Source organism: Micromys minutus (assembly GCF_963924665.1).
Source record: "Micromys minutus genome assembly, chromosome: 25".
Taxonomy (NCBI): Eukaryota; Metazoa; Chordata; class Mammalia; order Rodentia; family Muridae; genus Micromys; species Micromys minutus.
In genome coordinates this window covers 30,086,522-30,188,448 of record NC_137960.1, presented here as the reverse complement: position 1 = coordinate 30,188,448, position 101,927 = coordinate 30,086,522, and the positions used below count along the sequence as shown (strand labels likewise).

Genomic DNA, 101,927 nt, shown 5'->3' with positions numbered 1-101,927 from the left:
CTCCTCCATCTCCTCCTCTTCCTTTTTCTCTTCCTCCTTTTCCTCCTCCTTATCCTCTTTCTCTTCCTCCTCCTTCTCTTCCTTTTCTTTCTCCTCCTCCTTCTCCTCCTCCTCCCTCTCCTTCCCTCTACTCCTTCTCTCTCTTCCTTCTCCTACTTTATCTTCCCTCAACCTCCCAGATTCTGGAATTCCAGATAAGTGCCACCCCACAGTACATGCTCAGTTGATTTTGGTATTATCTTTTCAGGTTAGGTTGGTTGGTTGGTTTGGTTAGCTTTGTTGTTGTTGTTGTTGTTTTATTGTCTTTGATGGTTTCGTTTGTTTTTTTGTTGTTGTTGTTGTTTTGTTTTTTTTTTTTAAAGACGTGATTTTATTTTGCTCAGCTGGGCCTCAAACTCACAATGAACTGAAGAGGAATCACTGAATTCCTAATCCTGTGCCTCCCAAGTGCTGAATTAAAGGGATGTGCTACCATACACACTTGGGTTGTTCTTCATCATCATCATCAGTCATAATCAATCACCAGCCAGCAGCAGCCATCAACCATCATTGTGGGTGTAATTTTTTCAATCTACTTTAATAAGGGTTCAACCTCTTCTCTAGCACACCACCCGCCAAAGGTAGTAGAGAGGAAAGGTTATTAGGATACAGGGGAGGTGGACCTGTTTAGAAATAGCTCTTTAGGGTGATTCCCATCTTCACTGTCCTCAGTCCGGCCCACTCAGTGGACAGCACTCACAAACCCGCAGCTGCCGTTCAATCCAGTAGAAACCGTGAGGCTCCACAACCAGCCTGAGTCCACAGAAGCAGCAAAAAGCCATCATATTCATAATCTTTGTGTGCGTGCGTGTGTGTGTGTGTGTGTGTGTGTGTGTGAGTGTGAGTGTGTGTGCGTGTGTGTGTGTGAGTGTGAGTGTGTGTGTGAGTGTGTGTGTGAGTGTGAGTGTGAGTGTGTGTGTGAGTGTGTGTGTGAGTGTGTGTGTGAGTGTGTGTGTGAGTGTGTGTGTGAGTGTGAGTGTGTGTGTGAGTGTGTGTGTGTGTGTGTGTGTGTGTGTGTGTGTGTGTGTGTGGAAGATGTATATGGGATCAAATCAGGTGATTCTGTTTCTGTAGCAAGCACCTGCACCTGATGACTCATCTCCCTAGCGCTCTGTAGTCCATGTTGACCTGGAACTCATGGTAATCCTCTTGGCCTCATCATCCTAAGTACCGAGCTGCACGTAAGTCCCAACATGCCAGCGTGCCTGATTGTTTTCTAGAGCTTTCTCCTCGATTCAGATAAATAGCTTCAGTAAGTAGATTAATAAACCACTCTAGTTTTAGGGTATAGTGGCATGATTAGTTGTTAATGTTTTTTGAAAAATCTGTTTATATTGCTTGGTTTAATTTTAGACAAGGCCTCCTGTAGTGGAGGCAATACCTGAACTCACTGTATAGCTTGACCTTGAACTCCCGAGCCTCCTGTCTATGCCTCCCAAGTGCCAGAGTTGCAGGAGTTGCCACCACACCTGGGATATGCTCTACTTCTCACTGGGCTTCATAGACATTTTTCCAGGGTAAATATAGTGGCAAATCCCAGACGTGGATCTATGGAGAATTTCAAGCCTGGCAGGTTCTCTCCTCGGGTCTCCTCTTCCTCATTCTTATGTAAGTGACTTCAACAGCCACTTGAGATCACAGAATGCCTTGTGGGTGAGTTCAGCATGACTTCCTTCCGACCAGGTCTACCTTTTGTCCTGCTGGGTGATGACAGCCAACACACTTCCTTTTCCTCTCCTGAAACTTACTTCACCACTTAGGACTGTGGGTGGTTCTCTTTGGCAAGAACACCTAACTTGGAAATGAGCAAACTCCCATAATATTTGTCCCTTCAGGTTCACCACACCAAGCAGAGGTACCATGACACCGTCTTAGGTATCTGAGTTCAGGCCCACACTGAGGCTTTTGGGAAACATCCCATGTTATTCCTTCCATAGATTCTCTCATATGGAGACTTTAAATTGGGGGAATGTTGACAGAGAAAGAGTAAAGGATGGCAATGTCAGTGGACAGATAAGTAGAATGTCGCCCTTCACCTCAAAGGCTCCTTGCTAAAAATAACTTTGCTCATCTGAAGCAAGTGTCCAGGATGCAAAACCAATGGACCACCTGCAATACCCAGTACCTAAAAGTGATGAGCACCTTATGACGCTCATGAAAGTTACAGGTGATTTGATGAAATAGAGATGAAAGCAGAGGAAACCAGAGCTGAACTGTAAAGCCTGTGCTAATGGTCCTTGCTCTGGAACATTAGGAAAAAAAATGACTGCATTTTAAATACAGGGCATATGCTAGTGCTATGGTTGATAATGATGATGATGATGATGATGGTGGTGATGATGATGATGATGATGCTCCTCAGTGGGTAGCCAGAAGAGAAAAGGATGAGTAAAGAACAAACAACATTAAAAAAAAAAAAAAAAAAGAAACAGGAAAGTGAGATGCTCAGTGGGTAGAGGTCACCAAGCATGCCCGTACCCAGAGAACGGTGGAAGAAGAAAAACCACTCACCAACTGTGCTCCTCTGACCTCCATATGCATGCCATGTGGATACATGTGATAAATTAATGAATGAAATTTAATTAATTTTTGAGAATTTACTTGCTTTCATTTCATCTGTGATAGTGCTCGCCTGTGTCTGTGCGCCACCATGCGCACAGTGCCTCTAAGAGTCAGAAAAGTCTAAGAGTTACAGACAGTTGCGAGCTGCCATGCGGCTGCTGGGATACGAACCCAGGTCCTCTGGAAGAGCAGCTTGTGCTCGTAATCACTGAGATATCTCTCTAGCCCCAATAAATGGAATTTTTTAACTAATGGAAAACACAGAAAAAAGAAGCAACCACAGACACACACACACACACACACAATGATTTCTGAGGCCATCACATCTTGACTGTGTTCTGACCTTCGGAACACTGGAGATCCAGGACACAAAACCCCGACCAGTTCTTGAGAGCTTGGGGATGCGAACTCTTCCGGTTTCTAGAATAGCTTGAGATGAGTGTCTTTCCCTCCTTCGCCGGACTCTGAGCTCCGTGAGTGCCTGGGAAAACAGCAGTAAGTGTTTGAGAACACCCAGCATAACGCTACAGCACCTCCCCGTTATCACTCCACCTCAGCTCTGTGAATGTGAGTCCCAGGTGAGCAGCGGAGGCTTGGGCAGCAAGATGCTCCTGTTGACAGGAAGTCTCCAGTTCCAAGCAAACCAAGGTTGTATCCGAAAACACTGGCCTCTTCTCTCCTCTCTCCAACTGTGTCTAAGTTAACAGACCTGAAAGTCGGCCGTGGAAACTTTGGCATGTCAGTTTATTCTTATATTCAGCTTCCTTTGAGGCTTCCTTCTTGCTCACAGTGAGCCACAGCACGATGCCTAGAATCTATTCACTTTTCAAGACCTTTCCCCAGATGGAATTCACAAACCATACAGCTCTCTTATCTAATGTGCGCTGTCTGGTGACATTTAGTACATTTACAAAGTTATATGACATGCACTATTACCGAATCCTGGAATATTTCCGTCATCATTGAAATAGAACCGGGTTCCTATTAACTGACATGTCTCTCTCCCTCCAGTCCTTGGTAAACGGTGTGGATGTATCTAAAGTACACAGTCGGTATAAATTAACTTTATGATACATGGTGTTTTGTGCCTGGCTTCTTTGACTGAGCATACTGGGTTTGTTGTTGTTATTGTTGTTGTTGTTGTTGTTTTGTTTTGATTTTTTTTTCTCAGAGAGCATGACAGGAGTGAGGCTACTTCATACCCAAACAAGGCTTGGGCCTACTCAACCCGGAAGGAACAAAGGCCACATCATGATGAAGTTAGTTAAACTTGTTTCCACACCTGAGAGCTGGCTTCTCGGAAAGCATGCACGTGGCAGTCTGCTGATCTTTCCAATAAGCAAGGAAGGTCCCAGTCCCACCGGAGCACTTCCTCCTTTGTCCTCCTCCTGTCCCCCAACTAGAGCTACATAAACTAGCTCTACTATTTCAATAAATGAGCTGCCCTCTGGACCGTCTACCTGGGTTGTTCCTACTCGGTGCCGGCTGAGACCCTGCTTCCCGGCTCCTCAGCATCCTGAGGCCACCGGTGCACAGGGACAATGACAAGGGACGAACGTGTGTATTTGTACATCACTTTGCATTCCTGTGCCCAAGGAGACCAGAAGAGAAGTCAGGTTCCCTGGAAGTAGAGTTGTGGATGTTTATGATCCACCATGAGTCTACCATGAGGAACTGAACCCAAGCCCTCTGGAAGAACAGCCAGAATATTTAAGGTTCTTTCAGAGTGGCAATGCTTGAAGTTCATTGCATTTTATTGTTAAAACATTTCTTCCTTTCACTTTCTTCTTCACTGAGGGTTGAGCCCAGAGCCACATATATGTTGGCAAACACTCTACTACTGAGCTGTGTCCCCAGCCCTGACAATATTCTTCTATGTGACTATGCCACCTCCAATTGTCTGAGAGATATTTGGTTACAGTTTAGTCTGGTGCTAATCACGTTAGATCTGCTGGGTTCTTGGTGTTTGTTTTGTTTCGCTTTTAGTTTTATTTTGAGACAGGCTTTTACATAGTCTAAGGCTGGCCCTGAACTCTCTATGTAGCTGAGGTTAGCCTTGAACTGATCCTCCCACTGCTGTGCCCCAAGTGAAGATGAGCCACCACACCCCTTGTTAGATTCATTTACAGCTAATGCCTCAGAGCATCCTGTTGTTCTAAGCAGAATCCTATATAAGCTCCCTTCATCTGTAACAAACTGTCAGAAACGAAGTCTGAACCCTGCATCACACAGCAATTTCTACTTTGGACTTAAGGAGACTGACTGATCGGGCTGCAATTGCTGGGAGCTCTCCCAGGACCCACATGAGGCGTCCTGGAAAACGTTTAATTCCAAAAAAAATGAAACATGTGGTCATCCTATATTGGAACTTCGCACAGAAGGAAATAGAAAATCTACTCTCTTTCATGAGCTTTGTGGTTTCTGTTCAAGCAAATGTTCAAAGAGACTCGCAAGGTAGCTATTATTTTATATACCTTCATTTAACAGAAAGCAATTATTATCTTAATTCCTGCATCACTGGCAACGCATGACATTTCCGCGTGTTCATTCTTTAGAGTAAGTACATCTTGTGTAGATTTCTAGTCTGGTTATGCAGCAGCTGACCTCGCTCATGCAGAAAACCTCAGCTCCACAAGGTGGCAGTGTGTAGCATTCTGCAGACTCAAGTACAGGTGGAGCGCAAGTAATAAGCATCTTTGGGTACGTGTGCTTTCTCAGAAAACAACAATGGTAGGTCCCTGCCCGTGAGAACAATGACTTCCTCCTATTCCAGAACTACTGTCCATCTCCAAACTCCAGTCAAGAAAAGACATGGGGGGCTGGAGAGATGGCTCGGTGGTTCCAAACACTGACTGCTCTTCCAGAGGTCCTGAGTTCAAGTCCCAGCAACCACAGGGTGGCTCACAGCTACCTGTAATGGGATCTGATGCTCTCTTGTGGTGCGTCTGAAGAGAACAACAGGGTACTCACATGCATAAAAAAAATATATCTTATTTTTTAAAAAAAGCCGGTTGTGGTGGCACACACCAGTAGGATTTGCTGAAGGAGGCAGAGGCAGGAGGATCACGAGTGCAAGTCCAGCCTGGGCTACACATTTAACCTGTTATTTCCGGCCTCCCTCTAGCTGCCATCTTGCATCCCCGCATGTGTGTGCTTTATATCAGCAGGTCTGCCCGAGACCCCCTGAGTATGAATCTTAGTTCCCCCACGCGGCCCCATTTTCACTCCAATAAGATGAAAGAAACGATCATGAACCAGGAAAAAAACTCGCCAAACTGCAGGCACAAGTGCGCACTGGTGGGAAAGGAACTGCTCGTAGAAAGAAGAAGGTGGTTCACAGAACAGCCACAGCAGATAAAAAACTGCAGTTCTCCTTTTAAAAGTTAGGGATAAGCAATTATCTCTGGTATTGAAGCGGTGAACATGTTTACAAACCAAGGAGCCGTGATCCATTTTAACAACCCTAAAGTTCAGGCGTCTCTGGCAGCAAACACCTTCACCACTCCAGGCCACGCTGAGACAGAGCAGCTGACAGAAACGCTTCCCAGCATCCTAAACCAGCGCGGTGCACAGTCTGACTAGTTTAAGGAGACAGGCTGAAGCTCTGCCCGAACAATCTGTGGATGGAAAAGCTCCGCTTGTTTCTGGAGAGGAGGATGCTGAGGTTCCAGATCTGGTGGAGAAATGAGGCTTCTAAGAATGAGGGAAACTGAATTGAAGGAGCTTCTGAAGTAGGTGACTCTTGCAGAAGTCACAGGATCTGCTATTTTATATCATGACTGCTTTTTAAATTTTTGTGTTTATTATGGATCTGATAAAATCGATCTCTAATATTTTTAAGCCCAAGCTCCCCAGACACTGCAGCTCTTTTCAGTTTTCGTTTATACCCAATTCATCCTTTGCGGCAAATCAAGCTGAAGAAGTCTGGGAATAATTTTGGGAAGGGTTAATAAAATTCTTTGCCCAGTTTTAAAAGAAAGAAAGGAAGGAAGGAAGGAAGGAAGGAAGGAAGGAAGGAAGGAAGGAAGGAAGAAAGAAAGAAAGAAAGAAAGAAAGAAAGAAAGGAAGAGAAAAAACAGGGAAGTTCGAACAAACAGCTCAGTGACTATAATTGCTTCAAGTATTTTACAAAACATCATAAAAGGTTTTTTATTTCCTGAGAGAATCTTACAGAATTATAGAGACTTCAAATCACAAAATTAAATATTTCAGCCTTTTATCACAAAAAAATTACGTTCTGTACTGTACAGACTCTTGACATTTTGTGGAATGTATCTCTGCTTTCACTTAACGAGGGCGTGGATATGCGTGCCTGCACATCCCCAAACAGGATATTTAGATTATGCAAATATATACATATCAAAATAGGATATTTAGGCTGTAAATGCCTATACACCCCAGCACATGACCCTGACTTCAAAAAATAAGTGAGTGAATAAATAAAATGGCTGGGACACAGCTTGGTTGGTAGAGTGCTTGTCTAACATGCACAAATTCCTGGGTCCTACCCAGCACCATATAAACTGAGAGTTAGGGTCACATGCCTGTGGTCACAGCACTGAAGAGGCAGAGGCAGGAGGGTAGGAAATTCAAGACCACGTCTGGCTGTGTACTGAGTTTGAGACCAGTTTAAGCTACATGGGACTCTGTCTCGATTTTAAAAGAAAGTCAACTTATGTTTACTTGGGGCTTGAGAAATGGCTCCGTGGTTAAGAGTAACTAGTGCTCTGGAAGAAAACCCAGGTTCAGTTCCCAACTTCCACATCTTGACCTACAATCCTTTGTAACTCTAGTTGCTCAGAGATGAGATATCTTTTTTGGGTGTCTACAGGTTTCTACACAGGTGTGATACACATGCATCTAGAAAAAAAAAATGTAGCTTCCTTACTTACAAAAGTAATCTGAGCATGCTCGAACACACACACACACAGAGACAAGCATACACATACATACACACACACACACACATCACACATACACATGCACACATGCACACACACACATGCACACATGCACACACCTACCTACTTCTGCCTCCTAGACTGCCCTGCTTGGCCCAAAATTCTTAGTCTGTTTAAAAAAAAAAAAAAAAAAAAATCTTAGAACAACCTTTTCCTGAATGCTTAAAACCCTTCTACAAGACTTTTTTTTTTCCTTTTAACTTGGGGAAAGGGTCTCATTACGCAGCCCTGGCTGATCTAAATAAAACTTACTATATAGTACCTAGTGACCTAGACATCCTAGAGATCCACCTTTCTCTGGCTCCTGAGTATTGGGATTAAGCTCATGCACCACCAAGACGAGTTCCCTTCTACAGCTTTCTTAACAGATAAAAGAAAAAAACTCACAACAATCCTGAGTTTGCTCAGGCGCTATTAGCAATAATCCAGTGTGTGACAGCTTAATAAACATTGGCATGGTACATGCCTCTGTGTGTGTGTGTGTGTGTGTGTGTGTGTGTGTGTGTGTGTGTGTATTCTTTCAAGAAAGTTTAGAAACAATGTATAATTTTTTTTCCAGCCAACAGTTGGAGCTGGAATTTACTTTTTTTCTTGTTTGGTTGGGGTTTTTTTGTTTGTTTGTTTGTTTGGTTGGTTGGTTGGTTGGTTAGTTTGGTTTGGTTTTTGAGACAGATTCTCTACACAATTCTGACTGTCTCAAAACTCAGTCTGTAAAGCAAGTTGCCCCTAAACTCACAGAGATCTGTCTGACTCTGCTACACCAATACTGGGATTACAGGCTGGTAGCTTCTCGGCCAGCTTTAGAGTTTGGAGCTGGAAATGATTTTAGTTTGTCTATATTACTAACGGAGAAGGGGTGGAGGTGAGGTAATCCAAAGCCACTTTCTTTTCCTGTTTGAAGAGACAAGTGAGCCATCCGAGAAGCCAAATGCTCTGCAGTGCAGAGATTCAGCCTCTCCTTCTGCACAGATCTAATCTGAACCAAGTCCGGAAGGTTTTGGCTGTTTTTTTTCTCCCCCCCATCCCCACCCCCCAATCACCACCAAGGGCTCACAGTGGCTGTGGAAAGAAGGTGCCTGTCACCTGCCCTGCTGCCTCCTTGGGCTGCCTCCTGCTTTGTTCTCCATGTCTCTGCAATTCCTCTCAGCAACTTGTGTTTGCCTGCATGGACTCAGACATTTCTCATCGAGCACAGAGACAATGAAGCCCTAAATTAGGAAACCAGGAGAGAATGTGTGCCTTCCGTTTGTTGCTTTGTTCTTCTGACTTGGTTTGGTTTGATTCTGTTTTGTGTGGCAGGTCTCACTTTGCCAGACCAACTTAGAACTCACTGTGTTCCGGATGCGGGCCTTGAACTGTTAATACTTTTGCCACAGTCTCTCAGGAGCTAGGATTATAGACCTGCACCACACCATTCGGCTTACGAATTCCAGGTCTTTTATCACTGGAAAAAAAAAATATGCTTGGAGATTTTCATTTGCCAGGACAGTTTGCATCTCCTCTAAAGAACATTCATTACTTCCTTTTCCTTCTTGTTCCTATAACAAAATACCCAACAAACTGCGATTTCAGTGAGAAACAGATTCTCATAGCTTACATTTATGTAGAGACAAAGTGTGGCCGCATCTCATCATGGCAAGAGAATCATGTCACAGTGCACCTATATAGTCAGAGAAGAGGGTGACCAAGAAGTGAGACTGGAGACTATGAGACCTCAGGATCTGCTCCAAAGCATTTTCTCCAACATTCACAATAGTATGCTGGCCTTGGAGTCTTCAATAGGAACAGGAGACCAGCGAGTCACTATGTGGTCAGGAAGCAGAGCCAGGTTAAAATCTTGAGGCTGGCCTCAGTCTCACAGCAGTCCTCCTGTGGTAGCCTCCAGAGCACTGCGATTACATGTGTGAGCCACCACACCAAACTTGTTTTGATATTTTAAATGCCCATTTCAGCAGCCTGTCATGTTCCAATATACATGGCATGGAGACCAAAGGGGACCACGTTGGGAGGGGGAAGGGGAGAAAAAAGGGGAAAGTAAAAACAAGAGCAGACAATGGGCAGAAGAAAGGAAATGGTGTATGTTTTATCTCATATGCAGCTCTACATCTAAATATATAAGTATACCTACATATATATATGTCTATGACACCATATATGTGTGTACGAATATGTATATATATAAATAGCATGAGAACAGGAGAAAGACTATTATGAAAAGGTACCAAGAGGAGCAAGGAGGGATGGGAGGGGACAACAGGTAAAGAAGAATGAGCAAAGTGTAGTGATGTACATACATGAACGTATGTTTATGCTACATAACGATTAGGTTTAAGATGACAGGTATCTGTTCACTTGTCAGATGGCTTTTGCTTCCACCCATCAGAGTGACAAGATACCCACATGGGCTGACCTTTTCCCTACAAAGAGAAATATGATAAAGTTATTTGCCCCAGAACTGCCAAGCCCCCCCCCCCCCGCAAAAAATACAGTTAATACAAAGAATGTTTTCATAGGGTAGATAAGAATTTTGGGAAAGACGGACTGTGCCAGGAATGCTGTGTAAACTGAGAAAAACCAGCCCAACCAGCTTTTCTTGTGCAAAAGAATGAAATCAAAGAGTCCATTCATAATTCTTCCAGGTTTATACTCACCGTGAATTTTAAACCAGATCGTATCTATATTTAAGTTTTTATTTGTATGATGGTCAGCACACCCATGATATAATAATTACACTTAACTAGCAGTGTTCCTAAAGCAAAACGCAAAGCCATATGTTGGACTTGCTGGAAGAACTCACTCCAAACTTAGCAATGGTTACTTGAGAGGAAGGTATTAGAAAGCGGTAAGTCTGGGTGCGGTGGCTCACACCTGCAACCCCAGCTTGAGCTGCCCAAACAAAAGGGGAGGGGAGTAGAAAACTAGTTCATTCTTTGTGTGAGTCATTGTGAGTCCATGTACGGGTGGTTTTGGTTTTGGTTTTTAAAGATTTATTTTTATAATTTTTTTAAATGTGCCTCACCAGGTGGTCAGTGACACACACTTTTTTCAAAGATTTATTTATTTTATTTAGGTTATATAACCGATTCTCTCTTTAGACACACCAGAAGAGGGCACTGGATCCCATTAGACATGATTGTGAGCCATCATGGGGTTGCTGGGGATTGAACTCTACCTTTGGAAGAGCAGCCAGTGCTCTTAACTGAGCCATCTCTCCAGCCCTGCTCTTATAATTTTTATATATGTGTTTGTGTTTGCCTTATGGAAATATGATATGTGTGCATGTGTGTGTATATGTGTGTGTGTATCTTTCTCTCTGTGTGCACATATATGAGTGTATCTCTTTCTCTCTCTCCCTCTCTCCCTTCCTCCCTCTCTCTCTCTCTCTATCCCCCTTCCCCTTCACCACCGCCCCCCTCTGTGTGTGTGTGTAAGTGTGAGTGCTGCAATGGGAGGTGTAAGCCATCACTGGAAGCCATTATTTTATTAGTCAAATTGCTTAGCACTGGATGAGGAAGATAAGAACTGTTTATTAGGAACATCAGATTCGTTGGCTTGCAGAGCCACAGAGCTGAGATTGCCTGGAGTTTATGTCCTTCCTGACAGCCAGTTTCCCCACTGTGTCTGGATCAAGGTACTGCCTCGTCTCAACAGAAAGTATGACATGAGATGAGTAATTAGGGTCGTGTTCTTACTCCCACCAAAAGCAGACGTAGTTGCTGGTGCCTCTTATCAAGACTGCTGACCTGGGTTTGTGATTTATGTATAAAACCCAGCTTACAGATCAAGCAAATCCATTATCTCGGTTTCCTCAGCTATATCCAATTATTATTATGTGACTAAGGTTATGTGATACCAGACAAGCAAAAAGGGCACTGGAGTCATACTGGGAACATGGGAACAAAGGCCAATGAAGATGTAAGTGTGGGCCAAAGAGTTCTGAAAACCCATAGCAATTACAGAGGATCTCCAGGGCTCGTGACTGATGTCCACTCAACGTATTTGACTCAGTATCTTTTTAATACCCTGCCCCTTGTTTATGTGCTTCTTTATTGATTGGCTGATTGAAACCAAGTCTCATGTTTTCTACTTGAACTCATTATATAGCCAAGAATGACTATGAATTCCAGATCCTCCTGCAACTACCTCTCATCTGCTTAGATTGAAGTCATGCCCTATGATGCTCCGTTACTGTGTGTTGTAGTTAGGATTTTACTGCTGTGAACAGACACCATGACCAAGGCAACTCTTATAAGGACAACGTTTAATTGGGGCTGGCTTACAGGTTCAGCCGTTCAGTTCATAGTCATCAAGGCAGGACCATGGCAGCGTCCAGGCAGGCATGGTACAGGAGAAGCTGAGAGGTCTACATCTTCATTTGAAGGCTGATTGCAGAATACTGGCTTCCAGGCAGCTTAGGATGAGGGTCTTAAAGCCCTCTTCCCACACAGTGACACACCTACTTCAACAAGGCCACACCTTCTAATAGTGCCACCCCCCCCACCCCCGGCCGACCATATACAAATCATCACAGTGTGCTTCTAGGAATTGAGTCTAGGGTTTCCTCTCTCTAAAAGGGCATTTTGCCAACTGAACTATACCTCCAGTTCCAAAGCAGATAATGAAATCAAGGTTTGCTTGTTTCACCTCTCAGCTCTGGGGTTTGAACCTGGGCACTTCAATACATGCTAGGCAAGTATTCTACCACTGGGCTACATCCCAGTATATTTTTATAACTGTTTTCTAAAATCAGTTATGGGCATGTGAATTTCTCTTCTACCTTACCCAAACTTTGTTCCCGCCCACTCTTTACTGTCCAATCATGTATCACCTTGACATCAACCTACAGGTATACCATGCCCAGTTTACGCTGAAGATTGAACACAGGGCCACATGTTGTGCATCTGGCAAGCATTCTACAAACCGAGCTATGTTCCCAGGTAGATTTATTTGAAACAGGGTCTCATATAGCCTAACCTGGCATTTAACTTGCTATGTAGGTGGATAGCCTTGAATTCCCGATTCTTCTGTCTTGGCCTCTCAATTACTGGGATTATAGGCACAAACCTTGAGTTGTTATTAACTTTTTAAATGAGACTAAAATGACATTTGAAATGGCTAGCTTTGGGTATTTAAGAATTCACACATAATTTGTATGTGATTTAATTTTATTTAAGCATATCTCAGCAAGAAAGCTGAGCCCATTAATTATGGTGTGGTTTAAGTTGGCTTTCTGTTGACCAAAATTAACTTGGGGAGTTGTCTTGGTCACTGTCCTATTGCTGTGAAGACACACCATCATGACCTTGATGACTCTTATAGAGGAAAGTATTTAATTGGGGCTTGCTTACAGTTTCAGAGGTTTGATCTATTGTCAGCATAGTGGAAAACATAGTGGAATATAGGCAAACATAGTGCTGGAGGAACTGAGAGTTCTACATCAGTTACACAGGCAACAGGAAGAAAGGGAGGGAGGGAGAGAGAGAGAGAGAGAGAGAGAGAGAGAGAGAGAGAGAGAGAGAGAGAGAGAGAGAGAGAGAGAGAGCTCCCAGTTAAGTGGACTTACGGGTTTTTGCAGAAGGCTTGGGTAATTTCCCAGTACCCACAAGGCAGCTCCCAACCGTGTGTGTGTGTGTGTGTGTGTGTGTGTGTGTGTGTGTGTGTGTGTGTGGCGGAGGGGAGGGGGTTGCAGTAAGGAAACTGGCAACATGGTTGCTCCTCTTAGTGGGTAGATCTTTATTTTGAGTAAGAGACAATATCCACAGGCATTGAAAAGAGTCCAGAGCAGAGAGAAAAGAAAGTAGACTGGACATGGTCAGGGACATGGAAAAGAGAAGCTGAGAGAGTCTGGAATGGAGAGGAGTGAGAGGAGGGAGGGAGCAGAGGGGATGGAGGGAGGGAGGCATCCTGGCCTTTATAGAGAGAATCTGAAAGGAGGGAAGCCTGAGGTGTCTGAAACGGATAATGACTACTTGCGATTAGGACTGGGGGTGCATAAAAGCTAGCACAAATTGTTTTTGTTTTGTTTTTCTGGAGACAGGGTTTCTATGTGAAATAGTCCTGGATGTCCTGAAATTTGCTTCCTAGACCAAGCTGGCCTCAAACTAACAAAGATCCATTTCCAAAGGCATGCTTTAGTGTAGATTTGAATATGCATATGATATGCGTGTGGATGGAGACATATGTTTCTTTTGCCAGAGGCAAGAGAAATGACTCCTTTTGGAGACAGAAGCCTGTTTTACAAGTTCCTGAGCAACACTGGCTTTTTACAGACAGAATACAGAAATCCTTTTATAGTCCAGTTTGAGCTTCTTTCTAGATATGTGGACTGCCTGAGACCTAACACAAACCCTCCTTAACTCTAGATTCAGGGGATCTGATGCCTCCTCTGATCTCTATAGTCACCAATATGTACGTGGTATTCATATATATACATGCAGACAAAATGCACATATAAAATAAATAAATCTTAAAAATTAAAAAACAATGTATTTTTACCATGAACCATTGTACTGGAGCTCTTGTTGAAGACACAGGACGCTATGAATTAATGGCATATGTGTTTTACTTATTTATTTTTCCGAGACGCATTCTCTCTCTCTCTAGCAGTATGGAACTCACTACATAGACTCACTCAGAGGCCTCTCTGCCTCTGGAGTTCAGGAATTAAAGGTATGTGTCATTGTGTCCCACATATATGTATTTATATTATCCAAGTGTAGCCTTTTGGCAGAGGAAACCAAGATAAATATGAATGTGAAATAAATTTATGTCATACACTTCACAAGTTACAGACATTTTTCCACCTTGGCATAATAGCGTTTTTCTTTTTCCCCTCCTGAGACAGAGTCCCAGTATTTAGCGCCGGCTGGCTTGGAACTCTGTGTAGACAAGGCTGGCCTCACCCGAGTGCTGAGGTGGAGTGTGGGTATCACCACACCTGGCTTATAGTAATGCTTTTATTTTGTTTTATTTTTTGACACAGGGTCTCTCTCACTCTGTAGCTCAGGCTAGACGCAAGCTCGGGCATTGGAAGTACAGGTACTATGTGAACTGTCAAGCCATATTGCACACTTAAGGGAGTGAGAGGGCTCAGCTGCTGAAGGCAAGTGCCACCAAGCCTGAGGATCGGAGTTTGATCCTGGGAACCTCCATGGAAGAAAGCAAGTAAAAAGCTTGCTTGCCCACCCACCTTGTGGTTTGAGAGTATGAAGTGAGATCTAAAAACAGAGTCTTTCAGGAGCTTTCCTGGCCTTGGCCCACTGGTAATGTCCCCTCTCTTCATCTCGCGTTGGGGTCTGTGTGCTTATCCCAGGAAGATTCTGGCGATGGTGAATCTCTGCCTGAAGCATGAGAACTAGTGTGGGTACTTGCTTAACAGGTACCATTTACCCTCCTGATTCTAGGTAGCTCTTCAGTTGAAGTAGACCCATTTGCTATGAGCTTGTTTCCAGAGAGGGTGCGCTTGTGTCAAGTGCCATTCTCACTGGCTTTGCTTCGAACCCTTTGTTTACGTGAACTGCCCAGCTTTCGGTTCCTAATAACCAGCCTCCACTCGCTTCTTCCCTTCCCCCCTGACTTAGACAGGCAGAGCTGAGTGACCAATCTCATTGAAAGGCCGGCAAACTATGTTGACTTGAATGTGTATATACCATGCGTGTGTGTGTGTGTGTGTGTGTGTGTGTGTGTGTGTGTGTGTGTGTACTTTGCTTTTTAATATTTTTTAAAAAATAGGTTTCTTTCAAAGCAGGCTGGTTATACACAGTCAGAGATGTCCTTGAACTTCTGATTGTCAGGCCCAAAAGAAACTTGGGCCAAATGGCTGTGGTGCCTGTTAGCACACCAAAGTGCATGCTGTCTTCTAGGCTCTTCTCCTTACCACTCCCCCTACCTACCATTTCAGCCAAGCCCTCTTGGTCTGCTTGCCCCCTTCTCTCTTGGCTGCCTGTGGTGATTTGAATAAATAGGGCTCCCATAGGCTAATAGGGAGTGGCTCTATTAGGTGTGACCTTGTTGGAGAAAGTGTGTCTCTGTGAAGGTGGGCTTTGAGATCTCAGATGCTCCAGCCAGTGCTTAGTCTCTCCTGCTGCCTGCCGATCCTGATGTAGACTCTGGGCTCCGTCTTCAACACCATGTCTACTTGCATGCGGCCATGTTTCCTGTGATGATGACAATGGACTGAACCTCTGAACTGTAATCTAGCCACAGTTAGGTGTTTTTTTTTTTTTTAAATTATATATTCATTTATATTTATTCCTGGTGGCAGTGTCTTTTCATAGCAATAGAAACCATATCTAGACATTTCTCTCTCTTGGTCCTCTCTTTTTTTCTCTCTTGCTTCCTCCCCCACCCCCGTCTCTCTCTCTCTCCTCTCACGGCCGGGTTTAGGTGCTGGCTATGTTTAATTCTCTAATTTCTCTCCCTGCTCTGGACTCTCCCAGATGTCTCTGGCTGTACTCTTCCTCACATCTACAATAAAAACCTCCTCTTCAACTCTACCTTAGAATGGTCATGACCTCACTTTATATACTGATCTCACAACCTCTACCACTTAAGTGTAAGTCGGTAAGCACCATCTTCCCCCATACATGCAGAAGATAAATCTTTAGGGTCACTGAGATGACCTATTGTGTAAGGAGAACAGTTGCTGCCAAGCCTGCCTACAGTGAACAATATGGAAGCTTAGAACCAACTCCCAAAAGTTGTTCTGATACACAGACACATGCACGAACCATAGCATGTGCACTCGAGTACACACACACACACACACACACACACACACACGCACACACACCCATCATTACCCCATATATCATCATCACACACAAACTAAAAATTTTTGTTATTTTTCCTGCTGGCTGCCACTTGCTCTCTCTGACACAAACAATATACCTGTATTTCTTAGGGAAGTTCACTTTGATTTTTTTTTCATAATCAAATTGTACAATAAATTTGTTAACAAGTAACAAATTCATATGACCTGCCATATCTATCCGAAAATAATACTCTTGCTTTTATAAGAAAAGCCTTTTTCTATTTTGGTTTGAGGGTTGTAGAGATAACGTAGTGGGACCTTGAACAAGAACTGTCTATTTTCGTGTTTCACTGAGTATAAAGGAGAGAGCGTATACTATTCAGACTTATCTGGAAATTCACAACTCAAGCTAAAGCCAAGAGTATCTAAGGCAGACACCAAAATTCATTCAGTGACTCTAGACCACCATGGATGTTACAAGATATTCATTGAGTTCTATCTTGTTGTGGACATTCAGGTATAATGTAAAAACTCAACGACATTCTTTTCGGTGTTTTAAGCTAATGTAGTTCTAGAGCTCTCATATAGGGAAACAGTACATTAGACAACACAGTTAGAATCAAAATACTGACACTGAAGTCCTCAAAACAGAAAATACCCCAAAAGTTCCCTTAGGTATCTGAAGCCAAAGTCTGAGCTTCCAGTGTAAAGGCTGAAGCTAAGCCTTAGGTTTAAATTACCCTGTGAAAGTAGGAAGCAAAGTGTGTGTGTGTGTGTGTGTGTGTGTGTGTGTGTGTGTGTGTGTGTCTCGATGAAAGGGCTGCTGAGATGGCAGTGGAGAATGGAAAACAGAGAATCATCTGGAAGCTTAGAACCAGCCTGAGTGCAAAGAACAGCTGCAGGACCAAATCTAGTGTCTAAGCTGAGAAAGAACAAGATGAGAGGCTAGTATTTTCTCACCATAAGCTCGAGTATTCAAGAATTCTTTTCAAACCTAGACAGCTTGTCTTCCCAATGGCTATCAGCAACAAGTTGTTTTGATTTTTAACCAACCGGGAAGCTGGGTATGGTAATTCACACCCTCAGGGTTTAGCCTTGGGAGGATTGAGAGCTCAAGACCATCCTTGGATATATAGCAAAATAACATGTAAGGCAAACACAAACTATAGAGGATCCTAACTCAAAATCACAACTGTATGACCTTATTCCTGTCTGTGCTTGGTAGCTGGAGACAGATGCCTGTGGGGTTTCCAATTTATATCTCGGGTCTCATCTTCATGGTCGTCTCCATTTTGTATCTCAGGGTCACTCTAGGTTAAGGATAAAATTGACTAGGTCATCAGACTGAACCAAAAATCCATTTTGAAGCCTTCTACTTACTTTAGAACGCATTAGATTTGCATTTCTATTTAATTTTCCCTATTAAAGTAAACTAAGGCATATATACTATATACACAACTAAGGTAAGACCTCACCTGCCACTGTCTGTCTGAAAACAAGCATCCATTGCAATAAGATATGCAAAATGAACAGTGGATGGTAATGTCAGCCGCTGATGGGATACCTCTCCCTATGACTGTGGGACTTGTCCAGGTGAGTACTGTTTTCCTTAGAGAAACTTAGCTGGGAATTTTATAATACCTTAACTTCAAAAAAAAAAAAAAAAAAAAAAAATCAAAATGAAACCAGGCATGGTGGTGCACACTTTTAATTTCTGCACTTGGGAGACAGAGACAGGCAGATCTCTGAGTCTGGGGACAAAGCGAGTTCCAGGACATCCCGGGCTACAGAGAGAAATTCTGACTTGGAAAACTATAGCAAAAAAGTCCAAAGGAAGAATCTGGAGAGAAGGGGTGTTGGTTAAGAGTACATGCTGCTCTTACAGAGCACCTACATGGCCACTCACAGCTATCAGAACTCCAGTTCCAGAGGATCTGACCCCTCTTCTGCCCATCCTTAGGCACCAGACTTGCACACAATGTACACACATGTATACATTCATACAAAAGACTCACACACAGAAAATAAAAATAAAGAATCGAAAGTCATTTGAAAAAAATATCTAGGTGAAATCTTAACATTAAAACAGGCACGTATGCTTGATTTAAGAATTTGCTGTTTGATATATTAGTTTAGTGATGCTTCTTTATATTATTATATAGGAAAGTATAATCCTGGTTATATATTAACATTTGTCAGCCCATCCTGCTGAGCTACATCCGGGTCATTCCTTCTTCTCCTGGCATGATCAATGTTGAGATCAAGCTATGTACTTAACTACTCTAAGTTATTTCTACTCTGTGAAAATTTTGTTTATTTGGTTTTGCTTCTGTGGTATTTTTTTTTCTTAAGCTATGCATTGCCTTATGAGGCTCCACTAACAATAAAAATGAAAAGGCATCCAGAAAGGATTTATTTTCATTTTTATCACACGAGTTTGCCTTCGTGTAATCTTATGTGCTGGGACGGCAAACATGTGTCACCCACCTGACTTTGTCTGCTTTTTCTCTGAGACATATCCTCACTCTATAGGTCCGGATGCCTCAGCCTCTAGAACGCTGGGTGGCGAGCCTGAATCGTATGCTTGAGTTTTGTGTTTTCTCTTAGCTTGTGGAAGTTGGTTCTGCTTCCAAGGTGTGGGTTCCACTTCGCTTGTGCGCACCTTGACCACTGACTGACCTCTGTGGAGTTTTTTTTTTTTTTTTTTTTTTTTTTTTTTTCTTTTTTTGTATAGAAATTTTTCTTCATGTTTGAGAAAAGAATGGTTTGATGGACCCAGTAGGTCCTCCTTGATAGCAGACCCTAAATCTTTCCCTTTATCTGGCTGAGGATTTCAATATAGAAAGATAAAACTATTCACATCAAAGTATTGACTGAGATGGGAAAGGTCACCAGGGCCCCCATGACTTAAGGGATTCCTCGGTAGTGAACAATGCTCCTGGTTGTCTTTCCTTGTCGTCCATGGGTCACAGAGCTAAACTTGTTGAAGGCAGCCAGCAGCTGTCTAAATTTACCTTCTTAGAAAAAAACTCAAGAAAAAGGATGTGGCCAGTGTGGTGTTCAGCAGATAAAGGGTCTGCTGTCAAGCAAGACTGACCTGAGTTCAAGCCTGGGGTCCTGCAAAGTGGAAAGACAAAAGGAACTCTCACAAACATCCGAATGTGTGGACCCACACAGACACACAAAACAAATAAAAGTGTGATTTAAATATTTTAATTAAAAGTCTGATTTGGTGGTCAAATTAAATATAAGCACCTGAGGCAGGTGGGTATCTGTGAATTCCATGGCAGCCAGAGCTGTCCCAAACAAAACAAAACAAAATTTTATTTTTTGAAAGGAAAGGAAACAAGAAGATGAAGTTAGTAAATGTTTCCTTATCGAGGTAACATTTTATGGTGTGTGTGAAGATACTCAGTATTTTAAGAAAGCATATTTAGTTTTGATTTGAACACAAGCCTACTGTTTAAGTACCTCCTTTACACCCCCGATCTTTATATTTTACACATTTATTTCCTTTCTGTGACAACCGGAGAGAGATACCCTGAAAGCAAGTGAATCTGTCCCAGCCAGAGGCTGGCTCTGGACTCAGATCTGAGTAAAGCCTCAGTTGGAAAGCTAGGATTCTTTCCCCTGAGGTTGCCACAGAGGAAGGTGCAAAGTCCACTGCCAAATCACACTTTGAATCTCAAAAGTTAAAGTGTAAACCAGGCAGGAAGGGAGGGCCTGTATTCCCCTAATTCTTAGAGGATGTGGGGGTTGGGGGGGGAGAAGAATCAGAAGTTCAAGGTCAGCCTCCTGCTACTTACAAAACTCAGTACCAGCCAGGGATACAGGAGAACCTCTCTCTACACACACAGATGATAGATCTCAATCTCAAAACAACAACAACAACAAAAATGTTTTAAGGCAGGAAGTTACCCACACCTGCCAGTTTAGGCTTGGATTTGAGGAGCGAAGAAGAGTCCAAAAATCATTTGGCCTTGGAGGGTCTCACGTTCCTCAGCCTCCTAGAGATCCCCCTCCCCCATTGCAACTCTAGATGTAATAATTCCCAGACGCCACGAGGTGGTGTGCGAGTTAGAGCTAAGGTTGTGGCCTCGCAGAGGGTCAAGGGAGACCGAAAGGGGACAATCCTTAAAAAGAGTATTAACCCTTTCTCTGTCCAGTTTTACGGCCCGGACTCCAACTGAACGACTCAGTAATAGTTTCCAAATTCTTCCGCGGTCCATCCAGCCTCTCTCAAGATTTTCCCACCACCTCGGAGAGGCGCCTCAATGGTTGCTCAGCCTGAAGTTTTCGGGACTTCTCTGAAGATACTGCAGCTTACATATCTCTCACCGGCCCTACTCTGTATATCTGCTCCCACATCTGGCCAGGCACCCACCTGTCTAGCGAGCCCCAGCTACAACCGTCCCCTTCCCGCCCTCTAATCCTCCGAAGAACCTGGGCGGGAACTCAGTTTCTCGGCCTTTTACTCTCGGAGAAGGCATTGCTCCCAGCTGCCTCTCACCATCCAATTAGATCTCTCCAAATGTGCTGCAAATACACTCTCCATGTTACAGATTGCAAATTATGGCGAGCGATAATTTCTAAACTCTGCAAAGGCCGCCTGTATTTAAGCACCCAGCCATTCAGACAGTTGAGTTAAACAACGGAATGAATGAATGAAGAGCGAGAAAAAGAGATGGAGAGAGACTATGAATGAATGAATGGACGGACCGACGGATGAACGAATGAATGAGATCGAATGAACTTGAACCGCGTTTTACCAGCCACCGCCATCACCCCGTCAGATTTCGGGTGCCTTGCGTAGCCTTGGCTCTCTAGGGTGGAGCTGACAAAGTGCCCGGGGGGCGGAGTCTCTGAGCCGCGGGGCTCCGGCGGGCCTGCGCGCCAGGTGAGCTTTTGATTTTCATTTTCCGGTGAATCTGGGCAGGTGGCGCCCGGGTGGGGTGGGGACGAAATTGGGCGCCCCCCCCAACACGCCCACGTTAGGAGACCCGCGGTGCGGCTGGTCACCCGGGGAGGGGGCGGGGCGGGGCGGGGCAGGACGCTGAGGACACGCCCTCTCGCGGGCGCGGGCCGCCCAGAGGGATCCGAGCCCCGTGCCCGTGCTGCGCCGGGCCCCGGAGGAGGCTGCCCCAAGTGGGCAGCGGCGGCGTAGGGCCGGGCCGGGAGGCCGATCCTGCGAGTCTGGAGTCCGGCGGGGCCATGGGGCTCGGGGCCGGTGGGCCGGGTGTCCTGGCTCTGCTGTTCGCCGTGTGCGCTCCGCTCCGGTTGCAGGCGGGGGAGCTGGGTGAGTGACCGCGGGATCGGGGGCTCCGGGAGAGCTGCTGTGCTGTGGGCCTCGGGGGAGCCTGCGGAGGGGCGGGCGGTCTCCAGCAGGCGGGGAATGGACTGAAGTCAGCGGGTGCATTCTGGATCGCGCCCCGATACTCTTTCCTTCCCCCCATAAACGAGTCCGGCAGCTTGGCGCCTGTTCCCCCCGCTGCCTTCGCAGTGTCCCCGCCCGGCCACTTAGTTCCCAGACTTCCCAACCCTTCCCGGCGGGTGCTAGTGGCCTGGCCCTGGATGTGCCCCTCCAGCTCCCGGTCTCGCCTGCAAGTGAGGGTGCTTCTGCGGGGCCGAGCCTGAGCCCGCTGCGAACGGAGTCCCCGCCGCCTCACGCGTGTCCGGTTGGGACACTGCAGCTTGGGTCCCTCGAGGGTTTTTGAACTGCGGCCCAGGCTGCTTTTCCCCGGTAGCCGATCTTTGGCTTTCAACGCCACCGAAATTACTCTCAGCCCACCAGATTAAGGCAGGAAACTGGTTTCCCAGCCCTTCATGACTCTTCTTCATTAATCTGCTTTAATTAGTCCTCCTTGGACAGGACGGGCCAGCTTTCTGTCGGTTTTTTTTTTTTTTCTTTCGGTTTTTGTTTCTATCCTCTCCTGCCTTTGCTCCTGTATAACTGGGGTTAATTAATGGCAGTGAGTTTATGCAGAATACTTGAATGCCGTCCCCGCCCCCGCTATGCTTTCTGGGGGAACAGAAATCGAAGCTAAACTCATCGCTGGAATTGTTTTCACTGAACAACGTATTTGTCCACCCAAACATTCAGCATGTTGATAGCATTAAAACCACAAACCAAAACCGTAAAGTTATTTTGTTGAGAGTTACTGTAACAAAGTCTAATGTGTGTTAGATTTGCACTATGTAAGGTTTTATGAATGCTTTATAAACGTTCTGTTTTGTTTCGGTTTTGGCGGTTTTGGGGATCCTTGCAAGGCAAGCCTTCCAACAAGCAAACTATATTCCAGCCACTGAGTGTTTTAATGATCAAAGACACTTTCTCAAGTCGATGTTTGAAAATGTAACATCTTATGTTTATTTGGTGTGGGTTTTAAAGAAGGTTTGGATTTAATTTTGTGTATTTGTGTCTGGGTTGAGATCGGCGCATGTTGCGTGCAGATTCCCACAGAGACCAGAAGTGCCTGATCTCTTTGGACCTGCAGTTTCAGGCAGAAGTGGACCCATGGGTTGTGGGTGCTGGGAATCAAGTTTGGGTCTGCCGAAAGAACAGTATGTGCTTTTAATTCTGAGACATCTCTTCGACCCCATTTCACAAATTTTCATTTAATTTCTTGTTACCATTAATGTTTGCTGTTTGAGACAGGGTTTTATTTTGTACTTCAGGTTAGCCTGAAACTCATATGGACCGCAGACCACTGAATTCATAGCAATTCTCTTCATGCTGCCCACGGGCTGGGATTACAGGCAGGAGCCACTGTATGCAGTTCAGGCTTCTGCTATTTCTTCCTTAAAATTTTACTTTGTTTTAAATTATGTGCATGTGAGTGTAGGAACCCTCTGAAGCCAGAGGCCACAGACCCTCCCCTCCCCCTCCGTGACTAGAATCAGTTGTGACTTGACTGGGTGCTGGGAACTGAACTTGGGTCCTCTGCAGGAGCTAGAGAATCTCCACATTTAAACTGCCACAGCTCAGTTTTTTTTTCCCCCCTTTGTATTTTCTTTTCTAGCTTTTTGTCTATTGTTTGAGACATGGCCTTTTGCAGACTTCCTGCCTCAAACCCACTGTTTAGCCTGAATGTCCGATTGTCTTTCCTCAGCCTCTGAAGACAGTACAGTGGTGGACTGGTACTTCACTGTGGAGTCTGTGAGTCTGCCTCCTAGGGGGTTGGCCACATGAAAAGGCTTGCCTGGGCTAAGTGAGCACTTCAGACGAAGATTGTTTAGATTCTTAGCCAGCTTCAGGTTTTAGACCTTGTTGCCTTTGACTGATGGGAAATACGTCATCCGGGTTATTGTGAAGCATCCTATGTATTTAGTATTTTGAAATAAATGAGTACTCACTCACCTTTAGCTGAAGCACTTTGGAAACAGAGGCAGGAGGGTTGCCTCCAATTTAAGGCTAGTCTGGATTACGTAGTAAATGTCTGGCCAGCCATTGTAAGAGCCTGTCAAAATAACAATCGGCCAGCCAAACAACCAGCCAAACAAATAAATGGGGGAATTCGCACACCCAAGGTAAAACTTAAGTTTGGGATGTTTGCTGAAAGAGCGTTGTTGGGTTGTTTTTCTCATTTTTTATTGTCTGTGTTCTGTGTGCGTATGTACGGAGAGAAGAGGACAGTTTGCAGGAATCCTCCCACCAAATGGACTCCAGGGATCAAACTCCCGTCCGCTGGCATGGCAGCAAACCCCTTTACATCTCACCAGCCCTGGTGTTTGTTTTTGAGGCAAGGTCTCACTCTGTACCCCAGAATGGCCTATGCACTTACTATGTATCCATCATCATCCTCCTGCTCCTGTCTCCCAAGCACTCGGCCTGCACCCTGTACCGTCATGTATGGCTTCTGTGAGCTGTAAAAGTAGTTTTCACATCTGTGATCTTCCAGAGCACATGGTAGGACCGTTTTCAAGTGCTCACAAATGTAAACATTCATACAGACTTTAAGTCTTGGGATTTGTGTTGGGGTTCAAGTTATGGGGTTGGTGTCTTAGCTTGGAGTTTTTATTGCTGTGAAGAGATACCGTGACCACAGCAACTCTTATAAAGGAGAACTATTTGGGGCTGGCTTACAGTTTCAGAGGTTTAGTCCATTATCATCATGGCATGAAACATGGTAGTGTGCAGGCAAACATGGTGCTGGAGAAGGAGCTGAGAGTTGTACATCTTGTTCCATGGACTGCAGAGTGAACAGACTTGAGATTCTGAGATCCCCAAAACCCATTCCCTAGTGATGCACCTCCTCCTTCTCCAAGGCCACACCTCCTAACAGTACCACCCCTTTGAGCCTATGGGGCCATTTTTATTCAAGCCACTACAGTTGGATAGTGTTAGGTATGAATTCTGTGCTCTCAAGGTTTAGCGTTAGCTTACCACACTGACCTGGACCTTTGTTCCTGGTGTGTGAGGCTTCCTGGTTACAGTCTTTTGGAGCTGCCTGGCTACCAGTATCTGAGGAAGCTTTGTAACTAGAGCCCCCTAATCTTATTTATTTGTTCTACTTTTTAATTTTATTTTGTTAAACACAAGGCCCAGGCTTGGCTTTTATGGGTCTGGCTGGCCTCAGTCTTATGACTGATCTTCCTGTCTCACACTACCATTACAGGCTAGCATTCCAGCCACCGCACCGTGTTTCCACCTAAGTTACTTCAGTGTTATTATTCAGACATTTCTGTATTAGACTCTAGCGGCCTCCTGGGGCTGCACTGATCCTTTTATATGGCTCCTGCTTTTATTCAGTTCCTTGACATCTGCCCTTCTCCCTTCTCCAGTGTGCTTACCCAGGCCTTGCTCCCTTTCTTTGGCCTGCTCACTGGGACTCACTCTCCAGAGGCTCTGTGTCTCCACAAACTGTTTCACATAACGCTTAAAATTTTGAACAATATGACATACACATTGCTCACTTGTACTGATCCTACCTGTATCAAGCTGTATGCTTGCATTTAGTCCCTTATTTATCTGAGTTCCAGAGACTAAAATGTCCTTAATTCTTTTAAAGGTGTTTTGTACTTATTCCTTGACAATTTCATACAGGTGTGTCTTGTACTTAGGCTATTTTCACCACCATTGCATTTTCTTATCACCCCTGACCCCCTCTTTCCCCTAACAAGCCCCCTCTAATTAATGTGTCCGTGTGTTTGTTTGAATCCACTGAGTTTACTAGAGTTGCCTGCACAAGCTTTGCTGTGGGCTTTACTGGATCCTGGGTAATTCCCTAGTGCACACACCACTGAAGAAAAATTACTTCTTTTCCCGAGTAATTCATCTGCTAATATTTCCCTAACTCGAAGCGGAGTCTCCCTGTTCTCTATCCCAGAGTGTTTCCTGACTCACTCTAGTGCAGGTCTTCTGCAGGCTAGCCACAGCTGCTCTGTGCTCTTGACTGTAACCTGCATCTTATGCTCAGGAGGTAGTATTCATAAACTCTTCCCCATCATCCAGCTCTTACATTCTTCCCAAAATGCCCCTGATTGCTGTGATAGTATCTACAAATCCTGATTCACCAAAACTTGTACATATGGGGGGGGTGCCGATTTCCACCTGGTAATTTGAATATTGGCAAAAAAATAAAAGCAAGCAGTTGTTACTTTGAAGATCGTCTCCTGGATGCTTACAAATTGCTTTGAAAACCACGACCAACTCATGATTTATTGATGTTATATTGTTATTATCTTATTTTCATCAGTGATGTTCATTTGGGTAGACATGTGACCTGCTGTTATTTGATGCTTTAGAGGAAGTGGCATTTTTAAAAAGTAAGTACATGTTTATTCTGGCACCTTCTGCACCTTTGTGCCTTCATGCTGACCTTCCTGGATCTTATCTGTCTAGGGGACAGTCCCCATCCCCCAGGCTCAGTCAGCCCTGCAGGCTAAGTTTCCATCTCTGTCATCCTTGCTATAAGCATCTAATAGACACTCCACGAACATTTCTGGGTTGAACTGAACAATCTTATTAGAAGATACTTTCAAACCATTCCCTAATTAGTGGGAAGAAAAGAGTAAAAGAACGCTTAATGGAGCTCTTTATATAGGTACATCGGTTGCTTCCACTCATTAATCGTGTTTATCAAGCCCAGCTCCCTTGGCATGCTCAGTTCTGTATGTAAAGATGCCTTTGACGTGCAAGCACAGCACAGAAAAGAGTGGACCAGCAGAACCATCTGCCCAAAGCTTTTGCCTCTGGTGGATTTGCAGTATTCAGAAACAAGGTTGTACCTCAGATCTGGGAACAAGAAGAAGCCGTGTTCAGGAAATCAGCCAGCCAGTCACAGGATGTCCTTACGGCAGGATTTGAGCCCTGAGTAATGTTTCACGTGCTTTGGTAATTTTTCATACTTTGAACCCATTAACTTTGCGATATAGAGTTGAAAATCATGAAAAGCCCACACTTAGACCACTTATCATTTATGAGGAATTATGGGGTGTATTTCTTTTTGTTTGTTTGTCTTTTGGTTTTGTTGTTGTTGTTTGTTTTGTAATGCAGGCTGTTCTTGAATTCTCTTGTTAGGTAAAAGTGACCTTAAAGTCTTGACCCCTGTCTCTCTATCTTACAAGAGCTGGGAATAGAGGCATGTAACGCCATCACTGGGATTTGTTGTTCTTCTTGTATATTTTGTTTGTTTGCTTTTTATGGTAGTTTTGTTTTGTTTTGAGACAAGGGCTCACTCTGTAAGTCCTTGCTTACCTGTAACTCCCTCTATAGAGGCGTTACAGGTGTGCGCCACCACATTTAGTCCTTATATATTATTAAGATGTTTAAGATGCATAGGGAAGGGCTGGAGAGATGGCTCAGTGGTTAAGAGCACTGACTGCTCTTCCAGAGGTCCTGAGTTCAAATCCCAGCAACCACATGGTGGCTCACAACCATATGTAATGTAATCTGATGCCCTCTTCTGGTGTGTCTAAAGATAGCTGCAGTGTGCTTAGATTGAATAAATAAATAAATAAATAAATAAATCTTTTTTTTTTTTAAAGATGCATAGGGAAATGAATTAATTGCAGATGTTTTAGTTGTGTTAAGACAGGAACAGCAAAGGCAAAACCTTTCAGAGAAGCACACTTTGTAGAGCTTTAGACCGATCTTTCAGTTTATCTACATCCTAAAGCTTTAATGCAGAGGTTGTATGCTCATGCTGTCCTGGTTAGGGGCTGGTCGCTCTATCTCTGAGGAAAGGCATATAACGGACTAGACACTGCCTTCAGCACACAGTCGGGGCCTCAGTTCACTAGGTGCTTTATTCTTGTTACTGTCTGTATTGTTAACTTGACAGTGACAGTTAATCAAGCTTTCTCATCCTTCCTCTCCTGATGTGTTTCCCCATCTATACTCTAGTCTGCCCAGCTTTCCTAGTTGACTCTCTTCCTGCTTCTTCAGGATATCAGGCCCCTTCATCCTCAGAGCCTTTGCACAAACTGTTTGTTCACTGTGTTTGCAGCTGGGAGCCTTGAGTAGCCATGTGGCTTGTGCCCTCCTGTTCAGATATTTCCATCAGAGTGGACTTGCCCAACCGCTGTGTCTTGGTTAGGGTTTCCATTGCTGTGAAGAGACACCAGGACCGAGGCAACTCTAATAAAGGATGACATTGAATTGGGGCTGGCTTCCAGGTTCAGAGGATCAGTCCATTATCATCAAGACAGGAAGCATGGCAGTGTCTGTGCAGGCATGGTGCTGGAGGAGCTGAGAGTTTTATGTTTTGATCCAGAGGCCATCAGAAGACTATCTGGGTGGAGCCTGAGCATAGAATGAGACCTTTATAGCCACTCCCACAATGACACACTTCCTCCAGTAAAGCCACACCTCCTAGTAGTGTCACTTTCCTTGGGCCAAGCATAGTCAAACCACCATACCCTGGAAGCCCTTTCCATCCTTGAGCCCCATATTCCCCTCCCTCGATTCTGTTTTCTTTAGAGGACTTGGCCTCTTCAAGTAGAGGGTACCATTTACATTTTTGTTAATGTGTGTGTCTTTGTTCCTACTAGACTATAAGGTCCAGGAGAAGGTTGTGTGTTGAACAGTACCTGGATATGCTCAGTAGGGAATAGGGTGAGAAGGTGGTAGAAACATATGCCCACCTCTTGATGAGGCCCCTGTCGTGACTAGTTGAGAATCAAAACATGAACACAGAAAAATAATGTCTGACTCAGCAGTTGTTAGTAGGCACACAGTCTGAGAGTAAGGATTTAACAGAACTCAGGCTGGTGAGAAGGCTCAGCTGGTAAATTTGCTTCCTGCCAGCCAAGACAACCCAAGTTTGATCCTTGGGACCCACATGGTAAAAGGAGAGAAGTAACTCCCACAGACTGTTCTCTGGCTTCCACATGTACAACAAGGCAAGCATGGCCTGCCCTCCCTGATGTACACATACCAAAATAAATGAAAAAGAACTTGTCCTAGTATGAGAAGTCTGGCGCCAAGGAAGAAAGGTTAAATACTTTTTGAGACCAGGTGTATTCTTCAAAATTAGACTATGAAGTAACTCCTAAGGTGGAAGATGTCATCTTCCAGAAGTTATTTGCTTGTTTTGTGTACATTAAAAACTATGTAGTTGCTTTGTTGTGTGTGTCAGTAAACACTTGATGGGGAGTGACCTGTAACTCAGAATAGATTGTCTTAGTTAGGGTTTTACTGCTGTGAATGGACACCATGACCAAAGCAAGTCTTATAAGGATAACTAATTGGAGCTGGCTTACAGGTTCAGAGGTTCAGTCCATTATCATCAAGGTGGGACCATGGAAGCATCCAGGCAGGTGTGATGCAGGAGGAGCTAAGAGTTCTACATCTTCATCTAAAGGCTGCTTGTGGAAGACTGACTTCCTGGAAGCTAGGGTGAGGTCTTAAGCCCATACCCACAGTGACACACCTACTCCAACCAACAACGCCACACTTCCTAATAGTGCCACTCCCTGGCTCAAGCATATACAAACCATTCCAGAAATGAAGCTGAGCCTCCGAGGCCTGGCACACTTAATCCAGAGCCAGGCGAGACCTTTGATTTCTTTTAAGGGGGAGTGAGGATTGGAGAGGCTGTGTTGTCTGGCGGGTGAAGGGCTGGCTGAAGAAGTCACTCAAATTCATGAGTCCAAGCCTGATTATTTAATCACTAGTACCTGGTACAGAGTCTTGTAGATAACAACTCCAGATAACTATTTCCTGAGTCAGTGTCTGGCTGGGGCAGTTACTGTACTCAGCTGAGGTTTGGAAGGAAGAGGGAAAGAGTTAAATTCACAAAGGTATTTTCAGCAGCATTAGTGTGTACAGCCTTAGGAAGCACTGCTGTGTGCCAGCCCCCCCCCCCGCTCTAGCAGAAGACTAGAGAAAGACCTTAAATGGGGAAGATTTACTTTGGCTTGTGGTTTTGAATGTTTCAACCTAAGGTTGACCCACTGGGCTGTTTTCTGGACTTATAGCAAGGCAGAATTTAGGAGTATGTGGTGGAATAGACGGGCTTACAGTGCAGTCAGGAGGCAGAAACAAATGAGCAAGGAACAGGGGCACCGTGCACCCTGTGAAAGCAAGCCCCAGGAACCTGTGTCCTTTAGACCTCGCCTTATAAAGTTCCTGTCATTTCCAGTAGGTCATTAATCTATGACTTTTTTCATGGATTAGCCCATTGGTGAGACTAGAATCCTCGTTCTCTAAGCAGTTTGCAAAGGGAACCAAGCCTTCAATAGGCAGCTTTGACAGACCCTGCAGATCCATGCCACAACCAGGTCTGCATTCAAGCACACAGCAAAGCTCAGGTCTTTACATTCTGAGCTTTCAGAGCACTCCTAGGCAGCTGTGAGTTAGGTGCAGAAATTGCATTCTTGTGTCTTCTAATGAACACAAGCAGCCAGGCTTGTAGCCCACACCCATCACCTAAGCACCCGAGAGGCTTAGGGAAAAGGATTGCCATTGAGTTTGTGGCCAACCTAGGCTACACACTAAGTTCTACCTGGGTCTGGGCTACACTGGAGTGAGTCTGGAGCTCAAACAAAACAAAACCAAAATCAAATCAAACCAAACAGACAAAACAAAGAAAAAATAAACAACAACAACTACAAAACTGGAGAGCATCGTCATGCTTAATTCAAGGTTTCTCATAAAAATTACATGAGAAATTATTACCCTTCCTTTTTAATTATTTAAGTGCTCTTTACTAGATTAGTCAGGAAATCATTTACTGAGAAGCATTACCTTACCCCCAACAGAGGTTCTTCCTTCTGCCTCCAATCATGTGGTCCCTAAAAGATGCTCTGGAATGAGGTGCTTGTGGGTTAGTTATCCCTCAAGAGTCTGCAGCCTTGACAATCTCCTGGAGAGCTTGCTAAAACTCAGCATTTGGAAGTTTTACATTTCTAAACACTCTTTGTAATAATTATCCCACTGGCCCTGCCAAATGCACTCAGAGAAGAAACTAGAGACTAAAAGAGTACTCCATATTAAGAGGGATGTTCAAATGAATCTTTTAAAAATGAAAAGTGTTTGAATTACCAGTCTGGGGTAGCTTTATCCTCAATTTCTACACCTAAAGTTGAAACCCAGTATTATTTTGACTCTGGGCATGCGATGTGTGTAAGTCAACAAAGCACAAACGGCGGGATCTAAGGTCCAGAGAGAGAACCACTCTGCTACCCACAAATGTCCGCTATGGAAAAATCACAAAGACAGAGGATGTGAGTGTCTGTCTGAGCAGAGACATAAATAGCTTGTCTAAGGAAAGCAATCAGGGTTGACTGACTGGAGAATAGCATATCGGTGGGGGGAGAGAGAATCTAGTAAGGTATGAAACACAAGGCTTTGGGGGGTGGGGACAGAAGCCTTACAGCGCAGTCCTGAAAACTGCATGGCCTTTGTGTATTCTCTGATTTGAATTTATCACGGTGTCACAGAAGCAAATGGTTAGCCATTAATTAGGACTTTCAGGAGTCAAATGTGATTACCCCTAAGAGAAAACAAAGGCTGTTAATTTAAAGCGTGGTTACACAAATTACCCTCCGGCACCGGGTTCCTCCAAAATGTCTTTAAGCAATTCTCCCCTGGGCAGGAGCGGACAATGGTTTCCTTGTGTGAATTGGGACCTTGTGAAGGCATTTGGGATTGTAAGCAATGTCCCTGCATCCCATTTTACACACACAAAGCGCATATACCCAAGATAAAGGACTCTGTCTTTCTAAACTTCAGTCCCCTTTATAGCTTTTTGAAATGGCTGTAATTGAATGAGATGGAAAAACAACAACACCCTTGAATCAGGATGCAGGAGCGGTGCACACCTGTCATCTCAGCTTTCAGAAGGCCCCAGAACCATGGCAGGTTGAAGGCCAGCAATGACTACAGCCTGTTACAAAATAACAAAAAAGTCTAGCCTAGAGAAACAGGCTGGTGATCCTGGCCCTGAAGTGGACGCTAGAGGATCAAGACTTAAGGTCACACCCTTGACAACGCGACCAGCTCAAGGTCAGCCTGAGATACTCGAGGTTCTATTAAAAAGGAAATTTTAGAAATTGTATTGTTCCTTAAAACTTACGTGTATTTTGTTTTACCCCAGGTCATCCGAGGGTAATAAGTAGGTATTAGTGACATTAGTCGTGGATGGGCATTGTCTAGTGTTCATTCTTGTTAAATATTAGGTAGAAACAAAATGTGCCACCCTAAATGTGCGCACATCTATGGCTCTCGGGGGAGCCCCTAGTTCACATACCCTGTTCTCAGCCAGCAGCTGCCTAGGAGTGCTCTGAAACCTCAATGTCCAGGGCTGAGCTTTGTCTAGAGATTGTTCTTGTGATATTTTGGTGAAGAATGTGGCTGCTTTCTGTCCTTGTCTGAAGAGTCCTGAGACTAAAGATTTAGATTATCTCCATTAGCAAAGGAAACCTCAAAACAGCCTACCTGTAGACCCTATTGTGTGGTTACTGCTGTTCACATTTACGAAAAGCATTTTGATGAAAAGAAGCAAACTGAGCAAGGAAAAGTACGAAATACAGATTGAGTGGAAAGGGACACCAAATAGTGGAATGGAGCTACATCCTTTGTTCAAGGAGATAAATAGCTTAAGAAATAGAATAAAGGGAGTGGTGACCACTACCTCCCTCCCCGGAAGACCCCACCCAGCTAAGATTTCTTCCTCTGAATTGAGATTCGGTAATACACACCTTTAACTCTGGAGGCAGAGCCAAGCAGATCTCTGAATTCAAGGTCAGTCTGGTTTACAGAGCAACTTCCAGGACAGCCAAGCAGGGAAGAAAACCACTGAAAGCAGAAAGCTGGCGAAGATGTAATTGAAAGAGGGACCCATATTCCAGTCCCAGCAAGCCCCCAAATTTAGCAGCTTTGACCCTGTGGTTCTGGCTTTAGAGACAGGGACAGAAGAAAGGGATTATGGGATCTTCCTCTATAAGTAAGGAAAGCCACGGAGGCCAGGTGTTTTGTGACAGGGGTGTCTTGCCATGGTGTGAAACTGTAAAGGTGAAGCCTGGATTTCCTTAGAGACTCCAAGAGATTAGAGATGCCAGAGCCCTGAGATACCTGTGGAGGAAAGTGTCTAGACTAACAGGAAGTGGAACCAGTCCAAGAGGAAGACATGTTGCAGTCAACAAAGCCAAAAGAACTGCAGATCTGAAGGACGTTTTGGACACAGGACATGGGAATGCAGAGCTTGGCATTTTCTCAGCTGGTTGTTGGCCTTGCCTTGGTCCAGTATTTCCTCACTACGATCCCTTCCCTATGTTTTGATACAGTAATCTTGTATATCCTGTGCTGTGTTATATGTTGGAAGTATGTGATCTGATTTATCATCATCACCATATGATAGGGGATGACAGTTAGGAGATGGCACAAATCTCAGAAAAGACTTTGAACTTCGGACTTTTAAACATTGTTGAAACTGGTACACTATGGGGACTTTTGCAGTTGGACTAGTCGCAGCTTGCATTATGTTGTGGCTACAAGCCTGTGAAGGTCAGGGAGTGGAGTGTGGTGGCTTGAATAAATATGGCTCTCATGTGATTGAATGCTCTGTACTTGGTAGTATTTGGATATCTAAATTCAACAGAAAAAGTCACTTGAATGCTTTTTGGTATCTTATTTAATATGAAATCAACATTAGAAAGCATGCACGTTCTTGAGCTGTGAGCCAAGCCATGAGTACTTTCTCCCAAGTCTGAGCAACTGAACTAAATACCTGGGGCTTACATGGTAGAAGGACAGAACCCATTTCTACAAGCTTTTCTTTGACCTCCACCTATAGGCACAATAAATGATAAAAAGGAGAAATGGAGCATATTCTAGAGACCTCCCCTTATTTAGTTATTTATTTACTTATTTTTGGATGTAGGGTCTCATGCATCCAGAAATCTTCTAAAACTCACTCCCCCGAACTCACCAAATAGTCTGGGACCTGGAAATCATGATATTCTTGAAGCAAAAGCTGAGGCTGTGTGAGTGAGCGCCCATCCACCAGATCCATTTATGCTTCTTAAGCCACTAAGCCACACCCCTCACTTGCCTGTTTGCTGCCTGCCTGCTTTCTTCTTCCTTTTCTTCTCTTCTTCCTCCTCCTCCTCTTCTTCTCTTCTTCCTCCTCCTCTTTCACTTCCTCCCCCTCCTCCTCCATTTGTTTTTCAGGCTTTTGAGAACAGGATCTCACTGAGGTGTCAGGCTGGCCTTGAACTCCCTGTGGTCCTCCTTTAGCCTCAGAAATGCTAAGTTACAGGCCCATTTTAGCACACCTGGCCAAGAGTTCCTAATTAGCCCTCAATTTAAGCAACAGCGGGTTGAACCGTACATCAGTGACTTGTATTATTAGTAAAATTAACTCTCAGTTTCCTTTGACTTTTTTATTCCGAGAGGCCAGTCAGTGTAGAGAAAACAGTTGTCTGTGGGAGCTGAAAAGATCAGTGATCTCACAGAGAACCTGAGTTCTGGTCTCAACTCCCACACAGCTGCTCACAGACGCCAGTGTGAGGAGATCGCATGCCCTCTCCACAGGTCCCAGGAATACATGTGGTGCAGGTTTATACATGCAAGCAAAGCATTCGTATACATTAAGATTAAAAAATAAATATTTAGTATTTGTCCTAGAGGGTTTTTCCTGCTATACAAAAGTTTTTTCCTTATAATTTCATCCATAAAACTAAGAAACTTCTTGCACTTAAAAAAAAAAAAAACCCTTTTGTTAATATTTTCAGAGTTATAACTTAGTAGCATTAGTGGGAAAAGTCTTGCTTTTGAATGTCAAATCATATAGTTCAATTTTTATCATTTTTAGCACTCTTAGAGACCAAAAGTTTACTTCTCCACACTGGTCCTGTAACCCCAGAAGTCCCATTAAGGAAGGCATCTCTCTCTACAGCTCAGTGTGAGAGCTGCATCCAGGCGACCACCAGTGTGTTCTGCAGAATTCTGGTCCCAGGAGATGCTCAATGAAGAGTTTTCCCTGGGAACTACTACAGGCCGCTGCTTCCCACTTTAGTACCTCACTGCTTGTGGTTAGGGCCTTTGCATGTGTGTGTGAAGCAGAAGGTGGGATTCTGCAAGCTAGTTTATCTCAGTGCTGGGGTTACATATATTACCACGTGCGTCCAGCGTGACTTTGTTTTGTTTGTTTTGAGACACAGTCTGACCTTGCTGTGTAGCCCAGTTAGGGTTGGGGTTAGGCTCAGTATAAATGTCCCAAATTCTAGATCCAGAGATCCTAGTACTTTAAGGATATGCTGACCTGGCGTTAAGTAGTCATTAGATAAATACAGGGAATGTATTCTAATTTGACTTTCTCAACAGTTTAAAGCCTTCAGCACACACAGCCTCATTTATCCCTAACCACACCCTTTATGGTTAGTAATTTAAAGATGAGAAAAATTGATACACAGAAAACGAGTGACTTTTTAGTTGAGATCATAAAGTGAATAATGCATTTGGAGCAGCCACCTAATTATATATAAACACACACACACACACACACACACATATATATGTGCACATACATATACATATACTGGATTTTGAATATCAAATCACATAGTTCAACTTCAGTATCATTTTTAGAACTCTTAGAGACCAAAAGTTCACTTCTCCACACTGGCCCTGTAACCCCACTGGCTCAGGGAGAAGGTGCTTATCACCAAGCCTGACAACTTGAATCCTTGTGATCCACATGGTACACAAGAAGATCTCACAAGTTGTCTTCTGGCTTCCACATGTGCTTACATACAAATTGACAGGTAAATGTAAATATTAATCTTTTGGGGGATGGTGCTGTTTTCTTCTATTGGCAGGGTCTAGTTTGGCCTTGAACTAAACAATGACTCTCCTGCCTTAGTCTTCTGAGTGCTGGGATTACAGAACGTGCCATCTGACATGCCCAGCTATTTTGTTGTTTTAACTTGAAAATGTATTTTAAAGATTTACTTATTTTATGTATGTGGGTACACCGTTGCTCTCTTCAGACACACTAGAATGGATTCCATTACAGATGGTTGTGATCCACCATGTGGTTGCTGGGAATTGAACTCAGGACCTCTGGAAGAGCAGTCAGTGCTCTTAACCACTGAGCCATCTCTCCAGTCCTACATTTTTTAAGGTCTCTATTTACGTATATTTGTATATGTCTCTGTGTGTGTGATACCTGTGTGTGTGTGAAGAGGTGACAGATGCTCTGGAGTTGCTTGTGAGCCATCTGATATGGGTGCAGGACCCAAACTGGGGTCCTCCAGAAGAGCAGCGAGTGCTTTTAACTGCTCACACACCTCTCTAGCCCCAGGCCCAGCTGAAGTCCTGTGTTCTGGCCTCTGTCCTTTGTTTTGTTTGTTGGTTAGAGACAGGCCCTTCCCTTGTTATGAGGAGAATAACCTTGAGTTCCAGTGGCTCTGCCTTCCATAGCTGGGCTTTTCTATTGTTCCATCCCTCCCAGCCCTGTGGTCCTGTGATGTGGCATCCTGTCTCCATACTATGGTTGAGAAGGAGAGAACTGCAGTGTACATATCCCTCACCATCAGGCAGGGCTATAACCCTGAGCTCTGTCCCCTTTCAAGGATGTGAAAGTAATTAAAGAAGTTAGAAATTTTCTCTAGTTGTACTAGAAGAGGAGGGAGAGGAAATCGTGATCAGAATATATTATATGAAAAAAAAAGTATTTTCTATCTGTGTGTGTGTATGTAGTGTAGTGTAGTGTGTGTGTGTGTGTGTGTGGTTCTACAGGGTTTTTCTATATATCCCTGAAGTCTCCAGTTGTGGCCAAATCTTTTCACTCCTGCAAGCAAGAACTCATTGGATTTGGGTTCACCCTGGAAAGGAGGGTAGGACACTTCCAAAGAACTGGGAACTAAGCACTGTTGGGAAATGACCCTGAAGAGGACGCTTAATGGATGAATTCGTTTATTCAAACGTGTTTAAGCTGCTGAAGCAAAGCTATTGTGACTGTATCAGAGCATTAGCATTGGTTTCTTCCACAGTAAGATAAAATTGGAGAGACTTAGCAAACCGTTCAGAAGAACTCGCTCTGTCACTTTCCTAGCAGAGAACTGTGATGTTTTTGTTTTACTTTTTTATTTTTACACGACCGCTTAAGCATTTCTGTCTTTGTTCTTCCATTTCTTTTCTTTTCTTTTCTTTTCTTTTTTTAAAGGATTTTAAGTTTGTGATTGCAGAAAGGGGTGTGTCCTGCCATCCACCGGCATGTGGCTTTGCAGAGTCTTGTCCTTCCATTTTGACCTGAGTTCTGGGGAATCAGCCTTTTGTCTCCGCACCTTCACCTGCTAAACCACTGATTCTCAACCTTCCTCATGCTGCAACCTTTAATGTGGTGATCCCCAGCCATAAAATGATTGCTACTTCATAACTGTAACTTTGTTACTGTTTTAAATGGAACAGTCTGTGTTTTCCAATGGTCTTAGGCAACCTGTGAGAGAGGGTCGGTTGACCCCCTCTGATGGGTAACAACAATAGGTTGAGAAGCGCTTTGGTTCCTGCCAGTCTTGTTTCTCCATTTCTCCTGGCAGTACATAAAGCCTACCTGAGCACAGTTGGACAACAGCAAGGCTTCTAAGAGTCTGGCTCACGGCAGAATTAGTGATACCTTGGGAATCTGGCCGCCTCACCAGCAGACAAAGAATGTGGTAAGGACTGCAAGCTTGCCTTTGTGGTTGAAAAGATTGCAGCCATCAAGAGCTTGTTTGATCTCAGACACTGGAAGGAGTTTTCTCACGCCCACACCTGGGGGATTGTGCATGAGGAGACCTGTCGTAACGTGAATATTAGAAGAGCCCAGATGGAGCCATAATGAACTCATGTCTCTAGACATGGTTTCAGCCTTCCAGAAATCAGAGCGCTCTTTCCCAAATTACCAGTTGGAATTCATCAGTAATGCAGGTTTGGGAGACAAAAGCTAGTATACTTTTAGTGAGCTGCCAAGTGGAATCGATCAAGTGAGAAGCAGGACAGTGGGTTACATCCACTGAAAGAACTGGACAATGTTTGTTGTATGGTTTATATACATGTGTGTATGTGTTTACCTGGGTTGTGATAGATCCATATGGGTCGTAATCAAATAGGCTTCTGTTTTTAGTCTAGGAACTACTAAAGAATCAGTCTGAAAGTATTTGTTCAATATTTACTCTCCATTACCCAAATAAGTCTTCCACAAGTACAAATCCATGAAAAGCTTTCTATGCATATATGTGTAGTGTATGTTTATGCGTGTGCATATGAATACATGGACATTTATGTGCATGTACATGTATGTAATGTTTTGCATATGCTCCACCCAGGGAGTGGCACTATTAGAAGGTATGACCTTGTTGGAGGAAGTGTGTCTCTGTGGGGCTGGGCTTGGAGACCCTCCTCCTAGCTTCCTGAGGATGCCCAGTCTATTCCTGGCTTCCTTCAGATGAAGATGTAGAACTTTCAGCTCCCCCTGCACCATGCCTGCCTGGATGCTGCCATGCTCCTGCCTTGATGATAACGAACAGAACCTCTGAACCTATAAGCCAGCCCCAAATAGATGCTGTCCTTTATAAGACTTGCCTTGGTCATAGTATCTGTTCACAGCAATAAAACCCTAACTAAGACAATGCGGAAACTAGAAGTCTAGGTCATGCTTCCTAATTTTTACAAATTCCACCTTTTGTAAAGATATGTATTTATTTACTTATTCCTTTGTTTTTGTTTTTTGTTTTTTTTTTTTTTTTTTTACATTTACTTTGATTATATTCATTCCCATTACCTACCTTCTTTTATCTCCTTCTGACTCTCTGGAATCCACTTCCCCACCCCCCACCCCTGTCTCATTTTAAATGCATGTGCTGAGAGATCTACATCTTGGTTAGAAAGCAGCCAGGAGGAGACTCTTATCTACTCTGGACAAAGCCCTCAAAGCCTATAAGGCCACACCCATAATAGGGACACTCCCAATAGCCAAGTGTTCAAACACATGAATCCACGGGGGCCAAACCTATTCAAACAAGCAGGACAGCTGTGAGTTCATGACTGTAAAGGCCATGTCCTGCCCAGAAAGAGCCTTTTGCAGAATTCCTTGCCATTATCCAGCTTTTACATTTGTTCCTCACCCTTTCACTATGTTCCTTGAGGCCTGGAGGTAGTGATCTAGATGACCCCCCCTTCAGTACCTTTTTAAATGATTTCTTTATTTTATGTGTGTACACTCCTGCTGGGGACCTGAACTCAGGCCCCCCTTCAGTACCTTTTTAAATGATTTCTTTATTTTATGTGTGTACACTCCTGCTGGGGACCTGAACTCAGGTCTCTGTGGCTACACAGCAAGGTCCACACTGACTGAGCCGTCTCCCTAGCCACCGAGATCTAATCCACAGGTGTCTCCCAATTTGCTTTTCTGTTTGTGAAACTTGGATCTTATCAAAGGGAAGGAGCTGTTTAAGGATGTTCCTTGCTGTCTTCCTTTCCTACGGGAGGAACTAGAACAGACTAAATAAAAGGAATCTTCTGTAGACAAGGATCTCGGATTCGGCTTATTTAGAAAATACCTCATATCCATCTCCTGAATAACCAGGGCTGGTGATGAAAAGGCGTATTCACTGCTCTCCACCATAGGTAGGGCAGATGGTATGTCTGCATCTATGGCTTTACTCTCAAGCATTACTTGAGATGCTGGGATGTAGCTCCGTTGGGAACAGGCTTACCTAGCATGCACAAAGTCCTGGGTTCCATCCCAGAACCAGTATAAGCAAGTCACTGGGTGCATGCCTATAATCCCAGCACTGGGTTGTAGGTAGAGGCAGGGGGATAAGTTCAAGACCATCCTCCGTTCTATGGTGAGTTTAAGGATAGTCTACGACGTGTAAAACTCTGACTCAAAAGAAAAGTTACTTGTTAATATCTTCTTGGTGACTATGAACTCCTTGATGCAAGAGACCTCTGTCCTTCTTAACTATGACATGAAATTTTTAATGACATTTGAGCTTATTGGTTTATGGAACAATTTTGCTGTCTATACTATTTGGTGCTTAACTGTTACAAAGAAATCAATAGAATTTGGTCTTTTTATATTACTTTTTAAAAAGGTTTATTTATATGAGTAAACTATAGTTGTCTTCAGACACACCAGAAGAGGACATTGGATCCCTTTACTGATGGTTATGAGCCACCATGTAGTTGTGGGATTTGAACTGAGGACCTCTGGAACAGTCAGTGCTCTTAACCTCTGAGCCCTCTCTCCAGCCCTATCTCCTCTTTTTAAATGAGTAATATTTCTAAGTGTTGAAAGAGATAAAGTGCTTCTCTGTACAGATGACTTTGAGAGGTCTAATGAAATAACTTGGCCAAGTACAGGAGCCTGCCACCAAGCCTGACAGTCTAAATTTAATTCCTGGAGCCTACGTGGTAGAGGGAAAGAGCTCATTCCTGAGAATTGTCTTCTGAGCAGCATAAAAGTGCTGTGCCAAGCACATCTCTGCAAATAAATAAATAAATAAATAAATAAATAAATAAATAAATAAATAAAACCTACTTATTTTTATTTTGAGATAGGGTTTCACTATATATAACCCTGGCTGGCTGGAATGCATATGGAAACCAGGCTTGCTCCAAACTCACACAGAGCTCCAGCTATCTCTGCCTCCCAGGGCTGGGATTAAAGGTATAAGGCATCTCTCATCAAGTGTAATTTTTATTTTATTTTATTTTATTTTTCCAGAATATAATTCGTCCAGCCATAGGTAACCAGCTCTTTTCATGGGCTTTGGTGGCAGTTGTGGGCCAGCACCAGCAGGTCTAAGTCTTGCAGGGTGTTTGATCCTTGTAGACCATCCTGCTGTGTGAAGTAATGAAACCTGATGTGGAACCCAGGTAGCATATAAGCAGCAAAGATGCTTGCTTCAGGCAGTGCCCCTGTGTTTGTACAAGGTGCACAGCAGTGGAATCAGCAGCTTCAGGAGCTATGGTCCCTACGCACTGAGTCCTGTTGGTTCGTTTATTTCATGGTTTGTTTGGGTTCATCTTGTATCCAGTAGCCATGATCAAGAAGAAGAACAACATAAAATTGTTAAAAGATATTTTTTTTATTAATTCTTTGCTCATATGTGCTTTCAACCCCCCCTCTCACCACATCGCCAGCATCTTTCTTTCCCCAGCTTGACTTGAACTTGTTAGGTAGATGTGGCTGGCCTTGAACTCCTAGCCACGTTCAGGTTTATTTTATACATTGTTTTAAGAGGACAGCTGGTCATTTTCCTGGTGCAGCAGCAGCTGGGACTGGTAGCCAGCCGCTGGGCCTGTAGCCAAGGGACCACCATGAGATAAGTGTTGTGTAGTGGGGAGACAGTTTCTGTCTGGGGGAAAGGGAAGGTACTAGTTTGGTCATTGTGCTCTGGCAATTAAGTTCCAGTTCAAAGGAAGGAAAAGATAAACACTTCCTTACAGGTGCTTTTGGAGAGCAGACAGATGCCCTGCGGTAGTGCTTCCTCTTTTTCCTGCTCCTCTCAGCTTTGAAGTTAGGCAGGTGGCAGCTCATTCTGGCTGTCACCTCTACTCTAGCCGTGCTTCAGCTCTCTCTCCTCCTGGGAGATCACTCCAACACTTCTGTGAAATTTAATCATAGAACTTTGGTTTTATTGGTTTCCTTAAACGTTGGCTTTATTACATTTTCTGTTAAAGTGTGGTGGGGATTGAGCTCAGAGCCTGAGACAACCACTGAGCCACTGAGCCACATCCTAGTCACTCTGAGCGCTTTTAGGTTCTTCAAGCGATATGGGAGCTTCCCAGCAAAGTCACGATGTCCATCTTTTCATTGATCCCACTGCTCCCCTTTTGTGTGAAGAATTTAAGGCAAATCTCAGACTGCATGTCATTTCAGCCCTACATAAGTCAGTAGATGTCTGTAAAAATGATATTTTTATCCTTTTTTTTAATTAAGAAATTCCTGTTGTGTGCATGAAGTGTCCCCTCCATGCATACATGCGTCAACTTTGGGGAGTCAGTGCTTTTACACAGAGCCTTCCTATCCACCCTGTGTTATCTTTAAACATTTTTCTGTCTCTTAAAGAAGAATTGTACAGAATGAAAAGCGAGGGCATTCAAATGGTTGGCTAGGCTGCCTCTTGGTAGCTGAGAGGTTTAGTTGAGTGTACAGTGAGTCGTTCGATATATCTGATTGTTTGTTCCTACCCTTGTTACCCGAGGGCTAACTTTTCTGGGTGCTCAAAATCAACCTACACAAAGGTAAGGTTAAAGAGTAAAAATGAATAACAGGGATCTTGGGAAGTGGGGACTAGAATGCTTGACCCCCCTTTAAGGGAACTGTAATCATTTCTCTAGCCCTGTGAGAATATACAAATACATATAAAATAATGTGATTGACATAGTTTTTAGTTTTCTAGAAAGATTATACATTTTGTTATATAAAAAATAAAAATAATAAATTTTGTTATAAAGTAAAACCTTTGAAAGCAGGCAAATAGTTCAAATGTTCAATCAAAACACGATTTACCATGTACCTTTGTATAATACACCTCTCCAGTGTAATTTTTAGTTTTATATTTACAGCTGCACAAGAGCCCAGATAACTTAGCAATGGCTTCAAAGTTGACCACCAAACTGCTATGTTGTGGTCCTGGCTGCCTCAGCCTCCCACACACATTCTCAGCTCTCCTCAAACTCCTGCCCACTGTGAGTCCCCAAAGCATCCAGCTAGGATGCTCATCATTGTCTGGAAGCTGTTCTTTATTGGGTTTTGTGTTTTGAGACAGAATCATAATCTACAGCCCACACTGCTTTTGAATTCCCTGTATAGCCCAAGTTGGCCTTGAATTCATGGCCCTGTTCCCCAAATGCTAGATTAATGGTGTGTGTTACCCCACCTGGTTAATCACATGCTTTCTTGAACCCCATACTCAGAAAGTTCTGTAGCTCTCTATTAGTCTCCAGCTTACCTTCCTAGACCTCCGGGTTCAATAGTGGTTATTGTCTCCTCCTCCTCCTTCTTTCTTCTCTTTCTTCTGCACACTCTAACGTTCCCCTGTGGTGTGGATTCTTGTGTTATTCCACTGAAACCAGCCTGTTCCCAGCCTTCTCAGTAAGCTTCTGAGACAGGCACTGGAGTTATGCAGCACTCTTAAAATGCGTTTCCTCTTGAGCTCCCCAACTCCGGATGCAGTCTATTCACGGTGCAGCTGGCTTGGTCCATAAGCCCTTAGATACTAGTGTCAGGCATCTGGTTACATCAGCTGGTCCAATCAGTTGGTTCATTGATGAAGTGGGGGGTGGGGGTCAAAACCTGGAATCAATCCCCATATTCCCTTTATACCAAACGGGAAGAGCCGAGCAGGTGGAGCTAGCTCATCATGGCCGTCAAGTTTCCACTGATTTGAACATGAGTTTTGCTTTTAAATCAGAGCGTGGTCCCTGTCTTCTTGGGTGGCTCTCAGTCTTAGTTCCACACCAGCAGGAGGCAAAAGAGGGGATCCTAGATCATCCTTAGGCTCCATTAAGTCAGGAAACTTGACTAATAGTTTCCTTAATATGCATAGCATTAGTGAAGCACCTCATTCATCCTATAAAATACCAGTTCAGGTCACCTGTAGTCTTGGGCCCTAGAAAACACGTGTTTTCACTTCACTATTCAAAAGTTCACTATTCAAAATAATCTTAACTTCTTGTTTCAGCAAGTTACTTATAAAATTCGTGGAAATGCATTGCCTTTCTCCTTCACGCTCCTTTGACATTGTGTTTAGTCTTCCTGATACAGCATGAATCACCCAGAATTACAGTTATCAAATACTCAAGTTCCATGAAGTAGCCCTTGCTGGTTTTGTGTGGTTCCCCAGTAGTTAACCATGACTAGCATGTCTAGAACACCACACGTAGTAAAACCTTGATGTTTTCTGATTGCCTGAGTCTGTGAGCGATCTTTTGGCTCCATGACTGCCACAGTAATTGGGATATAAATGCGGGATGGTTGTTCAGCTAAGAGACTTGCGCCTTGTGTGTATTAGTATAAAGTCTATCAGGAACATCTTTCTCTCATCAGCATCGTTGTGAAGTAAGTTGTAAATTATTATTTATTGGCTTCAGAGTGGCTCGTCAAATGTGTGGCAAAAGGGCAGGATCTTTTGACCAGGGTAGACAACCAGGAAAACAAATTGTGTGTTTTTTAAGTTCTATGTCTAACCCAGAGTATGAGACCCAACAAGTTCCTTAGATGAAACAGAGCACCAAAGATGGAAGGAACATCTTAAAATGAAATACAGTGCATTATTCATGTTCAGGCTTTGTGGTATAGCCCTTCCTTTTCTCCGGAAAACAAAATAAAGCAAGATAAAACACTCAAGACTGTAGAACAGTCTTGCTCTTGGTAGGAACCAATTACAATCTTGTGTTCTCTCTTCTTTCCCAGGTGACGGCTGTGGACACATAGTGACCTCTCAGGACAGTGGCACAATGACGTCTAAGAATTATCCAGGGACTTATCCCAATTACACTGTGTGTGAAAAGATCATCACCGTCCCAAAGGGGAAGAGACTCATTCTGAGGTTGGGAGATTTGAACATTGAGTCCAAGACCTGCGCTTCCGACTTTCTCCTCTTCAGCAGTTCGACAGATCAGTATGGTAAGGAAGGAGTGTGTGGATCTATCTGTAAGTGTGGCAGAACTGAGATGGGGGAAGGCAGGCAGTGTGTTGGGCTAGCAACACACTGGCAGGACAGTAAGAGAACTTTGATTTGTGTAAACTCTCAGGGTAACTTGCATGCAGGGTAACGTAGATGCGCGGATGCACTTGCTTGGAAAGTTGAAAGAATAAAGGAGGTATGTGTCTACGCCGTGTGTCTCAAAAGACTCGCTTAAATTTCTCCCTTGTGCTGGGAACTGAATCAGAGATGTGGCGTTTGGCTAAATCAAACACATTTGGCCTGTACTTAGAGTGTAGTGACTGTGATTTATACATTCTGTGAAGAAATGGGTTATATTCCGTGAACAAAGGAAACTTCTTTCATGGAGATTGCCCCTGGGAAAAAGCCAACTGCATCTATAACATAACGGGCTGTGAGAATGAAAAAGAAGGAATCCTATAGCAGGAGGAGCCAGTCTTATGCTAATGTCAGTGGGGTGGTCAGATGGGCCCTTCCACTACGGAAACATGTGAGCAGAGACACAGAGGAAGGGAAGGAATGAGCTGTCAGCTAAGACCGAAGTCAGTTTTCGGAACCGACAGCCGCATAAAGGGAGTTTTTCTAAACAACTTGTGAAATTCAGTTTCTTGTGCTGTGGTACTCTGGTTATGCCTGAGATAATCATCTTTGGTGGTTAATGTTGATGGTTAACTAAAGAAACAGCTGGCTTCTCTGAGGTCAAACGGTTCAGTACTTTTCACTAACCAACTAATTACAACCCATTCATTGGTAAAGGACGTTATGAGTTATTGGTATTGTGAATGTAGGGTTAATGTTTTAAAAAGGAGTAACATTTTCTGGCATGAGTATTGGCCAGCTATGCCAAGAGTCCACATTCTTGGGATGTGCTCACATTAGCTATTGTGAATGTGCTCAAGCTGGACAGGTTTCATTAGTGGGTAGTTAACTTTTGATGGTTCACTGCTTGAGTCGTACTTGGGGCATTTTTAACATTCTTTAAGGGGTTTGGGAGGTAACCTGGTAGGTAAAGTAATTGCTGCCCAAGCGATTTGTAGGCCTGAGTTTGGAACCCAGAATCCATCTAAAAGGAGGCATGGAAGCAAGTGCCTATAACCCCAACATGGTAGAGACAGTGGGTCCTGGGGAACTTGATGGTCACCCATTATAACTCAATGAACGTCAGGTTCAGGCCCTGTCGCAAAGGAAGCTGTAAAAGTGAGCAAGAAAGGACATCTCAACTCAGCCCCTGACTTCTAAACCCTCCACCTCTTTATCTCTTTCTCTCTCTTTTTTAAAAGATTTGTTTATTTATTCTATATAAGTACACAGTATCTGTCTTCAGACACACCAGAAGAGGGCATCAGATCTCATTACAGATGGCTGTGAGCCACCATGTGGTTGCTGTGATTTGAACTCAGGGCCTCTGAAAGAGCAGTCAGTGCTCTTAACCTCTGAGCCATCTCTCCAGCTCCAACTCTCCACCTCTTACACTCAGGAATGCAACACACACACACACACACACACACACACACACACACACACGTGCGTGCACAGAGTGGGGAGGGACAAACTATGTTCTTTGCAACAAGATGAACTGTCAATAAGTGTGAATAAACTCCTTTCATCTTATAGGAATTGTACAGATGCACACTGGAGACTGTTGCTGTTAAAAGGCCTATGCAGACAAGATGGGGTAGTGTTTGTTGTATGTTAGGACTATAGCTGATCCTCCAGTTCAGTCATCTGTGAGGTGTTTGTCTTCATTTGGGTTTCTATTATTGTGATAAAACACCCTAACCAAATGCAAACTTAGGGAGAAAAAGGTTTATTTCTGCTTTTAACTCTTGGGTCACATTTCCTCACCCAGGGAAGTCAGGGCAGGAATTCAAGGCAGGAACTGAAGCAGAGAAGCCAGGAAGGAATGCTTGCTCTCCATGACTTTTTTATATTTTATATTCTCCATGCTATTTTATATAGCCCAGGACCATACAGCAAGGGTGGTACCACCCACAGTAGGCTGAGGCCTCCTACATCAATCATTAACCAAGGAAAATTCCCCCAAACTTTCCTACACACCTGTTTTGTGGAGGCATTTTCTCAATCGTGGTTCTCCTCAAATGATTATAGCTTCTGTCAGTGTCATAGTTAGGGTTTCATTGCTGTGAAGAGACACCGTGACCAAGGCATCTCTTATAAAGGACGACATTTAATCGGGGCCGGCTTGCAGGTTCTGAGGTTCATTATCATGGCAGGAAGCACAGCAGTGTCCAGGCAGGCATGGCACTGAAGGGAATGAGAATTCTACAGGAGGAGGATCTCATTTGCACTGGGCAGAGAGCTTCAGAGCACACCCAACAGTGATTCAGTTTCTCTAACAAAGCCACTATTCCAGCAAGGCCACACCCACTCCAAAAAAGACCACACCCACTCCAACAAGGCCACACCTACTCCAACAAAGCCTCACCTCCTAATAGTGTCATTTCCCATGGGATAAGCATATTCAAATCATTGCCGGCAAGTTGACCAAAAAAAAAAAAAAAAAAAAAAACCAAACCAACTGTCCTCCTTTAGCCCTGACACACAAACACATTACTGTCTAGTTATAAATTTTCCTTTCCCATTTGTTCCTAAGAATATAAAACATTTCAATGTTTAAAAGCCCCACAGTCTTTAAAATTTTAAATTCTTTAAAAGTTGAATCTTAAAAAAAAAAAAAATAACCAAAGTCTCTGTAAAAGTTCAAAGTCTCTCTAAAATCTCCAAAGTGTGGTGCTGGAGAGATGTCTCAGTTAAGAGCACTGATTGTTCTTCCAGAGGACATGGGTTCAGTTCCCAGATCCCACTGGGCGGTTCACAACCATCTGTAACTCTAGTTCCAGGAGAACTGACCCCTTTCTTTTGGCCTTTTCAGGCATCAGGTGTGCACATGGTACACAGATATACACTTTTTCTCCTACCCTTTCAACGCTTTAACACTAGGTAAGAGAACGGAAAGGAAGGAGATCCCTGAATAAAGTCAGGAGTTGGAAAGGGGAGGAGACACCCTTAGACTACTTCCTGCTGATTAAAGCATCGAGTTCCTTGGGGCAAGTTTGATCTTCCCCTTTAGGGTATCTAATTATTCTTCTTGTTTCTTCACACATGACAACTTAACATACCTTGATCACTGTGGGATCTAAAACCATGCCAGGAGGTTTGGTAAGGTTTGAGACCTGGAGACTTGGTGGGCACACACCTGAGGCTTAGGTGACTGACTCCCTGCTCCCTATTAGATTCCTGACCTGGAACACGTCCATCTCTTCCTAAAAGAAATGTGACCTATGGTCACACAGGCTGAGGACAGATTACTCCATACTGAAGAGGTTCCTAGAGGCCTGTAGGGCTTAGCCAATAAACTTCCCTTCCCAGACAGTTCTTCCTACAAAAGGTATTTAATCTCAGGTCCACCACAAGAACTGGGTATGGTACATTATGCATCCATTTTCCGCCAAGAACAACCAATAAACTGTTTAGAACCGTGGGCTGTCTCTTTCATCAGCTGCTATGAAGCCTGCCTCTGCCAAGCTGAGGACAATCTGTTGGGACAAGCCAGAGCTCCCCTCTCCCATGGCCCTTGCCTCGTTGCAGGTGGGTGTGGGGGGCAAGACCTCCAAACCAGCTCCTGCTTTCTCACATCTCAGACTGCCTTTTCTCACTCCCAAGGGGTGTCTAGGCGCCCCCTACTTCTAGGCACCATGCTTTGTGCAGAACATGGTGGCACACACCTTTAATGCCAACAACACTTGGGAGGCAGAGGCAGGTAGATTTTTGAGTTCCAGGCCAGCCTGGTCTACAGACTGAGTTCCCGGACAGCCAGCAATACACAGAGAAACCCTACTTTAAAATGTAAAAATCAGTCACTGTGTTCTAGCATCTGCAGAAACTTGGTAGTATGGAATTCAGGCTTTTTACCCTCCAGTCTATGCAGCCTTATCTCCAAACCCCACCCCTAGCCCTAAACCTTTGTTTTTTTTTCCCCTTAAATGCATCTTGTTAGATATCTGAGGCAGTGTAAAAAGACAAGGCAGAAAGAGATAAGAGTCCAGCCTTCAACTGACAGGACTGATTATTAGGATCACAGGGAAGGGGCAACAAAGAAGAGGGGAGGTTTTGGGAAACTTATCTGCCTGCGTAAAAAGATGACTGGGACCCAACACCTAGCTGTATGTGTATGGGACTCAGAACCTGCTTGTCCTCGATGCTCTATGCTGAATAACTCTATAACATGGATTCTGTTACTAACCACTGTGCATAAGGAAGCTCAAGGAGGCCAAGGAACTTGCTTAAAGTTGGCCTAAACACTTAGTGTTGGGATTCTGTAAACCCCACCCCACAGTTACCTGGCAACAGCCAGGTATGCTCCGCCCCAATTACCTGACACTATAAAAGGGGGTGCTTGCCCCCTCCTCTCTCTCTCTTGTGTCCCTGCTCTTTGCTCTCCGTCCTTGGCTCCCCACCTTGCCCCTCTCCCCATTCCCTTCCCCACTCTCTCTCCACATGCTCAAGGCTGGCCTCTGCTTCTCTACTCCTCTCTGCCCATCTCTCTTAACTCCGCCCCATGATCTGAATAAACTCTATTCTGTACTATACCGTCCTGTGGTTGGTCCCTCCGGAGGGATTCCCAACATGGGTCCCCCAGAGGCTTCCCCCTTGCCCCCATGCCTCGACGAACCTCCATGGGCCATATCCGCCCCCCACACACACTCTCTTCATCTCTTTCCTAACACTTAGGATTCAAGTGACCATTTGACTCTAGAAGTGTGCTCTTAATTAAGCACCATACCATCCCAATACAGTGTGAGAAAGGCCATCTGAGCTCTTGCCTTGTGTGTTACACCACCACCTTATGACTCATGTGTGTCTCTTGCTGGAGGAAACTGCACCTCAACAGGACTCTCCATGAAGACATCCTGGGACCAAACTGAGGTTGCTTGACAAATGAGTCACAGAGCTTGCCCCGAGAAGCATGGGTGGTCTGCGGTGGAAGGAAACAGTAGTCAGAAGATTCTTGTTTTGCTCTGTGCTTTGAGCCGCAGGAAATCAGGAAGTTCAAAGATGGATCTCCATTTCCTGTATCGCCTCCCCAACAGATATTTGTAACCATTGTCAATGACTTACAAATACTTTTACACTAATTGTTCATGTTTATACCACACTAAAGACAGGACAGATGAAAAAAGTAGGAACTGTGATTTTTTTTTTTTTTTACACGTAAGAGTTTTAAGTTTCCCAGATCGCAGGTAGGTATTTAGCTGCTGCAATAGCATCTTGTCGTTATGATTCTTGATTTTTGTTTTTAATTCTAAAAAGAGAAAACAAAAATCCAGAAGCCACTGTTTTACAAAAAGTTCTTTCCTCTCAGACCCAGGGGAGTAAATAGTAAAATTCTTAAGCTTTTGGAAGTTAAAAATCCAGAACCTTGAAAGGAGTTTCCAGCATATAAAAGGCTGGATTTGCCTAAACATCCCCTTGGGTAGGTGTTCATTAACATAACCATAGCCTCCCTGGAGGAAATGCTACTTCCCTAGGAACACAAATTCTATTGCCACCCTTTGTAAAGGATGGCTCCGTAGGGTGCCGTGCTGATCTGCGGTGACAAGTCTTCTCTCTTGTGTCCCTGAACCTCAAGGGAAGCTGCACCTTTGTCTAGGAATCTGTCTGGCTCTTTTGTCACGAGTTAACTCATTTTTGTCAGAGAACCAGAGACCAAAATTTCACCAGGGGCACCACTTACAGTGTTCTGTGACTATGGTTTTAATGGCCCAACCCCTGACTGTCTCTTTTTCATGCTAATTCTCCTTTTTCAAAGAAAATGGCTCTGAAAATTCTCTAATTTTGTACAATGAACTTGCTGCAAATCGAGAGCCCAGACAAACGCTGCCATTTGACTGCACTGAAAACCAAAATGAGAAATGAACCGAAATCTAAGTGCAGCTTCAGTGTTTCTGGTGATTGTCTCGTCAGCGAACCCTTCAGCACAAAGCTGCACTGTGCCGGGTACCACTTTCCTGGCAGCTGACTGTGTGCCCAGGGAAGGCCACTGAGTCCCACCAGGCATGTTCTTATCTGTCCTGAAAATTATATATGTAGTTCAGAAGGGGCTCTGCGTGGCTAATGTGGGGTTTGAGGAGGCAATTCTCTTGTTCCTTTTAATTTGTGACAAGCCTCAAAGGAGGTAGGTTTTGATTTGGTGCCTGTGCAGGTTTTTTTTTTTCTATTGGCACTGGCTGTTAGGGGAAGGATGAAGAGACTGGGGGGCATATGGCCCATGGAGGTGCGGCGAGGCCTGAGGGCAAGGGAGATGCCTATGGGGGGGCCCATGTTGGGAATCCCTTCCCTGAGGGACCAGTCACACAACGGTATAGTACGGAATAGAGTTTATTCAGGTCATGGGAGAGTTAAGAGGGTGGTAGAGGCAGAGAGAGAGAGAGAGAGAGAGAGAGAGAGAGAGAGAGAGAGAGAGAGAGAGAGAGAAGTAGAGGAGTAGAGGCTGGCCATGAGCAGGTGGGAGAGAGGGGGGAAGGGAAAGGGGAGAGCAAGGCTGCAAGAGCACAAGGGCAAGAGAGGCCAAGAGAGAGAGGGGTCAAGCAGCTCCTTTTATAGTGTCACGTCACTGGAGTGGAGCATACCTGGCCACTGCTGGGTAATTGAGAGGTGGGGTATACCTGGCTGTTGCTAAGTAACTGAGGGGTGGGGTTTACAGAATCCCAACACTGGCTATGGGGGGGCGGGGCTTTCACCCATAAGATAGCTAGTGACTTAGTCATTTAGCTCTAAAATCAAAACCACATGCCCACCAGAAACGACCTGGGACTGTTTCTAATTCTGCACTGATGGCCTTGGGACGCAGGGATGGGACAGTCTGTGAAGAGCTGTGAGCTGCTGTGAGCCAAAGCACGGATTCCAGGTTGGCCCGGAGGCAGTTGGTGGCTCAGCTCGGTTTTAATCCATGCACAGAAATAAAGGGTTTCCTTTCCAGCTGCAGATGTCGCAGACAGGGGATGCACTAACTATAGGAAGCTCCTGCTGTGAGTGAGGTCTGTGAGGACTTGGTTTCAAGGCAGCCGACAGATGCTACAATGTATCAAGTAAGTCAGGACTGCCAATTACCTACGGGAAGTAAAAATGATTTCTTCCCCGATTTTTCTGCCTACTTAATTAATGTCTTGTCTCAGTCACTTGGAGATTTTTGACTGAAGCAACAGATGGAACTCGACACACAGATAAGGGTAGAGGTTACCAAGGCAGGGAAGGTTTTGGTTGTTAGAATGCTTGCTTAGCATTCCTGGGCTGGGTGTGGGGGAGCTGGCTGGCAACATCTGTACTTGCACTGGGGATGTGGAGGCTGGAAGTTTTAGAGCTTCCATAGCTACATAGTAAGTTCTAGGCCAGACTGTGCTACTTGAGACCCAGGCTCAGAGAGAAAGAGAGATGGAGGGAGAAGGGAGGAAGCAGGTAGTACCAACGAAGGACTTAGATGTCAGCTTTCAGTGCTGTGACATGCAGAACACTGCTGGCCAAGAGCCAGCCAGCCTTAGAAAGGGTGTGCCCTAACTTTAGAGATGCAGGGCTCAGCCTGACTTTGAAATGGAAACAGGTTTGCCAATCGAAGAACACTGCCTGAGACAAGAGCATAGCCAGTGTGGTCAGAATTATGTGGCAAGCGACACTTAAGAGGTGGGCCATGCTTGGATGTGAGAAACCAGACCCTCCCCCCACTCGGTAATGAGGATGAATTTAAAAGATGTGCAGAAGTAAAGCATTTGTTGAACTGTTCCAACAGAAGGGACGCCAACACAGGACAGCCAAAATGTCTGAGTGGGTTCACCATGAGACAGTGCTTTTTGAAGTCCCTGACTGAGGGGCTGGAGAGATGATATTAAGGTCTCTGAGGCTATGGGTAAGCCTAGGAATGACATGAAGATCATACTATGACGCAGACCCTGCATGTAGGAGATTTACTGGGGAGTGAGGGAAAGGGCTGTCTCTGAGTGGAACAAGGGATGGAGGACGGGCTGTGGTGGCTGGAGTGTTATAAGGGGTACACAATTTGACTCATTGATGCCAGTAGAAATGTGTCAAATTTGGTGGTGTTTGAGGACCCTGAATCACTGAAGGCAGATGGGGTGCACCTGGCTCTGGAATGTGGCTGTTCCCAACAGATGGCTCAGCAATTAAGAGCACTTACTGCTCTCGAAGAAGACCTGGGATTGGTTTCCAGCATGCACAAGGCTCACAACCATCAATCTTATAATCCCTGTGCATTCACCAGGCACACACTGTGTACAGTCATGTACATACGTACATGCAGGTAAAACACTCAAACACATGAAATAAATATGAGGAAGCCCCCAAATGACGGACAATTCCTGCCCTCTTTTCCCAGAGAGAGTTAAGATCTTCAAGCCCTTTTGTACAGAGCTGTCTCCCTTCCCAAGTTTCTCCACCTTGATTTAGATTGCAAAACCTTCTCTAATAAATATTCTGGGGCTTGGGACTGCCCTCTTTTCTGTCCTTGGGTTAGTTAGGTCCTGGATCAGACTTCCCTTTATTTCTAACTCAGAATTCTGAGATGGAGGCCACCTAGAGCTAAGAGGGTTTCCTGCTTCTCTGTGATTCTAATGAACTTCAGGGACCCCCCCCCTTTAAGATTTATTTATTTATTATATGTAAGTACACTGTAACTGTCTTCAGACACATCAGAAGAGGGCATCAGATCTCATTACAGATGGTTGTGAGCCACCATGTGGTTACAGGGATTTGAACTCAGGACTTCTGGAAGAGCAGTCACTGCTCTTAACCACTGAGCCATTTCTCCAGCCCTAGGAACCCTTTAATTGAAAATGGATGTGACATTTTTTTTTCTTCCACTGGGAAATCACTGAGCAGTTGTATTTGGTGAACATTGAATGTACTTATTCAAGCCAAAATGGTACAAGCCAATCATTCAACATGACTTCCATTTGTTATGTTTTGTTTTCTGAGATAGGCTCTCATGTAGTAAGTTTAAAAATTGCTCATAGCTGAAGGTAGCCTTGAACTTCTTATCTTCCTGCCTCTATCTCCCAAGTCCTGAGATTACAGGTGCTGTGTCACCCTGCTTGGCTTCAACATGGCTTCTTTTGAGGGGTTTTGTTTAAGGGAGGAATGTCTTAACTTATTTTAGCTGAGGTTTTTAGTCTATAATATGAGAGAGGCTGGGATGAAGAAGTAGAATCAGTATTCCAAGGACATCCTTGGCCACATACTGAATTCAAGATCAACTTAAACTGTATGAGGTTACACTCACACACACACACTTGCACATATACACACTCGCACATGCACACACAAACACACACACAGTAAACTCTAAAGTAGATATAGTACTGTGTTTATAGTATAGTAGATATAGCATTGTGTTTTATAAAAACGAAAAAGAAGCCAGGGATGTGTTTGGTGGAGGCGCGGTATGGTGTAGGGGAAAGGTATGCCTCTGCTGGTCCATGCTAAGGCATCCCTTCCCCCTGAGGTACCAGCCACAGAAGGAAGACAGTGTAGAATAGAGTTTATTCAGGGCATGGGGAGGGGAGTTGAGGGAGTATGAGAGAGAGAGAGAGGAGGAGGAGGGGGGGGGGAGGAGGAAGAGGAGGAAGAGGAGGAGGAGGAGGAGGAGGAACAGAGGGGGAAGCCAGTAAGAGAGCAAGAGAGTGAGAGAGAAAGTTTGCAGCAGCCCCTTTTAGTGAGTCAGGCATACCTAGCTGTTGCCAGGTAACTGGGGTGGAGCCTAGAAGAAACAGTAAAGTAAGTACATGGCCAGACAGGTAACAGTCACCTACTACCAAGTGTTATAAAAGTATTCATAACTATATGTATTGAGTGTGTCTGTCTATACCATGAGCAGGATAAGAAGTTTGTTTTATTTTTGTTTTTGTTGCTTGTTTGTTTTGAGGCATGGTCTTGCCCAGGCTAGCTTGGAATTCACATGTAACTTGGGTTGGCTTCAAGCCCGTGGCGTTTTTCAGCCGAAGCGTCCCAGGGCTAGGATCACAGGCACGAGCCACTTCACCAGCTCAACAAGGGGTTATCAGGATCATTGCAAGTGTGAGCGCCTCACTTCATAATCTTGTTTTATGAGGCCACAGCAAGAAACGTGGCCAGCCACTAGCCAAAATATATGGCATACAATTCTACCACTTGAACAGTTGTGGATGGGAGAAATGTTTCCATAGTAAATGATACTGTCTCACCAAGCTTGGTGGTGCATGCCTGTCAGCCTAGCTGCTTGAGGTCTGAGACAGGAGAATTTTACGAGGGTTACCTAGTGAGTTCACAGCCAGACTGAGCAAGCTAATGTCCTAGTCATAAAAGAAATATGTGAAAAGGTAAAAAAGATTGTGCGGAAACCCTGATAATTAAGGTCACACTCTATCGGGTCCAGATTGCTCCTCGGAACTCAGTGCAAAATGGAGGATGCAGTTTACCTGCAAGGTTCCCCTTCTCTGACCTTGTCTGGGGTGCCTGAGCCCCCACACCCTCTTCCTGGGGAAGGTCAAGTAGCCCTTGGTGGATCTATAAGTTCAAGTTCAAGCTAAACTTCTTTGTGAATAAGAACATGCCCAGCGAGTACCTGGGATTCCTAGGATGCTTCTCCACACCAACACTTTAAACCCCAGTCAATGGTTTCATCCACTCTGCAAACTCCTTCCCATTCTCCAAGGTCATATATAGCCTTTGTCCACCCCGATAAAGTGAATACATACAAGCTCACCCCAAATAAAGGTATGTGCACAAACTAAGATCATCTAAGAGAGATCATTTATTTCATTCAACATTCTTGGAGAAGGCCCCTCTCCTCCCTGGCACTCCCAGCTGGACTGGGATCCTGCAGATCAGGACCTCACCCCTGCATGCCCCCACCCCAACCTGCTTCATACCCCTGCATGCCCCCACCCCAACCTGCTTCATACCCCTGCATGCCCCCACCCCAACCTGCTTCATACCCCTGCATGCCCCCACCCCAACCTGCTTCATACCCCTGCATGCCCCCACCCCAACCTGCTTCATACCCCTGCATGCCCCCACCCCAACCTGCTTCATACCCCTGCATGCCCCCACCCCAACCTGCTTTATACCCCTGCATGCCCCCACCCCAACCTGCTTCATACCCCTGCATGCCCCCACCCCAACCTGCTTCATACCCCTGCATGCCCCCACCCCAACCTGCTTCATACCCCTGCATGCCCCCACCCCAACCTGCTTTATACCCCTGCATGCCCCCACCCCAACCTGCTTCATACCCCTGCATGCCCCCACCCCAACCTGCTTCATACCCCTGCATGCCCCCACCCCAACCTGCTTCATTCTTTTTTTTTTTAAGATTTATTTATTACATATAAGTACACTGTCACTGTCTTCAGACACACCAGAAGAAGGCATCAGATCTCATTACAGATGGATTTGAACTCAGGACCTCTGGGAGAGCAGTCAGTGCTCTTAACCACTGAGCCATCTCTCCAACCACCCCCCTCCCTCTTCATCCTTCCAGCCTGGTGTGAATCTGCATCTGGGCGCCCTGAAGGAGAAAGCACACTTGCATACCACAAAGGAGGATTAGAGATATAGCCCAGTGGCAGAGCACTTGCCTAACCCACTCAAGGCCCCTAGTCCTCAGTAACACATAGATTCTCAAAGGAGTCTGACTGCAAACAAACTTTGCTTGAACATCCAGGGTTTCTTACTAGCTCCTGTTGAATAGCTCTTCCCTTTTAACTAATGGAAAACAGTTTCTGTCAGGTCCAGAGGAAACTCTATCTTCCTGAAAATTCTGGCAGTTAGACAAAAGTGAGCATTTTGGGGGAACTTGTGAAGCCATCTACCAACTAAGCCATTTTCCTTTCAGTGGCAGAAGGAACAAAGTGATTAGCATGCCAAAGCTCCTGCTGGCTCCCTCAGAACCACAAGAACCTCTTAGACCTTTCTGAGAGCTTGCTAGCATCCTGGCTCTTCTCAGCCTGTCTAACCCCCTCCAAACTTCTTCCAGCTAATGCACTTCCTCACCCAGATATCCATTTTCCTTATGGAAGGGTCCATGACTCACCAAAGAATGATACCCTGGACTCAAATAGTAAATAAAAGCAAAGAGTGTTTTATTCTGCAGAAGTCCAGCATGCTGGGGCCTTCCATTACCAGAATAAAGAGACAGCCAAGTCTTGCAGACAACCTCAAGTGAGCTTGCAGGCCTGATTTAAAGCACACTAGGGAATTCAGGGGGTAGGTGACCTGTGTCTAAATCTGTTGGGTCACAGTCTCTATGGACATTCCATTACTGGGTGTGGGGGCTTGAAATGTGCCGGGAAGATCTAGAAACTGTTGCTGAGGAAGTCTGGAAAATGCTGCTGACCCATTGTCTTTGCTTTGGGCCAGGTTCTGAGGCCTGGCCTTGCCTGGAATTGCCCAGTTCTTAGAAATAGTTAGGTCTAGTCTCCTTAACTGCCTATTAGAAGCCTGTCATGAGTCAGCCTATAACCCTATTTCAGCTGTTTCCTTCTTTTTGTCTTGTGCTCTTGGTCCACTTTCTCCCCCTACTCTCGGTTCAGTCTATTACTCTGTTCTGGACTCTTAGATGCTTCTGACTATTTCTCCCTCATATCTCCGGTGAACTAGACCTTGGATTGGACCAGTCTCCCGTTTATACAGCTCCTAGTCTGTGGAAAGGATTCCATGGCTGTCAAGCTTTAGAACTGGTGATAATTTGGGTGCCTTGCCCGACAGGCTGCATTGCAGTCGGGCTCCAGTCTCATCCCCATCGTGAAGAAAGGCCTAAGGAAATAAGGAAGGCCATTCTAGGAGACACTGATACAGGTTTCTCATACTCTCCCGAGGATGTATCCTTTTGTAGCTTTCTGTTAAGCCTGAAATGGACTGTTGCTGGGGTCAGGGTCACTAAAGGACAGTGTAATTTCCTTGGCTTTCTTTGAACTTCCCAGAAATGTCTGTGTGCTTTGGCAGGATAAAACCAGATAGAACTTTCCCATAGGCATTTGGCATCTAGGGAAGCGCATACATTGTACAAGTTTGTGGGATATGACCCTTATTCTTATCTACTTGTGAGATAAGCAGGGAGTTTTCAATTCTTCTGAAAACTTTGAAAAGCAGAAGTTGAATTCTTTTGGGTTACCAATTTAGATCTGTTTGCCTAAGTTTTTATCAGAATTCATTAGAACAGTGTGGAAAGTTAGGAAGAGCCTTAATATTTAACACAGTTGGAGAGGAGTGCTCAGAGACTTGGGTAGAAAAAGATTCTAACTTATTAACTGCTCTAAGTCATTTTACTATTCAGTTTATACACCTTTATACTTTCTGCAAAGGACAAGTACTTTACAAACATGTAAAACAAACTGAGAAAGTCAGGCTCAACCTATGACTGGCTTTCACCTATAGAGAGGCCTACGATACTTCATTATTGTGCTGGTTAATTTTTGTCAACATGACAAAATTAGAGTCACCTGGAAAGAGGGAACTCAATTGAACTGCTTAGCAGATTGGTCTGTGGCCAGTTCTTGATTAATGATCGATGGGAGAGAGTTCAGCCTACTGTGGGTGGTGCCACTTCTGGGCAGATAAACTGGGTGTATAAGAAAGCAAGCGGAGAAAGCCATGGGGAATAAGTCAGCAAGCAGAGTTCTTCCAAGGTCTCTGCTTGATAGTGGATTCTAACTTGTAAGGTAAAATAAACCCTTTCCTCCCCAAATATGTTTTGGTCGTTTTTTTTTTTTTTTTTTTTTTTGTTTGTTTGTTTGTTTGTTTTTGCCCTGGCAATAAGACTCTAACAAGGACAGGAGTTGGTCGTTTTTGTTTTTTTTTTTTGTTTTTTTTTGTTTTTTTGTTTTTTTGTTTTTGCCCTGGCAATAAGACTCTAACAAGGACAGGAGATTAAATTGTCTGCCTTTAATATTCATAATACATTGTTAAGATTTGTAAAACTCCTAATTCATAACATTCGTGCATGCTGGTTTAGTAGTTACTTTTGTCTTACTCTGAGAAGATGCCCTGATAAAAGCCACTTAAGGGAGCTAAGTTTTACTTTGACTTACTGTTTGAGGATACACTTTATCATGACAGGAAAATGCTGGCCACAAGCTTGGGGGAGCTGGTTCTATCTGACATTAGGAAGCAGGGAATGATGGGTCTCATGCTCAGGAAGCTTTCTGTGCAGTCCAGGACTCAAGGCCCAGGAGTGGTGCAACCCAGCTCATTTCCAACCCAACCTAATCAAAATAATCCCTCAAAGGTATGCTCCAAGACTAATCAAGATACTCCTCACAGCTATGCCCAGAGGCCGATCTAGATAGTTTCTTTAGGTTTGCCCAGAGGCTTGCCTCTGACGTGATTCTAGCTTCTGTCAAATTACTTGTTAATCATTATTAGCCATTATACCAGGCTTGCCCATGCGAGGTAAGCATTTTAGCACCGAGTACATACATCCCCAGCCCTTAGATTTCTGAGAGATGCCCCTAGCATGTACCCAAAGCTACCTTTGAATTCCAAACCCTTCTGCCTTCTCCTCTCAAGATTACAGTCACGAACCTGCTCTGTTATACAATTCTTTCCTTACTTTGGCACAGTTCACTTCTTTTCCATTGCGTTTCAAAGTGAATATGTTTTAAAAGTGTTTCCGATGACCTTTGATTGGGGTTTGGCTTTTCCACATTGCTGTAAACAGAACATTTTAACGCAAGCAATAGTTGAAGGAGGGAACGTATTCTGCCAGAGATGATGACGCAAACACAAGATTATCCTGCTCCATGGACAAGTATGAAGAAGAAATATGCATTTTTTTTTTATTGAAGAAACACTCGTATGGCTCTTAACATATGAGCTATTCTATGTAGCCTGCAGATATTACATTGGGAAAGTATGGCTCTTAACATATGAGCTATTCTGTGTAGCCTGCAGATATTACATTGGGAAAGTATTAATATGCGATGAGAGCATCCAAAGTGGGAAGCAGGAGCTTGGAAGATGACTTGGAAGATGGTTCGGGTACCAGAGTGCCTCCTACAAGCATGGAGGTCTGAGTTCTGTTTTCCAAATAAAAGCCAGGCACTGCAGCTCCTTAGCCACACGGGCCCAGCCAAAATCCACATACCCCAGGCTCAGTGAGGGATTGTTTCAAAAACTTCAAGGGTCTAAGAGATGGCTCCCCTGTTAGGAGCACAAGTTTGGTTCACAGAACCCACACGGCAGCTCACAAACATCTGTAACAACCAGGCATGCACACACATAGTGTACATTCATAAATGCACGCAAACACTAAAATATATCTTTAATAAAGTTGTGCAATGGGGAAACACACCCAAGGTTGGCCTCTGCTTTCTCTTCTCGAGCACAGGCACAAATGTGCCCACACTTGCACGTGTGCCCTTACCACACACACAAGTTTAACGGATGAATAGGGGGCAAGAAGGCATTGTACTCGGATTGTACCATTACTTAATAATAGACAACAACAGCGATGTGGGGTAGGAGAATAAGGCCCCAGCCCTCAGTTGTGCTCTCCGATCTTCAGACTCTTCCTACCAGGTCAGGATGATGATTACTTGGGCTTTTGACGCACTGATTAGGGTCATTTTGGTCCCATGAATGGCTTTTGGGTGTTGTGAGCCAGTTTGATTCCTACTGAGCAGAAGTGTGGTCATTTCTTTCCACGCCTCTTCCTGCTTAGTTTGGTAGTTGTAGCTGCGGCCGGTTGTCTCTACAGTGCTGTAAGAGAAGTTGGTGAAGAATCTCTCTCAGAACTTGCTTGTGGACCTGGGTATGGTGGTATATGCCTTTAGTCCTGGCACTCAGGATGCAGCGGCAGATGGATCTCTGAGTTGCGCGTCATCCAAGACTATGCAATGAGACTGCCTCACAATAAAGGAAAAAACGCATAAAACCAAAAACATGCTTGGCCAGCCAACAAGGCAGCTGCATGGTCAGTACTTGCCATCAATCCCAGCTGCTAAGTCTGTCCCCAGTAGTCACACCTCCACATTCCTGCTGTCAAACTCACAGGGATCACCTGTATCTGCCTCAGGGGTTCTAAGTTTAAAACCATGTGTCACCATGCCTTGCAAACTTATATAGTGCTTACTTTTAGAAATCGCTTTAGATGCTAAGGCAGGAGAACCACCAGATTCCAGCCTAGGCTACATTCTGAGACCCTGTCTCAAAGGGGGCAGGGAATCACTGCTTTTGAACAGACTCTGTGAGGCAAATCAAAACACAGTTTGTAATTTTGATAGAAGTTAATGCAAGAGAAAAATATGAACATTGCAGACGAGCAAAGCTTTAACTTTTATTACATTTATTTGCTTATATACGTGTGGGTACTTGCATGCGTGCAGGTCACAAAACTCTGTGGAGGTTAGAAATACCTCCATACATTACAAGTGTTAGAGGAGTTTGTTTTCTCCTTCTACCACCGGGCTACCAATCCTGAGACTTAATGACAAGCACCTTTACCTGCCATCTAACCAACCCAATAATTTTGCATTGGGCAATATCTTCATCCGGAACCTCCTTTGAATCAGTTTCTTAGATGGTCCCTAGGGTATGTTCTCTGACAAATTGTTTCTTAGTGTCTTTGACATCTGTTTTGTTAGGTTTTCCTATTTTCTGGGTTATTCATAATGAACAACTCCTAAACTATTGCTTGTCTGTAGTAGGCTGCTCCACCCCCAGCTTAACTGTCCAATCAGATTTACAGATTGGCCTCTGTCAAACAAAATTCCAGATGGATAACAATTTAAAAATCTCCATGTGTTATAGGGCATATCCGGTCTCTAAAAGAAAATTCTCTGTTCTGTGTAAGCTTTCAAATGTGTCACACATGTGCTTTGTTTCCAGGTCCCTATTGTGGGAGTTGGGCTGTTCCCAAAGAACTCTGGCTGAACTCAAACGAAGTGACTGTCCGCTTCCAGAGTGGATCTCACATTTCTGGCCGGGGCTTTCTGCTGGCCTATGCCAGCAGTGACCATCCAGGTACAAGAGAAACACCATCACGCCTATCCACCTGGGAGCTCCTTCTGTTCCTTACCTTTTCTTCTGGGCATGGGTGTGAGCTCAGATGCCACAGTAAGATACTAGAACAAGCTGGATGCAGGGGCCCATGCCTTGAATCCCAGCTTTAATTCAATCCAGAGCCAGAGGCAGGTTGATATCTGTGGTTTTTGAGGCCTTCCTGGTCTATATATGAGTTTCAGGCCAGCATCAGGGACGATGTAGTCCCTGTCATGGGGGAGAGAGAAGGAAGTCAGGATAGGGGGAATAGCATCTTGGTCATGTACTGCTTCCTCTTAGATCCGATGATGTGTATGGGATGGAATAAATCTTTGACTAACACATCTTTGGGGAAATCCTCCTGACCTTGCTGTCTGGCTTCTCTGAAGCCCTGCCCCTAAACTTCTTCCTTGTTTAGGAAGCAAACTTTAACTAGTGACCTCATTGCTGTCACACAACAGCTTGGGGGCGGGGGCGGGGCACAGTAGGGTCACGTGACACCCTGACCCTGGGTGGGAGAGAAAGGAAAACAGCTTGAGCCCTGCTGAGAAGGAAACTGCCCACTCCTTCCTCAGCCCCCTGGGGCAGAGTCATCTGCCTCTGCTTTCAGCCTGCTTTGGTAGAAATACGTCTGGAAGGGGATGTGCCACTCATGAAGGCAAATGTGGCTGGTGTTCACCATATTTTGCTCCTTAAGAAACGTTCGTGAAAGAGACTAGAGTGATGGCTCAGCAGTTAAGAGCACTGGCTACTCTTCCAGAGGTCCTGAGTTCAATTCCCAGCAAACACATGGTGGCTCACAACCATCTGTAATGGGATCTGATGCCCTCTTCTGGTGTGTCTGAAGACAGCTACAGTGTACTTATATAAATTAAATATAGATAGATAGATAGATAGATAAATAAATAAATAAATAAATAAATGTTCATGAAGAAGAAAGAACTATTGCCAATAATATCGGCTATTTGGGGAACTATTTTGCCAGTTTAACTAAACATGTTCCCTTTTGAGGACCTTCCTCTGTAAATGTGCTTGTTCCTGATTGATTGTTGGTCAACACTGATGACCATGTTAGTTAAACAGTTAAACTGTTCCTGTGTCACCCAAATGCCACTGGCTGGATCCAGATGTTCTGGGGAGCTGAGTATGTCACTATTCATGGAGTCTGGATTCTGTCTCCAGAACCACAAAAATTCAGTTGTGGTGGCGCCAACCTGTAATCCCAGCACTCGGGGAGGAGAACTGAGAGGACCAAAACATTTTGAGGTTGTCCTCAGCTACATAGTGACTCAGTTGGCCAAACCTGGACTAGCCTGGGCTACCTCAGACTCTATCAAAAAAAAAGTGTGTGTGTTGGGGAGATTGGGGGGCTGTTCCTGGGAATGTTTGCCATGAACAGTGACAGGATCTTTAATGTTTTTTTCTCCTGTTAATCATAGTGCACACGTGATACCGCAGGTATATAGTAATTACAGTTAGCAGTCAATTTTGGTATTGTTCTCTGGACAGCAGCACTGAGAACTCCCCATCGGGGAGAGGAAAGAAGAAAGACACTGATTAAACCCTGGAGACCAATCCCACCTTTTATTTACTTGTAGCCGAGAAAAGTCAAGTTACGTGATGACGCTTTCGACGTTTTCTTTTGTAGCTGAAAAGAAATACTTGGAAGCAAGTGGCCTGCTTCCCACTCATCTGCCCCCTGTTCTTCTCTTTATTTGTGATAGATCTGATAACCTGTTTGGAACGAGGAAGCCATTACTCTGAGGAGAAATACAGGTAAACATGTGTACTAAATTATTCATGGACAGAAATAAGGGGTATTTGAGATGTTCCCAAAAGTCAGAATCTGCAAACCCTTTGCTCTGCGAATAATTGTAGCTTCTATAGGCCGGAAGTCCCCATTGCACTGACTTGTGCAATCTCTGCTGCTGAAGCCGAAAGGAAAGGCAGACGATAAAAACAAATAAGTCAGCATCGTACGGTTCTGTTTATATGAACAAGCCGAGGCTGCAGAGTCGGCTCAGCAGCAGGCAGGAGTGCACGCAGCTTTTGCAGAAGATCTGAATTTGGTTTCTAGGTCCCATGTCAGGAAGCTCACAGCTCCAGGAGATCTAAAGTGCTATTCTGACCTCTTTGGGTACCCATACTCACATGTGCATGCCCATACCCATACAGAAAGACCCACTTATACTAGTAATTTAAGTGTGTAAATTCAAAATAGCATGGAAAAAAGCAGCAGGGTAGGGATAGCTCAGGCTGCGTGTGGTAGTACACACCTGTACTGTCCTAGTCACTGGGAGCTGGAGGTAAGATGTTCAGTGGTGAACCTGGGCTGGGCTATAAGAAACACACACATATACATACACAAACATTCATACACACACACATATATATATACATATACATACACATACATACATACATACATACATACACATACATATACACATACACACATACATATACATACACACATACATGCACATACACACATACATGCACATACACACATACATATACACACACACATACATACACATATACACATGCATATACATTCATACGCAAACACACATATACACATACGTACATATATACACATACGTACATAGACACACACACAAAGAAGGAGGAGGGTGAGAGAGAGAGTAGAAGGGTGTATTTGTTTGGGACGTGGTCTATAGTTTGCTGATCCCATAGTTCTGTATAACCAGTGAGCCACAGTTGAGTGTGGAATATACTTTTCCCCTGGTTGGTATTTGGAAATGAGTTGTATAATCCTTTCATAGGGGTCTTTTACCCTAAAGAAAAGCCTCTGGAGAACAGGGATATGGCTTGTTAGCTCAGCTTTACTTTAACCAGGAGTCTACTTAATTTCTGATATATATTTCCTCCTCAGCCATCAGTGAAGTGATGTGGTCTAGAGGGAATACTGATCATGAGGTTGGTCTTTTGGCAAGTTATTCTGTAGGCTGTCCTGGGCACTGGGGAACACCTTCCTTCCCCGGATTTAACTGTCCACATTTTAGTTGTGACAACCACGACCGTCTGCACACAATGCCTCATGTCTTCTGGGGGACAAGAACACCCTCCCCCCAGCTGACAAATTCTGTCTAGAAGTCAGTGGCAATAGCAATAGCAAAAACCTATAACTCTAGAGTGGTTTTTTAATGGCCTGCCCAGCGCTCCATACCACACTCATAAGTAGCTCTTAGGACATTTCAGCATGCGCGGAAGGTTGCTTCTGTGACATCATGAAAATGCAGGCTCAAAACCACTAAGTCACTACACTAAGTGTGCTCGGGGGCTAGGCTTACGAGTCCATGTTCTTAACTATCTCAGACACTCAGACATTCTCAGTGTGAGTGTTTGATGTGCAGAACCTTTTCCAGTATTAGCTAATATTAATTGTACCTAAGGAACATGAGAAAGCCAAGAATATGAAAGTAAATATTACTTTGTAAGGTTATTGTTCAGCCCATGCATACAGAGGCTAATGGCCTCTAGAGTTTTTCTGGCCACACGTTTCCAGTGAACTGGTGATAGGGCCCTGGGTATCATAAAAAAGGACAGTGTATTCAAACATAGTGTGACATTATGGTGACAGATTGGTTCCACTGCAGGCCAGACATTTTGCAGTGCTTAAGTATGGCCAGTAATGCAGGGCCACACCTCTCACCCGGAATGCAGAACACAGAGACCATGGAAGTCCTTTGTTATTCACTTGATGGTCTATTCACTTGACAGCAAAATTAGACTATGTTAGCATGAGGCCATTTAGTCTTTCTGTATTTTACATGCTATAGCTATTCATGCATTCCGTGTGAGCTGTTACAGCTCTTGATTAATACGCGTGGGCTCCGTGGGGGGTCTTATGAGCATCTCAGTTTCCTGCGATCCTAAACTGTCTGCATTCAAAGGCTCATCTGGCACTAAGCAATTCTTCTCTTAAGGACCTGCAGGAGGCTGTTTTTTTATTTCTCGGCTCCTTGATTACAATGCCATGCAGGCCCTAGGAGAACTATGAAACATTTATTTGGGTCGTTTGATAATTAGTTGTCATTACATGGTAATTTTCTAAGCAGCGAGGGGAAAGTGAAAAGGGGGGGGGGGGGACAGCTGCTATTTTAGAATCTGCCACTTTATAAATGGGATAAACAGGCCTCAACCCTACACAGAGACTAAAGGCAACTGAGGGAGGAAGCTGAGAGCAGCCACTGACCACTATACCAAGTGGGCAACCCTGAAAACATACATGCAAGTAACAGTGGTAAGGCCAAGCAGGTTGTATTTATGTCGTTAGGAATACATGTATACACGTGTGTAGCAACAATTAATGAAAAGGAGACCACAAATTTGAAAGGAGGAGGGGCATATACGAGGCTTGGAGGGAAGACAGGGAAGGAGGAAATGGTATGATTATGATCTTAGGAAGGAAGGAAGGTTGTTAAGTCATAGAAATAGACATACAGCATTCATCTTCAAAACTCGGTGATTGTGTGTGTGTGTGTGTGTGTGTGTGTGTGTGTGTGTGTGTGTGTATGTGTGTGTGTGTGTGTTTTCAAAAGTAGAAGTAGCTTTCCTTGATGTGCTGATGCTTCACTAAACTAGAGCTAAAGAGACTGACTCGCAGGTCGGTCATGTGCTATGTTCTGGGTCAACTAGCTAACCTCAGTCTGAGCCAGGTCACCCTACCTCTAGCACTGAGACCCTTTGTTTACTCAGGGTTTTTATTGCTGTGAAGACACACCATGACCAAAGCAATTCTGGTAAGGACCAACATTCAGTTGGGCTGGTTTACCAGTTCAGAAGTTCAGTCCATTCTTACCATGGCTGGAGTATGGCAGCATCCAGGCAGACATGGCATGGGAGGAGCTGAGAGGTCTATCCACATCTTAATCTGAAGGCTGATAGAAGATCTAGTCCCAGATAGTTAGGAGGAAGGTCTCTCAAAGCCCACCTGGACAGTGACGCATTTCTTCCAGCAAAGTCACACCTCCTCCTCCTCCTAATAATAATAATAATAATAATAATAATAATAATAATGCTTGACTGAGAGTGTTCCAACCACCACACCCTTCAGTCACATTCCCAGCTGTGATGGGTCCCTGGAAAGCCCCTTGAAAGACGACTTAAATAAGTAGAGCTCTATTTTATTATGTGTTTCTCACGTATGTGTGTATGCATCAAACTTGTCCTTCAGTTTGTCGTCCTCTTATCTCAGCCATTTGAGTCGTTGGGATTACCAGCTTGTATGTTTAGGGCCTGACTAAACTCTAATTTTAAAGCATTCTTCATAAGCGTAAGGGTCATTTATTATTACATAGACCAGTAGTATCGGTTATAGTAACCCTGGTGACTGTGGACTTGCACTATGGCAAGTCCAAGGTGAAATGTACTATAGGTGTAAAATCTATAGGTGTAACATATTTCCAGTATGAGGGGGGAACAAGCTCAATTATCTCCTTGATTCTTGGTTGGTTTTTTTGTTTTGTTTTAATTTGCTTTGTTTTTGCTGTTCTTGTTATAAGTGGGAATTAACAGAATTTGGGTATATTGCGTTAAATGTGTATTATTAATTTTACTTGTTTCTTTTAATTTTTCCTAATATAGAAATTTAAGTGTAAACATGGCTTCCATTTTGCTTCTGCATCAGAGTGTAGTTGAGAGAATGGACACCGAAACTGCTCCAAGAGAGCTCGCCAGTGTTACTTTCTATCTTCCGTCTATCCGTCCAAACACAAAACGCTATTTATTTTAAACATTTCTTTTACTAAGAATATGGTTATATAGGTAAATTTTCCTTTTACCTTAAAAGCTTTTCTTAGGCATCTTAGACTCCAAGTGTATTAGGGAAGCAGCTTTGATACTTTACACATGATAAATCCTTACCGAAAGCAAATAACCATTGTGGGAAACTTTCCTCCAGGTTGACATTTTAGATCAGTTTGTGGTTTTGTAAAGCAAGTTTCTCGTTTGTCTTTAAAGCAAGATACTATTTGCCTACATTATGAAAGTGGGGTGAAAAACTCAAAAGTTGCTTATGCATTCATTTTTATTTCCAGAATTACCATGTGCCACGGGCTGGGCATTAGTTTTTATTAACCGTGGAGCCTTTAGATCCAAACACCTGTACAACTTCTACCAGAGGCCATAGGTCTAAATACTTATTCATTCATTACTTAAACATTCATTCGTCTCTCTCTCTCTCTCCTTGAACTCAGGGTCTGTCCTTTTTCTCTTACAACTGTGCACGCGTGCATGCGATGGAAATGAAATTGACATGTATTTTAATGCTTTTCTTCTTTCATTGTAATTTGATAACATAATTTTTTTTCCCTAGCAAATTCTGTCCAGCTGGTTGTAGAGACATAGCAGGAGACATCTCCGGGAATACAAAAGATGGCTACAGAGATGTAAGTAATTAAGGGTGATATACCAAAGAAGTAAGGTGTTGCCTGCTTTGCCTGAGTTATTGTAAAATCAAGTGCAACGGGATGCAGAACTCTGCACAGACATATGCTTTTCTGTTTTATGAGACGGTAAAATGCAATGATTTTGAAACCAAAGGTTGCTATGCGTTCATTCTCATTTGCGGCATTTCCAAATAAGAATGGAAGAAGAAAATACAAAAGTATTTTCAGCACCGAAGGACTATTCTGTGTGGTGGTCAGTACTTCCTCCCAGTGGTGAATTCTCCAGAGAAATAAGAATGTGGGGTCAGTTTTCATTTCTCGTGTTGGCGGTTTCAGTCCAGCCTGCTTGCTACTGGTCTAGGGTGGACTCTGAGGACAGAGGGCATCCCATGGACCCTTTCAATGGCACATTTTTGGTGACCTAATTTCTTCCCATAAAGCCACACCTCCTAAAGGTTCTACCACTTCCTGCTAGTGCTATGAGTTGGGCATTAACACCTGTCCAGTCTCCACAAATGGCTATGGAGTTTGTATACTTATTCATCATACTGATACTATAGATTAACAATTTATTCATTCTCTCTCCTCTCTCAGGGCCCATCCTTTCTTGTTCTTCTACGTGTGTGTGTGTGTGTGTGTGTGTGTGTGTGTGTGTGTGATGTGTGTATATAGGTACACATGCCATGGCACACATGGAGATCAGAGAACAACTATGTAGAGTCAGTTTTCTCTTTCCCTTCAATTTGGGGCTACCAGGCCTATAGTATCAGGTAACAAGTGTTATTACCTTGTTAGCACTGGTTCTGTAATACTGCGGTTGTCTCCTATACTAGAGCTAGTGGCATGACTGGTGACGTTGCAGAATAAAGCCATCTTCCATACTTCTGCCTGCCCATCTCCACTCACATCTCTGGATTATGTTTCTAATCTGTCTGCCCTGTCTCCTAATATTTAATCCACTGTTTATTTTTACTTACAAGTTTCCATCCTGGAAATATTCTCTCTGTCTCTCTTCCTCCCTCCCTCCCTCCCTCCCTCCCTCCCTCCTTCCCTCTCTCCCTCACTCCATCTCCCTCCCTCCCTACTTCACTTCCTCTTTCTCGCTCCCTCTCTCTGCTTATATTACCATTTAAAATAGTTGAATTTGCACTCGACTGTTGGAAGAGTTTGATTTATTTAAGATGTGAAACATCTGTAGTGCTGAGAAAAGACATTACTGACACACCCTCATTCCTGGAGAAGTATCTCCCACACACACTGGAGAAACTGAAAAGTTGCCTCTGTCAGGAGAGAAAACAGGACTGTAACCTTGTTGTAGGCTGTTTTTACATTTCATTTTGTTTTTTTTTTTTCTCTTAGTACATCCTGATTTTGAAATAGATCATAGTGTAATTTGCTTGTTTCCTCTTTCCTGTATTGCTTTTGTTTATGAATTGGACACAGGATATTTATCAGGCCTACTGGACTTTTTCTTTTCTATATGTGGCACACTTAATTTTTTCCTTTCTTAGTGGTTTATATCCTTTTTAAAACAGCATAGAGAAACTATTTCTAAATAATTCCAGGAAATTAACTAGAAGACAGCACTTGAAAAGGAGTTTCTTCCCTTTCACTAGGAAGGTTTTACTGTTCTGGGAGAGGATGATGGGGTGGAATGCTGAGTCCTCTTGTGTGTTAGATCTGCAGGTGCTGGTATTCCACTTCCTTGTTTCTTACCAACTGCTTGGCACCATTTGCTTTTCTTTTGTTTTCTCTTTTTATATAAGTACACTGTAGCTGTCTTCAGACACACCAAAAGAGGGCGTCAGATCTCATTACAGATGGTTGTGAGCCACCATGTGGTTGCTGGGATTTGAACTTAGGACCTCTGGAAGAGCAGTCAGGGCTCTTAACCACTGAGCCATCTCTCTAGACCCTTCTTTTGTTTTTCAAGACAGGTTTTCTCTGTGTAGGCCTGGCTGTCCTAGAACTCAATCTGTAGATGAGGCTAGCTCAAACTCATACATCCATCTGCTTCTACTTCCCAAGTGCTGGGATGAAAGGTGAACACCACAATACTTGGCTACTGTTTGCTTTTGAAAGTTCATCTCTTTACTGAAGTCTGGTTAGTACCTTCCATGTATCTGTTAGATACTTAGCAGCTGCATAACAATGTGTCCTGCCCCAAGGCTGAAGAAACATCTGTTGTCTTTTCATATTTATATATTTATTTATTGGGAGACACACATACATATATATATAAACAATTTTGTCTGTGTGTGTGTGTGTGTGTGTGTGTGTGTGTTGCCTGCCCTATGCCTACAGGTGTAAATGTTTGCAATGTGGAGGTCAGAGAACAATTTTAGGAATTCATTCTTTCTTTCTATGATAGGATCCAGGAATCAAACTCAGATGGTTGCACTTGCCACACAAGCCTTTTATCTACTGAGCCATCTTGCTGGCCCATCTCTTCTATTTTCAATGGATTAGGAATCTGAGCAAAGTTTGTCTGGATCTCATAAGAATAGAGCTGAAGTGTCAGCTGGAGCTACAGCCTCTCTGTGGCCCCTCACAGGTCATCCTCTAAGCTTGCAGTGCTGGGGCACATTGAGGGTCATTGGACAGAAGGCCTGGTGGCGCTGCCATTTTTGCCATGTGTCCTCCTAACGTGGCTGCACACATCCTTGAAGCCAGCAAGAATCACTAGCAAAAGCATCTGGTACTAACGAGATACCGTGGAGAGGTGTGACCGCCCACCTTTTTGCTATGTTCTATGAATTATTAATAGAAGAATGTCACAGCTTCCGGTCCACGAGGGGGATTACCAGGAGGCAGATCCTAGGGGTTATTTTAGAATCTACTCCATGGCAGCTTCCTCTTAGGAAGTATATTCAGTGTAACAGATCTTTTTTTGGAAGGCTCTTTGCAAAACTAAAGCATCCTGTACATCAAGAAAACAGAATCTGGAAACCTAATTACTTAGTTAATTAAGTAAGCATTGGAAGTAGCAGCATTAGACTTGAGGGACATTGTGTCATTGGGTTTGTTTGTGACAGAATCCCTTCTAGCTCCAGGCTGGCCTTACACATTGTGTATCAGGGCTGGGCTTGAGCTCCTGGTTTTCCTGTTTCCATCTTCCAAGTGCCAGATTACATAGATTGTTGAGAATATGTGATCTTAAAGAGATCATTATGGAAAAAGCATTGATTTCATTTTTGTGGTGCCCCAAAAAGCAGCAAGCAGCAGGATCAATGGTCAGACATCATAGAGATGCCAACTTCAGTCGCGTAAGAGAAATAATGAAGGAGCATGTTTAGAGAAATTCGTGGACGTTATATGCGGTGTTGGTGATGCTACGTGTGAGTGGCAGTGCCCGTGGGATAGGGGCAGAGTGGATCTTCAGAGGCTCTATGTGGAGAACTTACAGGGCCTTTCTGAGTCCTTAAGATTCTGGGTTCTGCTTTGTAGGCATCTGTGCTATGTCTGTTTTCGATGCCGACAGCAGTGTGGGCTTTGGGCTGCTCCTGAAGATCTGACTACAGAACAGCTTTCCTTTGCCAGCTCTCTAGCTTTCTAATAGTGGGGTGCATCCGCTTTTCAATGGTGTAGGTCACTTAACCAATTGAATACTATCACTTTACTTTTATTGGTTTTACAGTTTACTGGTATTTTTAGTTCAAGGTTTATCAACTGCAAGCTAAATGCTTACTCTATTTTTAGATTTCTTTAACTTTGTGGTTATGGATATGTCTATGTGTACATATTTGCACATGTATACAGGAGTTACCTTTAGAGCCCCAAAAGAGAGTTTCAGATCCCCCTAGAGCTCAAGTGCCAAGGACCAGCCTTGCCTTGGAGAGGGGTTCTCGGGAAGGGGTGTCTGGGAGCGTCAAAACAAATGACTTGAAGTCAAATCGTGGGTCTAAGCTGACAACCTATGTTCTGTTTGAGACAGCTTTCCAGATAGCTCTCTCTATGTTCTGTGCTATATAGTCCCTTTAAAGTAATTTCATTGTATTTATTTATTTATTATTGTACTGGCTGGTGTTTTGTGTTAACTTGACACAAGCTGGGGTTATTATCACAGAGAAAGAAACCTCCCTTGAGAAAATGCTTCCATGAGAGTCAGCTGTAAGGCATTTTCTCAATTAGTGATCAAGGGTGAGAGGGTCCATTGTGGGTGGTGCCATCCCTGGACTGGTAGTCTTGGGTTCTATAAGAAAGCAAGCTGAGCAAGCCAGGAGAAGCAAGTCACTAAGCAACATTCCTCCATGGCCTCTGCATCAGCTCCTGCCTCCAAGTTCCTACCCTGCTTGAGTTCCTGTCCTGACTTCCTTTGGTGATGAACAGCAATGTGAAAGTGTAAGCTGAATAAACCCTTTCTTTCCCAACTTGCTTCTTGGTCATGATGTTTTGTGTAGGAATAGGAACCCTGACTAAGACAATTATAATAATAAAGTATTCATTTATTATTGTGAGGGATGTCATAGTTTTCTATTTCTGTGATGAGACATCACAACTTATAAAAGAATGTGGTAAACTGGGGGCTTGCTTGCAGTTCATGACCACCATGGCAGGGAGTGTGGTAGCAGGCAGGCATGCCAGCTAAGAGTTTGCATTTTGAGCCAACAACCATGAGGCAGAGAAAGATCTAGTTAGAAATGGTGTGGGCCTTTGAAACCTCAAAGCCCTGCCCTCTGACACACTCCTTTTAGCAAGGCCTCACTTCCCAATCCTCCCCCAAAGGTTTCATCAACTGCAGACCAAATATTCAAATGTCTGAGCCTATGGGGACATTGTCATTCAAACCACTGCAGTCACACTTGGCACAGAATGAGTAGAGTTAAGCTGACCAGAGTTAATTCCCTCATTAGCTCCTGAGGACTGATGTTGGGTCATCAGATTTAGTGGCTAGTCTCTTTACCGACTAGGCCATCTCACCACCATTTTTCCACCATTTTTAATTTTTTGAGATTTAAAAGAAGTAAGAAACGTGCGTGTGGATATTTTGTTTACATATATGTCCATGCATGACGTTGAGTACAGTGCCTGCGGAGACTAGAAGAAGACTTTGGATCCTCTGGAACTAGAGTTACCAATGGCTGTTAGCTGCCATGTGGGTGCTAGGAATTGAACCTAGGTCTTCTGAAATAGCAACTTTCCTCTCACTGACAATATGTGTGTGTTACAAAGAAGAACAAAAAGCAACCTCAGGTTTGTCCTTGACTTTCACCTTATTTGAGACAGTTAGCTAGCTTGAGACTCTTTAGCTAGCTTTCCAGACAAACTGTTTCTGCCTCCCTTCCCACCCTAGGCATGCTGGGATTGCAGACACTGCAGTGTTTTGGCTCTACATAGGTTCTAGGGAGGACTCAGGTTCACACACTGGCACAGCAAGTGCTTTACCAGCTGAGCCATTCCCCGATCCTGTTTTGTTTGCTGAAACAGAGTCTCATGTAGTCTAGGCTGGTCTGGAAGTTGCTGAGGATCGCCTTGAACTCCTGGTCTTCCTGCCTCTGTTTCATAATTGCTGTGGTTATCAGTATTTTTTACCATAGAGAAAGCTTCCTAAGGAAGGCAGATTCCAGGAAGTTCTTTTCAAATGCAAAATGGGTCTCCACTACTGGTCATCTTCCTTTCCCTCCTTCTAGGGGACAAGATCATCTGTACCCTTTTCCTAAAGGGGACAGTATTATCTGCATCTCGGTTGGCATTCTCTTGTGTTGCATATTCTGTTTGTAGCAATGACATCACTTACTGCAAAACTGATTTCCATTGCCAAATCTCAGGTGAGAAATATGAAATCTCTTAAAGAAAAACAAAATCGCAAAATTTCTTACTGTTACTGCAATTCCAAGGCAATTGGTTACAAATACTGTCCATTGCTTCTGCATGTGCTATAATTTAGATTTGAGGAAACGTTCCCATCGAGACTCAGGCAGTCAAGATTGTCATGGACATAAGAATCACCTAGGTCCAGTGATTAAGACATAGTGGCATGACCCTCTGTCCTCTTGGTTTTCATATTAGCTACATGGGAGACACAGAGCACATAGCTCAGTTTTATTTAGAGTTGCCTCTTTGGCCCAACTGCCTAGTCTATCTATTGTCTTCCCATCCACATCAGTTCCTGGGGACTTTTGGACCTGATCACCTCACAGTTCTTGTCATTCCCGTTGGAGCCAGTGTCACCCCTAACCTGTCTTAATCAGAGCCAGCCAATTGATCTTTCTTTTGCCAAATTTGTCTAAACAGCATGTACCTGGGACTGAAAGCTGCCATGAGCAACTAGCCGAGCAGTCACGGGCTTTTTCACTCACTGAAAGGATTCAGAGAATGGGAATTTTTTTTTTTTTTTGGTCTCTTTGTTTGGTTGGTTGTTTTTGGGATCATTCCACATAGAACTTGCTGCTCTATATAGCAGGTGTCAGCCATCTTAGTTCTGATGTCGTATCAAATCAAAGAATTAACATGAAGTTGCAGTACAGAAGGCTGAATAGTACCTAGGTTGCTTCCCACCTTGTTTAAGACGGTCTGCTTGCAAACCTAGTCTAAGAGACAAATCCACTATCTTTTTCTGCACAGCAGTCTACCCTGAACTCAGTGGCTTATGAGCATGGTAAGCAGTTTTGACAGATGGGTTCTCTGGCTCTGCTAGTCTAAAACTGCTCTTGAGGTGCTGAAGAGTCCTTGTGGCTTCGCTAACATGCGTGTCAGTTAGCAGGGCCTCGTGAATTGCGGTAGAACAAGGCAAACTCCTTGACTCATTCACATTTTGAGGCTAGAAGTTAACATAGGGTTGTGGCTACAAGAGGTAGAGCATACTGTAAATGACTAAGCAAGCAAAAATGGAATGTGTGTGCCTCTAATTCCATCACTCCACAGACAGAGGCAGGCGGATCTGTGAGTTCAAAGCCAGCCTGGTCTACATTGTGAGTGCCAGGATAGCCAGCATTAAATAAGGAGACATTGTCTCTCAAGAACAAAAACCAAATGAACACCCCAGACAAACGAATGTAGGAAGTAAAAACTCCAGCTTTGTTTTAGACGTGTGGGTGCTGAACAATGCTGTCTCTCTGTTTCAGACCTCTGTACTGTGCAAAGCTGCCATCCATGCAGGGATCATCGCAGACGAACTCGGTGGCCACATCAACCTGCTTCAGAGCAAAGGGATAAGTCACTATGAAGGAATCCTGGCCAATGGTGTGCTCTCCCGGCAGTAAGTACATCGCTTGTGTTCTGAGAGGACAAAGCCCTGAGGCCAGTTTTGAAAGGACAGCAGGGGGCGGGGGTGGTGTGTAACGCCATGTGGCAGTCAGCTTCAAAAGTATCTGTGATATATCAGGGCCACCAAGATGGCTCAGCTGTTAAAATCACTTGTTGCTCTACCAGAGGACCCAAGTTCTAGTCCCAGCACCACACTGGCAGCTTACGGCCGTCCGTGATTGGAGTTCTAAGGTACCTTCTTCAGGCACCAGGCATACAAATGGTGCACATGCACTAAGGCAAAACACTAATGGAATTTAAAAGGTAAAGAAATAAACCGTGTGAGAGTTTCAACAGCATTTATAGTCTTTATGTGAAAAATAAATGTAGTAACGAGAGAACTTTCTGGTTGTGCGGGCACGTAAGTTAAAATGGCAGACGCCTGAGCCCTGTGGAGGGAGATTTCTTCACTCCCAGCTGCACCTGTGGGAGAAAATCAATGCTTATACTTTTGGGTTTTTAAAGTTTCAGAAAATTACTTATCTCCAATTTTACTCAATACTGAAGGGAACAGGGAACTGAAATATTCATAGGACCACTGAATGTTCCCCACCCTCAAAGATTCCTAGAGACCATTTTTGAGGAGTAGAAAGGGACTGCAATGGATAGATCGGTACATACATACATACATACATACATACATACATACATACATACATACATACATACACACAGATGATAGGTAGGTAGGTAGGTAGGTAGATAGATAGATAGATAGATAGATAGATAGATAGATAGATAGATGATAGATAGATAGATGATAAATAAATAGACAGACAGACAGATGAGATGATTGATAGATATTTAGATACATATATATGCATACACAGATGATTTATTGATAGATAGACAGTTGATAGATTGATAGATATTTAGATACATATATATACATACACAGATGATAGATAGATAGATAGATAAATAGATAGATAGATAGATAGATAGATAGGTAGGTAGGTAGATAGATGATAGATAGATAGATAGATAGATAGATAGATAGATAGATAGATAGATAGATAGATATGAGTGTGGAGAAGGAAACTCTAGGTCTCCCCCTTCACCATACCCTACCCTTACCCTCTCATTCCCACTCACCAGCACCGTCTCCCCTGTCCTCTGTCAGTCCCTGGAAATGTTTTTTTATTTTTATTTTTTATGATTGTGTCAGAAAACCTGGGAGTAAGAGATCACTTTTATCAATAGTAGATAGGTTCTCAAGTTAGCATATGTTTGATTGAATCTGATGTCATTTTGAGAAAGTCTATAAATATATTATAGTTTAACAAAGGTGTGGGCCAACACGTTGCTTTTACAGGAAAATGCATTCTATGTTTTGGAAGGATAAAGAAAACAATTCACTTCAGAAATTTCTAGTAAAAACTGGGTCTAAAATTTTTTTCCAGATTGGGGGCAGAGCCCAGGCTCCTGGGAGTAGAGATTAGAGGGAGCACCTGGGGTTAGAAGAGAAGTTGGTTACATGACTCTCATGAAAGCAGACAGTCATGGATAATGGCAAGAGGGAGGAAAAAAGCTTAGGGGAGACAGAGCCAAAGGCTGAGGAGAGATGCACCATGTTAATACCTCATGCCCAAGGAGATCAGCAGTTGGCAGATCACCTAGAATTACAGTTACAGAAGGCAGGGAGCTACTGTGTAGTCGTTGGAAATTGAACCTGGCTCCCCTGGAACAGCAAGTACTCTTAACCACAGAGCTATCTTTCCCTCTCTCCTGCCAATGTGTGTGTGTGTGTGTGTGTGTGTGTGTGTGTGTGTGTGTGGATAGATAGATAGATAGATAGATAGATAGATAGATAGATAGATAGATAGATAGATAGATTACATATCTATCTCTAACTTTGGAAGATTGAAGAAACAACATGAAAACAGTTGAATTAAAAGTAGATTTCATTTTCTCAATTGCCTATGTAGCAATTAGACTTCATGCATAAATATAATTTTGAAATAACTGTGAGATTAAATTTCATACCAAAGATGTACATAAATGTAAATGATTCACAGCTTCTAGGGAATTGGTGGTCTATCATGTAGTTATTTGAACTAATTTTCTTGGTTTTTGTTTTGGTGGGAGTGGAAAGCCCAGAATGAGACCAAGGAGTATGCTTCCCCCTGGCTATTGTGATCTTCATTCTGAGCAAGGGATGTGAAACCAGTCCCCTCTGCTTGTTTAGATCCCAGATCTTCAGGGAGCAGCTGTTTTTATCTGGGATGTTTGGCCTTTGGGGAACCACCGAACTTGCGGTCATTGAACTTCTGTTCCCACACATGACGGCTTGGTATTCAGGGAAAACAACAAAGAAGGAAGTGTTGCAGCTGAGGAAGAAGGGGTCCCTAAAGCAAATATCCAGACTCTGCTGGGATTCATCCGGGGGCCAGGCCACTTCCTCGATTTGAGTAGGCCAGAATGGAATCAGGAAGGAGGACTGACCTTACCCAGAGAAGGAGGCTCTGACTATCAGAAGGGAAAGCCTTTCCTTTGTGTTTACCTCAGATTGTTCCAGACTGTCTGTCTCTGGAGCCCCAGGGGAGGGGGTAAGGCCTTTTATTCCTGTAATTGATGGAATTTGTTTACCCTACTGTGGATGCCTGTTCTCCCCTAGGTGGTAGCTTTTAAGAAGAAGGTTTGTCCACCCTTAGTGTGACTCTGTTGCATTTAGTTAGTTGGACAGAATGAAATGGCCATAAGAAGCCAGCTGATCATGGAGAAAAGCCAGCAGAGAGCCATTAGCAGAACCATCCTTCGGGTCTGCACTTTTGGATGAAAATTTTATTTTATTACATTTTAAGAGTGTATGTGAAGTGAGTGAGTGAGTGTGTGTGTGTGTGTGTGTGTGTGTGTGTGTGTATGCACACATGCCACAGCATTCGATGGAAGTCAGAGGACAACTTGTAGACATGGGTTTCAGGGATTTCTCAATGGACCCATTATCAACTAAGCAGCTCATGAGACCCATATCTTCATGCTCAAAAGTTAACGTTTCCGCACATACCCTTCTGATTGACAACAAAAATATAAAAATAAATATTTTAGAGCCTCATGGCAGTGAGACAAAGGTTAAGTGTTCATGGTTGACATGATCTTTGGGGGCCATGTCTCTTGTGTAATGCTTTATGTTGGGGCACTAGGAAAAAGAAAATTTAACTATCAGATAAAAAAGAGGCTCCTGATGAATTCTAAATTAATTCCCAGAGGGTTTTCAAAAAAGAAGTAAGTGGTTGAGGTGCATGATGTGAAATTCCCAAATAATCAATAAAAATATTAAGTTTGGAGAAAAAACTACTGTATATATAGTGTATATATATATATAGGGCCCCCAGTTATATAATGTTTGAATATATATATGCATACATACACATACACACAAGGCCTTTTACCAGCATATCACAGAAAGGCCTGCCTGTTCATACGTACTCTAATATATGGAGTCATGATAGATGCCCATAAATCAGAGATGAATGGATAAAGAAAATGGTACACACAGAGGAATTTTGTTTGGGATGAACGTGGGGTGCTTGCAGAAGAATGGAGCTACAGATCACCATATTTAGCAAGAGTAGGGAGACCCAGGGAGATAAAGCTGGGGGGAGAGGATTGTGGCAAAGCTACAGCTATTATAGAGTGAGGTCTCTGAAAGCCCAGGCTACGTAACAAGATTCTGTCTTAAGGATAACTAGAAGGGCGGTGTGCTGGTTGGCTTTAGGGGAGAGGGGTCCTCAGTTGAATTGCCTCTCAAACTGACCTGTGGGCACAACTGTAGGGTCTTTTCTTGGCTGATGACTGACATTGGAGGGCCCAGCCAGCAGAGCGGTGCCAGACCTGGGCAGGTGTTTCTTCGAGGTCTAAGAAAGCAGGCTGAGCAAGCCAGTAAGCAGCACTCCTTCATGCCCTCTGCTTCACTTCTTGCCTTGGCTTGGGAAGAGAGTCAGATTGATGAGTTGAAAAATGAAGTAAACCTCTTCCGCTCCGGAGGCCTGTTTGTCCCAGTAATAGAAAGCCCACTAGGAGAGGTGACTTTAGGAGAGGTTGGAGTGAGGGCGATAGAGAGTAAATACAAAGTGACCTGTACACGTGAGAGAATGTCACGGTTAAACGCATTTAATTCATGCATACTATTACAAAAGGGCAGGTCTCAGAGTCTGGCCTTTGTCACTGGACTTGGTTTTTTTTGTTTTGTGTTGTACTGTATGACAGTTTTCAAGTTAGCCGACCCTAACGATGCTGGCGTAAATGACAGCAGAAAGGCATCACGGTTGTGATCCTTGCCGCATGGGGTGGTGGGTGTGTGAGGCTGTGCTGTGCTGGGTTCTGGCATCTATCCAGGCAGCCCTCTTACGCCTCCTGTTTGTCTTCTTCTTTCAGTGGATCTCTGTCAGAAAAGCGGTTTCTGTTTACATCCCCAGGTAAGGATCATGCTTTTCATAAGCTTATTGTTTAAAAGCCTACAGTGGGGATTTAGGCTTGCCAACCCCAGGACTGTGTAGTTATGTAGTTCAAGAGTTTTCTGGCATATTGTTTTGTTTTGTTTCCCCTTTGGTTGTCCTGGGTCTGATCTTTACTAGGCAAGTGATCTACCTCAACCTGGAGGCCAGAGGGTCAGGACTTCAAGACTATCCTCAGGTTTATAGCCAGCCTGGGCTACATGAGACTTCTCCCTAAGAACAAATGGTAGTAAACGTGTACATACATACATACATACATACATACATATGCATATATCCACACACATACCCCAATAATAAGGAGTAACATACTTATTATTAGTAGCATACATTTTTCATTTAACCTTAAATTCTGAGTATTTTCTAAATTACTATATACAGATATGCCATTAATTAACATTCCCCTCTACCATGTTTACGTTGTTACATTTTCTTTCTTACGAATGACATGGCTGAAATTTACCTGTATTTTATATCCTAGTTTTGTTTTTTGTTCTTTTCCCTCTTGTTCATGAGCTAGACATTTCTGCTTTGGCTGTTGTTTAGTCCTTTGAGGGAGGGTCTCACCCTATCACCCTCTGTGGCCTGGAATGAAATATGTAGATCAGGTTGACCTCAACTCACAAAGATCCGCCTTCTTTTGCCAGTCTAGTGCTGGGATCAAAGGCACACATCACTGTGTCCAGCAGACATTTTTAACTTCTAATTGTCCTTTATCTTCTTCCTGTGGGACTTAAATAAATGTGCAGAGTGATGTCCTATGTTTGTTTGAAGTTTATATAGCCAGGGGCCTGTTCTGGGAAGGGAGAGCCTCTTCGCCAGAGGCAGAAAGAAGTCTAGCAGCAGAGTGACCTGCCGCCTGAGGACATCTTCAGCTAATGTAGCTCGGCTTAGACAGTGAGAGTCCCACAGCTTCCCAGCCTTGGAACAGTGACCTGTCAAACCTTCTCCCGAGCGTGGACACCGAGAGCCTCACCCAGCAGCTTCCTCCCTTGGCCGGTCTAATTCTGGTTTGGGGAATTAACTTGAACCCAGCGAGAAGCACAGAATAAAAGCTAATCCCGAGGAGCATGGAATAAACGCTGCCCTTTGTAGAGGAACCATTTTGTTTCCAGACTTAGCTCAGACATTACTTTCCTAACATCATAGGCAAATGTGTTCATTTCCCCATGCACAAAGCACATTTGCTCATTTTATTCTTTTGAGACAGAATGTCACTGTGCGTATCCCTGTATCCTTGGCTGGCCTGGACCTCACAAGGATCCTATTGCCTCTGCCTCCTGAGTGCTGAGGTTAATGCTGTATACCACTGCACCCAGCTCTGAAGCCGAGTTCTGTGTATGTTTGTGAGTTACATGATATTTGTGTTGTAACGGCTTTCTCCTCTAGGAATGAATATTATAACCGTGGCTATTCCATCTGTGATCTTCATTGCCCTCCTTCTGACTGGAATGGGGATCTTTGCAATCTGTAGAAAGTATGTGAATTTACGTTTTTTCAATGTTTCTCTAATTATATACACAAGCAGTTTATTAGTCGACTTTTCTCGTCACTCTGACAAAAGTATCTTAAGGAAGGGGGGAAGGCCTTTGGGCTCACAGTCTGAGGACACATGGTCTGTCTATCCTGCTTAAGGAGGACAATAGTGTGATGTAGCTGGTCATATCACATCTGCAGGATGTCAACATCTACAGGAATCAAGGAGAGAGGAATGCTGCCGTCCAACTCCTTCTCCTTTTATTTAATCTGAAACCCCAGTGCAGGGTGTGGTGCCATCCCCGACTCAGGTGGATCGTCCAATCTAGGCACGCGCTTATAGACAAACCCAGAGGTGCTTTTCTTCCACGTGGAATGAGCATAACTAACATTCATAAACCTCACAGGTTTATTCCTCTAGTACATATGTGTTTAAAAAGCAGCATGCCTTCTTTAGAGATGAAATGTTTATATTTTACAAGCGAGCTGGGTCCAGATGCTAACATAGGAATTGTCTAGTACTACATTCTATGACTTCCCTCATGAGCACTGCTGACATAGTCCCTGTGAAATCTCCCTCGTTCCCTTACCCAATGGACATTGTATCAGAAAGAGGACCCGCCTGGGTTCAGCTCCTACCATGTCCCTAGGTAGCCCAGTGATGTCCGATGTGGCTGTTTCTCTTGGAACAAAGACATTCACTATGATGGGTATTTACACTTTTTCATAACCTCATATGCTATTTTTTTGTTATAATAAATAAAAGAAATTGGATTTAAACAAAAAGTAAGAAATATTCTCAGGTTTTCTTTTTACAATTTAAAAAGCTTTAGAACACACACACATACACTAATATGAATAGAATGTTGAATCATTGTATACTTTCAACATAACTGATGATGTTAATTGATTTTAAAGGTACCTATAATTTGTACTTTATAAAAATAGAATATGATTTTATAAAATGATCTTTACAAATTACTTAGGGATTTTTATTGGTTTTTCTGAGCCATGAGAAAATTAAATAATAATGCATTACTTTCTAGTATAGAAAATAAAATTAGCTTACATTCTCTCAGTGAATATATGTGACCTTAATTATAAGATATATTTACATATGATCACATACACATACACAGATTTTTTAAGCATATGACAGTGTCGAGCTAATTCAGTCTTCAGAACCACCTATGAGGTAGGTACTTCACATTTTATGAGGACACAAGGCAGACAAATGAGCTGATGAATATTTAGTAGAGCTTTTTGTCTTGACAGGAGGAAAAAGAAAGGAAATCCATATGTATCAGCTGAGGCTCAGAAAACAGGTTGGTTAAAAACTCCATCTATAATTTTATTCTGTCTTGGGGGGGGGAAGGGTCTGCTCTGTTAATGCAGTACATGTGTAGGATGGGTACGACTTAGCTTAGCTGTAGATCATTTGCCTGATATGTACACGATCCTAGGTTCTGTACCCAGTAAACCCCTTTATCTGTGAGTGGTATGTTCAAAGACACTAAGGGTTGCTCAAGCCTGTAACTAGAACTAAATCATGTACATAAAGTCTTTACATGCATAGGTCTGATAAAATGTAGCCTATGTATGAGGCATGGTGTGGGAATTTTTTTTTAATGCTAATAATAATGAAATAGGGTGATGGAATTGAATAGAATAGCCACTCTTTTGCTCTGGGCACATTATAAAGTGACCACAGGGGAGTGTTTTGGTTTCTTCTCCTCTGTGATAGAATAATCTGAAAGAAAGCCATGTAAGGAAGAAGGGTTGTTTACACTCACAGTGTGAGGTTCAGTTCAGTTCATCCCGGTGAGAGGTAAAGATGGGGGGAGCTTGAAGCAAACTGGTCACACTGCATCCTTGATGGGAAGACACCGAGGGACAATGCAGGCTGCTGCCCAGTTCAGGATCCCAGGCTAGAAACGGGTGCCATCTTGTTGGCTTGGTATTCCCACCTTAGTTAATACAATCAAGATAATTCCCCCATCACCCGCCCATTTTCTGGCTGAGTCTAGATTCTGCCAAGTTGCCGGGAACACTCACCATCACAGGAGGGTAACAGTCAGAGAGAAGAATGAACCAGACAGGAGGGTGGTTCATATCCAGGCGCTGCTGTGCAAGAACAGCATGCAACTTAAAATATGAATTGCTTCTGGGATTTTTCTGTTTAATATTTTTGGGCCATGGTTCCTATTGTTTTTGGAGCATAAACAGTAGGTAAGAGAGCACTCTCTGGTTTGAACGAGAGATAAGTCCCACTACCTTTGAATTAGCAAAGTATTTTATCTACTCTATATCCTGCCTCAGAGTTTTCATGCCACCATATCTGTATTTAGCATGAGCCCCATCCTGTTTAAATTTTGTACTTTTCATTTGTGTATGTGTACCGGAAAGTAGATTGCTACACTGTCATCAAGGAGTGACAACAGCCTTGTCCATGAGCTGAACATGTGTTTGGCCTGGGTTCTAATCTTAGAATCAAAATAATGCAGACAGGGCTTGTGAGATGGCCTGAGTTTGGTGTCCTGGGATCACAGGTGAATATTACTGTCCTGTGTCTTTAAAATGCTCCAGAACAAACACATGAACTTTGCCTGGTTCATTCCTCAGTTTCCCATAAAATACAGTGGAGGCCTGAAGATGCTGAGGAAAGGCTGAGTCTTAATGGCAGCTGTTGTGTCCTCTGGGGTATGAGTTTATGTGCCTACAGGAGATGTGCCCAGATGAGTCCAGGGTTTGGAAGCTACATCTATTTTACATCTAAGTTATCTGTGGGGGTGTTTCGTCTGCCTGAATATATGTCCCTGCCTTGCACCCACATGATCAATAAACGTGGTGAACCCTCTGAGACTGGAGTTACAATGGTTATAACCTGCCATGTGGGTGCTAGAAATCGAAACGGAGTCCTGGCAGAGCAGCCTGTGTGCTCTTAACTACTGAGCCATCTCTCCAGCCCACAAATACATTGATACCATCAGTGGGAGCCAGTCATGGTGGTGAACACCTTTAATCCTTGCACTCAGGAGGCAGAAGCAGGCAAATCTCTGTGAGTTCAAGGCTAGCCTGGTCTACATAATGAATTCCAGGGCATCCAAGGCTATGCAAAGAGTCCCTATTTCAAAAAAAAGCAAATAAAGCTATCGGTGGGTAGTATACATCTTGAAGGACCTGCCATGCTGTGCTCCGCACACAACCAAAGAGTTGGTTTGCCAGCGCCCCGCAAGAAAACCAACCTCTGACATACATGAGTACGGGAATTACAGGCCTGATGCCTGGTTTTATATTCTCGTGATTTCAGGCTGTTGGAAGCAGATTAAATACCCCTTTGCCAGGCATCAGTCGACGGAATTTACCATCAGCTATGACAATGAGAAAGAGATGACTCAGAAGTTGGATCTTATCACCAGTGATGTGGCAGGTGAGTGTGATACCCCAGGGACAGGGCTCTGAGGAGGTTCTGCTTGTGGGAGACATGAGCAGAACAGCAGCAAGGCCTATAAGATCCTTCATTATAGCAGAGGTGTGTCCCCTACTCCCCCAGTACTCTATGAAGAGTTTCAAGCTGACACAAAGATATTAGTCATAGAGATCCACCTGTTCCTGCCTCCCCAGTGCTGGGAGGAAGCTCTTCATTAATATTTGTTACTCGGGTTTTTATTAAAGTACTGGGAATGAGGGACAAGGAAGACGAATTGAGTGATGGGTGAATCCATCTCTGGCCTTCGAGCAGACGGGTTAGAGTAAGGGTCAGAATGGTTCAGTGTCTCTGAGAAAGCCTCTTTGTCAATCTTTTTCCATTTGCCCCCAGAGTTACCCTCAGACTGCAAGTATGTAGGTTCTGAGTGAGACTTCCACAGTCCCCATGATCTAACCATAGACAACACAGCTCATGCTAGAAACATGCTTTCCGTTACCCAGCGGCTGTGTGATTTGAGGAAAGTTACTTAGTGTCCCCCTGCTTTGTTTCCTGCTGTCATGTGACAACCTCATTTCGAAAAAGACTTGAATTGGTCACTGTCTAAGAAATGATCTTATTATCTGGCTGCCCATTACTAAGTCCAGATGTATTGCTTATCTCTCATATCCATTAAAGCATCCATAGCCCCTAATTCTCCTGCCACATGAAACTGTCTTCATAGTTCTTTCTCTTCTGTATTAGGGTTCTAGGACAACTTAAAAAGGATTTATTAGAATATTAGAATGGCTTACCGGCTATGGTCTAGCTAATCAACAGTGTCTGTCTACCAATGGAAAGTCTAAGAATCCAGTAATTAGGGTACATCTCTCAGCTGGCTTTCAGTACTCTCTAGAATCCCAAAGAAGCAGACTCTAAAGCCAGTTAAGGCATAGACTTGCTAGCAGGAGCAAGCAGACAAAGAGAAAGCAAGCTTCTGTCTTCCGCATCCTTTACATAGGCTGCCGGCTGAAGGCATGGCCCAGATGAAAGGTGGCTCTTCCCACCTCAGAGATCTAGATTACAAGTGGGTCTTAACACTTCAAATGATTTAATGTATGTAAGAAAAACTGCCTTATAGATGTGCCCAGCCATGTGTGTTTTATTAGTTCTAGATGTACTCAAGCTGACACAAAGGTGGTCGTCATACCCTCTTTAGGTTTTCTCCACCTCCAAACTTTCCAAAGGCCAGTTTGAAAGTTACTCCGAGCTGGACCTAATAGCCAACACCTTTAATCCCAGAACCAAGTAAAAGTCACCCCTAAACTGGGCATGGAGTTGCATGTCTGTGGTCAACCCTGGACAGCAAAGGCTTAGAGGCAGGAAGACCACAAGTTCAAGTCTAGTCGGGGTTATATAGTAAGACCGTCTGTAAGAAAATGCCCCTCCTCTATAAACATTTTCCCTCTAACGGAAACAATCCAGTCTCTGAGGCCTTATGACCCTTGGTGGCTTCCTGAGGCAGGCAGAATTATGGTGCTTTCAGACCCAATTGCAGCATCCGACTTTCATTTCATAAGTCTCATGGGACCTAAGATGCTTTAGTCACCAGTGGAGATGGTGTGGAAGGGAAAACACACCCTGTGACAACTGGCTACCTCACTCTGGTGTCAGCTGGTGCACTAATGATGTACATTTGGTTTTAGATTATCAGCAGCCTCTCATGATTGGCACAGGGACAGTCACGAGAAAGGGCTCTACCTTCCGGCCCATGGACACAGACACTGAAGAGGCCAGAGGGAACACTGAGGCCAGCGGCCACTATGACTGTCCTCACCGCCCGGGCCGACATGAGTACGCACTCCCCTTGACGCACTCCGAGCCTGAGTACGCCACACCTATTGTGGAGCGGCACCTGCTGCGAGCTCACACCTTCTCCACACAGAGTGGCTACCGAGTCCCAGGGCGCAGGCCCACTCACAAACACTCCCTTTCCTCTGGAGGCTTTCCTCCTGCTGCAGGAGCCACCCAGGCTGAAAGCTATCAGAGGCCAGCAAGTCCCAAGCCTGTGGGTGGTGACTATGACAAGCCTGCTGCCAACAGCTTCTTGGACAGCAGGGACCCCTCCTCTCGGTCACAGATGACCTCCGGGGAGGATGATGGCTACTGCGCACCCAGAAACGGCCTTGCGCCCCTCAACCAGATGGCCGTCACTGCTCTTTTGTGAACCCAATGTGAAAGAAACCTGCTGTGGTACTGAGCACGCTCCGCCGTGAGTCACTGGAAGAAGTGCGCGAACCTGCATGTGCGACTCTTCAGGATCCTAGAGACAACCTCACTTACTGTTTACAGAACTGTGCAGCTGGCTTTGTTCCAATCTTTCCAGCAGAGCCGGTTGGTTTCTGCTGTGCTAAAACAAGGAGATTTTTTTTTTCCTCATTTGTCTCACTGTGACGCTGTGCTGTAAAATGTGCAATTTGTACAGTTGTGTTTAACACGAATTAACGTAACGAAGTTTGGTGTTTGTTTTCCACACGGGGCTTGAGGAGGAAACTCGGGGTTCTCACAGATGTAGCCGGTGTTCGTGTTTCTCAGTGCGTCTGGTTATCTGACGCCGGGAGCAGCGGGTCTGTTGAAAACCCTCTTTGGTTGTGGTCACTCGTTTCCTTTTTGATAAAGTAAAAGCATTTTTGCCATCCTTTCTCCTGGAAGAAATGAAATGACTTGAAACGTGTAAGGCACACTAGGACTGCTAGCCGTGGTGGCCCATTTACGCACACAAGCATACCACTTCAGCAGCTGTAGCCTGCTTCCTTACACTTGAGGGCAGTCGGGCCCCTAGTGTCCTGGGGCCCCTTGTGGGTCCCAGCTGCACCCTGGGGACCATATTGGAAAGGGCCTAGCCGACTGCACCGTGTTCCTAAGCAAATCTGCCTTTTCAGGGTGCGAAGGTTCAAGGCAATCCTTGTAATGAAGGAGGTGCAGGAGTTGTAGCTCAAGGCAGGAATCTCAAGTGTTTCTAAACCTCAGAGTATAAATACAGCTGAGCCCAGAAAGCCGTACTTCCTACAACTTTCTCCAGAAATAATGCATGCGGGCGACTTTCATTGTCCCCGGGAAACAAATGCTGTTTGAAATGTGTTCTTGCACGTGTTGAAGCCGAGTGTTTTTATTGGTTTTTTTTTTTTTTTTTTTTTTTTTTTTTTTTTTTGTGGAAATCTAGTAATTGTCCTGGTGATGTAAAAACAGTTTCCCTTCTTACACTCCTAGAGTACCCAGGTCTCACTGTACCTCATGTTCTGTGTTGGTTTTCCCTGAGTTTACTTTGTGAATGAATGGGGCGGGTTGGGGGGGTGGGGAGGGGGTGGATTTAACCTCTTTTTGCCAAAGAGGAAAAAGTATGTGTCTTGTTTATTTAAAAAAAATATATATAGGCCAAAAAATCCTTTCCTTACAAATTGTATTATAATCCTAATTGTGTGATTGTCATTTTCTGTGAATTCTGTGTTAAAATAGGGTGCTGAAAGCTCGTGGCAGAGTATCTGCTGGTTACAATGGAGGTTAAACTATTTACGTTATGGAGTTTACATGATTTTAAGTGTATACTAATTGTAATAAACTATGCCAAATCAGAGAGCCCCTGAATTCTATTTGGGCTAGCGAGAGGCTCTCTTCTTGTCACTGAATTCCCATGATGCAACTTGCTTTTTTTTTTTTTTTTCTTTTAAATTCAGGCTTTCATATTGCCCACACTGTCTGACGGTTCTCAGTGTAACCTAGGGTGACCTTGGATTTCTCATCCTCCCGTGTTTGCCTCTCAACTGTTGGGATTACAGACGTGCAACCTCACATCTGGCTTTTCTTTGTCTCTTGTAAGGGGATTTGGTCATACTGTAGAGCATCTAATACTTGGTGCCCAGTCACCTTGGTAATGATTGCCTTTCCTAGAGATTTGTAGAAAGTGTGATTTAAACTGTCCCAGGGACAACTTTTCATATTGTTGGCTAAATTTTCCACAGTGAAATGTACCTATAATCTTTCAACCTCTACGTACAAAATGCCTATTGAGAGGACACGTCCCTAAATCCTTCCAAAGTGATACGAGAGCTTCTTCAGTTGCAAAGGTAACTTGAACCTTCTTATTCCTCTTAAAGGTAACGGCAAGTTTTGCCCACTTGCCACCTCTAGCTCTTAGTGAAAATAGAAAAACACTGGACAATGGTGGCACACAGTTCTTTAATCCCAGCACTTGGGAGGGAGAGACAGGCGGATTGAATTCAAGACCAGCCTGGTCTGCAGAGTAGGTTCCAGGACAGCCAGGGCTACACAGAGAAACCCTGCCATAGGAAACCAAAATTAATAATTAGTTAATTAATTAAAGGGAAAGTAGGCAAAACCAATCAACCCCAGCCTTAGTTAGACCTTGCCAGGCTATGTCAAGCAGCTCTAGAGCTTTTGAGCCTTGAAGTAATTCATACCCCATAGCTCTTGCAAGAATTCAAGCTACCCCAAAGGACTACCTAAGTGCCTTTGTCTGGCTTCTGCCACCACTTTGTATGATATTAGTCACCATTATTCCTGGTTGATTTTTTTTTTTTTTTTTTTTTTGCTTGTGTTTGTTGTATATGCTTGTAAACTTTGTGTTTTCCAGACTCTACTGGTCTGGAGTCAGGGAGTCAGGGCAGAAGCTATTCTAATCTCAGGTTGCTATTTTTCCAGTTTCGATCCAACAAACCCATTCTGCGAACACTTCCAGAAGATGGACCTCCACCTGTCAACACCCCTAAGAAATAGAGAGGAAGGTATCCTTTCAGAGAAACTGAAACAGAAATTGGGTCCTCACTGGGCTTAAGTCCTTCATCAAAACTTTTTCACCTGTTTGCCAGGATCTCTCTCCTCCCTTGACAGTGCATGAAATATGTATCTCTTATCCCATTTCATAAGAAAAAAAGTAACCTTATCCAGTATAGGAAGACTATAGTATTCCCTAAGGAAAGCAGGCATCTAACATGAGGACCTTCCCATGTTTCTCCCATTCCCTAACTCTTCCTTCTTCTAATTAATATTGTGCCTGACAGTTCTAAAAAGTTTTGTTTATATTATTTGGATTTTATTGAGACAGACTCTCTGACTCTGTGGTTAAGGATAACCTTGAGCTTGTGCTTGTCCTGCCTCAGCCTCCATTAGGACAACCGTGTCCTACCTTCAAGTGTGTTTCCATTTGTTGTCACTGGAATGGAAGCGCCCTCACCTCCACTGTCACCAACTCTAATGATGGATACTGAATAAGACTGCTCCTGACTTTCGCATAGGTCCACCTAGCTTGGCTGGAAGGTTTATCCTCAAAGCACATTTCTGAATTACAATTAACCAGCAACAATAACAAAAGAACCATTGCTCTGTATGTTAAAGTGCTAACTTTACCCAATGCAGTGGGTAAAGGTACTATTTGCCACCAAACTTGAACACACCATACTGTTTCTCTAACAAAACAAAAGTTTCAGTGTGCCAGGGACCTGTCCCAGCACCTAGTTCCCTGAGGTATGGAGTCAGTGATCAGGGCCTTGGGGTCCGGCCAAAGCTGCTTTATTTTGTACAACTCTCTTCTGCCCTTAACTCTTTGCTATTCTGTGGCCAGTGGCTGCTTGCTTTTGGTAATGCTTCTGTCCTTAACTCTGCTATTGTGTGGCCAGTGGCTGCTTGCTTTTGGTAATTTTTCTCTTCCTTTAACTCTGCTACTCTAAGGCCAAGAGCTGATGGTTTCTGCTAATTTGACTCCAACTGACAGCAGCAGTGGAGTTAGCAAAAAGGTAGTTCCTCTCTGGCTCAAGGGCCCCTTGCTGGCCAGGTAAGAGGCTTGGAGTTCTTCAGCTGTTTGTGATCCTGAGAGAAAAGAAGACGGGGAGAATTCAAGCACACACATAGACACACACACACACACACACACACTCAAACACTCACATAGACACACACAGACACACACACTTTGGCTGGGTGTGAACACCTTTCTCAACAATTCCACAAGTGTTTATGCGGATTTACATGCATACACGTATACCTAGGCTCATATGTACATACATATAGACAGACATATATACATTTGGTAGATGGGGTTGAGCCTCAAATGCCACACTTTTATTTCTTCTCTTTGGCCTTCTTATACCTTCTTAGACAAAAGTTCTTCATAAAATTACCTCACAGATAAAATGTTACACAAAAGGGGAGTTACAGAAGGAAGTTGATAGTAAGTTCAAAGCAGTGTTTCATTCTATAAGCTCATTATAAGTTCAAAGCCACAATTACACATGGCCTCGCTTTATCATAGTGCATAACTGTGGCTTTATCCTTGGACCTGGCCTAGAATGAATGACTTTCCTTCATCACAATTTCATTTCAAGCCTGCTTTCTTATCCTAGTGCAATTAGCCCATGACACATGAAGGTTTACAGAGCTTTATTTGCAGCTTTATTCTATAGGGAGCTTGGGTTACTTGTATCAATTTAAGAGTTCTATAAAATCACTATTGGAAATTGTGAAACCATCAATTTGTCTATTTTACATGAGAGTACATCTTCATGTTGCTCTGTTGAAAATTTACCCAATAGGGTGGGGCTGATGCCTGGGAATCATTAGGCTATGTAATTATGTAATAGTGACAGGAAAGGTGTGTCAGCAGCAAAAAGCAATCCTGGGACGAAATCTCTGGTCACCTTGAATCTCAGACCTCACCCATTGCAGCCTATGCAAAATGGTGAGCTATCTCCAGAAAACTCAACTGCATACTTAGTCTTTCCTAGATGGCTTCTGACTTCAATGTAATGAAATTTATTTAAAAGGGGGGCGGGCTGGAAAGATAGACAGCACAGTAGTTAATGAGACTCTTCCTGTCCTCAGGATCATCAGCCAATATGATCAACAAGGGTAAAGGGAGCAGAGATTGTTGGGATTCTGTAAACTCCACCTCACAGTTACCTGGGCAACAGCCAGGTATGCTCCACCCCAGTAACCTGACTCTATAAAAGGGAATGCTTGCCCCCTTCTCTCTCTCTTGTGTTCCTGTTCTTTGCTCTCCTGCTCTTGCTCTCCCCCCTTACCCCACCTCTCCCCATTCTCTCCCCCCCCTCCAAGTGCTCATGGCTGACCTCTACTTCTCTACTCCTCTCTGCCTCTATTAACCTCTTAACTCTCCCCATGACCCGAATAAACTATTCTGTACTATATTGTTATGTGGCTGGTCCCTTAGGGGGAAGGGATTACCAACATGTGTTCCTCAAAGGCACCCCTGTTTCCCCCAGGCCTTGCCACACCTCAATGGAGCATATCTCTTCCCCACTCCTTCATTTTTTCCCTAACAGATGACGAATTGGGGTGGGGGAGGAGGAGTAGGGGTGTTGGAAGCCCTGTGAATGATCACACCAGGGCCAGTTGCGGGGAAGCAGCTGCATCTTACTTGGAGTGACTCAAAGCTTATATAATTGGGGGACTGGGGGGGGGGTGTTGAAACATCCAGGATGGGCTGAAGAATTAGGGTACCAAAATGCCTTATCTGCATGGGGAAGCATTTCACCAATCTCAGGTGCAAGCTGAATGAGTGGGTTCTTATCAGGAGAAAGAAAGTTGATCCTGTAATCTAACTAAGGCTATGTGACATTCCTTAGGGAGAGGCTTCTGTGTGGGTTTCCCCAGCGAATGTCAGAGAAAGAGAAGCCCTGCTAATGAAGGAAGTTCTCCATGTTGCACTGATCTCAGAGGCTATCCCATCAATGATAGACTTTGACTTTACCTAGTAGAGTTTTACTACAGTTAAGAGCACTGCCTGCTCTAGTGGGGAACATGGACTTAACCAAATGGTAGTTCATAACTGTAACTCCGGTTCCAGGGTATCTCATGCCCTCTTCTGACCTCTCAGAACACCAGGCATGCACATGGTACATAGATGTGCATATGAGCTAAATACTCATACACATAAAATTAAATAAATATATCTTTCTAATAAAATGGCCTACAGCATTCCTCATCCATAGTTAAATGTTTAAAATCAACAAGAACATTTTTTTTCAAAGTCACCAGAAGACCCTGAATCTACATGCATATTAGCATTACTTCGTTTTTTTAAAAGATCTATTTATTTATTATATATGAGTACTCTGTAGCTGTCTACACAACAGAAGGGGGCATTAGATTTCATTACAGATGGTTGTGAGCTACCATGTGTGGTTGCTGGGAATTGAACTCAGGACCTCTGGAAGAGCAGTCAGTGCTCTTAACCACTGAGCCATCTCTCCAGCCTTAGCATTACTTTAGTTTGGAGGGTGTGCTGGGTAGTTATGTGTAAGTTTGACCTGTTAGGGTCATCTGGGCAATGGGAACTATAACTAAGAAAATACCTGCACAAGATCAGGCCATGGAAAGCCTGTAAGGGCGTTTTGGTAATTGACATGGGAAACCCAACCTGTTGTGGATTCTATAAGAAAGCAAGCTGAGCAAGCCATGGGTAGCAGGCCAGTAAGAAACACCCCTGCACCACCTCTGCATCAGCACCTGCCTCCAGGTTCCTGCCCTGTTTGAGTTCCTGGCCCTGACTTCCTTCAGTGACAAGTGTAAGCCAAATAAACCCTTTTCTTTCCAACTTGTTTTTGGTCATGGTGTTTCATCACATCAATAGTAAACCTAACCAAGACAAGGAATTGTGTTCATTTCATTTCTCGTCTTAAGACCAAGTCTCATAGAGCCCAGGATGGTTTCAAACTCACCGTGTAGCCCAGGATAGCCTCAGACTTTCAGCAATTCTCCTGACTCGGCCTCCAGGTACAGGGGCTTTTAGGCATGAGCAACCATGCCAGGCTGACTGTTTATTTCTTTTGCGACAGGGTCTTGCTGCATAGCTTTAGATGCCCTGGAATTAATCTGTTGAGTAGGCTGTCCTCAAACTTGAGAAATCCTCCTGCCTCTGTGTCCTATTTGCTGGGGAGTAAGCATTCACCACAGTGCTATAACTGTAGGCTTTCCACCTGTGCCCAAGTTCCCTGAAACATTAACTTCGAGACTGAATTACATATGAAATGAATAAATGCCTAACCCAATAGTTTTGGCTTGTTCTTCAACTATATCATAACATTCTAAGTGTGCCATTCAGCTTGTTACCTCTCTTCAGAGTTCATGAACTGTCTTCCTCAAAGGTCTGGAATGAATCCTCCGCCCCCCTCCCAGATGTCTCATCTTCTATTTCCTGCTTTGGCTCATTGGCAATAGACTTTTTTATTGGCAGGTGAGTGCTTTATATAGTGTATAAGAGATTCTTTCTTCACTATGACAGTCTAAAGCTGATTTTCTTTAGGGATTTGAAGATAGCCCTGTGTGGCTCAAGTTCACTGAAGCCAATGACTCCCTTCCCTGGATCTGCATTGGTGTCTCATAGACTTCCCACCTCAGATCGTGCTAATGCTACAATTGTCTGATATGCACACTGTGATGAACCATCAACAGAGTTCACACGTGCACAAACAGAGGATTTCTTGATTGGTACTCATCTCTGTCACCTTTTCCCACAGTTCAGACACCCTGTTTTGTTCATCCTATAACTTCTCAAAATCTATGGGCTGAAGAGATGGCTCATTGATTAAGAGCACAGACTGCTATTCAAGGACCCAGGTTTAATTTCCAGCATTCACATGGTGGGTCACAACTGTCTGTAACTCCAACTCTGGGAGACTTGATGCCCACTTCCAGCCATCTCCAGCACTAGGTATGCATGTGGTCCACACAATGTGGCCTAACTGTTCAGAACAGGGTGTGAAGGGACCAAAACCTGCAAAGGACACACTAAGACCAAGTTCTCAGAAAAAAAGATTTTTTTTTTTTTTTTGCCCTATAGGGACAAAGAGCAGGACAAGATAAAGAATTCGAGAAAAGAGAAAAAGAAGAAGAGGGATTATTTACCCCAAATGCCTCTGGACAAAAACAGACTTGCCCTGTAGGCAAATAGCAGTTTATAAGGAAAAGAGGGAAACAGTTAGGGATGAGTTGCTTTGTTTTGATTTGACATGTTAATTAAATGAGCAAAAGGAGGCTTTTAATTTGGCATGCTAATTAGATGAGCAAAAGGGGGCTTTTGATTGGGTATGTTAATTAGGTGAGCAAAGAGTGACTTTTGATTGGGCATGTTAATTAGGTGAGCAAGAGGGGACTTTTGATTGGGCATGCTAATTAAGTGAGCAAAAGGGGGCTTTTGATAACAGCACTTCAATGCTTTGATAGTTGGATGTTAGTAATCAGGAGGAAATGGCCAAAAAAAAAAAAAAAAAAAAAAAAAGGAATAAGCCTTGGTGACTAGCTATAAAATGTAATCTAATGGTTTAGCAAGGAGGAAGGGAAAGGTAAGGTCAAGGTCTGCCAGAGACATGTTTGCCTTGGTCAAACCTACTAGAGCTTTTCAGCGTGAGTGAGTGTTCTGATAAACTCACCACAGCTTAGCATTAACTAGTAGGTGAATACAGAGAAACAGAGTTTTTCTGTGTTCTGAGTATTATCACAAATGATCAGGCAATGATATGGTAAATCTGTTTTTATTGGTGCCACCTTATCATATGGGATCATAGCTCACATTTTTTTGTTTATAATTTTGTCTGTAAGACATTTGTTCTGATGAGAAACATTGACCCAACAACCTAGGCTATTAGAACTTCCCTCTGGCTTATTATTGTTGTTGTTTAAACTTTAGGTAACTTGTAATCAATGTAGAAAACATCTAGAAATGAAATGGTCTGATAATTTCTTCTGGATTCCATAGGCATCAAAAATTCTGAGATCAATTCCCAGTAACCACATGGTGGCTCACAATCATTTGCAATGGGATCTGATGCCCTCTTCTGGTGTATCTGAAGACAGCTACAGTGTGCTCATGTAAATAAAATAAATAAATCTTTAAAATATAGCCAGGGGACTGGAGAGTTGGTTCAGTGTTTGTAAATACTTATTGTACTTTTAGAAGACATGAGGAAATGAGTTCCATTCCTAATACCTACATCAGATGGCTCATAACTGCTATAGCTCCAGGTCCAAGGTATGTGATATCATGTTCTGGATTCTGCCAACACACACGCATATACATGATACCTATTCACACAGACATAGATTGAAAAAAATAAAATAAAATAAATCCCCAAATATCCAACTCAACTGGCACACACACACACACACACACACACACACACATTTGTGTATATAAATGTGTGTGTGTGTGTGTGTGTATGTGTGTGTTTCTTTGATAATGTCATGTATACCAGGCTGGCCTTGGACTTGGCTATTGAGGATGACCTAGAACTTCCGATCCTCGTGCTCCCTAGTGCTCAGTTTGTAGGTGTGTGACAGACATTGTGCTTAGTTTTTATTTGGTGATGGATACTAATTCTCCTGCCTTCAACTCCCTAATGCTCAATTTGTAGGTGTGTGACTTTATGCTGAGTTTATGTGGTAATGGGTATTGAGTCCAGGTTTTCTGGCATGCTAAGCATGTTTTGTTGGTTGAGGTTGGGGTGGGGGAGTTAGCCACAGTGTACTAGAGCTAGTCCCAAACTCTCTAAGAAGCTGATCATGACCTTGAACTTCTGATCCTCCTGTTTCCAAGCTCTCCCTAGTTCTGGAATTACAGATGAGCAGTGTACTCTTTTCTTTTGGTTTTATAGAGAGAGTCTCATATAGAGGTCAGCTGGCAGGGAATTTGTTGTGTTTCTGAGGATGCTCTGGGATGCCTGACCTTTCTGCTTCCATTTCATCCCCTTGTAGCTATTGATCACCATTAAAAACATCAGAACTGGAGGAGGCTGAGTCTGGTTCCTGCTCTCACAGCCATTGCAGTCCACTGAGCTCCGTAGAGTCAGCGCTGGGACAAGTGAGAGCCAAACGGACACTGGGCGACTCTGTGCCTCGTGGAAGAAAATCAACTAGAGCAATGGCAAAGGCGATCCTAAGAAGCCGAGAGGCAAAATGTCCTTATATGCATTCTTTGTGCAAACCTGCCGGGAGGAGCACAAGAAAAATCACCCGGATGCTTCTGTCAGCTTCTCAGAGTTCTCCAAGTTCTCAGAGAGGTGGAAGACCATGTTGGCTAAAGAAAAGCAGAAATTTGAAGATATGGCAAAGGCTGACAAGGCTCTTTATGAAAGAGAAATGAAAACCTACATCTGTCCCAAAGGGGAGACCAAAAAAAAAAAAAAAAAGAGTTCAAGGACCTCAATACATCCAAGAGGCCTCTTTCTGCCTTCTTGTTCTATTCTGAGTACAGCCCAGAAATCAAAGGCAAGCATCCTGGCTTATCCATTGGTGATATCACAAAGAAAGTAGGGGAGATGTGGAATAACACTGCCACGGATGACAAGCAGCCCTAAGAGAAGAAGGCCACCAGGCTGAAGAATGAGAAGGATATTGCTGCCTACAGAGCTAAAGGAAAACCTGATGCAGTGAAAAAATCGGGGTAATCAAGGCTGAAAAGAGCAAGAAAAAAAAAAGAAGAAGATGAAGAGGAAGAGGAGGAAGAAGAGGAAGACGAAGATGATGAATAAGTTGGTTTTTCTTGTCTATAAAGCATTTAACCCCCTGTACACAACTCACTCCTTTTAAAGAAAAAAATGGAAATGTAAGGTTGTGTAAGATTTGTTTTGTTTTTAAACTGTACAGCTTCTTCTTCTTCTTCTTTTTCTTCTTCTTCTTCTTCTTCTTCTTCTTCTTCTTCTTCTTCTTCTTCTTCTTCTTCTTTTGGTAGAGTTAACACATTACCGAATGTGTCTTTAGATAGCCCTGTCCTGTTTTAAATTGGCATGGAAATTTAAAGCAGGCTCTGGTCGGTGCACAGCACAGATTAGTTATATATGAGGACAGTAGGTTGGTTTTTCATTTTTTCCCTGTTTTTTTCTTTTCTTTTCTTTTCTTTTCGTTTTGTTTTGTTTTTTATCCTCAATTGTCTCTGATGCAGCTTATATGAAGATATTTGCTGTTCTGTTAACTGAGTACCACTCTGTAACTGGAAAATAAATAAATAAATAAAAATGCAGCTGTTTTGTTGACATTCTGAATGCTTCTAAGTAAATACAAGTTTTTTTAAATTAAAAAACAAAACGTCAGAACTGTTTTAAACCCAGGCTCCATCAATCCTTATGCCAATCAAAACAAATAAAAATAACGTAAGTAAAGTGTAACACTCAAAGTCTATATGTTCGTCAGCAGTTCCCTTTTCTCTCTTTATGGTTTATAAAAGGATGAAGAGACAGACCTGAGTCATGACTGACTCTGTGCGACTGAAAACAAATGATACAACTTTTTCAGTCTTCAATTTATTCATCCTTAGAACAAATCTAGTTGATGCTCAAAAAGCCCTTTAATCTAGGGGGTTAAATGCAGTTTTGGGATCTCTCGCCCCCTACTGGCGTTTTCCCAAATTGCACCTACCTTTCTAAGCTTAAAATCCGCTGTAGTGTCTGTTTTTAAATTACCCATGTTTCCTTGTTTCCTCATTAGAAAAAAATAAAGCCTTTACTTAAAGTTTATAACAAGCCTTTGTTGTTCAAATCTTGATTTATTTCCGTGTTGTACTTTGATTGCTCACTATGATGAATTTTTATAAATTTTTTGTGGTTCTACCAGTTTTCATTAACTGTACACGAAACATTTTTATTATTATTTTATGTGTGTGTGGTGTGTACCATGACTTTTGCATGGTGATCAGAAGACAGCATTTAGGAGCTGAGTGTCTTTCTCTATTGTGGGTTTCAAGTGTCTGTATGGGGTGTGGTGGTGGTGGTGGTGGTGGTGGTGGTGGTGGTGTGTGTGTGTGTGTGTGTGTGTGTGTGTGTTGACACACCATAAAATTTGTATGTTGGTAAGAGGATAGCCTTCAGAAGTTGATCGTCTTTGTCTACTGTGCGTTCAAGGGATCAAACTTAAGTCATCGAGCTTGAGGCAAATGCTTTTTTTAATCCACTGAGCCATCTTGACCCCTTCCTTCATATGTTTTAAGGGTATTTTAAGTAAGTGTATAGTGTATACAGATGTGGTGGTTTGAATAAGAAGGGTCCTCATATATAGGCTCATATTTGAGTACTTATTCCCCAGTTGGTGCAACTTTTTGGGAAGGATTGGGAGGTGTGGCCTTGTTGGAGGTGTGTAAAAGCCCACTCATTCCCAGTTAGCTCTCTCAGGCTTGTGGATCAGTGTATGAGCTCTTAGCCACTGCTTTAACGCCATGCTTGTTTACTGCCATGCTCTGTGCCATGATGGGTATGGCCTCTAACTAAATATGTAAGCCCCAAATAAAGTCTATTAAGTTGTCTTGGGCATGATGTCATTATCACAGCAACAGAAAGTAACTAAGTCACAAGGTTAGAATTATTTCAACTTTGTAGTAAACTGTAAAACAACAACAAAACTCTATCCCAAGTGATTTTTTGTTTGTTTGGTTGGTTGTTTTTTTTTTTTTTTTTTTTTTTTTTTGTCTTAATCTGTTTTGTATTAGCCTATCAGTTTTTGGGGGACAAAATTATACCCAATGTATCTTCCTGTTTTCTTCATTGAGTTTTACATCCTATGGTTAACATTATGATTCTCATAAACACCCTCTTCCAAAGTCAATTGAGTCCCTTATCCCTGCAACTAGGATTCCTTTTTATTATTATGATTATTATTATTATTATTATTATTATTATTATTATTATTATTATTATTATTCTTTGGTCATATTCTTCCATCTTCGAAGTACCCCACTGGTTCTTCACAGAATCTACTAAATGTAACATTGGGTGCTGGGGAAACAGAGACTTGCTCTTAATAGGCTGGGCTGTCATGGGACTATGTGGCTCAGAACTTGTCCTCCCTCCTGCCTTCCAAGGGTGACAGGAGCATGCCACCATGGTAGCTTAATCTTAACACTTTTTGTGGATTAGTAAGCATCTTGTACATCAAGTACCTTCAATTAAGCTTTGCTAGGGCTTAACCCTAGTTATATGGCTGCCAGCAGGGTAAGTAGGTCTCCCACTGTCTCGGGATATGGGGTGGTAATAGCAATCTCAAAGTGTGAGGTTTTACTAGGGGAGGTGGGTTACTTTTTAATGTATTTTCAAATTTCCAACAATGTGCATTGGTGTTTGCTTGCATGTATGTGTGTGAGGGAACATGGTATCCGCTAGATCTGGAATTAAAGCTGTAAACTGCCGTAAGAGAGCTGGAAATTGGTCCCAGGTTCTCTGGAAGAGCAGCCATTGCTCTTAACCACTGAGCCATCTCTCTAGCCCTCATCATGGTTTCCTAACACCCAAATTGCTGAATGTTCTATATAACTCTGGATCTTCCCCCAGTTATACTACCTGAGGAGTCTCCAAGAACGCCCCTCAAGCTATTTCAAAAGGGTCACAGGTCCAAGTACAAGATCCGGCTCCTAACTGATGTGTAACAGGGAACAACGCAAACAAAACCAGTGTAGAGAAAAGGCCCATGTGCAGTCTAATCTCCCAGTGCTGCTGAGTAGGCCTGCACCATTCCACATGCAAAGCACTATTCACTGGGGAAGGCTGCAGCTTATGACCACAGCCAGGAATAAGGAAGATTATTTTACTATGAGTTTAAGCACACAAAACTGAGCTCTGAAGATAGACACACCATACATACAGTATAGGGGGTAGGCCCGCAAAAATTTGTTTAGAGCACACGTTATAGGGTCAGCTACTAGGTATCCATTGCCTAGCATGTACTAAAATTCCAAGTGCCCTGAAGCAACACAAATCCTGTTTATACAGACATTTCAGCTGTGTGAAACTCCTAATTAAAAAATGGTGGTATCCTCCTGAAACCTGGTTCTATACTAAGCAGAAGCCACACACAAATGGCCTGCAGAATGACACTGTTGCCCTACTATGCTCATAATTTGCTGTCTATGACCTCTGAAACATTTAGCAACCAAGCCATGCTCCTGTGTCAGCACTAGAAGTATGCAGCTCAGCGGCCATCTTGCTTCACTCTTAGGGTAGAAGATGAACAGCTCTTTCATTTATTTTTAAATTATCTTCAATCTTTATTTTTTACAGTCTAGTTGTTATCTCTCTCCTGGTCGACCCTCCCACAGTTTTTCATCCCATACCTCATCCCCGTCTCCAAGAGAATGCTCCACTCCCCCACTCCTCCATACTGCCAAGCTTCCTCACTCCCTGAGGTCTGAAGTCTCATGAGGGTTAAGTGTCTTCTCTCACTGAGGCTAGACCAGGCAGTCCTCTGCTGTATATGTATCAGGAGCCTCATATCAGCTGGTGTATGCTGCCTGGTTGGTGACTCAGCGTCCAAGAGATCTCAGAGATAGATCCAGGTTAGTCCAGACTACTGGTCTTCCTATAGGTCACCCTCCCCCTCAACTTCTTTCAGCCTTTCTCTCATTCAACCACAGGGGTCCCTGGCTTCGGTCCAGTGGGTGGGTGTAAGGATCTTCGTCTGTTTCTGTCAGCTGCTGTACCACAGCTCTATCAGGTGAAGACATGAAGACAAACAAGGAGGTGAGCGGACCACAACGCGGGTGTGCGACTGGAGGAGGACGGGCTGCCAGTCCAACTTCAAGTATAACGTAGGGAGTCTTCTTGGCAGTCTCCATGACTCATGGGATCTTTTTGTCCTGGTCCGTGGCCAACCAGCAGCCACCTGAAGAGGCACAGCTTCAGCCCAAACACAGACAATCCCAGTTTGAGGCAGCCGGGGCCCCCAGACAGCTAAGTGTCGTCCTGCTGGAGATGTCAAGAGATGTGTTCTAACCTGAAAAATATTTATTGGCAAACTATCACCAACACAAGGTAATCTGTAATACGTTTTTACCCTTTTATTTTTCAAGGTAGATTGTAACCTCTCCAAAACACAACACTGATTGATAATGCAGGTCCCTTTTCATAACTCACAAACCAAACAAGAGCCCGAGGGGGATGAAGTTTGGCCAAGACTATTCCTTAGAGAACTTAAGAATCGGTAGCTTCAGTTGCCAAAGGGCACACACACAGATGTGAGGTCTAAATCATAGCTGCTCAATGGCAGGAGGCAAGTGTTTCTAAGCGTTCACAATGGGCCACAGTGCCTGCGCTTATGAATGTTTACCGGAATGATCTCACATGTAATTTGAGAAAACTCTGAACTAGATATATGTAGATGTGTATAGAAGAATTTCCTTTCAAATAGAGGAGTTCCTATTATACCGTTATGAATGCTGCCCCCCATTATGTAACTTTAGCCTTCAAGATCTGTAGTACCAAACCAAGCTGAAGTGACGAGGGTTCCTGCCACCTGCTAAGTTTAAAACAGATACCGATCCCAGAGTTGTTCCGACAGTCCCTGACTACCACATTTCTAACTAATTCACATGAAGAGTTGTCCCTGACTACACATTTCTAACTAATTCACATGAAGAGTTGTCCCTGACTACCACATTTCTAACTAATTCACATG

The 101,927-nt window shown here is 43.6% G+C and overlaps 1 protein-coding gene and 1 pseudogene across 2 annotated transcripts; both read left to right on the top strand.

The window, feature by feature from the left end:
* The first annotated feature begins 5,850 nt into the window (after nt 1–5,850).
* On the top strand, nt 5,851–6,314 carry LOC308437173 (transcription factor BTF3-like; annotated as a pseudogene). Its single transcript has 2 exons — nt 5,851–5,916; nt 6,017–6,314. The product of its transcript is annotated as a transcription factor BTF3-like (transcript).
* A 15,173-nt stretch (nt 6,315–21,487) lies between these two features.
* Nucleotides 21,488–87,622, top strand: DCBLD1 (discoidin, CUB and LCCL domain containing 1). The gene is made up of 11 exons (XM_080937543.1): nt 21,488–21,610; nt 44,166–44,378; nt 61,312–61,446; nt 63,189–63,240; nt 67,808–67,880; nt 74,945–75,078; nt 79,503–79,543; nt 80,972–81,059; nt 82,334–82,383; nt 84,369–84,488; nt 86,171–87,622. Exons 1-11 carry the CDS (start codon nt 21,526–21,528, stop codon nt 86,689–86,691), a joined length of 1,512 nt encoding a protein of 503 aa, XP_080793669.1. The 5' UTR covers nt 21,488–21,525; the 3' UTR covers nt 86,692–87,622.
* Nucleotides 87,623–101,927: the final 14,305 nt, after the last annotated feature.

Excerpts from the sequence above, each read along its gene's own strand:
- DCBLD1 (XM_080937543.1), top strand. The coding sequence starts at position 21,526 with ATGGGGCTCGGGGCCGGTGGGCCGGGTGTCCTGGCTCTGCTGTTCGCC. Across the intron at positions 44,379-61,311 it reads CAGTTCGACAGATCAGTATG|GTCCCTATTGTGGGAGTTGG; the intron begins GTAAGGAAGGAG and ends CTTTGTTTCCAG. Across the intron at positions 61,447-63,188 it reads TGCCAGCAGTGACCATCCAG|ATCTGATAACCTGTTTGGAA; the intron begins GTACAAGAGAAA and ends TATTTGTGATAG.